The 144,179-nt window shown below is 37.5% G+C and overlaps 1 protein-coding gene across 2 annotated transcripts; it reads right to left on the bottom strand.

Annotated features, from left to right (window-relative positions):
* Window positions 1-27,578: 27,578 nt before the first annotated feature.
* On the bottom strand, window positions 27,579-138,959 carry MDFIC2 (MyoD family inhibitor domain containing 2). Of its 2 annotated transcripts, XM_088021858.1 has the most exons (5): window positions 138,888-138,959; window positions 138,213-138,300; window positions 80,101-80,139; window positions 36,236-36,457; window positions 27,579-27,838 (listed from the first exon to the last, which is right to left on the bottom strand). In XM_088021858.1, exons 2-5 carry the CDS (start codon window positions 138,298-138,300, stop codon window positions 27,579-27,581), a joined length of 609 nt encoding a protein of 202 aa, XP_087877984.1. In that variant the 5' UTR covers window positions 138,888-138,959. The 2 variants fall into 2 exon arrangements, with proteins under 2 accessions (XP_087877984.1, XP_087877980.1); XM_088021854.1 differs by lacking the exons at window positions 80,101-80,139; window positions 138,888-138,959.
* Window positions 138,960-144,179: the final 5,220 nt, after the last annotated feature.

Here is a 144,179-nt window from a genome sequence, read left to right as displayed (position 1 = left end):
GATTTTGGCTGCTGGTGATATGGTTCATGTTCAGAAGGTATCAAACTCATGCTGAATAAAATAGAAGCAAATGCTTAAAAAAAAATCCCCAGAAAGTAGCAAGACACTGGCTAGTAGTCTAGTTGCAGTTCTTCAAATGGAATGGGCAGCTGTGCCTTATTGCCTTTAGCCCTCTGGAAGCAGTTATGTGTATTAAATACTGGAATAACTTGATATTTTAAAAGCTTATATGCTCATCCAAGTAAAATGGTTTTAGAAGACTACTGGGAGTTTCATGATTTTATAGTTAAATCAATACCCAGATTTATGCCTTTTGGACAGAGAAACTTGAATTTAATTGAGAAAATGGATCTAATGAGGATAGACATATTTTGTGCAGATGTAGGAGAGTTTTTTCCCACTTATTATCTGAAAAGTGAAACAGGTACTTTTGGTATGAAGATGAATATAGCTTTACAGGAAAAATGACAAATGTTTAGAAACCTTAAAAGAAGATTTGTGATTTTATATGGAGGTTCCTGAATGTCTGGAATCTGGAGGAATAATTTTTTGTCTCTTTTAAATTCTTCAACTTAAGATTCATTAATTATACAGAAAAGCACATAATATTTTATGTTATACTGCACAATTAATCGCCATATGGTATTAAATTGGCAACCAGACTTTCAAGAATAATAATTTTAAGCAGAATCACTTGCAGTGTAGATTTTCCTTTTCCTTATTTTACATTCATGGTACTTTACATAGACATTTGTATTTTATTCACCAGTTAAACAGAGACAACAGTATTTTTAAAAGGAAATTGTAAAGGCCATTGTCAATTTTTTCAGAGATAGCACCACATAAAAATTCCCTAGACATTACTTTCTGTGTTCTTACAAGACTTCTTGGAGTTTCCCAAGTGGATAGAGAAATCTTGTAGGAAAAATTAGCAAAGTAAAGAGATGTTTTGGTGATCTACAATTTATTTTCCACTAACCCTAATTCTCCACAGTCTTTGACCACATTTTGCTTCAGGAAATATTCAAATACACTGTCCCTACACAAACAAAAATTCAATTTCATAGACATTCTGCCTGTGAAATAACTGCAAGATAGACCTTGTAATGTAATGAAGCAAATTCAGCTTCTAGAAACATATGGACGCAAGTAACTTTAAGAAAAATCATTGGAGGGCAGAATTGGGCTCTGTGATATTTTAATGCAATGCAAAAGTTCCAGAAATAACTGCCTACTTTCTTGCTGTCCAGAAAATACACATTAAAAAATTTTTCCCATATTATTTTTTCTCTATATTCCTTTTCTCACAAATTAAGAAGACTATTCTCTCAGGAGACTCTATGAACATCATAATTTTAAAAGTGAAATTTGTATATCAAAGTGTCAGAGATAGACAAGTGTGGAGAATTGATCACTAGTAAATCTTGGAGTACCTAAGAGTTATATCTAGGTTAGCTAAAGCTTAACTTCATTGCCATATATTTCTCCTGGAAGATATTGTGAATATAAGTTTTAAAAAAAGTCTTCAGACATAGCAAACCCATACTGTTCAAAGCATTTACAGGTTTTATGTATAGTGCTATAAATAAAAATACATTTTCAAAATGTGTACTGCAGAAAGTGGAAAATCTGAGTATTAGTTTTGGCTGAAATAATCTTGAAAAGGCATCAAATAACCAGACATTGGTGTAACTTAAAAGGCATAGTCTTTTGAGGGAGTTTTATTCCCAGTTTTTTTACCCCAATATGACTAATTTTCAGTTAAAAAAATGAGAGTTGTTTATATTCTTCTACTTTAACTTTCACGTGGTGTATTTGGGGATTTGTTCTATTGGCCTTTAAACTTGTAACTCTTTTTAAGAAACAGAACATCTAAGTAAGAATCACTGGATATTCAAAAAGGAAGGAACTGTCCTCCGGAATCCCCTGGCATGGGTTTCAGGAAAACACCTGCTGTCAGAGAAGGAGAGAGAGCATTAAGTTGAAGAAGCTTCAGGTTGCAAGTTTCCATATTTTAAGGTTAAATTGGAAGTGATTTGGTTTGTGCAGATAAGTGATTTGAAGAGTCAGCAGTGATGTGATCATTTTTCTCTGGAAAGTAAGCTAACAAGGAGATACTACCAAAAACGGCAGTGATTTCATCTGGACAGCTGATCTGATCCTTTAGAAATATGCTTCCCATTACAGAGAACTTTCTATGAAGCTTGTTCAATTAAGTTTCATATTTTACATCATTTGCCTTTATTCAGTGGGTAACCACAGGCCAGGTACAATATTTTTAAATTCCTTATAGGCTCGTTAGTTGTCGGAACCCAAACAGATTTTCCTCCCCAAGTTGTTACTTTGTTTCATGAGTGGTCTTTTTCTTTTTAGGTGACAGTCTCATGTTAGCCATGGGGAGTTCCCTGGGTCATGCTAGAAAGTTTATGGTCCCACCTGCATCCATGAGAAAGAGAAAACAAAGCTTCATTTTCAAATCCTTGGAAATTCAGTGCCATTAAGAAACTGCTCCAGCCGGCTTTCTCATGTTAGTTAAAGGGGTAAAAAGTTCATTACACTAGTTTGCTTAGGCGTGCTGGTTTATATTTGGGTGGTTTGAGGAGATTCTATTTAATAAGAGCATGTTGCTTGTGAGATGTCAGACCCATGTTTGGGTTGGGGTGGCTTTGGCTATTTGGAAGCTCAAATAAGGGGAGCTTAAACACTAAGTGGGAGGAGCTAAGGGCAGTGGGAAGCGCAATGCCTGCAGGACCACCTGTCCTTTACAAAGGTGACAATATTTTCCCTGAAAGCTAATCCAACAGAACTATTTCTCCTAGCTGATCACAGCCGAAAGGGAACCTGGGCATTTCAAAATTTTCAGCTGGGCATATTTCCAAAATCTGAACCTTTCCTTCCTTCCTTCCTTCCTTCCTTCCTTCCTTCCTTCCTTTTTTGTATTTAATTTCAGGAAGGGAATGATATTAAGGAGATACATTTTCCATAGGGGTTATTTATCTATTTGTCTTGAAAAGACATTGGTATCAGTTTAGGGCAAAAATTAGTTTTACACCTCAGTTACTTGGTTCTTTAAACTTTGATTTTCCAAGAATTTTCTTCTCTTAGTTAAGTGTGCCTCATAGCATCCTCGTGAATTATTCTCATATTGGTTCTCTCCTACTGGAGATGTTGAGACCATCTACTATAAGATGATCCAGCACTACGCAGGGATTAGGAGGATATATAAGTTATTGCTCGCATACTTAACCACTAACAGCCTATTGCATTTTTCTTCTTGGATAAATATAAGCGGCCTAAATTTAGACTGATGGAGATATTATTACCCTATTGTATTAATGCATTGAGAGTTTAATAGATTGTAATACAAGCTACTGTTTCTTCAACCATTTATTTTTCAGCATGAATTCCCTTTAAAATAGTCTCTGTTCTCTTTGTCACATGGCCGATGTGGAGCTGCATTGATCAATTCAGCTTAATTCTTAAAAAACGTATCGAATGCCTCCTATTTGTCCTGCCTTTTCAAAATCCATTTTTAATATTTTGAATATTTCAAGAAATGGGGTAAAATTTGCCCAGGTTTTTCACAGTAATAAAACACAAAATCCACTTTCACTAAAAAAGCAAGTGTATATTGTAACTGGTAAGTCACCTGTGCGGGCATCATATTATCCTTGACACCCCTCCTCCGACTACTACTGTTACATGTGCTTTTAATAAATAGTTGCATTCATATATGCTCAAACTGGATGGTTCTTGCAAAATCTTTTTTAAACACATTTCTTTGAGTTGTTGATGGGTTACAGTGATCGTGTACCCAAGTGATAAAACTTAATACTTCTTGAAATTCTGCACCATTTGTTTCCACTATCTTGTTAATTACATTAGCTAGGTAAAAACTGTGTCCCTATTCAATTTTGTTCTCTGAAGATGATTTAGAAAAATAGGGTTGCTTTTCCTTAAATATTCATAACATCTTCTCCTAAAGGTGCTATTTATTAACTTTTCAGCATGAGAAACAATTTATGCATTTAAAGTGATGGGGACATGATCTAGCTGTATCACACCATGTTATCAGGGCCCTAATTTCCGTATCTGGGGAATCAGAATGGCTGATTTAAAAAAAAAAAAGATAAAAATGACAAAACAAAAAATGAGCGCCCCAGGAGAGGTGCTCGGAGTGAGAACCCCTAGATGACATACTTCTTTGAATTAGTTGAATTCTTTTCATTAAGCATCCTATTTGGTGTAATTTCTCATATTTTTCCAAAGTGATGAGTGAGCTTCTGTTTTTTGACTGAATGGCATATCTTTGGATGATTATATGGATTTGTTATTTATTCTTGGGCTTCAACCAAGCACTCTTACACCAGAGTATTTAGTAAGACAGCATGGAGCATGGTGACAAGAGAAACTGTTTACTCCAGGAAACCATTTTTTCACCTTTTGAGCTGAGTCTCAATGGTAAATCAAGTCATTTTTTGGTATCTTTAAAAGAGCTTAAATGGCTGAATAGAGGGGGGAAAAAAAGAGTGTTCTTTGCTTTACGGAGCACTTGAAACTTAAGCTCAGAGTCAAGCCGAAATAGAATGCACATGAAGGCATGGGAGAGAAAGGAACTAAGTGAGATGTGGTGTGGAGATCAAGAATCCTGGAAGTGGGGACAGCTGTTTAATAACTCTGGATTTAGGTAAATAGACATCAGTTATAAGAAAAACAATTATGTGAGTTAGAGGTACTTCATGATACCTAAAAAGAATTTTTTTCCAAGTCTTCTCAACAGGCTATTTTTCTTAGAGGATCTAGTTTTATTGTATTCATATACTTACAAATGAAAAATCGAGAAAAGGTTAATCTTCCATCCTTTCAATTATCTACTCAATTAATACCAATGAGGCCTAAGATTTTTTAGGTGGCTATCTATGAAAGAATAACCACTGAACTGGAACCACTTCTAATTATAGATCATAAATCCTAAGTGGACATTCTAATTTCAAAATCATGAACCAAGCCGGTTCTAACTTATTTTTGTATTATAGCTTATTTCCCAAATTCTAATAAGTACCACCCTCCCCACCTTCCCATATCCATTTTAATGTTTTCAAATTGAACTACATCTTAAAATCAATATGGACCCTTAATGCAGTAGTTTTTCTTTTATAACACAAAAGCTGGCATTTAATTGACTTAAGTATAAAAAATCATTTAAAAAATTATCTCTCACTTAACAGTACGTCTAGAGCTGAATAGGTTTGCTTTTTAATTGACACGGTAGTTTAACAATATTAGAGATCCTGGTTCTTTTTCCCTCTTCTCTGCCAATGATATGAACATGAGTATGGTATTGATTTAATCATGGCGATCAGATGGCTGTCAATAGCAACCAAGATACCTCACTTCCTTACTCATGCCAAATGAAAGTGAGAACGAATACCTCTTCCTTACAGTCTAATTGGTTCAGTTTAGGTCACCTGGCCACCCATGGACCAATCAGAGTTACCAGGGTGATGCCTCACCTTGATTGGTTTATTCTCCTCAGACACTACCCCTAAAGCTTCGCCCCAATCCCATGAATCACGTGAGCGGTATGTGAAAGGCAGAAGGTATCCATCTGGGTAGACAATTCCTAGGGTCCACCTTAAGGAAGTGGATATTTGTAAGCTGACCCAGGTCCACAAATCTATGGCGCTAAAAAATAATAACGTGGGCTGTGACTTCATAGATCTTATCCAAGGATTTGGATTTATTCTTTCCCTTACCCGGCTGCCTCTGCAGTCTCCTCCAGAAATTCTGCCAAATGACTGCATAATGAATTCCTGATGAGGTGTTAATGGCTTAGAATGACTTCATATGGTAAGCTTCTCAGAACTATTGCATAATAACAAGGAAATCTTAGCATAAAAATCCTTTTTGATGGTGGTACAAAGTTGGGGCCAGGGTCCTCCTGGGAGAAAGCTAGTTTTTAAAATGGGGTGCCCTGACCATTCCTAGTTGCTCTTTACAGTTGGGCCACCAAAACACCTTTGCACATGGTAATTAGGTTGAATTTTTAGTTTGCCATTCAAGAGCACATTTCATTTAGAGATCTTTCTGTCACTGTTCCAAGACTCAAATTCAGCATAGCCATAATAGCTCTGTGCATTAAAGATTCACATTTCAGGTAAGAATTTGAATTTACCAAATTCACCGCAACAAAAAATAGAATATCTAGAGGAATTCCTCACTCAGGTTTTGTTTTTGTTTTTTGTTTTTTTGTTGTTGTTGTTGTTTTTTTTTAAAGGGTTCGTAAGCTCTTCACTCTAAGAGCTAAGGCTGAACATTCCAATTATGTGTTAACGAGGTGGTGTATGCAAGAAAAAGAATGCAGGACTTTATCACATATCCACTTGTCCTTTGGCATTATCCTAAAAGATTAGAAAGAATATGTACATCTATGTATATATTCTCAGTGAAAGAAAATGTCTGAAGAAAGTATGTGTCTTCTTTTGTACTCTTTTTCCTTATGCAGACTTCTTTGTTTAGGAGATGAGCTTTTACTGTGATAATTCACATTCTTCCATCTCCCTGACTGACCGAATTTGACACTTCCATTTGCAGATCTGTCTGCATAGGGTGTGTTATCTGCTAATAATAATGGTTTGTTCAATTGGTATTTATTGAGTACCTACCATGAACGGATCTCTGATCCAGAAGCCGGGAAAATGAAGATGAAAAAGACACTGTTCCTGACTTCAAGAAGGTCATGGTCTAATGAAGGGAGAGTGTTACAATAGGGTAAGTACTATGATAGGTGTGCATCCAGGGTGTGGTGAGAAGGAGAGGAGGGGCAGTAAGTGCAAGGCTGTCAAGCACTCTACAGTAGCTTGCCATTATTTTTTGACTTCTCTTGGTTTGGAAAGATTTTGCTGGTCACAACCTGGTTTGGCGTCTAGTATTAATAATGCTAACTTTTGTTAAGAATATACCTTGCACCGGACAATGTGCCTCATGCTTCACATATATAATCCCATGTAGTCCTCACAGGTATCCTGTGAGGAAGATCCCAACATTATTCCCATTTTATAGAAGAGGTCCCATAGCTGGAAAAGGTAAGGCTGGGATTCAAGCGCCCTTCTGTTCATTTTTAAAATACTTGCTCTAAAGTGCCCATTATGTTACCTTTAGGAACTTTTATTGTAAAAGAGATCCTTATTTGTTCATGATATAGCTTAAAAATTGTTTGAACATATGGACAATATATGTGCGTGTTTGTATGTCTGCAAAATATACAGTTGGATGGTCTCTATATGTACTTGCTGTGAAAAATGTATGGTGTATGTATATATCTATAAACACTCCCTCCCCATATGCTGAGCGTTATAGTTAGCAAGATGAACCAGTTGGCCGTTACACATGCTGGCAGGGCCATCCTAGGAGCAGTTGCTGGGGATGTATAGCACCCCCATTCTCCAGAAGGGTTGTCCTATTGTCTTATGAGGGCTCTTCAAAAATGGTTCCAGGCCCTTCGCCAGTGCCAGCCTTTCAGTAGCCAACAGATATTTTCTGCTCTTCTCTTATGCTAGGGATGTGTGGAGGGAGGAGGGGGCATTAAAATAATTTTCTGCTCTAGGCTCTGATACACTTAAGACAGCCCTCTTCCTGGAATCCATAAATGCCAGCAAATCAGCATTTCTTAAGCTGCAGTATCCTTCCTGGAAATCCTGTTAAAGGATGTACCCGGGCTACTTGTCTCAGACCGAATGAGAATATAGCGAGCCTCATGATTTCCACTGCTGAGATATTAGCATAAATCTCCCACTAATGCACCTCTGCCTGTTAGTGGAAGAGTCTCTGCAACCCAAGAAAATACGTTAAATTGAGGAGGGACTAATGTTTCACAACTGGGGCATGGCACTGTGAAGGATGCCTTCGCTGGGAGTTTCTAGCTCTGCAGATACCATTGGGTCGGCCTTTAGAATTTTCCCCTAATGGGTCATGAGGAACGATTAGATTCCTCACTAGGAAAAATGATCTTTTAGTTGCTCGCGGAGCAACAGTAAGAACTTTACATTTAATAGAGCGGTTTCCACTTAAGTTTTTTTCTTCTGGAATCACACATCACAACAGTCTCATGAAGATCGCAGCCGGGGAATGATCCCCCTTTTAAAGATGGGCAGAGCCAGGTGTCCGGGGTTGAATGAGTCCACAGTTGAGAATGTCAAAGCTGGAAGGGTTGTCGGAATTCTAGACCCATGGAGTTCTGTTTCCTCTTTTCCCTCCCTCTCCCTCTGCCTTCTGAAACCTCTGCTCCTCCTCTTTTTAAGAAGTGGAATTTTGAGGCACTTCAACATCTCCTGGAGCTCAGGCCTCACGGCTTCTGGTGTGTGTTGAGTGAATGAATGTTAGACGGGCATAAATGGAACCATTCATGGGACCACAGTGCCTAAGATGGCGGCGGAGCCGCAGTGGCCTCAGGGAAAGAGCAGAACAGCCTCTTGTCCATTCAGCTGCTCTTGACCGCCATCCTGTTTCCACTGACCACTCAGACACCACATTGAGTGACACCCAATACCTCATTTTACTGAGGCCTTCTTGTCTGCGGAAGGGTAGGAGCATTAGGATCTTTATCTCCCAGACCAGGGCTCTGCTTCCAGGCGGGGCTCTACTTGTGTATGAGAATAGCTTTCTTCGAGAGTTTGCTGAGCTCACTTCGCCCACTGGCTGTTGGAATACCCTCTGTTCTGTGAGTGGGGCCAGTGAGCTTCTATGAGAAGTCCTGCACCATAGTGACAGGCTTACTAGTCTTTAGGGAAAAGCTCAATTCCTAAGGAAGATGGACTTTGTGAGCCGAGGGATGTATGTGGCAATGAGATGCCCATAGACAGTTTACTGGTCCTGTGGCCTTCATTTTCCTGATGGTTTTCTTTTTCTCTCATCAGAGGATAGATTTTTGTTGTTTAACTTAAGCTTGATGTGTGTGTGTGTGTGTGTGTGTGTGTGTGTGTGTGTGTGTGCGCGCGCGCGCGTGTGTGTATAAGAAGAGAAAAGATGGATAAAGAGGAGGATTTTTTTGTTGTTGTTTAATTTTGTGTTTTTGTTTTGCTTTGGAATAATGAACTGGAAGTCCATTGTCCTTGAAGATAAATGACTTTGAATATAATCCTGGCTCTAAGAAATCTCAGTCAGATATCTTCTTCATGCTAAGTCCTAATTCTTCATATGTAAAATGAAGGTAGTAATAGCTTTTTATGTTTTATTTTTATGAAACTTGAACTGATTAATATATATAAATTACCTAGGCCAGTGTCTAGTACATAGCAAGTTCTCAGGCCAGTGGGGACCACTCTAATAATAACAATAATAACAAAATAATAATCATGTTGATAGTTACCTATACCTATTATATAATATACATACTATATATAGGCAGTATGTATAACACAAATGTAAGTACTAATACATATGCATGTAGGTATAATATACAGGTGTAGGACACCTAGGCCTTAGAAAATAGATATCTAAGGGGCGCCTGGGTAGCTCAGTCCGTTAGCATCCGACTCTAGGTTTTGGCTCAGGTCATGATCTCAGAGTTGTGGGATTCAGCCCTGGGTCAGGCTCTGCACTCAGCACGGAGCCTGCTTATAATTCTCTCTCCCTCCCTGTCTGCCCTTGTCTCTCTCTCTCTCTCTCTCTCTCAAATAAATAAATAAATCTTAAAAAAAAAAGAAAATTGATATCTAAGACCTGAGAACTTTTTACAAGCCAGAGTAAGCAAGAATCTCCTTTCACTGTATGAGTGTCTAGTCAAGCAAACATCTAAGATCTTAGCTGAACTTTGAGATATACTTTTCCTCACTGAACAATTAGGGAATACCAGAGTAGATTGTGCTGCCCTGTATCCATTCATTCTTTCACACAATATGAAATCTATTCTGACTCTGGATTAGGAACTATTTACCAGGGTCTACGTACCAGGGACTATAAGACATATTGTTCCTGCCCCATGGAGTTACACATTGAATTAAGTGGCATGAAGGAAAAGAAAGGTGCTAAGAAAGAGAAACAGGGACCTCCTAATTTAAATTGAGGCTTCAGGGGAAAGAGACCAAAGTCTGTAATCTGAAGTGTGAATCAGAGTTAGCCAGTTGAACGAACAACCAAAGCAAATGGCCTGTGGTAGAAAACAGCTCCTTGTGTTGGGGGAACTGACTGGGTTCTGCTAAGGCTAGAAGCTTTGTGCAAGGATCATGGTGTAAGTCAGGGTGAGGAACTTGGAATTTATCAGGGAACAGTGTGAACTTTGAAGGTATTAAGCAAGGACATGACAAGTTTTAGTTTACATTTTTAAGAACTTTCTTTGGCACCATTGTCCCACCTGCAGCTGCTGTCCTCTTACTCTGTTCCCATCCGCAGCAGCCCAGGGATGCATCTGCCCTCTCTATCTAGTGAAACATGCCCAGAGAAAAGAATTTAATTTTCTCACTCCTGATAAGAAAATTGGCTTATGAAGCTGTATATTTTGTCTTGAGGGAACATTTATATCTTAACAGAGATCCAAGTTTAAGCCAAAGGAATGAATCTCTAAGTGTGATTTTTCTTCCATCAACAACTCTAAGAGCTGCAGGGGCTTCTCATGGAGAGGAACATGGCCAGCCTATCAGTGTGTGAGTGCTCAGAGACAAGACCCGGGATCAAGTCCAAGCCCTGCGCCCTAGGTGTATGACTTGATATGCTTAAACTTCTTAACCCTCAGTTTCCTTATCTGTAAATGGGGGAGGGGGAACTCAGAGTTGCTGAATTCACTGAAATGATGCATAGGAATAAATACACCATTGTGGAACTCTTTATATTCAGTGCTACTGTGCAGGGTCCGGAAAGGACCTCCCTTCCCCTGAATTCTCCTTCTTTTGAAAACATTATCACAAGGTTCCAGGGTAATTTCAAATTGACTTTCTCATGATCTGTATCATGTCATCTATGTTTAGACATTTTCACACTTTCATCCGAAAACATTTTGGGTGTTCTTGCTTTAAGAAACATATACTTTCTTCCACACATATTTTTGCATGTTACAAACTGTCTCAACGTGCAAATTATTTCCTTGAAATAATTGGCAATTTAGTGTCTGTGATGGGCAGGGGTGATTCAACTGAGAGTTCAAGAAAGAGGTTTCAGACAGACTGCAGGGAGGGGGCCGGGGTAGGGGGGGTGGTCTTCAGAATCCAGGGGGATGTAGGATAGGGTGAATGAATGGCAAGTAGGCACAAACGCTCGGAATGTCAGTACCAAGATTGGCTGGAAGTCCTCATTTTGCCTTCAGAAAGGGGACCGGGCAGGAAATGAGTGTCTAATGGTGGTAACAAGTTTTTTAATTCCTATGGCATATGCCCTCGGAAAGCTTGCTTATCTCCCCACTCCTTGCTCCCCCCCCTTCAAAAGAAAGGGGTAGGGGAACTGAAAAACACTTGGCACAGGTGCAAGAAAACTGAAAACGTCTGGCAGAGCTCACAGGCGTCTTTTTCCACTAGGCACCAAATGTTTTACAGTCTTCGTGAGCCCATATAGATCCTGGCTTCTGCCCAGTCGTTTGTTTGAAACTGTAGGCTTCGAGAAAAGGCTCCACACTGCAGCTGGCCTTTAAACCGTATTTTATGGGGGAGAGTGTTCAGGGTACAATTGGAATGAGGAGAGCTTGCCTTTGACGTTGGACGTAAAAGTAACAGATTGGAGTGGGGTGGAGCTAACACTCAGGAATTGTTGGTCTGTTCATTTTCCCAATGAAGACGAAGCTTTTGGAAATTTCACCTCAATCTCAATGATTTCACAGGCTAATTTATAGCGAGGCCCCCAAATGTGATTTAGCCCAATTTAGCTCCATTTTACTCAAACATAAATCTAACAGGTTCCGTGTAATGGAAATGGCAGGACTGTTCTTAGTGATGCAAATTTCTTGCTAATTTAGGGCAACTGTGGCTTAGATCCTATCTACATGCAAGTTCATTATGAATGAACATTTAATAGCCAACTATTCGTCTTTCTCCCTCTCTGTAGGCTTCTTTGGTTCCTTATCGTGCTATGGCTCATAATTTCAAAGGACTCATGACTAATTAGATTTTGGGGGGTAACTATATGTAAATGTTACAAAAGAAAGACTCCACCAAGTTCATCGAAACTGAAACTTGCGCATAAAAAGTCCCTCTTACTCTGACAGTGTGGGGAAAAGTAGGCATTGGAGTCCTCCTCATGCATTTGGATTGAAATAATAACTATTCTTTATTGTATACTTGCTATGTGTCAGCCACTCTCCTAAGTGATTCCCATGCACTTTTTCATTTCATCGTTATTTTAACTATTAGATCTGAGTGTGATCTCTATGTGCCAGGCCGAGGAAGTGAAGGTTAGAGAATTTACGTGACTCTTTAAGTGGAAAAGATGATTATGAATGTGCATTATGGATGGACTGGTGTGGTCCTTTTCGAAAAGTTTGCAGGAATCATGAAGAACAAAATATTCCATAATTCCCAGAAAAAATGTTGCACTCACTTCTCTATTCTCAGTGGCTCATGTAACATGACTTATCCTGGAATGAAGTTAAAGATAATCCTGTTACCCCAGAAGCGGGGATTTCTGCCTCTCGGAGGTCAAGGCAGTTCTTTTTCGGAGGAATTAATGAATATGCAACCGAAACTCGGATGTCACTAATTAATACGGAAGTTACGGTTTCTTTATTATTTTGGGAGCAGCTTTCTGTGAAAGCCAGCAGCTATCCCACGTCCCCTGGCCTGCCAGAATTGTCTGGAAGAAGCTGAAGTGGCATAATGTGAATGCGGCACCCCCAAAGTTGTGCCTCTCTTTGATTCTTAGGAGCCACATTAATCAATAAATGAGCACTTTTACAGTTCTCAGATTGAGAGCAGTTAAAAGAAAAAAGATAATCAAGATCATAGATACACATTTAGAGGGATGGGATACATGGGAGGGAAGAGTAAGTCGCATGCCATGAAACAAAGAGAAAAATAAGAAGAGAGAGGGTGTCACTACTTCCCTGTGGCAGAATCAAAATCTTCTGTTGGATGTCATGTTGAAAAGATTTCCAAATCTTAGTTCTGTGAGCTAAAGCAGATGGATGCTCCATGTTGGTGCAGATTCCTATTTGAAGCAGAGTGGTTGCAAAGATGGGGTGGGTCATTTGATTTTCTCTGAAAAACTGTCTTGTGCAACTATCTAAAAGAATTATAACACCCAAGGAAGTGCATCATCTATGATGCTTTCAAAATGTTAAATAAATATTTGAATCCGTGTTTAAGATATATTTGCCCTTATTAATAGACAGGTTTCTTTAGTTAGTATGTTTGGAAAATGCTGAGCTAAACGTATATGTGCAGGTTATTTTTACTGCAGAACTTCTCAGAGCCTTTAATATGCCCCAAGAAGGAGTAGTACTATACCACTGGGTCTTAGAATGCTTTCTCCACAAAATATGTGCTTGAAACTACTATGCTGCCAAACAGCCTTAGGGATGTGCTGAGATACCATCACTTAGCGAAAGAAGGGCCTTATTTTTTAATTGTAGTAATGGTAATTGTGGCTAAGCCCCCACCTACATAGAAGTTCATTATGAATAAATTTCTCAGTTAAATCTTCTTCTTTCACCTTCCTTTAGTCTTCTTTGGTTTCTTATCATGCTTGTGGCACATAATTCCTAAGGATTAATAACTAATTAGATTTTCAGACAACCATAAATTAAAGATGTTGAAGAAGAAATGAAAACAGTAGGGTAAGTCAGAACTGAAATTTGGAGTCTCATCTCCCACTGAATAATTTAGTTGTAAGCACTTGCTGGAACAACTATGTGCAATTATGTCACCTTTATGGGGAATCCTTGGGAAGAATCTTGAAATGAAGTCTGAGATACCTCTTGGCATAGCATATTTTACTTCTCAAGTTGTCAGATGAGACTATGTGCTGTGTACTGTCCTAAAGCATGACGGCCAAGTTTGCAGTGCCCTTTTCCTGTAAGACAGGACTGTTTACACCAAAGGAGAATGCTAGCATGGGCAAATGCCCTGCTGAGACCCCTTCTGATTAGCTGTAAAATTCATTGTCCCTTTGTTGTCTAGATCTCTATCAATAGAGTGCAGGAAAAACTTGTTCTGTTGTATCCCAAACAGATGAGATTTACCTTAAAGCTGATGAAACTTAGGCTTCCGGGGGTCCTCTCTTGTGCTGAGCCCCTTTCAACCTGTTAAAATGGTTTTTTTTTCTACAAAATTGCAAAATTAAGATATTTTTGCATTTTTCATTCTTAAAAAGATTCTCCCAAGTTTTAAGCATCGAGCCCCAGAAAATGTGACTCTGCCCCAATCCTAAGAAAGCCTTAATTGGATTTTACCACAAAAAGGGGCCATATTAAAATTTCATCCACAGTTTATGTCTCACCAACTTCAGACAATATAATAAAAAGGTTCAGAACACCCCTTTCACATGCTGGAATATTCACCTGAAGGTTTCATGTAGGTGCTAAGCTGTAGCTATCAGTGTCTCGTCTGTCTTTTCTCCCCTATAATTAAGAGGCCTAGAAATTTTCAGTGATTGAAATTTCCCTCTAGAGCTTATCTAGATACTATATAAGCTTCTGTTGGGGGAGGTCATCAAGAGGATTTGACTGCCTGTCGATGTGTTAGCTGGACCTGGCCAGTCAGATGCTCCTCACTCTGTCCCCTGTCCTTGGACGGTGCATTCCACTTGCCTTCCTTGCTCCCAGAAGCTGCCCCAAAATACAGCTTTGAGATAGTAATGTGATGTTGAGCTATCTGGAATATGTGACTGAACCCAGTTAATTTCTATAGAAACTTTTAAGATCTGCTGGGTGGGTGAGGGATACTGCTGGTCTGTGGTGGTCCAAGACAAGGGAAACATGGCTGTCATGGTGGGCTGGCTGCTGATGCCCGAGTAGAGAGGCTGAGCCTCCGGGGAGAAAGTTGGAAGAAGAGCCGAGGTCGAAGGATGTGTGAGTGTCCCCTACTCTGCTGGCTTTGGGAGCAGCAGATAGCAATGGGAGAGTAGGATGGGGAGTCGGAGACCTTAGTATGTGGTTCTGCAAAGCTCGGAGGGTTCACGCTGCCTGGGCTGAAGGTCTGAGCGCTTGTGACAAAGCCCGAGTAAGATGCTAAGAAGTGGAATCCATGGGAAAGTGATGAAAAGGAACAGGAGGATGTTGTGGTGGTGGAGGAGGAAACAGATGGACCGACCCCTGGTGCAAAGGAAAAATTTAAATAGCAATTACCCTAGACTTCTAGTAATAGGAGATGCTACCCCCTCAAAAACCCCTAGGAGAAGCCTCTCATTCTTTCTTTGTCTCTTGAGTTTGTAAATCTTATCATGTTTTTGAAATGTAAACACCTCTGGAGGTATCCAAAAGGCTGCCCACAAAGATGAAAAAAAAAAAAAGGGCGGGGGAGAAGGGAAAGAGGCTTTTCTTCTTCCTTCCTTCCTTCCTTCCTTCCTTCCTTCCTTCCTTCCTTCCTTCCTTCCTTCCTTCCTTCCTTCCTTCTTTCCTTCCTTCCTCCCTCCCTCCGTCCCTTCCTCTCCCTCTCTCTTTCTTTCCTTCTTTTTTTTCCTGAAAAGAGGCTTTTTCAATACTAGATTGCTAGGGAAGCTCTCTTGCCCAAAGCCTCCTCACAGCCTCTGTAAGATTAGGGCTGCAGTTTAGAATGAAAGTTACAGGGTCTCTGTCTATCTGTCTATGGTGATGTGCTGTGTGTATTTGATGTTTTTCTACCTCCAGAAGAGATTGCCAAAATAAATTCGTAAAATAGCTCTATTTAACTGACTTAAAGAAAAAAATAAGTTTTAACATCAATAGTATACTTATGTAAAAGTAAAACAATTTTCTTTCATCTACTAGGAGGACAAAGTTTTCTTGTACTACTGGTCTGTTCTTAATGGGATAGTAAAAGGTTTTTCTTTACCTTTTAAATCATCTGTCTAGCAAACAAAGATTCTGTGTTTTATCAAAATAAATTCCTATGCTTCATGTTGTCTTGATCATGCCTTTGATCACTAAAGAAAACAGAGTCTTCTGTATTAAAAGAGCTAAGTTATTTTTACAACCATGTAACTTTCTGTATTTGCCTTTAAAATCTTCGTCATTTTGGTTAAATGGATAACTAATTTTTCCCAGTGACCTATAACCTATAATCCTATTTAATCAAATGTTTTAAAAACCTTTTGATATCTATTTTAAAGATTGTATTTATTTATTTTTGCAAGAGAGAACGAGCACACATGAGCAGGGGTGGGGGTTGGGGGGTAGAGGGAGAAGCAGGCTCCCCACTGAGCAGGGGTCCATGTGGGACTCCATCCCAGGACCCTGGAGGACCCTGGGATCATGACCTGAGCCAAAGGCAGACACTTAACTGGCTGAGCCACCCAGGCACCCAAACATTTTGATATTTTTGACAAACCTCCCCCACATCAAATTCTAAATGAAATCTCGTTGACTTTGAATTAATGCTGGGATTTCTAGAGGTCTCCCAGAACATCTCAAAAGATTTATTTTTTTTCCCTTATAAAACAAAGATACTTAACTCGTCAGGGCTTATTTGATATGTTACATTAAAATGGGAAGCATTGTCAAGCAAGCGATGCTAAACTTTCCTTAGGAAATATTTGTATGGAAATGGTTAATATGTGTTCTAGAAGTTATATGAAATTCCTAAAAATCTGACATGTCCTTGTATGTTATCAGCCATAATGAATTTATTAATGAATTTCTTTTTAAATGTACGTCCAAGAAATAACCAAATTCCTCGGTCAATTGCGTTATTAGAAACTCTCGTCAGACAGCTCGTTTCATTCTGATGCTTTTGCAAAAGGGCTTCAGAGAATGTGCTTCCTCTTCAAGGAGATTCATGGAGAAGACTCTGAGAAATAGAGTTTTCTGCTAGCTACGCTCATACCACGGCACTGAAGAGGAATGGATGACACAAGATGGTAGCCCAAGCCCTGGTGCCCGTTCTCTTTCCTCACATCAGTGAAATGGGTCCATTACAATGGTGCCGTGGTGTTCACATGGGAAGACTTGCGTCTGTTGCAGGACGCTCTGCAGTCTTGTCTGGAATGTCTTTGAAGGAGAGGATGAGCAGTAAACCCACAGAATATTCCAGGCCCAGGCAGCCTTGTAAAGTTTTTGGGAGCCTTGGGTCAGGTAAGACATGCATTGTGTCAGCTGTGATTGATACAGTCCAAGCCTATCCAACCCTTAAGGATGTGAAAGAAATCCAAGTCTTTGTGGGGATTTGGAATTGTAGAATATTTATTCCCCACCTGGCACAGTGCCTCCATCCTATATGGCTTCCCAACCCCCCTACCCCATCCCCCGGTAAAGAAAGGGCACATGTAGGACTGGGGATCAGATCAGCAAACTACGTTTGAGAAGGCCGAAATACTAATGAAATGGATGAGAGCTCTGAGCCTCTCCCAAGCAGGGCTACTGTCTGAGTTAGATACACCCGTCTATGACTCTGAAAAATACAGGTCAAACACTGTGTCAGAGATGACAGGAAAAAAAGAGGACCTGTAGGATTTTTGGTCCCAGCTCTGGAAGAGACAGAAACCACCTACGTCCCTCAAGAACACTAGCTCCTGGGGCGTGCATGGTGCTCCTCCAGGCAGAATCTTTCGGGAAGGAATAAACCACAGCAGCAGTGGGCTGAACTCGGAGTGGTTTGGCTGGTGATCACTCGTTAGCCCTGACCAGTCCCCTTTTGCACAGTTGGTCTGTTCTAAAAGGGTTTACCCTCTGGCTTAGACAGTGGGAAGCTGAGGGGCGGATGATCATGGGTGGCCCTTGTGGGGTCAGGATGTGTGTCAGGACATTTGGGTTCACCTGCAAGAGCCTGAGGCAATCCTTATAGCCTTCTACATCCTGGCTCACGAGGTATCTGCATATCCTCAACAGTGCCCCAGGCAATTCCTGGGGCCATTCACGGGCATTCCCAACTGGTAAGGGATTGGCAAGTTGATTATATTGGTTGGCCCCCTCTGGCTGAGGGAGTCTTCTAAATATGCCCTGGTTTTTGTGGACACAGCTTCTGGCCTAACCTATAGCACTCCTTGCCTGGGCTCTCTGGAAAGTGGTGCTCTCTCTGGGTGAGGCCCCTCTCCGCACTCAGCTGCAAAGCAGCTCACGCCTCTGATTTCCTGGGTGGGAAACAATGCAGTCCACCTCTTCTCCACAGAACAAGGGCACGTGTCAAGTTCTCTGTGTGGTCACACTGAAGTCCCTTTCAGCCGAGTAAGGAGGAGGGCAGGTACTCTCACTGCCCTACCTTTTTAAATCCTCCAATTGTCGAATTGGCCAGCCTGGCCTTCGGCCATGGTTGCCTCCCAGCTTAAGTGGTTAGGAAGGTGGGCTTTGGAATCAAATAAACTCCTACATTCAAATCTCTCCTCTGCCATCATGTTTCCTTGGGATTTGAAAAGTATTGAAATGCTGCAAGTCTGACTTTCCCCATCAGTCCTCTGGGGATCATAACACCTTCCTCGGGGGTTGTTGGGAAGATTTAGTGATATAATGCATAAGAGGTCATTCCTACGGTGCGTGGCACCTATACATGGTTATTAAGGTTACCTGCTGTAATAAGTACTATCCTAATTTTGGAGAAGAGGATACGGTATCATAAGAGAAAAAAATAAAGAGAGATGGGTAGTAGAGGTGCTCATTTCCTGGGAGAGGAACCAGAGAATAATGAAAAGTTTGTCCTAAAAAAGGGGTAAGTCTCAAAAACTTGGTATGATGTGGGGTATTGCAGAAATAAAGATATAGACATCTCTCCTGTGTTAGGAAAACAAATGAACTGGGTAGTGATGCTAACAATAATTGTAGCTGAAATTTAGTAAGTGTACTGGATGTACTAAACCAGTGCTAAAAGCTTTGCTGAATTATCTCTTTGATTCCTCACAATGACCCATGGGATGGGTGTTATTAACCACATTTTACTGATGAGGAACCTGAAGCTCAAAGAGGTTTAGTTACTAATTCAATGTATTTAGCTAGTAAATGGGGGGAGGCAGGATTTGACCTCAAGTCTGTTGGTAGACCTCAGCCTTCTTCCCTGTCATGACAGGCTAACATGAAGTCTTTTTGTGGAATACCCTTGCATTCTAATGGCATGTTCTGGAGCAGGAACCTCCTAATAGCCCAAACACCCCAAAGACCAGAAGGGAGGGCGCTTGAAACTGTGAGCCTTGGGATGCTCTTCTGACTTGGACTGCTGAGGTGATACTTTGCCACACCCACAGAGAAGTCTGACCCTTCTAAGATAGCTTTAAACCAAAGGATGTCCTCCATTCTCCCAGTTCTCTCAACCCCTAGGAGGAATCTTGAATTACGGACAGTTGCTATGTTTACAACAGATAAAATCAGAAGAATTGGCGGGGAATTTTCCCTGTATAAATGGCATTAGTTATGAAATTTCTGCTCACTCTAGGGTTTCACAGGGCATCCTGCTCATTGCTCAGCTACCTCCCTCTTGCAGAAAGCCCCAGCAAGGGCAGGGAGAAGTACGTTTCGGGCATGACCAACAATAGATACACTGGGTTCTAAGCCAATGCAAATGTGCTGAAAGTTCATCAGATGACTTTTCGCTGATTATTCCTCCAGGACCAATCCAGCTATTGAGAAGTCAGTTTTCATAATTCTCCAAGCAGCAGAACTTTGCCAGGGGCCTGGAATATAATTTAGGCTCGACTCAGATGGGATTTGCACTTAGTCCAACCCTGCAAAGTCACTCCTTGGCTATTATTTTTCACGCTATTGCAAATAGCAAGAGGCAGATGAAAAGGTAAAAAATATGTTGGTTGGAAGATACTTACTCTCGCCTACCTAGGGTAATCAAGAGGAGACATCAGCTCCAGATTTGGTAAGCAATAACTCACATTTGACTTTAATACACTGTGATAAACTTTGAGGAATATATCTTTTAAAACATAAAATGCTTTACCTTTGATTTAAAGTTTGGGGGATTGGTCCTGCACCGTAGGCAGGTTAGATTTAGCATCTCTGGAAATTCCAGAGCAATTTTAAACTACTCTTTTTGATCACTTGCTGCAATTCCAGCTTTCAAAGAGAATGAGATGTTTTGGGAATGAATTGTGATGGACTTATATGAAAATTTATATGACCCGGAATTGGATTTGTTCCTCAGGAATATTATAGATTATGTTTTATGTTGGAATTACATCAGTGTGCAGAACAGCAGAAGGCTGGCTTAATGTAGCTAAAAATATACCTTGACTTTCCACTTGGAATAGATCTCCCCCTCCCCAACCCGTTTCTTCCCTAATGAAAATAATGGCTTCATGACTCATATATGTGATAGACAGTAGGGAATATTTGAGTCTTAAAATAAGAAGAGTTTGAGAAAGGACTAATGGTCCTTTTCTAATTTCTTTCCCATCCATCTCTTCCCTCCTGTTTTCCCTGTCACCATCCTATTTCAGGCCTTCATCACCCCATGTCTTCCTGCAAGTGCTCCTTTGTCAGTCTTCAGTCTCTCCTGGCCATAATCCGTCCCCAGCGGCATGGCTGGGCTTCCTCGCACACCACTTTAATCATGGGATCCCCTGCCGTTCATCAGTGGCTCTCCATCTGCTCCTAAGTAAAACACAAACTGGCCTTCGAGGCCCCTTCTGGACATGGCTCTTGCCTTTTCTTTTCCTCCCCAGTGATTCAGTTCATACCCACCCCCTTAGTCCAGGCCTGCACTAGCTCTTCACCTGAAGTCGGCACTCACTGAATGGGTTTCACTCTTGGCTTTTGTTAAACTTAGTGTTCCAGCATATTCTACAAGTACCATGGGTAGCAGGCAGGATGATTTGGGTGCTACACAGATACTTCTGTTCTCAAAATTATTTGTAACACATTGCTGATACATTAGTGTAAAAATGTTACCTGCAGATCAAAACTATAAATTTACACATGTTATTGCTTAGAGTGAGAGTCATCAAAAAAGCAAGCAAACTTCATGGGATCTGTGGATCTGTTGAGGCTCTTCTACAACATTTAGAACTCCCTTCCCACCTCACCTCCCAGGAGTAGTTCCACAAACTCACCTCCTGAGCAAGGTGGTTTCCTGCCATGCCCACATTGGCAATGACCTGATTGTCACAATGGCAGAGTTATGACACAGGCACCATCCCACCTTCTTGTCTTCCTCCCCTGTTGGGGGGACCTGCCCTGGTATTGCAAAGCTATTCAGCAGTGACTTGAGATGTTAATGCAGCTTTCTGAAGAGCCTCAGTTACAAATGATGAGTAGCTTAGCTACTGGGAAAATCTTATTCAATATTCTTATTTTATTTTTTTAAAAAATTTACGGGAACTGGATTTTAAATAAGGAACCACAGGCAGAAAGTGCTGAAAGAGGAAACAAAGTGGATGTTGGAGAGGGCTGAACCTAGTGAAAGCTCTGCATCCACACAATAAGTTGCGGCTTCATAAATTCACTCTAAGTACATTTGAGGAACAATAAACCATAAAAGAGGTTACCATGACCTTGGTTTCTGCATTGCTTTTGAGATAAAAGGTCTAAGTATCAGAATGCATTTGGTTGACTGTAGTGTTGTTGACTGATTAAAAACGTTTGTGCTCCTGGCACCCCTTGTGGAATGCTGATGAGGGCTGGCCTGGGTGCTGTGTGCAGGATGGATTTTTGAGGCAGAGATCAAAGTTGCTTGGCTAAAATGGAACACTAAAAGGTAAGCCTTCATAACTGTAGATGAATGGGGCAAAGCTACTGACATAAACATTAAATTGCAATACATTGACTTTGCATTTATTACTTATTGGGGACATATCTTAAAAGCATTTTGAAGATGTTCCAAATTCTAATCATTGCACAGGATAACAACTTTTAAAACATTTACATCAGCGAATGGTTTTCTTTGAATCTAGTCATTATATTTTTCTGATTGATTTTGCTTTAGAAGTGAATACTTGAACTTTATCTTGGTTTGATCATTCTTCATATGTACAACTTTTAGGCATAGTGATAGAAAACAGGGCTTTGGAATGAAAAGACCTGAGTTTAAACCTCATGACTATTGCTTATTTGGTGTGTGACCTCAGACATGTTACTTAATTTCCTTAAATCTCTATTTCCCCTAGAAAAATGGGATTAATAATAGAATCTATTTTAAGAGCTGTTTAGAGAACTGTGGTAATGTATATAAAGCACTTAATCAAATATTTTCTATCGGATATTTTTCTCATCTGTAAAATAAATAAGAAAAATGTAGTAAAGGGAACATGTTCAGGTTCTCTGGTCAACCCCCAAATATACACTAAGAGTGCATGGTGAAGTTCATGTGTTAGTAGATGGTGTTGCAATCCAGGCCCAAGAAATACTCACTCACCCCTTTTCCCCACAGAGTTCTGACAAGAGCAAGCAATACAGAAAGGAAAATAACTAGATAGGGAAAAAATACTCCCTTATAGGTGTGCAGACACCAGTCAAGAAGGGCCTTTCTGGCCAAGACTGAACCAGAAAATGTGGTTTAGTTATCAAGGTGTAAGTAGACTACTGCTTTCTACCCCTTGAATCCAGATACACCTCGGCTGAGGTCCCTTCTCAGAAATGTGAAGCAGAGAGAATAAGATGAGGTCAGCTTAGTCGAAGGTCATAGTGTAAGCCTGGGACAGAAGGGTAAATGAGTGTCCTTCTCTGGAGCTGATCTTTAAGCCAAGCTCCCTGACCTAAATTATACCACATTGTAAGATGGGGTCCAATGAATGTCCTGGCCTCTGACCAAAGAGATAAACAACTCTTCTCTCGGAGACGGGGAGGGAGCTGGAAGATCATTTCTTCTAGAGAGCCCTTTCAAAAAATGTGGAGTCTTTTGAACTAGGGCTGCTAGACTTAGCAAATAGAAATATAGGACAACCAGTTAAATTTGAATTTCAGATAAGAGAGGAATCATTTGTGTAGTATAAGTGTGTCACATGCCATATTTGGTACATGCTTGCACTAAAGCATTATTTGTTGTTTATCTGAAATTTGAAAGGAACTGGGCATCCTCCAGGTTAGCTGGCAATTCTATTTCTAGCCATGTTTTGCAGTCAGTTTGGTGATGGTTCACTGAGACTGAAAGGAAGGCTTTCAGAGCTCTTTCTTTGTTGTGGGAGGTGTCCTGTGTGTTGTGGAATGTTTAGTAGCATTTCTAGCTTCTACCCACTAAATGCTAGTAGAATTGCTCCTGCTTCCATTGTGACAACTGAATATGTCTCCAGACATTGCCAAATGTCTCTTGGTGGGTTGGGGGTGGGGGGCTGGGGTAAAAACCACCCCTAATGGAGAACCACTACTTTAGAGATAGTGGCACAAGCAGGTCTGTGAAGCATGTCAAGATGGTAGACCAGAGGGTGGCACTTAAGGTTGCTCCTTGAACAACACAGGTTTGAACTGTGAGGGTCCACTCCTCCGTGGATTTTTTTCCCAACAAATACAGTGCTGTACTGTAAAAATACAGCACCCTACTGTAAATGTATTTTTCTTTTCCTTATGATTGTCTTAGTAACATTTTCTCTTCTCTAGCTTACTTTATTATAAGAATACAGTACATCATCCATATACAAAGTATGTATTAATCAACTGTTGATATGATTGGTAAGGTCAACAGTAAGTTATTAGTAGTTAAAGCTTGGGGGAAATCAGAAGTTATATGAGGATTTTCCACTGGGCAGGGGTTAAGGCCCCTAACCCTTGCAGCGTTCAAGAGTCAACTGTATATCCAAAAACTGATGCAGGTCCTTCCTCTGTCTTCATTCCTCCCCCTACCCCCACAGTTTGGGCTCTTTCCCAGTAATGTTAGGGGCTATCTAGACCTATGCAGAGGAACCTAACAACAAATTTTAGTCCCATGTTGATTGTAATCACTAGACAATCCTGGTGTATTGACTTTGCCTGTTCACACAGATCACATGACGCCCTGTATAGCAACTCTTTAGGTTTTAGCTCAGATCTCTTCTTCAGAGAACGCCCAGCAAATGATTAAACCAAGTACTTAAATTTTATCACAGGTCATCAGTTTGTGTGGCTCAGTGAACTCCCCGTGTGATGGGCAAAACTCTTATAGTCAAACTACCTTACTTAAGTGTACATATTATTCCTTAGCTCCATTTTGTAGAGGGAAGAATTTGGAGACATTGGATAATGAATTCTGTCCTTCAGACATTTCCACCTACACATTTGTTTTTGAAAAACATGCTGATATGCCTTCAAGTGATGTTTCCTGTTTGTCACCTTCCTCTGCCTGAATGTTTCCTTACTTCCTTGGGAAAAAATGAAGTGACTTTTGCTTTATTAACTTTGTCCAGTATCGATAATTAATTTTGTAGGCCCATAAGCTTATGTAGTGAGAAGATTTCATTAGCAAGTTAAATGTAACTTTATTTCTTCCTTGCTTTCCATATTTTGTAGGCTTTTAGAGAAGCAATGGTTTTATAAAAATCCATTGAGCATAGCAAGGACAATGTAACTATTGTGTTATAGTGCTGGGGGGAAAAGAAGTCTCTGTTCTCGATTCCCTGTAAATGTGGTATGTTTTCAAATCTTTTTTATCTAATGTTCTGCCTTACATAGGAATACTCTGTTCCCTAAGAAGCCCATTGTCTTTATTTGTAATCACAGGCCTTCATCATTATAGAAAAAACCCCGAGCCCTCTCAGACTCTGATACCTGTATTTAATCAATAACCACATTCCTTTTTCATCTGTGTTACCTCTGCAAGTGCATTTTCCCACCTGCGTATGTTTTATTGTCAGAATTCAATTGAAGGAGCCATTCATGTTTGCAAAAAGGATGATGTTTTATTATTGGTTATAAAGAAAAGAAATTTCATACTTTCTGTTATAGCACGGTGAATTCTGAAAGTGAGGAACAAGTTAACTAACCGTGGAGAGACCACAGAAAAATCTTGTAGTATTCTGACCACATTATAAAATCAGAACTGGCAATTTTTGTGTCTCTAATTGACAAGCATTCGATTTGCATTTGAAATGCAATCTCTGCACAATTTAAGGGTACGTAGACTGGAAAGAATAAGTAATGGTGGTCAAAATATTGAACACGAATATGACATGGCCTAATCAGTGACACCAGGTACCATCTTATTGGGACAGGATCCCAGAGACGCTGCAGTTCCACGTGTTCTTTTAGTGGCTGGACCATGGGGAGGTGGGACGGGTGCTTGGAGAGGGGCCAGGGTGCCTGGGGGCATAGAGAAAACACTAAGGAGGTACAAGGTAACAACTGTTTATGAGCCAGTCTGGTAGTATTTTAATATTTGAACCATTGAAACAGCTGTATCACCGTGTACCAGCTGGACTCAGAAATGCAGAACTATCACATGGTGCAGTGTAGTTAGAAAATTAGACCACCAGTTAGAGTTCTTAACAGTTCCATTAACTCACTCCGTGGTCTTGGATAAGTTAGTTCTTGGGGCCTCCATTTTCTCTTATGGAGAATAGAATATTGGATTGGAATTGTCCTAGGTTCCCTTCCTATTCTAAGAATTGATTTCTTTTCCCCCATGAATGAGCTGCAGGTTCTATGCACAGAGTATAGAGTTGTCCTTGAACTTCTGAAAAACAGAGACTGAAGTGTTTCCTAAGCAGTGTAGGGCACTGTCATGCTCTGTGGTTTGTGGATAAGGCGATTGTCAAAGAGGAACGAAGCTGCATTAACTGCATGCGCTGTGTTGTCAGGACAAGACAGGAGCAGTTAAATACCTTTCTACAGGCAGCTTAAAGACTCTGAAATAAATAATGCAATATATGTTAAAAAAAAGAAGAAGATAGCAGGAGGGGAAGAACGAAGGGGGGAAATCGGAGGGGGAGATGAACCATGAGAGACGATGGACTCTGAAAAACAAACTGAGGGTTCCAGAGGGGAGGAGGGTGGGGGCATGGGTTAGCCTGGTGATGGGTATTAAAGAGGGCACGTACTGCATGGAGCACTGGGTGTTATGCACAATGAATCATGGAACACTACATCAAAAACTAATGATGTATGGTGATTAACATAACAATAAAAAATTTAAAAAAAGACATTTTTTAAAGATTAATTGTTTCCAATGTTTGGAGGAATTTTTTTGCAGAGAGAAAAATGTGCTAGTTTACTACAGAAACAAAATGAATGTTGCTTTTGCCTGAAATTGCCTAAGTTGGGCAAAAACGGATATTTTGGAATTTTTTGTTTGACTAGATTGGGGAAAGTTCCCTCCACTCTTTACTTCACTTTTATGTTCTTTGTTTGAATATATATATATATATATGTATATATATATACATATACACACACACATATATGTATATTCAGTGAATATTTTGAGATATCTCCATGGGAATATATAAGCACACATTAATGAGCAATGCCATGCCTACTGAAAGTAAAGTTTCTAAAATAACACCAACCTAGATGTGTTTTCCCCGAAAATGGTTTGTTTTAATTTGTTTGAGTTGAAAATCACTTTCCAAGTTGATACCACATCTTTAAAAATTTTTTTAAGTATGAAGAGGTACTCAGCATAATTATGAATTACTGTAATTATCAGAAAAGAGAAAAAATATGATTTCTGAAGCACATGCTTTATTAGGAAACTAGGTGCTGAATAAGTACCTAAACATGTATTTCTTTTTGGTTCCTACATAAGTGATAGTTTAGTGAAATGATGTGATTCTGTTTTAATATCCTGTTGCTTATTGTACCTGACAAACAGAAGTGAAGAAAATGAAGAATTGATTAGCAGGGGTCATTTTCTTGAAACTTGCATATAATTCCCATTTATGCTCATTGGAATAAAGAAGAGCATTTCTGTAACAAATTAAGAACATGCATAACCTGTTATGACATAGTCATAGACGTATAATAATATGGTCTAGAATTACAGTACTCTCTTGAAGTACATCATATTCAAAATTCACCCGAGATGTCTTAGAGACATCTGTTGTAATTACAGGAACATGGTTTCTAATTCATTTAATTCCCTTTCCTACCTAAACTGTACATATAAGTGAATTTTAAGAGACTGTATAAATAAATTTTTAATTACAAAATGATGTTATACAATACATTATTAATAATAACCAACAATGCATACTGTTTATGCATGAGTCCATTACAAAGATGAACTAATGTATGTCAATTCTAAAAGAATGCACTAATTTATCCTGAATTTGTGAATGAAGTTGAATCCATGATGCAAGCCAATGAATGCAATAACACAGAGTAGTTTAGCATGCTTTTATTTTAGAGTCAAGAAACACCTTGTACCTATGGCATTTAAGAGGTATTTAGGATTTGTTCATCACATGTGATCAAGATCTTATTTTTCAGCGAGCCATGCTGTTATGAAATTTGGAATAAGACCATAGAGTTGACAGTACTGGCTTTACCAGACAGGTGCAGAATAAAACGGTCCATAGCGTCCAAGAAATGTGTACAGTCCTTACATTTCGGCACATAGAAATCACAGTCTTATTGTCATGGGATTTCCCTGTGGGGCCAAAGGGTCTGCTGGGATGTGGTTAACTTCACTGTGCTAGCGGTAACAGATTTCCGAAATCTCCATGGCCAGCTCCAGACACTCGGTGGTCTCGTGGCAAGATTCAAACAGGCTGCAGTCCATGTCACAGTTGCAGTTGCAATCATTCCGAGCATGACTTTCATCCGAGGTGTGGTGATACCTGTGAGAGGGGCAGCACAGGTTGGTACACACCGTTTCACAAGTATCTGGGAGCATCAGGAGACAGTCCCAAAACTGGCAAAACAGACAGGTGAGGATAAGGGAGGCACACTCCTCTGTTTAAAGAAGAAGAAGATGACAAAAAATGATTAGTGGCACCTAATGATTAGGGGCATCTCTGAAGGACAGGCATGTAAGGTGGTGTGCTTGATAACTTTATAGGCCAACTCTTAATTGTCCATATTAGGGGTAATGTACACCATGATTCTCTGAAGCTTCCCCACCCCCCATGCAGGACTCACTCTGCTTAAGCAATTGCTTTATTAACTTCCTGAGCATTTCTATTGATTCCACATGATCTGGTTATTTAAAGTGCTGTCACTTCTCTAAACTCCTTTCTTTGCTTTGCCTGCAGAGGTGCTGGGAAGCCACACAATTAGCTATCTTTTTGGAAGCCTTGCAACTGTCTGAAGAATAGCAGGTCCTCCCCAAGTGCAGAGAGCTTTTGGGAGCAATTAGGGTTGGGGACAAGGAGAGACTGTACAAACTTCCAGTTTCTTGTCCCAAGGCTTTGTCATTTGTATGGTGTGGATTCCCAGAAATCCACCACACCCATATTCACATGCAAGCAAAAAGCACATTTTTCAAGACCTAATATAAATGATTTTTAAATAATCGTAGTTTTGATGTTAGTTGTATTTTATTCTGAATCCCTGTATCCTTTGTCCTCCAGTTACTGTGAAGCCTTGATTTTATATTCATGTTAAATGGAATATGTCATCATATGCCTAAAAGAGTAGAAATCTTCTCAATCCTCTTTAAGAAAATTGCTTTAAAAATTTACTACGCAGACTTGTGAAAATCTGAAAAGTATCTCTAAGGTATTGAAGGTAATTGGTAATTTTAGCCAAACAGCTGTGATGGGTTATAGATTTTTTTTTTTGTTTCCATAAAGGGAATTAGTTAGAAGATGTAGTAGCTCTCTTGTTAAAATTATAACTTTTTTTTTTAGTTAAAAAGTTCTCAAAACGTGAGCACTTTATAAATGGGTAGGTAAGTGTTTACATGAGACATCATCTAATTAATTAAAGAGAGTATCCTGAAGATTGTCGATGATTGAAAGTAACAATCTGGCATAAATTGGAGAAAAATTTCTCCTCCTGATGGGTTTATCAGTCAAAGTTAGATTTTCATGGGGATTTATTATTTTTTTCACCAAGAATGTTAATGTTCATCACTTTTGGTTTTCAGACTTTAGTTGGCTGAAACTATACAAGCCTGCAGGAGAGGTTTTGCTCCTGGAGTCATCTGCTAAATGGTTCTGAGTATTCTTAGGGCCCTGTTCATTTACTTCCAACAATGTTTTCCAGAAAACTTTTTTACTTTTGTTATTCATCTATTTGTTAATCTGTAAGAGGAGGGAGAACATGGAAACTTGCTCTAAAAGGGAACAAATATTTTGAAGATTTCTTTTAAAATCCTCATATAAATGTCTAAAGTGACCTGGTATATAAGTAAACAAAAATCTTCCTTCCTGCCTCCATCCCACCCTCCATCCCTGCCTCAGACCCTCCTTTTTATTTCTTCCCAATAAGACGGTGGTAAAGAACCTCACCGTGACTTTTATGATGACTTTAATTGACATATATTGTTGCAGGTGCTGTGGCCATTACTAAGTATTTCTTAGCAGTGTAGGCAGCATATCCCACAATACCTCTAGGGCGTATGCACTCATCTCTTTGCCAGATGGGGTATAATTTTTTATTCACTCAGAGCCAGCTTCTAGCATGTGGCTAACTCACCCATATAAGTCACCACAAACCACCCACAAAAATTCAGGAGTTAGTTAGCGCAGTACCTAGACTCTATTTCATGTTTGCATTTCTGAGGAGGGTGTGTTGGTGGTCAAAGATACGTAGCATAAAACCTCATCAACTTTTACTAATGCCAAGAAGGCTACTCTAGCAGCCCCCGGCAAAGAAGAAGTTCTCAGGAGAAAATATTCCAAGCAAATGCTCCATAGCCCTCAGGCTGGAGGCTCAAGAGACTGACTCAGACTATGATCATATGAAAATGATCCAGTGGGATCGCATCCTTTGTAGATGGAGATGTGAGGCTGAAAGTTTGTTTTGCCGGCAGGTTAGGGTGGGAGCTGGTGTTTCCTATCAAAGTGTGAAAATACCTATTTGTGAAATGGACTTATTCTTTCCTGAGGGCGTATAGTCTTTTGGTTTAATTCCTCTTGCCATTGTTTTCTCAAGCTGGCAGATTCTGGAGGTCTCTGCTTCTGATGTACACTGTAGATTTTATTTACACACACACAAAAGTGTTTGGCCTAATCCTTCGGCCAAACTGGCATTTGTTTTCTTCTACCTCTCTATTTTGCATTTGAGAATTTTTTTCTTTCTGTGTATAAGTCAGTCCTTTTTATTTGGTTATAAAAGGCAGCGCCTCTTGCCCAAAAAAACATGGCAACATTGGTGAATTGAAAACAGATTTTCCCGAACTTTCAAGAGCATTGAAAACTTTTCCTAAAAGGCATATTACATAATTCTACATGGACAGCCAAAACTCTTTTGCATATGGGCAATTTTTGTTTGCACAAAAGTAACATAAGCAGTTCCGGCGGAGAAATTTGCAACTGTTTGAAAAGAGAGTTGGGTTTCCCCAATTCCTGAATGGGTGTGTTTTCCTTTGCCTGCACAATTTCTTGGGGCTTTCATGTTTAATAAACATGATTTCTGAAGTCACAGCCCATGATCAGCACCCTACTCTCAGCCATCCGAAAGAGTACGCTATGCTTCCGTCTGCCCCTTTCGTGTCTCTTCTCTTCAGCAATGTCTTCAAGATATCGCCCACTTACCGAGGCCAAATTATAACCAGATCTCCCTCTTTCCCCATTCTGCACACCTGTCCTTCCTCTGGCTTTCTTTCGTGAATGGCTCCTGCATACTAAGATGAAATCAGCAGAAAGCTGGGACTCATTCTTGTCATTTTCCTCTTCCCCATCATACCACCGTCCTCCCTCCAGTTCCTTGCTGAGGTTCTGCTCATTCTGTCTCAAGTCAGTATGTGAAAACCAGAAGCCTCTACCCACCTCTAGGGCCACCCCCTCAGTTCCGGCTACTATCAGCCATCGTCAGGTCCACAGCAATAGGCTCCTATCTAACACATTGCTTTTACACGAGCCCAGCTCAAATTCATCAGCTCCTGTGATGTTTTTCATTGTAGATGGGAAGATCTCACTCTCCCCTTAAAGTCCCACATCCTTGCCATAGCCTGTGTGATAGGTTCTTGCCTGTTTTTCTGGCTTCCCATCCTCTGTCCTCCTTGCTCACTGCGCTCCAGCCACACTGGTTCAGCTTCAGATCCTGAGATGCCCCACCTGAGAGTCTTTGCCCATGCTCTTTCTTTGGCCTGTGTTCCATACTTTCCCCTCACAGCTCGATCTGATTCCTACACAACCTCTGAGCCTTTAGCTTGAAACATCATTCTTCTACATGCCATGAAACTCTCATAGCATTCTATTTTTTCTTCATGTACTGACTATAGGATGATAATGAAACTAATTAGTTTATTAGTGAGTTTCTCCCCCTACTAGAACCTGAGCTCCAAGAAAGCTGTATCTGTTGTTGAATCAATGAATGAATAAATGAATGATGGGGGACAAATAAAGTGGTCCTCATTTTGTAGATGAAAGGACTAAGGCTCAGGGATTGTCCCTGATTGTCCTGAATCTTTTCAACTGTAAGGTGCTTGGGGGTGGGGGGGGAGGTTCAGATCTCAATCTTTCTGGATCCAAAATCTGTTGTCTCTTAGCTGGTGTTACACTGGGATGTGCAGTCCTGCTCCAGTGAGCAAGGAGGACAGAGGATGGGAAGCCAGAAAAACAGGCAGGAACCTATCACACAGGCTATGGCAAGGGTGCACTTCGTAGGCACCTCCCATAGTTCCTGAAATAAGCCTGAGGTGAGTACTATCCCTGTCCTTTTATAGATGAGGAAACTGTGGCTCAGGGAATTTAAGAAGCACAGGAAATGGAGCAGCCATGATTTGACTCAAACTGTCCCTTCCAGAGCTCTGAATCCTGCAGCTGACCTGTCCTTCCGAAGGCTCACACTTCCTCTGTCATGATCCAGTATGGCGCGGGACGTGGCCGGCTCACTCCCTGCTCCGCTCTGTATCCCCCAGACTGCTAACCTCTATCCTCCAGGTTCTGTCAAAGCAGTGGCAGGAAATGGGAGGGTGGGAAGAAGAATTGAGTGGTATCTCAGGCAGTACCTGGATCTTCCCCTTGGTTTTACCTCTTTCTGAACATCCTTCTTTCTGCAGCTCTTGTTAATGCCACTTGCTAGTTGTCTGTCTAGTAATGTTAAGTTCCTAGCGGCCTATGAGCAAAGGCCAGGACGAGTCCTCTACTAGTGGCCTGGAGGGGCCAAGGGAAGACGTGGCAGAGCTTTGTTGCTAAGGTCTGGGTGGCTTCACTGTTCCCTTACTTGGCTTTTCACCTCTCCTAACATTTTTGTAAGGAGGTCTCTGCATGTTGAAGTCCCTTTATTGACCCTGGCATCCTGGCCTCTTGGAGTGTCCCATCTGTCTTTCCCTCCTCTTGCCTTGTTAAACCTGGATCAGAGAAGGTTCAAGAGGGAGCCAAGACTTGCAGGCCAAGCAGCCAAAAGAGGTATTTGACTGTGAGCAAGAAGCCATGACGAAAACCCCCTTAGGTTGTTTCATTTTCTTTTTACAGCTCTAGGGTACCTTTAGGACATCGAGGCTATAATGTGCTAAGTGATACCCTAATGATACTGAAGGATTAATGCAGCCTCCAGAGGTGCTAAATGTACAGCTGGGGATTGGCTAATTAAGAGGGAGAATCTGTCTCATTAGAAGGGATCATGTTTAATTATAGTGGAAAAGGTAACAATGCAAGGGGCTCCCACCAGTGTACCTGAGGTCAGCCTCGCGGTCACGGTTCTGTACTCCCTGGGTTCGCCCTCCCAGCTTTGGATCCTGTCACCACGATGCCTGGGATTAAGAGGAGGGAGGGGCAGAGGCAGATTTAGCTGTCCACTGGAGTTCTTATAGCTTTCCTCAGCTCTGGACACATACCACCTCCTCGTTTGGGAATCACTATTCAAAATAGCAAGAATGTAGTTCCTCCAGAATTGGCCCCAGATAAGCAACAATCCCCCTCCCCTCCAAACAAAGTAATTAAAAAAAAGGCAAATAAACATGGCCCAAACTCAGTATCTTAATATGTTAATGGTTAACGTGCTCTCCCAGCAGATTCAGCAGAATCATGAGATTTGTGACACAGTGACTCCAGCTAATTACTCCAAGTTTCTAGTCAAAAAGTATAAAAATTGGCTCCCACTCCTCCAACATTGAGTTCTTTTTCTTTCTTTTTTTTTTAAAGTCTGTAATGTAGAATAGGAATAAATAAAGTGTGACTGAATGTCTTTCTCTAGCTGGGGGTATCATCCCTGATGTTATCAATTTTAATAGCTACTTAAATATGTCAAGATCTATTTAAATTCAGACAAGCACAACTAACGTTCAAGTCAGTTCTTTAGAACGAGGATGACTAGATTTGGGTGATACTTAGTAAATTTGTGCTTATGTTTTTTTCTGAGCAAATGAACTGAAATAATTATAAAATTGAAACATTTTATAAGGTGACACTACTGCATTTAATTGTATGAAATTTACAGTGTAGAAAATGTAATCATTTTATTCAGTAGTCCATGGTGTAATTAAGACTATTCTTTTGAGGTATCTTATATTTATGATTTTCCTCTTCCACCTGGATGAGACGTCTCAAATTCAAAATTATACATCAATTAGGTATATTCTCAGGCTTCTTTTTAAGGTGCCTGTTTTTGAGCATTGTGTGTATCCTTGATTTTATTACTCACAGGGATGCCTTTGCAATCAGAATGTAGCAACAGAAGCAGAGACACAGGTAGTGCTCTGCACTTTTTACATTTTATTCGGGAAAGGGACCACACAGGATGAGCCACAATTTAATAATAAAGTAATGTTGCAGCACATAGTGTGTGATGTGCAGTAAAGATCCTTTTAAATTCCCATCAGAGCACACACCATGAACTGTGCTAATGGATGTAACACATTTTACAAAATCTGCATGTGTGAGGCTTTTCCATTCTGTTTTAAGTGGGGCAATGTATATAAATAATAGATATTAGCAATTAAGCATCCATTCCTATGCACTCATTTATACATTTGAAAATAAATTAACCACAAACTACATGAAAGTGGATGCAATCTTCTCTTTTCCCTTCTGTTTCCCCTGCTGTTCCTGAAAGATATTTCTGTATTTATCTCAGTACGAACAATGACCCCAGCTCTCAATTTCTGCATCCTTAAATTAATTACTATAAAAATTCTCTGACTTAACTCTTGATATCCTTGATGTTTGCTGTTTAAGATAATGAGAGCGTCTTATCCACACTTGTGGGCCTTCATTTGGATGTTTTGCTCTCTCTTTTATCCAGGTACCAAAAACTCTCACCTCAATGGGGGGATTTTTTCACCATTTGGGAAGGGAGCGGTGGGCTTTTACCTGTGCTGTCAGCCTAAAATCATGATTTCCCGGGCTGTCCCGGCCTCTCAGCCAGGGCTTAAGAAAAACAGTCTAAGTCAACTGTCCTTGTGAATCTCCTTTGCTCTTTTGAAAAAAACAGTAAGTGGTGCATTTCCTGCACGAGGCTCCTGAGTATCAGTTGCCATTTTAATGGACTGGTCCTTTGGCCCTTCCCTGAGAATACAAGGGTTCACGTATCATGTTAGCTGCACCAGCCCTTCTCCTTCTCCCAGAATCCCTGCTAGGACAAATCAGAGTTGTTCTGGAGGGTACCGTGTTGTGCTACATGGATTTGTACAAGGGCAATTCCTAATTTGTGGGTCATGACAACCAAGATCTCTTACATGCATTCCTGAGACAATCTGATGAAATGCTCTAGTGTCACAGTGCTTTCTAGTGTCTCAAAGCACTCTCCTGTATTGCCTGTTTTCTTGATTGGCATCAGACTCCAGCAAAGCCAGAAACATGGGCGTCATCTTGAATTTGAGGTTGTAACCTGGCAGTCCACTGGCCAAAGTTGGCCCCGAGCTGTGTATTGTTGGGAGTGTCTGGGGCTTCATAGAAGAAATAGAAGTATTGTCAACACCTAAAAAATTTGGCAATTTCACATAACACTCTGGAGCTGGCAACTCTGAGCTTTTATTTCCTTCTGGAAACAATTAGCTGGAGCTGAGTGGGGCAGCGTGCTTCACTGCGCCCCACTCCTCACCAGTCCCTGTTGCTCACTGCCATTCTAACTCATTATTCACATCATCCCCTGGCACCTGCAAGCAATTGTGTCTGTAGCTTCTGGTCTAAAGCAGCCATGACATGTTTACACAAGATCATAAGGAACGCATGTTAGAAATTTCTCCCCTTGCTTTCTAAAACCATAACCATAATGAAAGCAAAAATCAAATATCTATGATGTGCCAGGTCCTGTATTGGATCCTTTGTACACGTTATTTCATTTGGTCTTCAAAACACCCTAGCTCCGTTATATAACTGAAGGACTAAGATTCAGAGATGGTAAAAACTTATCCAGGTTTATATGGTTAATAAATTTCAGAGCCAGGAATTAAACTGATGTGATTCCAGAACTCCTGTTATACAAAAGTCCATTTATTTATTTTTTCCTTATTTTCAAAAAGTAAATATTAATTTAAATATAGACTAGAAACTATACCCTCTTATATTTTCCTTTGAGACACTGCAAGCTTTCTTTAAATGCAAATGCAGATATGGAACACTACAAAATTCTTGAATGGTTTTGGGTGTCCTGTAAAGGGCGCTGCAAAGGCAAACTGAGTAAAATTACGTATGTCTTGTTGTGAAGTGCTTGACTTTGAACTTGACTGTGATGACCATTTAGCACCAAATAAACTTGAAATTGGCTTCGCAGAAGGAATGTGCCTTTTATAGTCATATACAGGGGTGGTTGGGTGTAGGTTAGCACTGATCAGAATGCCCAGGAGGTGATATCACCTAGAGGAACCAACCCTGGTTGCTGATGTAAGCATCTTGATATTTTTTACAATCCACATTTATACATTTCCAGCATTTTAATACCATTCTACTCTGCCTTCTTCTCTCAGCCTAGCGTCACGGGCTGAAATAGTCTCAGAGTTGAGAAAAGTTTGCCGTTTTTCTTTATCCCCTTCATAGCTCTGTAGCAAGAATGATTATACCTCATTCCAGCTATTTAAAACACTTTACCTCTGATTTCCAGCTTTGAGAGCAAACAATCTGCCAAGCACCTCGTAATTGCAGAGTGACCTTGACATGTGTCATTCACCAGGGTTTTCAAATCAAAGTCTTACTGTTTAATATTCATAAAGGCTCTTTTTTTCTAACAGCATATGTGATGATTTTACAGGGGCTGGGGGTTGGGGAGCTTTATTTAGAGATGGGTTGATTCTGAGAAACATACCATCAGTGTCTCTCTGATGAACTGAAGTATCAGTTTGGAGGTAGGAAAATTTCGTTTGGCATTCTTCAAGGGAGGACAGTGATGTGCTGGATTCTGACAGTTTTTTCTCACTGGGGGTTTCCTTGGCTGGTCCATCTGTGATATTGAATTCAGATACTGAATTTATAATGATAGCATTAATGGGTTTCTCGTCTGCATGCTTTTCATTTGTGAGTTGTGTATCTAGATGAAAAAAGAAAACACACATACATAAACCCACTAAATTGACATGACCTAGTGATCTCAGAATGGACATTTGCAGAAAGTTTCTCACTCAAGACTTTTGTGAGAATAAGGTCTTATTTAAGAGAATGAAGCATCATTGAATGGAATCATTTTGAATAAAAATATAAGTAAGAATAAAAAAGTGCAATAATTGTAAAATTTTACACATAGTACAAGTTTCCCTATCACAGTAATTTGTAACACTTATTTCTACTGTGTTTTTTTTTTTAAGTGATAGGTGGAGAGAAACAAAGAATTCATTCACTTGGATCAATGAGATCTCATAGTTTGTTGTCAGCTTAGGGTCTGGCTCCCAGAAGCAGTAAAAGGGTCTTAAATGCTGGACAGTGCTGCTCAATAATGTATGTGATCTCAATCAAATTGTTTTTATTTCTTTGGTTCTACAAACCTCAGTTTCCTCCTCTGCATAAGAGGAGTGGTTATAAATGAACCTCTATCAGCTCATATCTGTTTCTACTCTCAGAGGCTCTCCGTTGCCACCCCTTCCCCTGCCTTAGCATTTCCTAGGATCCTATTCAGGTGAGTGTCGATACGGCTTTTGGGGGTGTGCTTTTTGGAATATATTTCCATATAACCACCTGGAAGGGAACTTCTGGCAAAATCCTTGACCCTTGAAATTCTGGTTTGGAGAGGCACAGAAAAGACCAAGAAGGCCGAGGTGCCTCATGTATTTTAGAGCTCCCATATTCATTCATTCATTCATTCATTCATTCATTCATTCATTCATTCTCACATAATCATATATGGGTCTGTTATATAAGAAGCACTGGGCTGGGCACGGGGGATACAGTAGCGCCTAAGATCAGCGTGGACCCCAGTTTCCACAAGCATCAAAGGAGTTAGCAAAGAAATAACTAAGTCACAATATTGAGGAGTGTATGACAGAGCAGCATACCGTGAAATCATGTTAGAGTCTGGGACATAACCAGTCTGGGTCATAACTTACCTATACCCATTACACAGAATCCTAAGATCGAGCAAAGAGTGAACAGAAGGTATTCTCACACATGCAGACCAGCTGGTTCCTAGGAACACCTTAAGCCCTACACAAACAGCAGTCCGGGTCATTTGGCAGCCCTCCTGGGAGATGGTGAAGATGCATTCTGGAGACTTGCATTCTTGTGGCTAACCCAATGCCTGGTTTATCCAATAATGCTCATTGAGTGTCTAGAATAAATTATACAGCTCGCAACCTGGTTTTTACCATGCTTATAACAGCCCAGTGGCCAACATCCATTTTCATCACCTTTTCCAAAGTTGCTTCTTTCTTTCAGGCAGATGGAAATCTCTACTGGGTCCTATCTCCTGGGTCAGTGGTTCCCTGACTTGTCTAAAGAGTAAAATAACCTGGGAAATCTTTTAAAACTTTGGGATTTTTTCAAGCTCAGGGAACCCCTCCCACCCCTCAGCAGATTAACTCACAGCCCCTGGGGGATTTGGGAAGCTCCCTACATGAAGCTCTAAAGGCTCCTGACTGGAGTGGGAACTGTCAGTCCGGAACACGCCATTGTCTTGTTTCTTTCTCAGCCTCCAAACAGCCTTGGCTTTCAACAAGGTTTGCTTTTTATTCCCTACTCCTTATGTTGCTGGCTTTAAGTCTCTTGGTTGTGTTTTGATTCACTCTAAGCTGGACTGGTGGAAATTAGGGTTCATGAAAACATCGATCATTAATAGCAATTAATGTAATAGTGAATAGATGGAATTAGCTCAACCGATTGGGAAACCCTAGGCTTCCTCTAATTCCAGAGAGATTCACCAAATTAATGTTGTAATGATGATATAAAAAAGTAGTTTATTTTTCTGGAGTATCAAAGTGTCTGATAGCCAGCTAATATTACAAACAGATAGCCATTCAAATTATGTCTTAGAACACTTGGGGCAGTATTGATATTTGGAGACAGATAATTCTTTGCCATGGGGAGATCATAGGATGTTTAACAGCATCCCTGTCTTCTACCTACTAGATGCCAGGAGCACCCATTGTCCTAGGTTGTGGCAAACAAAACTGTCTGCAGATAGTGCCTAATTTCCCCTCCGGGGCAAAGTCACCTAGAGTAGAAATCCAAACCACTGCTTTATACACACACCCACATACATCGTAGCATGTCGCAGGCCTTTTATGTCAGGTTCCATGTTAGCACTTACATACCTTATTTACCTGAAGCATCACAAAGACTCTAGGACGTAGATATTGTCAGCCTCCCTGAACAGAGGAGAGTAACTAGTATCCCCCGTTAACAGATGAGGGAGTGTAACCAAAACTTAGATAGTTTATTTATACAATTGCCCCAGTGGTCCTCATTAGCAAATGATAGAACTAGGATTTGAATCCAGGCCTGGTGTATTCCCAAAGCTCAGCTCTCATCCTTGTCTCTGTAGTAGACAACATCATCTCTGATTTGTTCTTAGCTTTTATCTCTGCTTCCAAGCTGCTGAGGCTGCACATCAGCAAACCCCTCTGAACCCTGAATCCCACGCATGATGTGTCACCTACCCAAAATCTAGTCTAGCAGATTACTTAGCTTTCCAGATGCCTCTCTCCCTGAGCAGCCTCTGCAAAGCAGGACTACCTTCTTGCACACTCAGGGAATCCTGCATCTTCAGTTACAGCTGCTTTATACTGTACATTAAAGAGCAGCTCAGAAAGAGCTGGTAGATAACGAAACCTTGATGAGTATAGAGATTGCGGCAGCTATTTACTTACGGAATTAATTAACAATCAGTTCAAATTATCACACGTAGTCAGGCTGCATGTAATTTAAATTGCTTTTGCACAAAGTAATTCAGTAACAAAAAAAAATGTTGGATAGAGGTTACTGGAATGTAAGAACATGCGGAGAATACTGTATACAGCCAAGTGGTATATGATTCTCTTTTTAATTTTGCGACAATTTTAAGTATAGCATTTTGAATCTAAGTGGTGTGCTACATTAAGCAACCATTTGGAGTCACTGGGATTGTACTGAGAGAATTTTGTGGAGAAGTTAAACTGCCATTCATAAAGTTATTTTAATTCTCTATCTCTGTTTATATTTTTATTTTTTTTCATTTCCCAGTGGGAACTATCTGTTGCTCATTAGAAAAATCATCTGACATACACACATTTCAGACCCCAGTCTGTTCAACCCAGAATTCTGACATCTGAAGTGAGTCACAATTTTTGGGTGAATGTTACTGACATCTTCCATCTTTTATAGATGGAAAGCTAACAATAAATTTCCCCGGATTCCTCTTTTGCGGTGTTATTTGACATTGTATCCCAAGTATTATAAAGTAGCATAGGCTAAAAGGAGAAACATATAAAAAGTGGTATCGCATCTCCTGCAGAGAAAACGATTTTGGAATTAAATAAGGAACTCGTGAAACTATATTTGGGATGTTATACATAGTTCTTGACATTAACTTAGAGAAAATAATTTTTTAACGGAAAAAAACACCAAAATTAGGACAAAAATTAGAAGCTCAACTGTATTTCTTAGGGAAAAAAAATTAAAGTGTATCTTAAGTCAGTGAAATAGAAAATTCATGTTTGGGCTAGAAGTAATTACAGAACCAATGGGCATAAACTTAAGTAACAGAAAAGACAGACAGTTAATTAATTTTTTATTGCCATTGAGCAAATGTTATTAATTTAATTCAATTAACATTTATTGAGTGCTCACATGCAATAGATGAATCAATATGACAGGAGCTATTAATTTATTTACTTTAAGTTATTAAGGAAACATTTTAATGATTTTCATTTTTGCTCACTAGATGTGACTTTGTAATGTTTGCATCCATGCATTCTCTGTTTGAGTGCATATATTTATATATATGCTTTCCAATTGTCAATAAGTAGCAGCTCTTCTTCCCTGGCTCCTCTGATTCTATTCTTGTTTTCCTCTCCAACCCCCTTACCTCTCCCCTCCCCACCCTGTCCCCTCCACTTCCCTTCCCTTCTTCTCTTTCTCTCTCTCAGTTTAATTCCCTGACCTGCCCTGTCTCTGTTATTGGTTTCTTTTTTCCCTTCCAGTTCCTTCAACATATTTATTCCTTTATTCCTATTTTTGTACCCTACCTTTGAAGGTCCTATTTGTCCACACTCAGAATTTAGTTATTTTCTTTGTGAAGTTGGCCCCTGAGACTCTGTGCAGTACATCAGCCAGCTGGGCCACATTTACTGAGCATTAAACTATGTGTCTGGCCCCGTCCTGGGTGCTGAGAGATTCAAAGAAGAACAGCAAATAATCTTGGTCCTCAAGAGGCCCACAGTTAGCACAAATTGTAGTCACACACTTGTAACTGACGATTGGACATTTTACTTGAGTTATCAGCTAATATTTACAATTAGTATATCTCTTTCTATGAAGGCCCTATTCTTCTCCCCAAACTGGGTAACTCTAGATATCTCCGGAGAACCCATAGTTCAATTTCTTTTCATTGTATTGTCATTTTTAACAAATTCCCCATGCTTCAAAATATTCTTTGACTTGCCCCATCCTTCCATCCAAATATTTACCAGTTCTTACTTATTTTTGCTCTTAAATATCTTACAAGTGCATCTCAGACTTTTCATTCCCATCACTACCACTCAAGATGAATCCTCTCTGTTCTTAAATCTGTACTATTTCTGTCACCAGTGGTCTCAACTATGGTGACAACCCTCCCCAAGACATCTTGTACACTATAATTGAAATGTTTTGAGTAATATTCTTCTGATCGTAATACTCACTAAAAAATCAAAACAAAACATACACACACACATACGCACACACCAAATGTTAATCGCTCATTATTACCAGACTGTTTTCCCATTCTCTTGTTCTGAATTAATCTATGCATTCTATTGCAAAATAGAAAAAAAGATGTTAAGTTTTTCTTGTAAGTAGTAAACTCCAGAAGCCTATGCAAATGTTGTCAGATAGGTGTTTAAAACAGGGTGATTTGGGGGGGGGGGGCGGCGCCTGGATGGCTCAGTCACTTAAGCATCTGCCTTCAGCTCAGGTCATGATCTCAGGGTCCTGGGATTGAGCTCCGCATCGGGCTCCCTGCTCAGTGGGAAGTCTGCTTCTCCCACTTCCTCTCCCTCTGTGTTCTCTCTCTCTCTCTCTCAAAAAAAAAAAAAATCTTCAAAAAAAAAAAAACAGGGTGATTTTAATTCTGGACCAAAATGTTTAAAGTCAGTGTGTATTTCAAAAGTATGGGCCATTTCTAAAGCTATCATGACAAATTATATTTTCCCTTGGATTTAAACTATCTTCTAGCTTAGAACTTCATACTGTAATTATCTGGGGTTGAAATCAGATTGAAGCAGACAGGTGACATTTCAAGGTATAAGCTACCAAACCATCAACAAATAATTATGGTTAGTAAATGTAGTTAATTGAAGTAACGCCGAAGAAGAAGAAAAAAGGTTTTTTCTCCTTTGTATGTAGAGTTTATAAAGTTCATACAAATGTCAGAAATTATTTTTGTTGTTAATACTAGAATGTATGGGCTCCATTCTCCATGGCTTGGTAGATAAGAATACAAAATTGAAGAGCATTCGACATGATGGAACTTGCTGAAAATTATGAGAAAGAGCTAGAATCACAGTTTCTAGAGGTGTAGAGCACTATTGTGCTTATGTTGAGTACAATTTTGGGAAACTGATCCTTATGGCTAAAGACAGAATACAATTAGGAAGACGAGGATTTCTCAGTCCTGACAAATGCATATTGAAAGGTGATTGGTACTTAAAGAAGCTGTATTTAAAAAAAACAACACATTTTCTTTTTTGGAAACTGAATGGGGGATAATTTTTTCCAGCTAAGGGATGAAGTTAGTCTCATCTTTTTGGAATGAATGGAAATAAGTTTTTCATGGCATGTTCCATTGCTATGTCCTATGAGATTGGGCAAAATAAAATCTTGGGTTTATTAAACCTCTTTTTTGGAGGGGAGTGGAATCAGTGAGGTAAAGATATTGGACTTTTTTTTTCTGGAATTTTCAAATGCTGGCTCTGGTGAGAAGATGTCCTTTAAAGACTTTCAAGTTAAAGCAGTAGTTTTATATACCATTGTTTTGTCTTCTGTGGTGCTTCAACTAAAACCCTGCTTCAAAAAACGTTAGATGAAATGTTTATCAGGGGCCGTGACAAGGGGACATTTTAAGCCTTTTCAATCAGCATTAGTAAATCTTTTTTTTTTTTTTTAAAGAGAGAAGAAGCAAAAGAATATTATTTGTCCTGATACAATAGCAGCGAGTGTTCAAGGTGAAAAGGATTAAAGAGGGGAAAAGAACTGAGAGAATAAGGTTGAACACAGCCCCCTCACCAAGCTTCCTCCATACCTGCCAAGCATCTTCAACCCTTTGGGACCGAAGTGGGGTTTTTGGCCTAACGCTTCTAGATCATTATCTGTTTTCTGTTCCCCTGTGGTACACTTGGCACCCATAGACAGATGCAGGTTAAGTGATATACTTTTATAGCTAGATCCTAAGCTTGTATCAAGGAAAAATTCCATCCTAGGAGGTGGTTGGATCTTCTTCAGACATGAGAACAGCATACAATTATGAGTCTCCAATTCATTTGTATGCAGTTACCTTCAGTTTAATGTTTGTGTAAAATGTCTCAAGAAATAAAGATGATGTTATCTCAGGAAAAAACAAATTGGTTAGCAGTTTTTACAGCTTGATGCACTTGGATTAGTGATAGGTTTAGGGCTTTAAAAAAACTCAGTGAAGCCAATCAGGCTATAAACTCATGCCTAATTGGTATTACATATACGGTTGCTTTTTTATTGTCAGTATTTAAATATAAATGTTAAAAATTAAGCTATAATTATTCAAAATATTCTCTATTATGTTAAAACCATCACAATTTATTCATCCCAACGAAGCGAATGCCACTTAAAGTCTCTTTCTAGCATTATCTCATTTGAGGCTCACAACAGTTTTGCAAAGTATTATTATCACTATTATATGAATGAGGAAATGGATGGAAGGTCAGAGATTTTAGTGGTTTGCCCAAGATTACCCTGCTGGTAAGGGGCAGAGCTAGGACTTGCACTTAGGTCTTCTAATTCCTGTGACTGTCAAACTTTACATCCGTAAATCGCTTTATGAAACCAGGCACTCTGATAGGAGCTCAAAATACTTTTCTGAAGTATAACTCCTGTGTCCCTTCTGACGTTTCTCTCTTGAGGGTAATTGACCTCGCTAGTCATTGATTAAGGGAGGCACTGCGTGTGTGTGCTCAAAACCGGAACTCCAACAAATGACTGCGTTTTCCGTATCCCTCAGAGCCCAATGCAAGTGTTACCGTCTATGTGAGGCTTTCTGCAATGCCCCCTGCTCCAACTGGGAGTCCCCAGAGGTCTGGGTTGATATCCTATTTTTTTTTTTTTTTTTTGGTACTGTGGTTAATTGTAGATGTATTTCTCTTCCCCTTCCTGTTGTGAGCTCCTTGAGGAAATGCATGTCCATTCATCTTTGATTTCCCGGCACCTAGCACAGTGTCTGGCAGAAAGCAAGTGTTAAATAAATTTCAGACGATGGATGAACTGACTGACAGATTGAATGTGGGGTGTCTCAGCTTTCAGTTGACAATTGACTCATTTTCCCTGGGACAGGTTTTCTAAGCACGTCTTCCATCGGTCTTCCTCCCCCACTCTCGATATGCCAGTTAATACTGATGAAAGTCTAAAAATTCTCTTTTGTGCTAAAATACATATTAATTTTTATTTTGATTTGAAGGCAACATTTGCATTTATATCTGTAAAACTGTGAAGAATATAAAAAGGCACAAAGAAAATAAAATCCCCTGTAATTCTACCATTATTAACACATTATTATATTTGTTTCACAAAAAGACAATGGAAATATTTGGTGAATATATATCTATATATATGTCAGATCTGGAATATGTGTATATTATATACATTAAAATCATAGCAGAAAAATATATTTATATACATTCTAATTTTAATATATTCTAATAGATATATCATATGTCTACTACTTGCAAGATGTGTCACCCACTTTAATATATTATATATATTATACACAGTACTTCCAAGATGTGCCACTCACTCTTTTAGGACCTTTGCATAAATGAACTCATTTAATACTCCCAGCAACTCTGTGGTAGGTACTGCTGGTGCCATCCCCATTTTTTGGATGGGGACACTTAAGTACAGGGATGTGAAGTAATTTACTCAAGGTCACACAAGTAGTAAGCGATGAAGCTGTGATTTTAACTTAGCCATCTGGCTCCAAGTCCAAGCTTCTACCACGATGCTATATTGTCTTCTAGATAGAGATTTAAAAAGAAAAAAACAGTATTGGGATTTTATTGAATATATTATATATGTTACCATTATATCAGAAGCATTTCTCTATATCCTAAAGATTATTTAAAAACATCCTCAGGTCTCAACTCACATGTCACCTCCTAGGAGAGGCCTTCTCTTACACTAAATCTAAAGCAATATTTCTCAATAGGGACAGATTCTGGCAATGGCTGGAGACATATTTTATTGTCATGATTGGGGTGAGTGCATTTAGTAGGGTGAGTAGCCCAGGGGATGCTGCTAAACATCCTTCAAGGCACGAGAACTCCTTCTCCCCCACCCTGCCCAAATAAAACATAAAGACTATGGTTTCAAATGTCCCTAGTACTGAGGCTGAGAAATCCATATATAAAGTAGTCCCAGGCTCTCACCACCAGCGAATTCTATGTCTCATTGCCCTCATAGTGCTTTCCAGTATTCTGAAAATGTTTAGTTTATGTGTTTGTTGATTCACTTGAGTTCAAGTCTCTTCTACCCTATACTAAAATATCACCTTTATGAGAGCTTTGTCTGTATTAATTAATTGCTATATCCTAGAAGAGGTCTTGGGACATAGTTGGTACTTAATAAATAAGGAGTCAAAGAATGCATAGCATTCCTTGCATGGTGTATCATAAATTATTTAAAAATTTCCCCATTCAATAAAAAAATAGATTGTTTCCTATTTTTGCTACTTTAAATACCCTTAAACATTATCTTCATGAATATTTTCATATGTCTATTTGTTTATATAGGTTAAATTCATAGGGAATGACTTATTGCATTAATGGCCAGATTTCTAAAGCCCTGAATATAATGTACAAGTTATTGCCTTCCAGAAAGATCGTGTCAATTTATACTTACACCAACAGGGATTGGAAGAAGTTTGCTGTTCTCAGGCCAATTCTAGATTTTACCAATAAAATAATTTACTTTTATCAGTTTGAAAAGAACTTGAGTCAAGTTTCCAAATTTTCTACATCCATAAAGATAGTCTTTCACTATCCTGAGAAGTAGAAGGTTTTTTTCATATTCACTGCCCTTTCTGAGGAATCTTTGTTCCACAACTCAATTCATGGGTAATTCTGAGATCCCCTGCATTATACAGATTAGGTAGGTAAAGACTCATTTTGTGTTTGTAGATCAAGAGATTCTTGTTGAACAATGTTTATTGGATGATTGACAATTGAATTTAGTTTATTTAGCTGGTTATTGCCTTTGTGTCACAAGGGCTCTGTGACATATCAGTTGACAGAATTTGGAGGCTCCCTGTTTACTTTGAGGCTTTGACCAGTTAGTATCCATCCATGATACACCTGGATAAATGGAGAATAGAGCTATATTCTCCACAGAGACCCTGGGGAGGCCAGAAGTCAAGCCACACTGGAAGGGAGGGCAAGAAGTAAGCAGGAGAAACAAACGACCTGTTTATTCACAACTCCTTTTTGCCCACAGCATATGCCCAATGTATTATGGAATCTGCGAATCTAACTGAGGGGTTGAGATTTATTTTCCTGGTGGAACCACCTGCTAGAAGTTAACCCTGTGGTCTCCAAAGTGGCATATATAGACCTAGCGGAATTGCAAAACTATCCAGTGGGGTTGGAGCATCTATTTTATGTCGACTTTTAAAAAATCCCAGTATAGTAGCCATTTTTGCATATTTTATGATGTATATAGCAGTTAATATGGCAGCATATGGGTCCATTGTTGTGTGTGTGTGTGTGTGTGTGTGTGTGTGTGTATGGTTGTGTGTGTGTGTGTGTATGGTGGGCTTGCTATCCCCCCTTTTTTTTACTGATAAAAGTTTACAATAAAAACTTTGGAGACCACTGGTTTAAGTAATAGACTAAGGTCAGCTCTCTCTCTATCCCCCTCCACCTGAAGGAAAATCAATTTTCTTAAGCTTCCTTTTGGTACCCAGGGTGTGGTTGCTGGAACATTTACAGCCACAGCAGCTGCAGTAGTGGCCTGAGTAGACTTTTCCTCTGAGTTTCTATAGTGGTAACAGGATTAACAGACTCTATTCTGGAAGTACTTGGGTGGCATAACACCTCCCAGCAGAACTATTCCTGACAAGGATGTGCAGATGGAAATGCATATTTATGTCACTTAAAGCCTACCAGAGACACAAGGATTTGAGCTATAACAATAAATAGAAAAAAAAATCTCCAGCGTTTTTGGTAACCCATACTCAAGTACATTGACTGTGCTTGGCGAAAGACCTACAGTTTGCTCTTTGTCCAAGCATAAAATATTCAACATTCAAGCATGTTAAGGTAGACTATTCTGAATATATTTGAGAGTGTTAAAACAAGCTAGCACAAAGTTAGGTTAAAATTTCAGGTCTTAAAAATAACAGGACAATTCTATGAAGTGTTTGGGCCATTTGAAGGGGAAAAAAGTCTCCTTTAGAAAAATTGTCTAATTATTCCATTTATTAATGATGACAGGTTTAAAAATAATTTCCAGAGGTCAAATAGTCATTGTAATCAAGGCTTCCAGTTTAGTAAGCCTTGATACACCTTCTGCTAGTTTCCTTCTAAAATACTTGTGACAAAAAAAAAAGAAAGAAAAATGCTCACGTCTACAAAATACATATTATTTTGGCCTGGGGAATATTTACACCAAATATCAACCCATTAGAATTGACCTGAAGAATTCAATCAGTCTGGTGCTTACACTGAGAGGGAAATGAACAGCCTTTATTTCTCTGTTCCTGGCTCAGGAACCCTAAAACTGGGCTGCCATGGCTTTTGAAAAGGTGTGCTTGGTGACCTGACCAGAGAGCTAGAATTCTCTGCCACTCTAACCAATCCACATAGGGTTTGTTACAAGAAACAGAAGGAAACTTTCAAAAACTGTTCAAGGTTCTCATTAGGTTGCATGAAGAGCTCTCTGAAGAAAAGAAAAGATAATCTCAAAAGGCAAATTGGGATGAAAAGCCTGCAAGATAGATCCAAAAGGACATGGTGAAATTAAAGATTCTGAAAAAGTCAAAATTGTACATAGAGAATTAAAATCTGCCTGAGCAGCAGCAAAACAGAATTGACACTGCAGAAAATATCAGTAGTAATGTGGAGAGCAAATATGAAAAACTTTCCCATGGTTCAAAAGTAAAAAACACATGATTCAAGCTGTGATAGCAAAAATGACACTAATACACAGGTCAGAACACACAGCTGTCATCTAATAAAAAAGTTTTCCAAAGAAGAAACCAAAGCAATTTAAATATAAGCTTTGTTCAGAGATAATCCTGAAGTTTATGTTCTAAGTAGAAACATTTTTTTTTAGTAGAAACAATTTTTGATTGTGTACCTCACTGTCTAAAATTTAGGAAAAAGAGACCTACAATCCTAGAAAGTATTTTGAGTTACAAAAGTAAAGATTTTTTTCAAACACATAGACAAGCAAAACTATAGAAAGACCTGTCCTGAGGTTTCCCCCCAATCCTTCTTGCATAAAACTCAGTACCAGAAAACAGCCGTACAACATTTTCTCAATTTTGAGGGAATAAAATTATGCCTTGATAATTTTATCCTCAATCCACTCAACTTTTCTGTGCAAAAGTCCAATAAGGCATTCTCATCATGCACTGTCAGAAGAAAATGTCCTACCCCAGAGAAAAGCAATGAAAACTTTCTTGGAAAAACTATTCAGAGTCATATTTGCACTTTGTGAGGCAGCAAAAACAAAATCAGGAACTCAAGTTTTGAGAAGCTGAGGTAAGGAAAGATGACAGATCGTCCCCAGGAATTACATTGACATTGTTGGGGTGAATTTCAGTGTTCAAAACCAACTTGAACCGGAGGCTACAAAGCCAGAAACCAGGAAGTGCGTGGAAGTGTTTGGTCTCCTTTTAAGATGATATCTGGGTGTAGACGAAGAAAACCTTTGCATGATTTTTATTCTTGATTGTGGCAGTAACCTGGAAATTACTCCAATGATGCTCCGATAAAACCTCCACTAACAGAAGTGTTTTTTGAATTTTCCAAATAAGCATGAATTTTCCAGTTTTCTGAGTCTTTCAAGTAAGTTTTCTGCAATGAGTATTTCAGTGCAAAGGGCTGTCCAAAAAGCTCAGAAGGATATATTGCTTCATTGAAGAAATAGTCCTTTTATAAGTGACAAATTAAAAATGAGGATCTTTAAAATGAGTGCTAAAATGTGCTAACGTGATGATGTGGATTAGGAAAGAAGACAGTCGAATGGAAACATTAGTGGCTAGAGTGGTCAGTGTGTAGACATCGATAATTTTCTTTTTTGGAAAGTGCTAGACGTACTTCCTTTTTTTAACAAATGGAATGATGAAGGCAAGTATTGTATATTTTTATTCTTAAGTGAATTTCTAAAATATTTTCATAAAGAAAGGAGAAAGGAGAATGAAGGTAGTTTGGACAGGACACTGGAGCCGGTGAATGAGGAACACATCTTAGAACTACATGGATGCCAAAGAGGTCAGAATGAGGGCAGAGATCGGCACAGGAACAAAACGGCTGTACGCTTTCAATTCACATCACTTTCATAGCCACTATCTCATTTCTCTGTGATTTCTTCCGTTCCGACCCTCCCCACACACGTACATTTGTACCTCCCAATTTTGTGAGTGCCCTTTACAAGGTCATTCTTTCTACTTAGAGTTCCCTTCTTGCCTCACCTTGCTGAACTCCTGCTCGTCATTCGAGACTCAGAGGAAATGGTACTTTATTTAACAACTATTTGTCAACTGCTACTGTACTTGGAAATCCTTCCAGGTGCTGGGAATACAAGGATGAATGAAATCCATTTCTGCCCTCGTGGACACCTCAGCCTTCCCTAACCCTTGAAAAAGAAGGTCATTTCTGTGCTTCCATAACATTCTGTGATAAGTGCATCTTTCCCACTATTGAGGGAAGGGGCCTATGCCTTGGTGTCCCTGAGCTTAGCACAGGGCTTGGCATAGAAGTCGAATGAATGTAGGTGTGTGTCTGCTTACTAAATGGCAGGTAATCGAATGCTTAAATATGGTTCTCTGGCTTCTAGTCCTGTGCACTTTTGTATATTACATTGCATCTGAATCAGGCACGATAATAACCAGCACTGGTGCAATATTTTCAGATAAGAAGTTTTCAGAGATGGAGCTCTTTGGAAACTAAATAGAATTATAGAATTTTAGATGTGGAATGAACTGTAGATGTCAGTCAGTTTCATTTCCCACACACCAATTCATCCATCCATCCATTCATTCATTCATTCAGCTCTTGCTATAATAATAAAAGTAATGATAGTTAGCATTTGCTTCACACTATGAGAAGCTTTGAATGGATTCTCATTTAATCCTCACAATAACCCAATGAGGAAGTTATTACAAGTTCAGTTTTCCTAGCGAGGAAGGGGGCTGCGCCTTATTCACTGTTGTATTCCTAAGCTAGTAAAGATCGGGGTAAGAATTTGAATTTAGGTATTTGGCAGCTACAGTTTTTCCTCTTAACCACTGTGGTATATGTGGGGGGATACAAAGGTGAGTAAGACATAATTGTGCCTTTGGGGACTTTATGGTGTATTTAAAGGAGCCAAACGGGTCAATGGGTAGATTGCCCACAGGCAACTCTTCTATGCCATCTTTAACCTAATTTTTTTGCCAGTGTAATTCTGCTTAATGATTAATAGCTGGTCAGAATTCCCCAGGTAGGCCAAGGTTCAAATGAAGGGGGAAGAAGGACAGTGAGATTGTGTATGCTGGGAATTTGGCTGTTGTCCCACTTTCTGGGACTCTGATGCATATGATTATGCCAAGCTATCATTGTTAAGGCCATCTTCCATATTTACAGGGCATCGCTCAGTTAGAGGATGAGGTCTGGTCCTCATCCTATCAGTTGGGTGGATTAACTACCTGATTGCCCCTTTAAGAGGCTCTAGCAATTAGGTTGTCATAGTAACACCACCACCACCACCACCACTCTTGAGCCTGGCTGACACCCTGTAGGTCTAGTAGGTGAGTGCTCTGGCTCTATCCAGTTTAGTAAATAACAGTATTAACCACACCCACCCTTTATGCTTTAGGTTTCTCTAGGTAATTTTATGTTCCCATGCTCCCCCTCAAGTGGACAGGACAACGAAGTTCTGCTGGTTTTTTTCCTCTGGAAATCTAAGATCTAAGGTAGGAGTACAATCACAGCAAGAGAAGCTTGGAGGTTTGGGTAAAATTGGAATTCTTGGCAACTGGAGATGGGTACTCTTTGAAATTCCAGGTCTTCATCTTCTGAAATACATTTATGTTGCCATAAAGGTAAAGCTAGTCATTATAGTTTATTGTTAAGAGCTCATTGGCATTTGTATTTTTGTCAAATGAGTTATATAAAACTATGCATTTTAAATAATTTTAAATAATTGATATTTATGGATTTGTTTGTGTCTATGTGCTTATAATTTAGTACTTTGGATGGCTAGGCTTTCAACGAACACAGCTCTACTACTGCTACATCTGCTTTGGATTAATCTCACTTTAATTGAATGCCAAATACATTTGCAGAAGCTCAAAAGGTTGAAAACAGTAACAGAAATTCTAAAGGAATAATACTTAAAATGGAACCATAGGGCCTCCTGGGTTACATGAACTTAACTTACTACTTAGCTAATGGAATATTTAAACCTGAAATGAGCCAGCCATACTTTGTTTGAAGTTGTCCCTTGGTGATACAAACAAGTATAAATATACCAGGTGAGTCCAATTCAGTAATTGTGCCAGAATGAAAGAGTTTTTTTTTTTTTTTTTCTGTAAGAGAGCTCCATAAGTCAGAAGATACTGCTGATATTTTAAAGAAAATACATTTACTATTGTCAAGGTTGCTTTGAGAGGAACACCTTTACCGGTGGTCAGCTTGTTGAGTCCAACTGGAGTATGTAAACAGTTTATACAGTATATTGGCATAAGCCCACCAAGACCTTGTTTTATAATACCTAGGCAGTGATTCTTAAACTTTAGCATTCATCACAGTCACCTGGAGTACGTGTTAAAACACTGATTGCTGTGTTATACTCTCAGGATTTCTGATTCTGTAAGTACAGACTTTAATTTCAAGTAAATTCCATTCAACAGAGAGTGATGGGAAACTTGGCATGTCTTATGGCTACCTGTCTGCCACCTGCTTCAGGTGATTCTCATTATTCTGTATTAGTCTATTTGCAGCAGGATGTTAATATGTGAAAGCAAGACTTTTGGCTCAAGTTTTCATTTATTGTGCACCTATTATGAGCCACGAAGCAACTGCAACTGGCTTTGTACCCAGGTCACTCAACCAGAACTCAAACCCAGTTCGTTCAAACTCTTGCTACCATCTATCTCTGCACAGATTCCTTAAAATCCACTGAGATAAGTGCAAAGCGTGGATATAAACACTTGAGTCCAGTAATTTGACCCCACATATGATTAAGAAGTTATAGTTAGAATCGAAATGAGCCCCTTTCCCATTCTAAGCAAACTTTTTTTGGTCGAGATTTCAAGGAAATTAATTGTGGCATCTCGAATTGGAAGGATCAAAGTTCTCTTCCCCTAGAAACATGAGGACTCTGTTGACAAGTCCTTGTACTCTGGACTTGTCATAATGAGTCGTAAAGGTTGGTGCCCTGCCCCAGGTTCATCTCCAAAACTTAAGTCTAGGAAATTTCTTTTTCCAATGTGTACTAGCCAAGTTTGAGAGCACCACGGAGCAGAACCACATCAACCACAAGCTTGCATGCATTCAGCTTAAATCACATACAAATGAAGGTTGGGATGCTTTGGGGTACTTTCAGTGTTTTGTTTTGTTTTGTTTTCCTCATGGATGAATTTGTTGTTACGATCCCTCTTTGAGACCTAATCTTTGTTCCTCTTTCCTTGTGCTCTTTCTTTGATACGCTTAGTCAATCTGACTTTTGTGCCCTCCTTTCCCTGCCTATTCTTGTGGTTTTCTTGTCTTATCGAGTATAAACTGTTATGCTATCTGCATTGGATATATACAAGAATGCCATGTCTATAGTCTATATATTTCCTGCGTGTCTTAATCTTTATTCTTTATCACAGCAGACATTGTGGAAAACACCAGGTTAATGTAAAAACCAAATCCCCGGGTCTATCTTTATCACTAATAGGCAGAGGGGAAATAATGGTGTGTGGACAAAACTGGCTTAGTCAACCATAATAAGGAGCCAAGACATATTTTCCTCTAAGTGTGTAAGTAGGCCTTTTGCAGACTGATTCCAAGGGCCAGCTAAGGATGTTACATGGACAAGACACATCGCATTTCTTCCTGGGTCTTCCAAGCACATTATAATGATAGGTGAATAACCCTGGTTCCTGTGTAGCCATGACTCCATGCTGCAGTTGATGTGAAAACCTCAGTGGCTGAGCCGTTCGGCTTCATTATGTTCTTCCACCTATTCTGGAAGCCCTTTGGATGAGCTCCAGATGTTCCATAAAAGGTGGCACTTCTTTATAAAGAAAAATGCTTAGTTTTCTTGTTGGCAGCACTTAATGAGTGTGTTCTCTGAAGATAGGAAAGCACCCTGCAGAGGATACATTTAGCGCCACACTATAATTTCCGCAGTGCTCACTCTGTGTCCGACTTTACAACTGCCCCTTCACCTTCCCAAGTGCCAGACGTAATAATGGGGTCAGTTAGAGAGCTTCCTACAACGCTTGGGAGTCTACCCTCCGAGACTTCAGTGGAGTTAAACATCAGGAGAAAATTCACCCTTCTTCTTCTTCTTCTTTTTTTTTTTTAAATTCATTTAGAAGTTCACTCAGCAAAATGCCATTTTCCATTCGGTTCTCTATTAAAACACTACAGTTGATAACATCCCTGTAATTTTTGCAGCTTCCCCCCCCCCCCCGTGAACCAGCCAACAAAGAAAGGAGATGGATGAAAATGTATGTTAAGTGAAAACATAATATCATATCTTCTTTTACTTTCATAAAGGGTGTTAAAACAGATTCATTAGTTTTGACTAAATACAAGGTTTCTGTGAGGATTTTCGGTAAGTGACATGACAGTGTTGATACATGCGCTCAAGACAATGGAGGTTAAAACTGGTTGAAAATATATTTCTCTGATACAGCTTGCATGTTGCAAAAGTTACGGAATAAATATATGGTAGATATTTTTCAGTGTAAGGAAAGGATTTTTAAGGCAGGGATGTCTTTTCATGAAACACCTTTTGTGCCATGATGAGCTAGCCAACAAAAGAATTTTTTTTTATCTAATAAGAGAAAGTAATTTATAATACCGATATGTCAATATGTTTTTCAATAAACTTTTCCCCAGATTTTCTCGAATTCTCGTCAGTGTAAGAATTATAATTATATGTCTTCTTCCCACTTTGAAAGTGGCACAAGGTGCTCATTTGCAGTTCTGCTGTTCAATTGTCACTAGAATAGAAATGTCATGACTCAGTTAACAATGCTTTATTATTCACATTGATCTTTTTTATAGTGTTCTTTATCTCAAAAACATTGTAAATCAGATATCTACCTCCCACTCTTTTGTTCATTTGCAAATTTTTATTATTCTAGTTTAAGAAAGCAATGGTGTGTCAAGAGTTAGTGTATACTGTTTATGTTCTCCCTGCTTCAAAATCTTTTCCTCTGTATGAAGTGGAGATGCCAGAAGCATTCCTAATTCTAACTTCTTTAAATACCCTCATAAGAAAATTTTGTATCTCCTCTGGATCAAAAGAGGTTTGATGTTTTTTTAAATCCACAAAGATGAAACAATGGAGTGAAAGTATACTTTAGTGCTAAGAACAAAAGTACTTTAGAGTTATGTCTTTTAAAATATTATCACTTCTGACTCAGTTTCTCCCCCTCTAGCTATGCATGTGACTTGTACCACACTTTTGCCCTCTAACAATTCAGGATATATGGTGGGGCTATTGTTGAAATAACATCACCACGAGCCCCGTTTTTGACAGATGATGCCACTGGAGGGAGTACTGGCCTCCTTGGACTTAAAAAAGCATGGCATCAAATCATTGTTCCTTCAGCAACTACTAAGTTGGTTACTGATAGGATGTTGACATGATTTAAAACAATTTCGAAGTGGTATGAAGCATAGCACTTTATTCCTGAATTCACCTCTATATGGAAGGGTATGATAGCTATGTGGGTTAACCAGCATTTATTTAAGTAAAAACCATACAGTACCTCACCTAACAGATGAATTGGAAGCAAGACAGCAACCAGGAATTCACTCACTCATTTAGGAAACATTTATAGGCTCTTTATAAAGTACCCGGCAATAGGCTAAGTGCTGGTAGATACACAGAGATGAAAAAGACCTGGCTCTGCCTTCAGAGTTCACTATTCAGTGGGGCGACAGGCATTCAGACAACTTCAGGAGCATATGATAAGCAGATAATAGAGGTATGTACACAGTTCTGTGGGTACAAAATTCAGGAATTTGCAATTATGTTGGATGTCATGCAGAAAAATATCTAAGAGAAGATGAAATTTTCATTGAGTCCTAAAAAATTAGTATTCAATTGCCAGTTGGCAATTAAAAGCAGGAACATTCCATGAAGTAGACAAAGTTTGTACACCTTGGAAGTGTGAAAAACAGTGTTTAGTAGAGCATGGTAAGATCATGGGGGGGGGGTAGGGGGAGGAGAGAAAGGGACCGGTGAGCGTTAAGATGAAGATTTTTATCTTTTCTTATGGATTTTAGACTTTAGCCACTGGGGCGGTGGTTCTTGCGATCTAGGAGAGATGGATCCCAAGGGAATATGTGGATCTTCTCTTGGAAAAATGCACTATATTCAGACATATGATACAGGTGATCCACCCCTACCCCCCAAACATACAAACTATATCCAAATTCCTTTAACTCCTATTGCAGAGCCTGAAATAAAGGTTTTAAGTAGGAATAAAACAAGATCATATCTTTGTCTCAGAAAGGCCAATATGAAGGATGGATTGTAGGGAAAGTAGACTGGAGTCCAGGATTCTAGTTATTGTTATTTGTCTGCTCTCTTCCAAATTAACATGTAAACCAGTCACTGCCTTCTCCTTACACTGTTTTTCTCTAAGCCACTGTGATGTCAGTCTCTCTGAGTCTTTCCATACCTCTTCTCCTTGCCCAAGAGATGAGAACATTTTAAGAAAAAGAGTCTGGTTAAAAGGACCACATGCTACAAAGAAAGCAGTAATATTTCCAGATGGAAACCAAACCAATGAGTTTGGCAATTTGGTGATGTTTGTTAGAATAATTTCAATACATGAGGAAGGATAGAAGACAGATTAATTTAGGATGGGGGGAAAACAGAAATAAGAATATAGAAAAGTTGAACATGTATTACTCTCAGTAGGTAATAATCGCTAAATATTTCTAGAGGCTTTTGATGTACCAATATTCCATAAGGCTTTCGATGTATAAGCAGATCTAAATCCTTACCTTAACCCTAGGGGCTAAACATTATTACTATCCACATTTTACATATCAGGAGGCTGAGGCACAGAAAGATAATATAAGTTGTGAATTAAAATTACAGCTCGTGAGAGGTGCAGTTGGGATTTAAACCAGAAAGTCTGGTTTCAGAAAAGAAGGTGAGCTTTTTTCTACTACAATGCACTGCCTTTGATAAAGTAGATGTCATAGGTAAATAGTAATATTAATAGTACATGTACTATAATGGGTAATATTGATAATATAGTAGTATTGTGATAGTAATTAGTGAGCAATAGATATGCAAAGGAGAAACTTTAATCTCAATTTGAATAGGTTGTCACTATTACTAGAATAACGTGTGCTAAATATTTCACTATTTGGGACTGGATAAGGTACTAGCAGTAGTCTTTAGTGCCCCTAAGTTTTAGAAGTTTTGATATGAAGAAACATTCTTCAAAGGTGAATATCGATAGCAAGATCTAAAGTATTATAGTAATGTAAAAATACTGAAGAGACCTAATGCTCTATCATGTTGTGTTTCACTGTATATGGAAAAAACCTTGACAAAATCTTTTGTCTCTGATGAAAGTTTTTTTTTGAACTCTTTTAAATTTTATTATGTTATGTTAGTCACCATATAATACATCATTAGTTTTGATGTTGTGATCCACAATCCATTGTTTTTGTATAACACCCAGGGCTCCATGTAGTACGTGCCCTCCTTAATACCCATCACCAGGCTAACCCATCCCCCCACCCCCCTCCCCTCTAAAACCCTGTTTGTTTCTCAGAGTCCATAGTCTCTCATGGTTCGTCTCTCCCTCCGATTTCCCGCCCCCCGCATTTTTCCCTTCCTTCTCCTAATGTCCTCCATGCTGTTCCTTATGTTCCACAAATAGTGAAACCCTATGATAATTGACTTTCTCTGCTTGACTTATTTCACTTAGCATAATCTCCTCCAGTCCCATCCGTGTTGATGTAAAAGTTGGGTATTCATCCTTTCTGATGGCTGAGTAATATTCCATTGTATATACGGACCACATCTTCTTTATCCATTCATCTGTTGAAGGGCATCTCGGCTCTTTCCACAGTTTGGCTATTGTGGACATTGCTGCTATGAACATTGGGGCGCATATGGCCCTTCTTTTCACTACCTCTGTGTCTTTGGGATAAATATCCAGGAGTGCAATTGCTGGGTCATAGAGTAGCTCTATTTTTAAATTTTTGAGGTACCTCCACACTGTTTTCCAAAGTGGCTGTACCAACTTGCATTCCCACCAACAGTGTAAGAGGGTTCCCCTTTCTCCACAACCTCTCCAACATTTGTTGTTTCTTTCCCAGTCCATTTTTGCCATTCTAACTGGTGTAAGGTGGTATCTCAGTGTGGTTTTGATTTGAATTTCCCTGATGGCTAATGATGATGAACATTTTTTTCATGTGTCTCCTAGCCATTTGCATGTCTTCTTCAGAGAAGTGTCTTTTCATATCTTCTGCCCATTTTTTTGACTTGATTATTTGTTTTTTGGGTGTTGAATTTGAGAAGTTCTTTATAGATCTTGGATACCAGCCCTTTATCTGTAGTGTTATTTGCAAATATCTTCTCCCATTCTGTGGGTTGCCTCTTTGTTTTGTTGACTATTTCCTTTGCTGTGCAGAGGCTTTTTATCTTGATGAAGTCCCAAAAGTTCATTTTTGCTTTTGTTTCACTAGCTTTTGGAGATGTATCTTGAAAGAAGTTGCTGTAGCTGATGTCAAAGAGGTTACTGCCTATGTTCTCCTCTAGGATTTTGATGGATTCCTGTTTCACACTGAGGTCTTTCATCCATTTTGAGTTTATCTTTGTGTATGGTGTTAGAGAATGGTCAAGTTTCATTCTTCTGCATGTGGCTGTCCAATTTTTCCAACACCATTTACTGAAGAGACTGTCTTTTTTCCATTGTATGTTTTTTCCTGCTTTGTCAAAGATTATTTGATCGTAGAGTTGAGGGTCCATATCTGGGTTCTCTATTCTGTTCCATTGGTCTGTATGTCTGTTTTTGTGCCAGTACCATGCTGTCTTGGTGATCACAGCTTTGCAATATCGCTTGAAATCAGGCAACGTGATGCCCCCAGCTTTGTTTTTCTTTTTCAACATTTCCTTGGTGATTCGGGGTCTTTTCTGATTCCATACAAATTTTAGGATTGTTTGTTCCAGCACTTTGAAAAATATCATTGGAATTTTGATTGGGAATGCATTGAAGGTATAGATTGCTCTGGGTAGCATAGACATTTTAACAAGAGTTTAATTTGAAAAGTTAACTATCTGCAGCTTAAGTATTCATTCTTATCCCTCAAAAGGAGCCATTTGTCTTTTGACTAATGTTAAGTTGCCAAAAACATAATGTCTCACTAATAGAGAGTCAGAGATGGTCTCGGTTTTTCAACGATAGCACAAAAGTTCTGGGAGAAGAATCCCTGGGACTCTTGGCTCTCAGTTGTTTGTCCTTATCTTCTGGCTAAAATATGTAGGAAAATATTTCCCAAGTCAATGTACTGGATCCTGATGAAATAGTCAAGATTTTTTACTTTTTAAAAGTATGGTGCTAAGTGTTGAAAATTGAAAACAAAAATACAAAGAGTTTTGTACTTAATAAAGAAAAATATATATTCCTCCCACTGATGTTTTTTCATGAATCATTTATTCTTTGATAGAGAGTATTCAGGTTTTATTTGTATTATGGTTTTCTTTACTGATGAAAATGTACAGCTGGGTTATACCCCGAAATTCCTTCATTCATTTGGTAAGTGGTATTGAGTGTCTACTATGTGGCAGACATTGTAGTAGGTGAGGAAAAACTCAGATAACAACCTAAGTCAGTCTTCAGATAGCTTCCAGTAGCCAAGTCCGGTAAAGTGACACTGAGAACTCCATGTACCAAATGCTATGACAGAGGTTATGGGCTTACCAGTGAGGGATGCTCACAGCCTCCATGTTAAAAGGTCTTCCCAGAGAAGATAAATCAAGATATGAATCTAGAGGAAGGATAGGAAGGATGTGCATTTTCTTTTGCAAAAAGCATAAAACTTTTGGTAAAAATTTTTTTTTTCTGTTACCAGCATCCTGGTACACATTGTAGAAGAGGAACCAGCGAAGGAGAAGGAAAACCAGAGACTGCCAAGTAAGGTGGGTGTGTAAGACTATTTAGTGGTCAGCAGTGCTGGTGCATATATATATATATATATATATATATGAACCTTATGTATTCAGAAAGTTCCTTCTTTACATATATTGGTGGATCCAATGCTTCAAATGTGACTAAGGAAAATATTCTCAATTATACCATCTTTAGCTCATGAAGATTGGTGACTTGGATGCATACTGAGTTGAATGTACTTCTTTCTGGACACAAAGTTAAACAACATTTTCCAGTGGTTTTTTGCATCTGGGTGGTGTCATGCAAATTGTTCTGGCGGAAGGGATGTGGGCGAAAATGATGTGCCACACTTGCAAGTTTGTCCTCTAAACTATGTCATGTGATTCTCCACATTTTATTCTTTATGTAATGGACAGCTTTAAGCAAAAAATGCAGTAGTGGGTTGGGGGTGGGGTAATTGGGTGATTGGCATTAAGGAGGGCACCTGACGTGATGAGCACTGGGTGTTCTAAGCAACTGATAAATTATTAAACATTAAATCTGAAACTAATGATGTACTATATGTTGGCTAATTAAATTTAAAGAAAAAAGAAAAAGAAAAAAATAATGCAGTAGAAAACTGAGGAGCCCCCTGGGGGTAGCAGAGCCAAAAGATAAAACAGCCTGGATCCTTGAGTCACCACATGGTGGACAGCAACTCAAAAATATCTACCTGCATTGAACTTTGGCTTGGGATGAACTTTTATTAAGTTAGTCCACTAAAAAGTAGGGTTTGGTTTTTACAGCCACTGCTCTTAATAAATCTGGCTAATGTTATGCAGTACAACTCATATGTGAATTAATTAATGAATATTTTTCAGTATTTATTATACAATAATTTAGAAGTATTTAGTATTGAATTCCAGGACTTGAATAGAGCATATTTATTATGTAATTTTATCCTATAAGAAATGCTATGAAGTAGGTATTATTACTGCCATCCCCACTATAATGGTTGAGAAATTGGGGCCCCACAGTTGGAGATATTTACTTAAGATCATAGAATGTGGCCAGGATTTGAATCCATGTTCTTAGACATGAGAGCTGCCCACTTAACAGTATATTGTGTCCCACTGGTAGATATGATAATGTATGTTGAACAACTGATGTCTTATATTATTTCTTACAAGAAGGTAAACATAGTTGAGTAACAACCAGCATAGTTCCCTTTATTCTGTAAAATAATGTGGAAGATCCATTTCATCCTGAGTATAACAACAGAAATTCTTTTCACCAGTGTGTCCTTTCATTAAAATATGTATTTAGATATAGACTTGTGTCAGACCTTTATTTTTGACCACTAGAATTTTATTTGGTTCTCAAAACCTCTACCAACCCATTTTATAATTAGGCCAATAATAGATGAATCATATATATACACACACTTTCTAAGTCTAGCCAAATGGATATTTGAAGAACAATGGAAATCCCTCTTGGAATTGGCTGATAGAAGTCATTTATTTATTATTTACTGTTTAATATGTGGTTTCATTTAACAAAAACAAAACTGAACTGTAAAGTAACAAGCTGTGAATTATTAGTCAAGGATTCTCATTTTTTGATGGATACCTCCTCTATGGTTTACGCTATGGAACAATTTATCCCACCCTTTCATCCTCCTTGAATTTTGGGAAGACAACGTTCCATGATGAATGCAAGGGCCAAGTATGCATTCAAATACGAGGATTCTGCATACCCGCCACACCGTGCTTGTGCTATTCTCCTCCCAGGTGGGAGAAGAGGATCTCAAGCAACAAAGCTCTTTATTAAAATGGTGAACTTCCGTTAGAATAAAAAGACCTTCAACTTGATTACTTGTGCTATTGTTCCCTGCTCACAGGAGCTGGATTGACCCTTATGAAGGACTAGGAACTGTGAGGTACATCAACACTGGCCATGGCTCTGCATTTGTAACAAATACATTTTTACCTTTCGTGACAAAACAGCCCTATTGTTATCAGCTGTAAATCTATTAAAAACACGCAAGGGTATTTTAGTATGTGTATCGTGCATGAAAAATATTATTGCCTGACAGGCTCTGCTTGGCAATGGAAAAGAGGTTTTATTGAAGGAAAACAGTAGTAGCAAATGGTGAGCAGTGCACAGGAAGGTAATTGTGCCTTTAACATTGGCGGCACACGTTCACTTAAGACGAAGACTCCTGCCCCTGCCTCATCCGCACCCAAAGGACCTGCTAGACAAGCAGCCAGTCATCTCTCTCTGGGATCAAGCTGTCAATGCAAACTTGAATTCTTTCCCTTTTTCTGAGCTAAGCTCTACCCCCAGAGCTCCCAACGCCTTCCTGAGTGAAAGCTCTAAAAGAGCTCCCTTCTAAATTGCCTCACATGCGCCTCGCTCTTCAAACTGACAGAACAAAAGAGCCAAATTACAAAAGTATGGTCTAAGTGACTTGTTAGTTGCACTGGATGATTACTTCTTAATGGGCTCTGAGAACAGGCTGTGGGTTTTGAGGCTGCTTAACTAAACCTTGCAGAGTTCTTTCCTAGTTAGTTACTAATTAAGGTTGATTTGCTTAATCAGCTAAACACACACTAATGAAAGAAAGAGTGACAGAGAGAAAGGAGATGGGGCAAAAGGTAGACCCTTCTCCTCTCTCTTACCCTTCCCAATTAGTGGCAATGAAATTACTTGGATTAAGAGTCACAAAAATAAATTCTCATCTGGAAGGACTAAACAGGCCTGCTGTGATGTGTGTGTGTGTGTGTGTGTGTGTGTGTGTGTGTGTGTTCATGGCTTTTTCCCTTCCCAAACTGATGCTATGCCAAATAATAGTCCTGTTTTCTTGAAGGCTAGTTAGCGCTGGATGCTCCCAAAGCCTATTGTCTGCTCCTTCCGCCCTGCTTCCCCCTAACTGTTAATGAATGTGTTCAACTGGCCAGGGTCACTTTATTATTCTGACATAATGAACTGGGGGATGTGATTTCCAAGTTCTTAGGCTGACACTGGCAGGGTGATGATTTCACCTCGAGGTGCCCCAACTGTATACTCGACACACTTGGAAGAATAAATATTGATCTGCTTTCTGAGGATGTGCACCATGTGAAATGTTAATGCTTTTAAACGACTTTGGACATACAAAGTAGCTATTATTACCACTATTATTATAAGGTATAAAATCTCAGAGTATCTCATCTTTACCCTTTATCCTCATGATTAGTGCACATGTGCTGAGTGTCCACTGTATTCACACCACCACTCATGTGACTGGATATAGTGATGACATTCTAAGACAAAGACATTCATTTTGTGACTCCATAGCAAGGAAAGGAAGGGTTATTCTCCACAATAATGTGAATACTTATTGTTTTGTGAACTACTGATAATGAATGTTTATTCCCTCATGGGTCCTCACTTGTTAATGGGTTGGAGATTTTCTACTTGTCTTCCCTAGGTGATTCATTCTTTTCTATAAAAGGAAGGACAAAAATTGCCATATAAAATCATAGTTGGCTATAAAAGTTTGAGGCCCTAAGAGAGATGGGGTTAATAGCTGAACTCTGGTTTGGCAGAATAATTTCTGAGAAAGTTGGATACTAAAAGTGGGTTTCCCCCAAACCATGATATAGGAGATAGTCCTAGTTAAATTGCCTTATGTAAGAAAATGCTGAAATTTGTGGTTTGGGTGGTACTGGTGAAGTCTGAGAGAAATAGGAGTACAGTAATATGGCAGGAGGCAAGATCTCAGAATGGCATAATGGACAATGAGAATGGTCAAGTGACATAGTTAGCAACATGGCTGTCTGAGATCATTTTAAACTGCTTGCTAGATAGTACTTTGATTGCAAAGCGCTCATCCCCATTATTTTTTCACTTTTGTCAAACTCCAGTGAAGCCAGCTGAGGACCCAGATAGGTGAGTGAGGTGTGGAAAAGTTTGCAATGAGCAATTTGGGATTGGGTAGGAGGAAATTCTGCTTTTCTCAAGGATTCTAGACACTTGAAGAGATTCCTGGGCTGATGTCTGATTTATACATTTGCTTACTTATTAAATGTCTTTATTCAACTAATGGTTATTGAAAATCTACTATGTGTCAGGGATGCTGATAGTGGTTTGGGAATACAAAAGTGACTAGTACTGATAAGATTTCTGTGCTTAATACAGCTTATCATCATAAGCAATGGAATACACCTATATCTACCTTGCAGCAATTTAAAAATTTATAATGATTTTATGTGATATGCCCACATACTACCACTCCTACTGTCTTCCCTACTTCTTCCTTGCTACCTTTGTTTTCAGTGAATTAATTTCTTCATTGGTTCCCAGTTTTTAAAATTTTGCTCAAGTCACTGTCATATGTAATGCCTCTCTTCTTCTCACCTAGTTAAATCCTGCCAGCTTCTCTTTAAAACCTGCCTTGGACATCCTCAGCCCAAAGAAACATCAAGATTTTTCTGATTTAATTGGTCTGGAGTATACTGTGGACATCATAATTTGTGACAGCTGCCAAGATGATTCTAATGTATAGTCAGGGTTGAGAACCACTCTCCAAAAGTGGACATATCGAGAGAGTTCAAGAGGGCAGTCTAGGAAGATCCTGAGCTCAGCTCTTCTTGTGGACACAACAGATCTATAGCCTCATATGGAATAATTCCCTCTGAAGGGGTTATAGGAGCTGGATAAACAGAGCCTGCACAACAAGGGACAGAACTGAGATGGGTAGAGGGGTAGAGACATGGTCTCAAGAAAAAAAAAAAGCCACACCCCAAGAACTGTGTTCTAAGGGTGAAAGGGGGTTTCAAAGATTTCCTGAAGAGGAAGAAACTTGAGCTCCACATCAGGGACCCTAACTGTTAGATCCTACACAAGAGAGATGAGCCCCCAAAACATCTGGCTTTGAAAACCAACAAGGAGTACATCCAGGAAAACTCTAGAACTGTAGAGAAAGGAAAATTGCTTTTAAAGGGTTTGTGAAGACTCACTCACCCTGGAAACCAGCACAAAACACCAGATTGAAAAGTGCATAGACCATCGATGAAGGAGACCCACTTGCTAATCCTGGAGCACCTACTGAAGAGGAAGGAGGTAGCTGGGCCTCTCCTCAGTGACTGAGATGCTAGAGGCAGACATTCTTGCTATTTTGTTCTGCTGTGCAGATCCTGGCACTAGTGGGTGCCATTTTGGAATCCCCTCTTTAAACTGTGAATGCCAGGGTCATATCCCTCTGAGAGCCCTGCACAAACTGCACTTAGGCTGGCCTCACAGCTAATAGGATGATATTGCTGCCCACCACTGTGCCCCCAGCAGTTGTGGCCAGGCTTTGCAGACAGCAGGGCCAGGGGCCAACACTGCCTGCCAGTGTACCTGCAACAGTCACAGTCTTGCCACAACAGAAGGGCATATGCCGCCCACACAGGGGACCTTCCTGGAGCACCTGGCTCTGATGGCACAGGAATGGTGCTTCTGGGCTAAACAGGACATCTCCTACATAAGGTCACTCCTTTAAGACTGGGAGACATAGCCAAACTACCTAATACATAAAAACAAACACAGAGTTAGGCAAAATGAGAGAATAGAGATATGTCCCAAATGAAAAAACAAGACAAAACCCTCAGAAAAATAGCTAAACAAAATGAAGATAAGCAATCTACCCAATGAAGAGTTCAAAATATTGGTCCTAAAAATGCTTACTGAACTCAGAAGAATGGATAAACACAGTGAGACCTTCAACAAAAAAATAGAAAATGTAAGAAAGTGTCAACCAGAGCTGTGGAATACAATAACAAAGAAATGGAAAATACACTAGAGGTAATAAACACCAAACTAGATAATTCAGAGGAATGGATTGGTGACCTGGGAGGAACTGTAGTGGAAATCATCTAAACTGAACAGAAAATAGAAAAAAAAAATTTTTTTTAAATGAGGATGGTTTAAAGGACCTGGGACAACATTAAGCATACTAATGTTTGCATTATAGTGGTCTCAGAGAAGAGAAAGACACAGGGCAGAACAATTATTTGAAGAAATAAAAGCTGAAAACTCTAACTTGAGGAAGGAAACAGACATCCCGGTCCAGAAAGAACATAAAAGTCCCAAGTAAGATGAACCCAAAGAGATCCATATAAAGACATGTCATAATTAAAATGTCAAAAATTAAAGATAAAGAGAGAATCTTAAAAGTGGTAAGAGAAAAGCAGTTAGTTACATTTAAGGGAACCCCTATAAGACTGTCAGCTGATTTTGCCACAGAACTTTGTAGACCACAAGGGAGTGGCATGTATATTCAAAGTGCTGAAAGGAAAATACTTCCAACCAAGAATACCATATCTGGTAAATTTAAAATTCAGAATTGAAGGGTAGATCAAGAGTTTCCCAGACAAGCAAAAGCTAAAGGAGTTCTTTACCCCTGGACTAGCTTTATAAGAAATATTAAAGGCCTTTTTTAAGTGAAAAGAAAGAGCACTGATTAGTAACAAGAACACTCATGGAAGAAAAAAAATCACACTGGTAAAGACAGACATAGAGTAAAGGTAATGGATCAACCACATTACAGCTAGTATAACAGTTAAAAGACAAAAGTGGTTTAAATCAACTATATCTACAACAACTAGTTAGGGGATACACAAAATAAAAAGATTTAACATATAACATCAAAAACATAAAATATGGGAGGAGGCAGTAAAAATGTAGTCCTTTTAGAATGCATTCAAACTTAAGTGAACACTAAGTTAAAATAGACTGTTATATACATAGGTTGTTATATAGAAATCTCATGGTAACCACACACACAAAAACACACCTACAATAGATACATAAAAAATAAAGAGAAGGGAATTCAAACATAACACTAAAGTTATCAAATTGCAAGGAAAAAGAACAAGAGAAGAGCAAAGAAACAAATGAACTACATGGGTAACCAGAAAACAGTTGAGAAAAAGGGCAATAAATACATACGTATCAGTACTTATTTTAAATGTAAATAGACTAAATGTTCCAATCAAACACCTAGAGTGACTGAATGGATAAAAAACAAAAAACAAGACCCATCTATATGCAGCCTACAAGAAACTCACTTCAGATCGAAAGATACACACAGACTGAAAGTGAAGGGATGAAAAAATACTCCATGCAAATGGAAATGAAAAGAAAGCTGGGATAACAATACTTACATCAGACAAAATAGACTTTAAAATAGACTGTAACAAAAGACAAAAAAGGGCATTACATAATGAATACCCCTAAAGGGGTCAATCCAACAAGAGGATATAGCACTAATAAATATTTTTACACCCAATATGGGAGCACCTAAATATATAAAGCAAATATCAACCGACACAAAGAGAGAAATTGACAATAACAAAGTACTAGTTAGGGACTTTAATACCCCACTTACATGATGGGTGGATCAGACAGAAAAGTAATAAGGAAATATTGGCCTTCAATGACACATTAGATCAGATGGACTTAATAGATATATAGAGAATGTTCGTTTAACCCAAAACCATTGAAATGCATGTTCTTTTCAAGTGCATATGAAACATTCTCCAGGATAGATCATGTGTTAGATCAAATAATCAGTGGATCAACAAAGAAACCAGAGGAAATAAAAAAGAAATACCTTGAAACAAATGAAAGTGACAACTCAATGTTCCACAATCCCTGGGATGTAGCAAAAGCAGTTCTTAGAGGGAAATTTATAGCAATAAAGGCCCACCTTAAGAAACAAGAAAAATCTCAATCTAACCTTACACCTAAAGGAACTAGAAAAAAAAGAAATACCAAAGTTAGTAGAAGGAAGAAAACAATAAAGATAAGAGCAGAAATAAATGACATAGAAACTAAAAAACAATAGAAAAGATTAATGAAACTAAGTCTGATTCTTTGAAAAGATAAAAAAATTGTTAAACTGTGAGCCAGACTCATGAGGAAATAAAGAGGACCTAAATAAATAAAATTGGAAATGAAAAAGAAAAAGGTACAACTGAACAGATTTCTGATACAACAGAAATACAAAGAATGATAAGAGACTAGTACAATCATATGACAAACTGGACAACCTCAAATTGCATCAGTAATAATAATAGTAAAAAAAAAAAAAAAACCCTCCCAATAAACAAAAGTTCAGAACCAGAAGTCTCCACAGGTGAATTCTACCAAATATTTCAAGAAGCGGAATTAATACCTATCCTTCTCAAACTATTCCAAAAAATCGAAGAGGAAGAAACACTTAACAAACATTCTACAAGGTGAACATTACCCTGGTACCAAAACCAGACAAGGCACTATAAGAAAAGAAAACTATAGACCTATATTCCTGGTGAGCACAGGTGCAAAAATCCTCAATAAAATAATAGCATACCAAATTGAGCAATTTATTAAAAAAACCATACACTATGATCAAGTGGGATCTATTTGAGGGATGCAAAGATCATTGAATATCTGCAAGTCAACCAACCTGATGTACCACAATAACAAAACAAAGGGTAAAAATGATATGATCATCTCAGTACATGCAAAAAAGCATCTGACAAATTTCAACATACATTTATGATAAAAATTCTCAGCAAAGTGGGTATAGGAAGAATGTACCTCAACATAATAAAGACCATATAAGACAAACCCATAGCCAACATTACACACAATGGTGAAAAGCCGAAAGCTTTTCCTAAGTTCAGGAACAAAGAGGCTCACTCTCCCACTTCTATTCAGCATAGTATTGGAAGTCCTAACCACAGCAACTAGGCAAGAAAAACAAATGAAAGGCATCCAAATTGGAAAAGAAGTAAAACTGTCATAATTTGCATGTCATCAAAACTCTAAAGACTCCGCCAAAAAACTATCAGAACTAATAAATTCAGTAAAGTTGCCAAATATAAAATTAATACACAGAAATCTATTGTGTTTCTATCACTAATAACAAACTATCAGAAATCAAGAAAACAATCCCATTTATAATTGCATCAAAAAGAATTAAATACCTAAGAATAAATTTAACCAAGGAGGTAAAAGACCTATACTATGAAAATTATAAGGCACTGATGAAAGAAATGAAAGATGACACAAATAAATGGAAAGATATTCCATGCTCATTGATTGGAAGAATTAATATTGTAAAATGTCCATACTATCCAAAGCAGTCTACACATTCAATGCAATCCTTATCAAAATATCAATTTTTTTCCCCAGAATTAGAACCAGTAATCCTAAAATTTGTATGGAATCACAAGAGACCCCAAATAGCCAAAGCAATCTTGAGAAAGAACAAAGCTGGAGGTATTATACTCCTTTATTTCAAACCATACTACAAAGCAGTTATAATCGAAACAGTATGGTATGGGTATGAAAATGGACACATCAATCAATGGAACAGAAGAGAGCCCAGAAATAAACTCACACTTGTATAATCATTTAATTTACAACAAAGGAGGCGAAGATACACAATGGGGAAAAAATAGTTTCTTCCGTACACGGAACTGGGAAAACTGGACAGCTACGTGCAAATGAATGAAACTGAACCACTTTTTTACCATATATAAAAAAATAAACTAAACAATCGATTAAAGATTCAAATGTAAGTCCTGAAACCAGGAAGTTTCCTAGAAGAAAACATAAGCAGTAAGCTCTTTGACATCAATCTGGATGACATTTTTTGGATCTGTCTTCCAATGCAAGGACAAGAAAAGCAAAAGTAAAGCAGTGGGTCTATGTCAAACTAAAAAGCTTTTGCACAGCAGAGAAAGCCATTAACAAAATGAAAAGGCAACCTACTGAATGGAAGAGGACATTTGCAAATGATATATCCAATGGAGGGTTAATGTCCAAAATATATAAAGAACTCCTATAACTCAATATCAAAAGAACAAACAATCCAATTTAAAAATGAACAGAGGACATGAATAGACATTTTTCCAAAGAAGACTTACAGATAGCCAACAGGCACATGAAAAGATGCTCAACATCTCTAACCATCAGGGAAATGCAAATCAAAACTGTAACAAGATACCACTTCACATCTCTCTGAATGCCTATTATCAAAAAGACACAAAATAAATATTGGCAAGGATGTGGAAGAAAGGGAACACTTATGTACTGCTACTAAGAATATAAATTGGTACAGTCACAAAGGAAAACAGTACAGAAGTTCTTCAAAAAATTAGAAGTAGAATTACTATACAATCCAGCAATTCTTTTGTATGTATTTATCCAAAGAAAATGAAAACACTAATTTGAAAAGATATATGCACCCCTATGTTCATCACAGCATTATTGACAATAGCCAAGATGTGGAAGCAACCTAAATATCCATCAGTAAACAAATGGATAAAGAAGATGTGGTGTGTATACACGTGTGGAGACATACATACACACTGGAATGTTACTTGGTCATAAAAAGATGAAATCTTGCCATTTGCAACAACATGGATGGACCCAGAGGACATTATGCTATAGGAAATAAGTCAGACAGAGAAAGACAAACACCATATGATTTTACTTATATGTGGAATTTCCAAAACAGAAACAGAAACAGGCTCAGGGATCCAGAGAACAAACATGCAAGAGAGGAGGGGGCATCAGGATGGACAAAATAGATGAAAGGGATTCAGAGGTACAATCTTCCAGTGATAAAATAAGTAAGATGTGCGAATGAGATGTACAGTATAGGGAATATAGTAAAAAATATAGTAACAGTTTTATATGTTGACAGATGGTAACTAGACTTACTTGGTGACCCTTTTGTAATGTGTGTAAATATAGAATCACTGTGTTGCACACGTAAAACTGATACAGTGTTGTATGTCACTTATTCTTAAATAAAAAATAAAAATTAAAAAATTAAAACCAACCCCTCCCACAAAAGTATACATATAAAATCTTATTGGTACAGTTTGCTATGATTGTATTTAACTGCAATATCTGTCTCTTCCTTTACATTTTCTATACCCTATCAGAGGAGAAAAGGCCCTCTTCCTTTTAAAGGTGAATACATGTATCAGGGAATTGCACCCCTATGTCTTCACCATATACAAGACATATCTTTGTCCACCATTGTCCCCTTCCCCTTTATTTTGAGTTTCACTCTACTGTCTCCTTCCTCCCTTTGCATGTATGCTTACATGTACCATAGCCCCAAATGCTTCTTGCATTAATTTTTCCATCCATTTCCTCAAAGAAGTCCTTAACACCTACTACTTCATTATTCACTCATTCCTTAATCCCTCAAAATTGACTTCCATCCCCATTTAAATGAAACTCATCTTTCAAAGCTCATGTGATACCTCATGCTATGTGCTTCATTACACTTTGTTAAATGAATAAACAAGTGAATACATGACTTTCTCATCACCAAATCAATGATCTTTAATCAGTTTTCCTCCTCCTTGATACATGGTCAGTCAGTACCATGACTCCATCCCTGTTGTCTTTAACAGAATTCTAGTTCTTCTCTTATTCTGATGTTTCTTGTATAACGCTTGACTGGACACTTTTTGGAAGCAGTGTTCCACTTGTTTATGGGTTGTAGTGGAGGACAAACTTAGGGTTAAAGTCAAGTCCCTGATATTTCATAGCTGTTAAAACTTAAGATAAAGTGCCCCTTTCTTCATCCATAGAAAGGTGGTGATAATAGTGTTGTTCTAAAGGTTGATGTGATGCTTAATGCCCTTGCAAAGATCATAAGTGCTCCTTTAATGTTAGTATTTGCATTCCAGTGGCTGTAAGCTCCCTATGGGCAGTCGCCATGCCATTTTTTCCCTTCCTATTCTTTCTGTCCTCAAAACCAGCAGTGTTGAGTTTGGGGTCCTTGAAAACTATTAGCTGTGAATGAGTGAGCAAATGCATTGTTCCTCTTCTCTTTTGTTTTCTTTAAATATTTTTTATTGTTACATTAATCACCATACATTACATCATTAGTTTTTGATGTAGTGTTCCATGATTCATTGTTTGTGCATAACACCCAGTGCTCCACGCAGAACGTGCCCTCTTTAATACCCATCACCGGGCTAACCCATCTCCCCTCCCCTCTAGAAACCTCAGTTTGTTTTTCAGAGTCCATCATCTCTCATGGTTTGTCTCACCCTCCGATTTCCCCCCCTTTGTTCTTCCCCTCCTATCTTTTTTGTTCTTAACATATATTGCATTATTTGTTTCAGAGGTACAGATCTGTGATTCAACAGCCTTGCACAATTCACAGTGCTCACCATAGCACATACCCTCCCCAATGTCTATTACCCAGCCACCCCATCCCTCCCACCCCACCCCCACTCCAGCAACCCTCAGTTTGTTTCCTAAGATTAAGAATTCCTCATATCAGTGAGGTCATATGATACATCTATTTCTCTGATTGACTTATTTCACTCAGCATGACACCCTCCAGTTCCATCCACATCATTGCAAATGGCAAGATCTCATTCCTTTTGATGGCTGCATAATATTCCATTGTGTATATATATATACCACTTCTTCTTTATCCATTCATCTGTTGATGGATATCTTGGCTCTTTCCACAGTTTGGCTATTGTGGACATTGCTGCTATAAACATCGGGGTGCATGTACCCCTTCGGACCCCTACATTTGTATCTTTGGGGTAAATACCCAGTAGTGCAATTGCTGGATCGTATGGTAGCTCTATTTTCAAATTGGATGTCTTCTTTGGAAAAATGTCTGTTCATGTCTTCTGCCCATTTCTTGATTGGATCATTTGTTCTTTGGGTGTTGAGTTGGATAAGTTCTTTATAGATTTTGGATACTAGCCCTTTATCTGATATGTCATTTGCAAATATCTTCTCCCATTCTGTCGGTTGTCTTTTGGTTTTGTTGACTGTTTCTTTTGCTGTGCAAATTTTTTATCTTGATAAAATCCCAATAGTGCATTTTTGCCCTTGCTTCCCTTGCCTTTGGCGATGTTTCTAGGAAGAAGTTGCTGTGGCTGAGGTCGAAGAGGTTGCTGCCTGTGTTCTCCTTTAGGATTTTGATGGACTCCTGTCTCACGTTTAGGTCTTTCAACCATTTGGAGTCTATTTTTGTGTGTGGTGTAAGGAAATGGTCCAGTTTCATTCTTCTGCATGTGGCTGTCCAGTTTTCCCAACACCATTTGTTGAAGAGACTGTCTTTTTTTCCACTGGACATTCTTTCCTGCTTTGTCAAAGATGAGTTGACCATAGAGTTGAGGGTCCATTTCTGGGCTCTCTATTCTGTTCCATTGATCTATGTGTCTATTTTTGTGCCAGTACCATACTGTCTTGATGATGACAGCTTTGTAATAGAGCTGGAAGTCCAGAATTGTGATGCCGCCAGCTTTGCTTTTCTTTTTCAACATTCCTCTGGCTATTCGGGGTCTTTTCTGGTTCCATACAAATTTTAGGATTATTTGTTCCATTTCTTTGGAAAAAGTGGGTGGTATTTTGATGGGGATTGCATTGAATGTGTAGATTGCTCTAGGTAGCATTGACATCCTCACAATATTTGTTCTTCCAATCCATGAGCATGGAACGTTTTTCCATTTCTTTGTGTCGTCCTCAATTTCTTTCATGAGTATTTTATAGTTTTCTGAGTACAGATCTTTTGCCTCTTTGGTTAGATTTATTCCTAGGTATCTTATGGCTTTGGGTGCAATTGTAAATGGGATTGACTCCTTAATTTCTCTCTTTTCTGTCTTGTTGTTGGTGTATAGGAATGCCGCTGATTTCTGTGCATTGATTTTATATCCTGCCACTTTACTAAATTCCTGTAGGAGTTCTAGGAGTTTTGGGGTGGAGTCTTTTGGGTTTTCCACATAAAGTATCATATCATCCACAAACAGTGAGAGTTTGACTTCCTCTTTGCCGATTTGGATGCCTTTGATTTCTTTTTGTTGTCTGATTGCTGTGGCTAGGACTTCTAATACTATGTTGAAAAGCAGTGGTGATATTGGACATCCCTGCCATATTCCTGACCTTAGGGGGAAAGCTCTCAGTTTGTCCCCATTGAGAATGATATTCACTGTAGGTTTTTCATAGATGGCTTTTATGATATTGAGGTATGTACCCTCTATCCCTACACTCTCAAGAGTTTTGATCAAGAAAGGATGCTGTACTTTGTCAAATGCTTTTTCTGCATCTATTGAGAGGATCATATGATTCTTGTTCTTTCTCTTGTTAATGTATTGTATCACGTTGATTGATTTGCGGATGTTGAACCAACCTTGCAGCCCAAGGATAATTCCCACTTGGTCATGGTGAATAATCCTTTTAATGTACTGTTGGATCCTATTGTCTAGTATTTTGGTGAGAATTTTTACATCCATGTTCATCAAGGATATTGGTCTGTAATTCTCCTTTTCAATGGGGTCTTTTCTGGTTTGGGGATCAAGGTAATGGAGGACTCATAAAACGAGTTTGGAAGTTTTCCTTCCATTTCTATTTTTTGGAACAGTTTCAGAAGAATAGGTATTAATTCTTCTTTAAATGCTTGGTAGAATTCCCCTGGGACGCCATCTGGCCCTGGGCTTTTTTTTGGGGGGAGATTTTTGATGACTGCTTCAATTTCCTTAGTGGTTATAGGTCTGTTCAGGTTTTCCACTTCTTCCTGGTTCAATTTTGGTAGTTGATACATCTCTAGGAATGCATCCATTTCTTCCAGATTATCTAATTTGCTGGCATAGAGTTGCTCATAATGTGTTCTTATAATTGTTTGTATTTCTTTGGTGTTGATTGTGATCTCTCCTCTTTCATTCATGATTTTGTTGATTTGGGTCATTTCTCTTTTCTTTTTGATCAGTCTGGCCAGGGGTTTATCAATCTTGTTAATTCTTTCAAAGAATCAGCTCCTAGTTTCGTTGATCTGTTCTACTATTCTTTTGGCTTCTATTTCGTTGATTTCTGCTCTACTCTTTATTATTTCTCTTCTCCTGCTGGTTTTAGGCTTTATTTGCTGTTCTTTCTCCAGCTCCTTTAGGTGTAGGGTTAGGTTGTGTATTTGAGACCTTTCTTGTTTCTTGAGAAAGGCTTGTATTGCTATATACTTTCCTCTTAGGACTGCCTTTGCTGCATCCCAAAGATTTTGAAGTTATGTTTTCATTTTCATTGGTTTCCATGAATTTTTTTAATTCTTCTTTAATTTCCTGGTTGACCCATTCATTCTTTAGTAGGATGCTTTTTAGTCTCCATGTATTTGAGTTCTTTCCGACTTTCCTCTTGTGATTAAGTTCTACTTTCAAAGCACTGTGGTCTGAAAATATGCAGAGAATGATCCCAATCTTTTGGTACTGGTTGGGACCTGATTTGTGACCTAGGTCGTGATCAGTTCTGGAGAATGTTCCATGGGCAGTAGAGAAGAACCTGTATTCCGTTGCTTTGGGATGGAATGTCTGAATATGTCTGTGAAGTCCATTTGGTCCAGTGTGTCATTTAAAGTCTTTATTTCCTTGTTGATCTTTTGCTTAGATGATCTGTCCATTTCAGTCCAACACCATTTCAGGGTGTTAAAGTCCCCCATTATTATTGTATTGTTGTCGATGTGTTTCTTTGATTTTGTTATTAATTGCCTTATATAATTGGCTGCTTCCATGTTAGGGGCATAGATATTTACAATTGTTAGATCTTCTTGTTGGATAGACCCTTTAAGTAGGATATAGTGTCCTTCTTCATCTCTTATTACAGTCTTTGGTTTAAAATCTTATTTGTCTGATATAGGAATTGCCACCCCAGCTTTCTTTTGGTGTCCATTAGCATGGTAAATGGTTTTCCACCCCCTCACTTTCAATCTGGGGGTGTCTTTGGGTCTAAAATGAGTCTCTTGCAGACAGCATATTGATGGGTCTTGTTTTTTAATCCAATCTGATAGCCTGTGTCTTTTGATTGGGGCATTTAGCCCATTTACATTCAGGGTAACTATTGAAAGGTATGAATTTAGTGCCATTGTATTGCCTGTAAGGTGACTGTGACTGTATATTGTCTGTGTTCCTTTCTGGTCAATGCTGCTTTTAGGCTCTCTCTTTGCTTAGAGGACCCCTTTCAATATTTCTTGGAGGGCTGTTTCCTTTAGTTTTTGTTTGTCCTGGAAGCTTTTTATCTCTCCTTCTATTTTCAATGACAGCCTAGCTGGATATAGTGTTCTTGGCTGCATATTTTTCTCGTTTAGTGCTCTGAAGAGATCATGCCAGTCCTTTCTGGCCTGCCAGGTCTCTGTGGATAGGTCTGTTGGCAATCTAATGTTTCTACCATTATAGGTTACATATCTCTTCTTCCAAGCTGCTTTCAGGATTTTCTCTTTGTCTCTGAGAATCATAAGTTTTACTATTAGATGTCAGGATGTTGACCTATTTTTATTGATTTTGAGAGGGTTTCTCTGTGCTTCCTGGAGTTTGATGCCTGTCTCCTTCCCCACGTTAGGGAAGTTCTCTGCTATAATTTGCTCCAATATACCTTCTGCCCCTCTCTCTCTTTCTTCTTCTTCTGGGATCCCAATTATTTTAATGTTGTTTCATCTTGTCGTATCGCTTATCTCTCGAAATCTGCCCTCGTGATCCAGTAGTTGTTTATCTCTCTTTTTCTCAGCTTCTTTATTTTCCATCATTTGGTCTTCTATATCGCTGATTGTCTCTTCTGCCTCATTTATCCTAGCAGTTAGTGCCCCCATTTTTTATTGCACCTCATTAAGAGCCTTTTTGATTTCGACTTGGTTAGATTTTAGTTCTTTTATTTGTCCAAAAAGGGTTTCTCTAATAACTTTCATGCTTTTTTCAAGCCCAGCTAGTATCTTTAAAGTCATGATTCTGAACTCTAGGTCCGACATTGTACTAACGTCCATATTGAGTAGGTTCCTGGCAGATGTTACTACCTCTTGTTCTTTTGTTGAGCTGATTTTTTTCCGTCTTGTCATTTTGCCCAGAGGAGAACAGATGAATGAGAGATCAAAATGCTAACAGGTTAACAACGTCCCCAGAAAATATACTCTAAACAAATCAGAAATGACCTGAAACCAGGGGAAAAGAAAGGGAAAGAAAGAAAAAAGAAAGAGTAAAAAAAAGATAAGGAAAAAAATAAATATAAACAAAAACTGAACAAGACAAAAAAAACCAGAATATGATCAAATATGATCAGGCTGGTGCATAGATAGTGCCACACACTAGATTTTGGGTGTATTTTGGTCTGTTAGAAGAAAGTGCCTCCCAAAATTTTAAAGAAAGAAGACTTATATATGTACAAAATAAGGGTTGATAGGATGAAGGGATGGAATATGACTGTAAAGATTAAAATTATAAAAAATTTTATAAAAGGAATTGATAAGAAGTTGGTTGAAAAAAGAGGATTTAAAAAAAAGAGAGAAAGATGAAAATTATAAAAAAAATTTTAAAAAGGAATTGATAAGGTGTTTGAAAACAGAAGAGGATTAAAAAAAAAAAGGGAGAGAATGTGATCAGGGAGGAGACTAGAACAAAGCCATACACTAGAGATTTAGGGTATATTTTGATCTGTTAGAAGAAACTGTATCTCAAAATTTTAAAGAGAGAACAACTTATATATATATGCCAAAAATAATGGTAACTACTATGAAGGAATAGAATATGACACTAAAAATGAAAAATAAAAATGTTTTTTTTTTAAAAAAAAGGGATTGATAAGATTTTGGTTGAAAAAGGGAAAAAGAAAAATTAAAAAGAAAAAAGACAGTTAGGGCGCCTGGGTGGCTCAGTCGTTAAGCATCTGCCTTCAGTTCAGGTCATGATCCCTGGGTCCTGGGATCGAGTCGCACATCGGGCTCCCTGCTCAGCCCGAAGCCTGCTTCTCCCTCTCCCACTCCCCGTGCTTGTGTTCCTGCTCTTGCTGTCTCTCTCTGTCAAATAAATAAATAAAATCTTTAAAAAAAAAAGCCAGTTAAAAAAATTAACTTTGAAAGACTAAAGAATCATGGGAAAAAAGCCATGAATTTTATGTGCTGTATTCCCCTAGCGCTGGAGTTCTGCCTTTCTCATTGATGGGTAAACTTGGTCTTGGCTGGCTGTTCTTGCTGATCTTCTGGGGAAGGGGCCTGTTGCTGTGGTTCCCAAATGTCTTTGCCGGAGGCAGAATTGCCCCGCCCTTGTCTGTCCAGGCTAAGTAATCTGCTCGGGTTTGCTCTCGGGAGCTTTTATTCCCTGCAAGCTTTCGGTACGGCTTTGGAGGACCAGAGTGAAAATGGTGGCCTCCCAATCTCCGCCCCGGGGGAGCCGAGAATTCGGGGCCCCACTCCTCAGTGCGCCCCCAGAGAAAAGCGGTCAGTCACTCCCGTCTCCCTGGTCTCCAGCCATACTCTGTGCTCACCTGGCCTGTGACCGAGCGTTTCTATCTTTGACACTTGACTCGGTGTGGAGTCTCCAAACCCAGCAGATCCCTGTGGTGCACTCCTGCACCACTCCTCCCGGGGGAGGAAGAGGAGTCTCCCCGGCTCTGCTGCTTGTTGGGTCCCTGCTGGAGGAGCAGTGGCCCGACTGTGCCACATATCATGGTTTACCGCAACCCTGAGCTGAGATCCCGCACCTCGGCTCTGTCTCTGCAGCCGGCTTCCCCACTCCAATACCTGGGAGTTCTGCCACACTCAGGCACCCCCGGTTTTTCTGTGACCCCGAGGGTCCTGAGACTACACTGTCCCGCGAGGGTTCCACCCCCCGCTTAGCCACTGGAGCGACGTCCCTCAGCAGAGCCGACTTCTGAAAGTTCCAATTTTGTGCTCCGCGGCTCTATCACTTGCTGGGGGGGGGGGCGATGGAGGCCCCCTCCCCCGCCGTCTATCCTCCTGAATATCGCCTCAGATTCACTTCTCCGCACATCCTACCTTCCAGAAAGTGGTCGCTTTTCTGTTCAGAGAGTTGTTGCTATTCTTTTCTTCGATCTCCTGTTGAGTTCATAGGTGTTCAGAATGGTTTGATCCCTATCCAGCTGAATTCCTGAGACCAGACGAAATCCAGGTCTCCTACTCCTCCGCCATCTTGCTGCACCCTTGCATTGTTCCCCTTCTCTTAATGGATGATCTTTCCCAAAGTCTTGACTTCAGTTTCCTTTACCCTTTCCCTTACTGACCTCATTTAATCCCCGAGGACCTTTCGACCTCATACATTTTTTCCAACCATCTTCATGTAGATCACCACCAAATCTCAACTAAAATCAGACTCAGCTTATTGTGACCCCAGATCCAGATTTCCTGTCTTTAAGATAACTCCCAAAATAACATCCTCAAGACATCTCTTTGATACCTTAAATCCCTATGTTTAAAAAAGAACTAGTCTTCTTTCCTTCTCTTATTATTCATTCATATATTTTCATTATATATTTACAATTATGTATATTTATTTATTGTACATGTACATTTAAAATAGCCTCCTATATGAAAATATATGCTTAACCTGTATATTTAATTTATGTATACACATATAAAATATATCTATTATATATTTGTAATACCCTCCAAAGAATTCTACGTGCTTATTTGTTTACAGGCTCTAAGATAATGCCCCCTGCAAATATTATTCATCCTAATTTGTACCTTGAGTTATTAGCTACTTGCCCCACTGAAACCAAAAACAATAATGTTAATTTTTAAAAGACCAGACTCCTTAGCCTGTTAGTAATTTGACTCTTATTTTAATAGAAAACTTTATTTTATGTAAACAATATCAATTTATTATGCAAGCAACATGTAGATACATTTTTATTGTTTAAAAAAAAAGCAACACAGAAGTTTAAACTAAAAGCAAAATCCCCACTCCACCACTGATGTTTGCTTCATTCTTACTATTCTTTACAGAGATGATTTCTATTATCAGTTCACGATAACTCTTTTATAGACATTTTACCTACATTAATGAACACATGCATGCTTGATTTTTCCTTTATATAAGTGCACATTACTGTATTAATGTGAAGCTGGATTTTCCCCTTATTAATATGTCTTGGAGGAGTGCCCATTTAGATCTGCCTCTTCCTGAAGATCTACTGCATAGTATTGCTTCATACAGAAGCAATATTTACACAGATTTTATTGATGAATCCTTAAAAGCTACCTTGCTTTTTATTTCCTATCCCTCTCAGATGCGTAATCTTTTAACTGAATGAGAAAATACATTTCACACTTTTCTCTATTGGCCTCTGTGTGCGTGCTATTCTTGCTATTCCTTCGAGTGAAACTTCTAATTTTCCTCCAAAACCCAGTTCAAATGTGCACTTACACTTGGAGTCCTCTATTGCTAACTCAGGCTTAGAGTGATATCTTTTTGTTTTTAAGGTATCCATGATTTATTGATGGTTTGCTATGTGCTAAGAAATTTGTAAATATTGTGGTTTACTTTTTTATTTTTTTATTATGTTAATCACCATACATTACATCATTAGTTTTTGATGTACTGTTCCATGATTCATTGTTTGCGTATAACACCCAGTGCTCCATGCAAAGAGATTCCCCAATTTTGAGGACAGGGACTGAGGTTTTTATACTCCCACGAGGCTAGCCATAGCATCCTATGTATGGTAGATTCTGAATACATGTATTGTATAAACAAATACATGATTTTTAAAGCTTTTTGTGATCTAACATGTATGCATCGATAGGCTATAAGCACCTTCGAGGTAAAAACATATCTCAGCATGCCTTGACTAATGCAGATATTTTATGATTTGCATGCCAGTGTTATATCAGCTGTACTGCGGATGTGGACAAAGATGGAGTTCTTCCTGTATCGTGTTGTATTAACAGTACCTACCAGTCAGTATAGAAAGCTGTTATAGAGAAATAGGGATGAACCTACCAGGATCTCCAAGAGGATTTTGAATTGAGCTGGATAATCCTAAAGGAAAATAAATTAAAAAGGATTATTCACATGGATATCCATTGTTTTTGTATTTGTTGTTTTCCTTTGTTTTTGTGTGTCCAAAATCCTTTCCCCTTTTTTTTCAGCAAAGAGAACCCCACTTTTCGGTGAAGGACCCACTGCATATAGCTTGAGTGAAATGGCCTTGCCCTTCCTACTCTATGCAGAGTGACATGGGAACCTACGTTCTCCGTTGGTTAGCCACAGCAGTTTGTTGTGGGATGATTACGAGAGTCAGGTTGTACCAGTGAGGATGTCCCCTGTGACTTGAGATAAGCATGCTGGGAGTAGAGGGTTCTCTCCTCTTTTGCAAGGTGGAAAGATAATGTAGGCTTGTGACTGACAGAAGCCCACTTTCCCACCATGGGTAAGAAGTCTGAGAGTAAAGCCTAAATCAGGGCCAAACAGCTGAGAAAAGAAGGTATAGACAGGGCACTTAATTTGTCATTTGGATCTCTTGATTTACTTACTCCTGAAGCTGGTCTACTCATGGACATCCTAGATAAGTAAGTGAGTCTCCAAATTCCCTTTACCTAAGCTAGTTGAATTTGTATGCTTCATAATGGAGAGAGACTCAGAAAATGATATAGAAGGTTTAATTAATTTTAAATATTTCTTCAGACTCTATTTTCTTCCCATCTCTTTTTAGAGGATGTATGGTGATGAAATTCTCTAAATTTAATTGTTTAGTCTCTGCTTTCTAACTCCCAAAATGTTCACAGAATGGAAATGTTTAATTTTGTGAAGGTATGCCAAAAATGATCTACAAAAATGGCTTAAAATTGGAGGCTGGATCTTATGCTAAAATGACTGGTTAGAAATCAAGAAACTGAAATGTGGTTTCTGCTGACCTGGTCTTTTATCAGTTTTATTCAATTTACAACAGTGAGAAGAGGGGACAGGAACTTATATATATTGACTACCTACTCAATTCCACTATTTCATGAAATTTACCCCTTTCATGTAAACATTGTTATCCTGATTTGAAAAATTTTTTAAAAATCCAAATGATTTTCAGAGTTCCAGTCTTGCCTGATGTCCCCTATCTGGTTAAGTTTAATAGATTTAAGATTAGAATCTAGTGGGGTCTGACTTCTAACCTGTCCTTCTCCACTATCTGGAATGCCATAAAATTAGGACAGATGTTGACTCTTTTCTCTGTTCTTAAAGCACATTTCCAACTTTTAGTCAACTGTCTTGACCTTCATGGCTTGGTATTATTGTTTTGGGGAAATAGTAGTCATTTTGGGGGTGAAGTATATTGCTATAGAGAGAGTACAAGATTTGAATTTGGAGACGTGACTTCCAGTCCTGTGATTTTTCCACTACAGAGCATTGTGATTATGTGGCTCAAGCTTTCTAAATCTTGGTTTCCTCTTCCATCAAGTAAAAGATAAGGGCCAATCATCTCTCAGGTCTATGTCAGCACCTTTCTACTGGTAAATGCTTCCCTAGAACCCTGTACTTGTCCTGTTAGAGATCGGATCACCCAATGATGGCTAGATGCAGTAACGTCTTTTTCAACTCAGTATTTCCCAACAGTGAGCCCAGGGTATGGCAAATAGTAGATGATCAATAAGTATTTGTTGAATAAATAGATGAGGGAATGAAGTCTATTCACTTTTGTGTACAGAATACTACTTTTTATTTTGATTTTCCCCCAATTGACCAAGAGAGTGATATTTGAAATACTTCCAGTTTTGCAGGTGAGAGGTAAAAATAGGTTAGTGATAGATTTGAGTACTATAGTGTGCTATACATCAGCATAGATTTTAAAGAGGACTTTCTTTTAATTCAAAGCTCAATATAAGCCAAGAGCTAACTCGAATTTTTAAAATAAATGATATACTTTAAAGTGTAAAATGGTCATTTTAGGTGGCCATTGTAATTCAGCTTTTAAGGCTTGGTAACTAAGCCATCCTGGTGAACCTTCTGTGTGAATGAAGCCTTCCTTAATCGGCTTTTCCTATATTATTTCATCCTGCGAAAGAAAAGCAGTAGCTAAGCCAGAAGCAAGCAGGAAAACAGAAAAAGGAGTCTGTGGCCAAAGCAACAGAATTACTTTTTTTTTTTTTAATTCTTTCACTTGTGTTTGTGAAGGAGAAGGAAGAAACATAATTTTTTGTCTTTGTTTAGACATTGAACAATACAAATCACAAGAACATATATTTTTGACATACTATTTTTTTTCGGTGTTCTTTGGAATTTGGACCCTAATTAAAAAATATGTGTTTCCTAGCCCTTCTTACTGTGAAAATCCTTGGCAATATAAACAGATGCACTGGTTGGCTTTTAATTCTGACACCAGACTGTCTGAAATAATAGCTCTGAGAAAGTGTGAATTCTTTCATTCCTCAAGCTTTAATTATAAGTACTTAATTTGTTTGTCTTTCTATTGCTGACTGTCATACCAATCTGGCTTATCTTTCATCTGGCTAAACATGGTGCACCTCAGAAGCCCCTCATTTTGAAAAGTTTACTGCATGGGAAGATGGAAACAAGCTAAAAGTTTGAGTTATTTTCATCCTTCAGGGCACCTCACTGTAATTTAACAATTATGATATTAAGTGGTATTCTAAAAATTTCGGTAATAGAGGCTTGGAAGATGACAGAATTAGGATCTTGATAAGCAGTTTGGAAACACTGAATATTTCTCATAAAAGTTTGAAAAATGAGCCAAGTTAATAGCTTACTAACTCATCTTGACCTTTCACAGCCAAAGATGTTCTTCATTTTTTGTGTCCACCATTTTTTACCCTTCGAAACCAATTTGCTGTCATAATGTTTTTAGCCACGGGACTGACTGTCATGGTATTGACTGCTGTAATTAGATGAGGTATCACATGGAGCATTAGCGGGAAAAGTCATCAGTTGCTGGGAGTGGGGATATTTTGGAAATATTGCTCGGTCTGATCTTCCTGAATACTGTCATATTCCACTTTTAAAACTTGACTGTGGAGAGATGTGTTTTTGTTTTCTAAGGGCAAAAATAAAATCCAAGAAAGGAAAGTCACTGCTGGAACACATGATAAATATAAGAAAGGCTCATGCTCTTCATCCAATTGGTTTCTTTCCAAGTATTTCTCTGTGTGTACATTTGCATTTTGAGATACTTTCCCCCATTATTGTGGAGCCTAATACGAAAGATGTTTATATCCCCTTTGTAAATATGATGGAAGGAATAAATACAAATAAAATGTATTAGGGATTACAAAGCCCTTTATATTTATTATTTCAGTCCATACAACAATCCTCTAAGTAATTGTCATTATTATCATCCAAAATTCAGAGGTGAAATTGAGATTTAGTGTGGCTAACTAACATACCAAAGTTCCCAGAGCCAGGAAGCTGTGGAGGCTGGGATTTGAACCCAGGAGATCCAGAATATTTAATCACGTCCCTGCTGCTGCTGGACATTAAGATACCAACTGCTTTACACACGTGACCCCATTTAATCCTTCCTAAAACCTATCAATATGGGGAATGTGGACCTGTTTTACAGATGGAAAAACTGAAATTTTGCCAAAGTCATTTGACCCAGCTCGCTCAGTTCATAAGTAGTGGTGATGGACTTAGAACCGAGGTTTTCCTGATTCCAATAAGCTGGTGCTCAAAACCTTCCTTCTAAACTGTATGATAACATTTGTTTAGGGCTTTAGAGGTTTGTTACCTAAATCTAGTAGATAGCACCAAAAAAAAAAAAAAAAAAAATCCTTCACTGTGCAATGACTGAATAAAGTAAGATGCCACTAAGACTTGAAATAAGGGTAAGGGCCAATGATGTATGTTCCCGTTTTTGCCATTTTTCTAACAGTGATGAAAAAGAGTGTTGGGGGGATATGTTTCTCCTTTATACTCCTGAATAGAGGGTAACATGTCTCCAGGAACGGTGGGAAAAATACCTGGGGACACTCTCTTGCTCTTTTTGCATAAATGTCCACATTTTACTTTTTCTCCCTATAAACAGAAAATTTGTTTATGTGGAATTAGATTTTTGAGGATATGAAATTTCAGTATCCCTTAGGTTCCATGACCATGCTGTGGGGCAATAACTTGGACAGCAATGACAGCTTCTAAGTTGTTTCCTGTTTTTCTTGGTCTCATTGCAATCCTTGCCAGAGCTTCCCTCCTTCACTGCTGCTGCATTAGTAATGCAAAATGAAATTCATTGTGCCCATTATATCTGTTAAATGGTTTCCATTTTAACTTGAGAAAAATGTATTGACGTTCATGTGTTTGGCATGGAAAATGTGTGTATCTATCGAAGATAGCAACTTGTCTGTTGGAATTACAGTGCATTATGTATAATGCTGCTTTTAGCCGTGCATGTACATTTCCTGGAATCTTATTGTGTCAGAGCTTGGAAAGTTTACACAAGCATTGGTAATCTAATTTTTGTCTGGTGGGTGGCTGTGGAAATATGGAGTATTTGAAAAAGCAAATGTCTTGGCCATCTGTGTCAGGGACTGGTTTGGTGGCAGGGGTGTCTAGTCAGGTGGGGTAAAAAGCATCCATCAAAAATAAAGGTTTAAAAATATTGTCCCAGGCCGAACCTAAATATTAATTTGCCCAGGAGCAGAAAGATATAACAGTAATCATGACATGGTTTTTACCACATTTGTGGTTATTATTTTTAGGAATTCTAATTGTAAGGTTGAGGAATATGTTTTATCTTTCTCCTGCCTCTCAATGATAATCCTTCTCTAGACTACATTGCTTCCTATGTCTTTTGTCTTCTGCAGACATGAGTCTTTGGCTCATGAGCATCTTGTTAAGGTCTGTTGAGGATTAGGGGCTGTGACACAATTTTCTTGCTGAGTCTTTTTATTGGGGATTTTTCAGTTGGTTTGTCTTGGAGGTCTTTGAAATGTCTCCTATCAAGCAATGATTTTCATTTTTCTTTGTTCTCCTCAAAATTGGGGTTGTATTCTGCTCAACTGTTCCTGGGGTCTAGGTAATGAATTGTATTATTTAATAGGCAAGTGTGAAATTCTTTGTGCAGCAGCTGTACTGTGCTCTGCCTCTCAGAGTTGCTTAAATCCTACTCACTGCACTGCTGCTAAACTGTGATGTAGTTTTGTTTTTTAGCTTTAAGTGCATTTCAGTCATCCATCTAAAGCAGTGTTTCTTAACTTCAGCGCTATTGTCACTTGATGCTGGATAATTCTTTGTTGTGGGGGACTGCTCTGTGCACTGTGAGCTGTGTAGCAGCATCCCTGGCCTCTACCTTCCAGAGGCCAGGAGCACCTTCCCCCAAGGTCTCCAGGTGTTCCTAATGTCCCCTGGGTGTGTGTGTGAAATCACCCCATTTGAGAATCACTGATCTAAGGCAAGGCTGAAAGACAAGGCTGGCGTGATGTAAAGGAATTTCCATAAAAAGCCCTGAACTCAAGCAATGCAATGACAGTGCTGAGAGAGCTTTGTATCTTGGAGGATATGTGGAGGAACTGTATCACACATCCCTGGAGAAAATACTGTAATAATTGTCTATAGTTTCTTAGACTGAGTAACAGAGGAGGTAAGGGTCACCTTTTAACTGCTTTGCTTCTGATCTGCTAATTATCTCCTCACCCCGTGATGCCTTTTATCTCTCCTCTATGCAACTTGACTCACATAAGGAGGATTCTAATTCTTCTCAGATTTTCTACCTTAACTACTTTTCTACCCTAACCTCCCTGCTCTTCCCTTCCCCCTCTGGTTTTCTTTGGCTCAAATGGGAACATGGTGCCCATTTATTTCTTTAATCCACTTCACCACCTGATAATACACCTCTTTGGAGGACGAATTTTAACAAGATGCTTTCTACTCTGTGATGCACTCCAGTAGAGAATTAACGTTCACCATGATGAGCACCCTCTGTTCTGGGATGCCACTGCAGTGTAGATTTATACATTTAACTTTCGTTTAACTTTTTCTCAGTGTCTCCTTGAGTGTTACATCTGTTAAATTTAATGGCAATCTTATGGGCCTGTCAAAAGGGCATCTATGTGCTACTGAAATAGCAATTAAGATAACATGCAAACAAATGAAGTAATCAAACTCATCTGATAACAATATTGAGATTATTCTTTATTTTTTTAAATGCTGTGAAAGCTGGGGAGGTATGCTCACAAATCTATTTGATCAATATATGGGATATAAAAAGACAGGATTGACTGATGAATAAAATGAAACTGACACAAACAGGCTGGCAGCCAGCTGTAAGTCTCTTTAGGGCAAATGCAATTAACTTAGAATAATAGACTCAAAGTTGATGCTTAGAAATGCATTTTTATTAACAATCACAGCCTAAATCATTATGCTCTTATGAATAAGATGCTACTTGTATTTTGTGCATGTGTGTGCATGCATATATAAATACATATACATATGTCTCTGTACGTATATACCCATGCCTCTCACATTCCTATGTGCTCTGTTTACAATTTGGGTGGAAAAGTTGATTTTTAGAATAATGTACTTTAAAAAGGAAATTCATTCATAAATTGTCTCCAGGTCTATAAATTCTGAATATTTTCCCAAATTACATATATAAAAATCATGCTACTTATCTGGTGCTATTAGACATAAAGCCAGTGAGCCCTGGTCCCAGAACTGCTGGTCCTTTGGGGATTTGGAATTGCAATCAGGGATTTACAGATTTCATTTTGAAGAGGAGAAGTCATTACTAGAAACCTAAGCTCATTTCCTCTCCTTTAATAGCTATTTTAAATCATTCATTTAGAAAATACATTAACTATTTAGGGTACTTGCGATGCATTTCTCTTGGCATTAGGTCTGTATTTTTATAAGAATTTTTTTCACTAAAATTATTTCAAAAGAAGAAGAGAATTAGGAAGAAAAAAGACCAAATGACATTTTGGTGATATAAAATTACTTTTGCATAAGATTTTCCTCTCATTGCCTAAGAGGAAGCAACTTAAAACTTCAACAAAATATTACAATATTATTAGCAGACTCTTTTAATGGCATAGAGAAGAAGAAAGGTGGGTGACCCTTAGGAAATTACAAACTGGACCTCGACTATGATTAAGAAATACCACATGGTTGACAGCCTCTTTAAGTGGATTTGTTAATAACTGAAATAGAAAACACTTTTCATTCTGTACTAATACTCAATATTGATTTCAACCTTAACTAACAATTGGGTAATAAAAGGACAAATGATTACAGTAAAGAATAAGTAACTTTGATTTCTACAAAGAATTCTGAATATGGAGTCTTGCATAACACTGCAAACTGTTTTATATATATATATATATATTTTTTCAAATGCAAAATAAAGCTCCCTGAGTTATGTAATTGCTATTCTTCAAAAGGACATCATGAAGGTTGACAATTTAAAATGTACTCTTCCTGTCACCATCCAGTTTTTTTAAATGTCTACTGCTGGTGTTAAAAACAATCTCCGCAGAAGAGGGCTGCCATTGCCAATTTAGGACACTGGCTTTGTTATTAGCGTAGGCATATTAGATCATCCTCTTACTCTTCCTGCCTGCTTTGTTCTTTTGATATGGCAGGGAACTGAAATTGACAACAGCCTACATTTATATAACAATAACTTGCATTGTTAAATATATATGTGTAGATAGACAGAGAGTTCTTTTATTCCCCAAAGATATCAAAGTTCACTACACACCATGAAAAAAACCCACAGAAATATGCAGATGCTTCTAGGGTGAACCATGGCAACTATTTCAAAGCATAAAGTATTGACAGCCTTAGGATTCTAGAATAGTTCATAGTCATTTTTAATTTTTGAAAATTTTCCCCCTTTAGAAAATTTCTGTTTTCTTCAGGAGGAAGAAAAGGATAAAGGTCACACTTTGTTACCGTGTGATAAACCAGAAACAGTTTAGGAAAGCTGGGAACATAGTTGTCTGAGTCTGCATACTTGAAAAACAGTGCTGTTGTAAACACAAGGTCGAGTAGCCTGCTTTGTATTGCAGTCACTGTGGGATCCATTGTATCCATTAAAACCTTACACAGTAAACTTAGAGTGAAGAGTCTGAAGATTGGACAGGCACCCCTAAAAATAGGGTTGCCAAATTTAGCAAATAAAAATACAGGATGCTCAGTTAAATTTGAATTTCAGATAAACAATGTATAAGTTTTAATAGAAATATATCCCATGCAGTATGTAGAACATACTTAATATTAAAAAATTATGTGTTATTTATCTGAAATTTAAATTTAATGAGGCATTCTCTATTTAATCTGGCAATCCTAACTATAAAAGCAAGGCTTTGTGTACTGTTTAGAAAGTAGTTTATGATTGGGGTAAAGAAGGTTTTTAGAGGGAAAAAAAACACAGCATTTTATCTTTTGTTGCATTTAAAACAAGCTTACCAACTCAAGATTTTATAAAACTCTTCCTCCTTATAGAATAGTAATTCATAATATTTGATTTAGACATGACTGCTAAAAAATTTGTGAGTATAGGTCCTGGGCAGAATATTCTTGAACAATATAAGACTCAAGTTATATCATTATAATTGGTGGATACCTGTCTCCCTGACTACCCATGAAGGATAAAGAATTTTTTAAAATTTATTTTCCTGAGAATGAGGTATGGTGCCAAGCAGATGGTAGGAGCTCAATCCACATTGCTTCAGTGAGTTTATTCTTTGACCATTGAATTTATTTTTTCTCCTTTCTTCTAGCCTTTTCGCCTTTTCCTCCTTTTTCACACATAATGATAATTTTTTCTCTACATTATAATTTCTATTTTGAGATATTCCTCAGCATACACAGGGTGAAATGTCATACCATTTTAGTGCTAATGTATAGGCAGCATTTCTCTGGCAGTGTTTCTTACAAGTATTTCTTAGATTAAGTCTGAATGGTTCAGGGTCATTCTCCTGGAGATGGGGAGAATTAGTCAAGTATTTTTTTAACCCCACCAGGAAAGGTATATTATAGAAACATTAAACTTGAGAAATTGATCTATACTCTTGAGCACTTCATATATATTCTTTATTATATAATATATATGATCTACTATATGAAGGAGTTAAGAATTTTCTTAAAGGACTTTAAATATAAAGAATTTTTATCTTAGGTACTGTGCCAAATTTTGAAGTGCAGACCCAAGCTGCAGCTCCATTTTGTTAAAATTGTGATATATAAAATTACATCTCTTTTGAAACTTGGAATTTTATGATGCTTTAATAGCAAACAGTAAGTCTTTTCATCCTTCTCCTCATTGTCACTAATTTTGTTTTTATTGTATACATGCTATGGACATTTCCCAAGGAAATATAAAGTGAGAGAGGTGTGGAGTGAGTGTAACAAGAAGCAGAGTGAGATAGAGCCTTAAAGAAGACTCAAGGTTACAAACACATAAGATTTTGGTTACCAAGAAAGCAGAAACTAGAAGTATCCATCAAGCATAAAAATAACATCAAGTTTGTGTTTTTGTAAGTGTAAATATCTGTGTGTGTGTGTGTGTGTGTGTGTGTGTGTGTGTGTGGTGAAAAGAAGTTTATTTTCTTTTTAGATTAGACATTACATTAAGAAAGTAGAATTTTCAGTTAAAATGGTCAGAATAAAAATCCAAACAAACTGATTTAATCCATCTTTTTATTACTTAAAGGGTAGGGAGGAGGCTGATAGAAGAGAGCTAGACTAACAGTTATCAAGTATCTCCTATATTTGGGCACTTTGCTGGGCAATGGGAGTACTAAACCATAACTCTGACTTCAGGATTCTTTGTTGTTGTTTGTTTGTTTTCTTAATTATTTTTTTATTTCTTAAGTAATCTCTACACCCAATGTGGGGCTCAAACTCACAACTCCAAAATCAAGAGTCACATGCTTTACCAACTGAGCCAGCCAGATGCCCCATAATCTCAGGACTTTTTGATTCATGGTCTAATGGGAGAGACACATGAGGAAGTAAATGATTGCAGTGCATTGTAACAATGTGCTATAAAGACATAGGATATTGTGAAGACATGGTCTCAAGTAGAATGTTACCAAACATATGATGCAATTGCAAGAGTGTCTTCACTGGGGAGGTAATGCTTGAGTTTGGTTCAGAAAGAATTTATCAACTGGCCAAAAAAATTAACACACACACACACACACACACACACACACACACACACACACACAAACCACATTTTATGTAGAGGGCACAATAATTACGAGTGTTGAGTCATGAAGCTGCATTAGAAGCAAAGTCGTTTGGAGAGTAAGGTTCAGGGTAGAAAGAATTCCAGGAAATAGGACTTGAGAAATATGGATAACTCAGAACTTGGAGACCTTATGCATAATAAGAAGGAGAATTTAAAGTAGGAAAATATATGGTCAAATTGAGAAAGAGAATGCTGGCAGCAGACTGGAAGGGACAAGATAGGTTCGAAGAGCAATGTTTGGATTCTTAAAATCAGTAGTCCAGGCAAGAGGTAATGAGAGCTTAAACAAAGTGTCAATTTGTAATCAGAGATGGACAGGATATAACAAATCCAAAAGTTAATGAACCAAAGAATTCAACAGCTGAACATTCTGGAGAGTGGTGATAAACCTGGTTAATATAAAACAGGATTGTATTGAGTGGCCGCCATATGTGATGTGTTTGCTGATGGTGGCATGTGTGACTCAGATGAAGGGAAATCAAGAGAAGGAAAGTGAATTAGCTTCTTTGATGATAAATCAACTTATAAGGAAATGGACTAGGTTGCTTTACATACATTGTTTCAGTGGACAACTTCACGGCCATCTTTTTTTCCTAAGGAGTTTTATCCCATTTGGCTGAAGAAGAAATTGAATCTCTGAAATACTAAATGTGCTGTTATAACTTCACAGAGCTAGGAAATCATGGTGTGGATCAACACACAAAGTTCCTGTTCTTCCCTTTAAAATGCATAGCATCAGGTTGACTTCAGACTGATGTGTATATTTGGACCAAGTTAACAAGGATTTAATTTTACACCAGGCACACTTTAAGTCATCTATCCAGGAGTAGGAAGTGGTTTCAAGAGCTTCTCCTCTTTGGTATTTCCTAACCAGTTCAAAAGGACAGAACTGGATTTGTTCATTCATTCACTCATGACGTACTGAATGCCTTCTTTCTGATTTTAGTCATAATTTGTTGCTACTTCAGGCTTTAGTGTCTAAGGGATGGAACTTATCATGCTGTCCAAGTTATGAGCATTGGTTTAGATGCAGGAGGAGACAACTACCAGATGCTATCATTGTTGTGATGACCTTGTCCCTGAAGAAAAGGGAGAAGAAATGAATTAAATTTCAATTTTTCCCCTCTCATCTTTCTTTTTTGATTAATCATCCTTTTCTCTACCTCTTTCATGTTTGCCCCTGTAGGTCGAAGTAAGTTTTTTTCCTAAAATATATCATTACAGGTGCCCCTGCTGTGAAAATGGAAAGAAATGTAATGTTTTTGGCCATAGGGAAAGCTGCCAAGCCTGGAGTACCAGCGCAATGAGAGTCATCCTCCGTTTATTTCCCCTTTCCCTTTTTTGGATGTTGATGAGACACTAGTGTGGCATGGAGCCTGTTTGCTCCTTGCTGTATTTATTTTGTTAAGATTAGAGTTGCTAAGAAACGGTAGTTATTTAAATTGTAACCACCAATGCCAGTGGTCATAAAATAAAGAACTAAGATTTCTTTATTTGCTAACTCTAATGAAAAACATTCTTGAGGGGGCTGGAGAGTTTTTTGGCCAAAAAAAAATGTGAAGTGTACAACAAGTGGCCTATGTTATAGCACATAATTAGGTCTACTAGTCCAGCTGATGTTGAGCTATTTCAGTTGAAAATCAAGTGAGAATTGGCTTTGAGTTTGTTTTTTGCTTTTTTTAAATTAAATTATTGTTTTTAAACAAAGAGAATGGTCAGGTTCTGCAAATTTTATGTCCCCTCTTCTATTTAGTGGTTTAAGCCAAGGGATTTTTTTTCAATTTGTTGCTGGTTAATCTCTTCTGTTCAATAAATATTTTGAGGGATTTGAAGTTTTAGCACTTTTCCCCAACTTCTTCAATTGGGTCTCTTAATTCTTCTCATCTTCTACAGCTAAAGCCCTAAATCTCTCTGATTTATTAATTCTTCTTAGTCCATAATTTATAAATTATAATTTTATTGAGGTCAATGACATTTTTTGGGTAATTGAAAAGAAGCTACAGCCTGTTTCAGATTTTATTGTTATTGACAAGAAAACATTGTTTTTTCTTCATAATGAATCATTTTTTAAAAAACTCAGAATGTTTTCCAACCAAATTTAATCAATTCTGGGACATTCCTTGAACTTGGTGGTAAATATTTTCAACTAATACTTAAAAGCCATTAAACTATTTGGGTGGAAAAAAAGACTCTGAGCAGCCAGTTTGGCAAAGGTTTGTTCTGTGAATGTGTGTAATTTTAAATTACTGTATGTTTTTACTTCGCAAAAATTTCCATCTTTCTCACAACACTTCAAATACCAATATCCAGAGTTTCCACTGGCATTTTTTTATTTGTCCTGGAGGCATCTTGCAATTTGGGACCAAGAACATAGTGTGTTCCCTTTGGATTTATCGATATAAACATATGCATTTCTTCTTCAGCACACAGTTCTTTGCAGAGGAGAACCTTTATAGGTTTACTGGGCAGATTGTCAAATAATAAGAAGGCTTTATCAAAACTATATGGTACATTTGGCTGAAAAAGTGATCTTCAATAAATTTTAATCTATTTAGAGAAAGATAAACTATAAAATAATGACATGTCCTAATGTGATTTGATCAAAAGTAATATTTTGTGAAATCACCACTTAAATACCTTGCCAGAGAGACATATATTCATTAAGCCAAACCTGTAATACCCAGTGGAGCCTTATTCCACAACAAGCTTGTGGTTAATTGTAATTCCATTAGAGAAATTGCAAAAAGGTGGTTTCTGCCCACATCTTTGGGGACAAAGTGACTCCTCAGGTTCTGTGGTTATTGTTGTCTCAGGATTTTGAGATGCCTGTGCTTTGTAGAGTTTCAGTTCTACCATCTGAGTTCTTAGAACTTAATGTCCAGAAGGTAAAGTGATTTACCACAGCCTTCAGTCTTCATATCCAATATAGATAGCTCATATTTGCCATATTAAGGGCACCACCAGAATTTTATTTTATCGGACTATGCATACTGAGATCTAAGAATATAGATACATCAGGTCTCTGTCTACTTTTATATAATAGTTGGTCTATCTCATTGATTTATTGGTCTGAAATTTTCACTCCCTCAAATAGCATTTTATCTGCAAGCCCTTGCTCTGGCTTGTGTTAGGTGGAGTATATATCCCTGCTTCTTTTTGGAGAATTTAGTGTTGTTTAATGACTTGGCCAGGATAAAGAGTATAATAAAAGCAGTATACTTGCAAATAGGAACTCCTACATTTTTCTCTGAGAATATCATGCCTAAATAGCTGTGGTCTAAGAAAGATGAGAGACATGTGGGGTAGACCTGGACTCATTTTGTAGCTTTGACCTGCGCCCTACTGTCCCTAGCCTAGATTAGCCAAACTGCAGCTGACTCAAAGATATGCAAGCAAGAAATAAATGCTCTTTGTCATTTGCCATTGAAATTTGGGGTGATTTGTTATGCAATATTATTATGGCATCTACCCAAATGATACAGCGTGCCCAGTTCTGGTTCCTCAACCAGTGTCTTCCAAACAACAACATTCTGCATAGCTGAGAAGGTGCTGATCTAAAGGAAGACATCTCCACCATTCTTGGTTAAGTCTTTTGGCTCTATGCTAGCTTTGAAGATACAGTTTGATTTTAGCTCATATAGACTTGAAAAGCTTGAATAAAGTTATGAGTCATGTGTAATTGACCACTGCCCAGACCTGTTGTTTGGTTAAATTGAACAAAATAGAAGGTTTTTGCAAACTTGAAATAATTTATGAAGTAGAGATACACAGTCTGGGTGGAACTCATATGCAATATATCACTTAGGCTTAATGTATGTGTATCATATGCTGTAATTTACCACTGGGGTATGGTGGGGCATACCAGTGTTCCATAAACCTTACATGGATTGATACGTGACCTTTTCTTAATGGGTGATGGAAGGGGGAGGTGAGTCTCAATTGATAATGTAAGCTATTATAATGATACCTTTCAAATGGATTATTAAGCTAAGTAGTTCACTTATGATAGGTTGGGGAGTAAGTAAGTTAGAAGCATGATTCAAAAGTTACAATCTCAAAAGTTAAACAAAACCAAGCAAAGAACACAAATCAATAAAGTGGGCCAGGTAATAGGAATGTGACATCCATGAAAAACTGAAGAACATATGCCCCAATTATAAGAGGTAGCTATTTGGCTTCGAGTGGTTTTGTCATACAGGTCCTGTATAGCCTTTTGTTTATTCAAAAAAAATTTTTGAAACACCTGCTATCTTCCAGGAATTGTTACAGATTCTGTGGATACAACAGTAAATAAACAGAAACTTTCATGGAATTAACATTCTAGTTTATGAAACAGACCATTAAAAAAAACTAAGTAAGTAAAATGAAGAGTATTTCAGATTGTTCTAAGTGCTAAGGAGGAAAAAAAAAACACAAGAAGAGCAAGATAACATAAACCATCCAACAAGACTATGCCATAACCCATTTAGAGAAGTCTGAAACTCTTGCAAAAAAATAAACCTAAAGGAAAAAATTCTGCTCCAGGATATAACAATATTTAAATATATTAAAAATGCACAATCATGTCCAAAAACAAAACAAAACAAAATCCAGAATTTCTATTCTGGTCATTGGTAAGATAGAACTATTTCATCAGAATAAAATAGAGGTTAACAAATGCAGAGATAAGTCTGATCTGTATAGTCTGATTCAAATAATAGGTGTTTAGTAGGCATATTTATATTTTTAATAATCTTTTGAGAATATTAAATTTTTTTTGGCAATTGTACATAACAAATCCTAGTTTTGGTTATAAAAAGTGTATGCTAAATAGTAATGAGAAAACATTAGTGTCAAGTGGATGATTTTAACAGCTATAAATTCTTTATTTGAATTCTATTGAATTTAATGGATAAAGTCATATTTTAAGTACTTAAAAGAATCTTAAAAAAAAGCTCAATACCAAACATTCAAAAATTGCTTATTTTTATGCAATCAGTGCAGTTATTCTCAATTATTGTATTGTTTTATGCAAGTTTTACATTATAAACAGATGTGAGTATGAACGGAAATAACAATCCATCTTAGATACAAAAGATGTAAAAGGACAAAGAGACATTTTTAGGGGAAACACTGGGGAAAATTAATTTTCACTTAGCAGTCTTTGGAACAATAAATACAAGTGTATTTTTCCTAATGGTGAGGTGGCAGAGGTAGTGCACTGAAAAACCAAAAAGTGAAAAGAAATTTTCTTCTGTGAAATCAGGCATCAAGAATCTTGAGATTCTAAAATGAAATTAGAAGTCCTGTCATCTCTCAACCACTCCACCTCCATGGAGATGTCCAAGCACCTCCCCATCGTAGTTAAATTGTGAGCAGTTTCTTATTTGTTCTTCTATACATGATTTATTCATATGTAATGTCCTCCATTTTTATTTAAAACATGGGAGGTTATTATATGCAATGGTCTCTATTTTGTCCCACTTCAACATTTCTCTTTAATGTTTTCATAATATTCCTGAACCAGTAATAGGCTTAAAACATTTAGATCGTTTCCTATAATGTTAAAGTAATAATTTTTAGGAGTGGTGAGCCAGCTTGAAGAAGAGAGATATGCATGTGAAAGTTAGGGACCAATTAAAGGTGCACATTTCAATTAATGAAAATAGTAAACAAGGAGATTCTTCAATTATTCTGGTCCTTTGGGAGCAAGTAAGTTATTTTGAGATAGGTGATTACAAGAAGAGTAAAAGGAATTTAAAGTATTAGTAAACTATAGGATAAAAAGTAGATTATACTAATGACTGGTAATTTTTTTTTGCAAAACAAAACTATGAAAAGTATTTTGTAATTTTATAGGCATGAAAAATACACAAATGGGCTGAAGATGAGTCTGGGCTGTTCTTGATATTTGGTTCATAATAAGCAGATATGGAATGAGCATGCTGGCTCTGTGATTTAGGAGCATTTAAGTGGCCTATTCTTCAACTATGCTTTAATCTCTAAACATCGGGGATTAGGGAACAATACACACCAATTGATGGAAGCCTCTGTCACTTTGGAAAATGCTCTAACTCCTTGGTTATATGTAAAATTGTAGATCCCGGGAATTTTATGGAAAAAAACCCACTTCGTTATATGGACAATTAGTGAAATTTTTTAAATGTATAATTTAAAATCAGGATCTACTTCCTCTTCTCTCCCCATTAGAACTGAACTAATTTACAGGTGTAATAATACACCTCCAATTTTTTTAGTACAAACAGTAGTAATATATTGAGAATTCAGGGTTCTGGGTAATGGAGCAAGGTCAAAGAATGTTATTTATTAATTTCTTCATGATAAGGAAAACTCTTTAAGTGGGTCCTAGTAACTAAGATGGAAACGTTAAAACCTTAATAATATTATAAATTATTGCTAGTAAAAATAAAGCCACTTTATATTAATCAAGATAACATGTATCTATGTTACAGGGTCTCTGAGTCACAGAGATGCATGTGTCTATGTATCTATAGTACAAGGTTTCTGGGTATTGTATAAATGCGCTGGTTATTTGTAAGACATGGTTTGGCTTATTTATCAACCCTTCCTGTGATGATCCATCACATAAAGTAATTTCTAAGGTTTCTTTAAGATGGAATGTGGGCTGTAAATTGTAACTATTCAAAGCTTATGATTCCGCCATAATTTAGGGAAGTATATTAACTCTTTGAGGATCTCAGGACCCAATTGTTCAGTTAGTTCTTTTAAGTGTTGTATATCAGAACTCAAGTGATTTTAAAGAAATTGATATGATATTAGAAAACCTATGCCACTCCCTGTTCCAGCAGTAAATAATGCATTATACAGGAAAGCCTAAAGTTGTGGGATATGTCCCTTCTTCTCTAGAAGTATGAAGAAGCAGTGGAAAGGGTCAAATGATATTATTGTTCTCTTAATTTATTTTGACAATGAGACATGACTCTATTAATCATTTACTTTCAAGTTTAAGAGCTGCTAACATGTTTAACTTACTAATACTGCAATTCAAAGTTGATAGGTACTTCCCCTTTGTTAATAACTAGAAGCTTAAATAAATTTATTTAGTTGGATAGGTGGGATTTTAGCAGATACTTTCAGTTCCATGGGAAATGGATTAAAATTTGTCCCCACTGTGAAGCCCAAGGAAATTGTGGGTGAAGCAAATGAGAGGAAGACAACATCTATGGTGGGGAAAATAGCTGGTAAGTATTATAAAATTTAGAGATTTGATGGTAAAATGATGGTAAAAAACAATTGATGGTAAAAATAAACATCAGCATAGATTATGAAAAAGGAAAGAGAATGTTTGTACAGTGTTTATGGAAACGTAAACCAGCACAACTTTTCTAGAAAGTAACTTGATAATATATGTCATGATTATTGTGGAGAACCTGGTTAACTATGCTTTTTGTCTTCCCAGCACCCTCCATCAATATTGGGAAGGGATTTCTATGGCAAACTCTTCCCAACTTCTTAACACCTGTTACCTCAGTCACTCAGGGCACTTCAAGGATAGACTTCTTTGGGAATTTTTTGGTAGAGCTAACAGGGAAGAACCTTTTCCTTTTGGATTTTGAGATTTTAAGGATTAGGTTTAGGACTGTCAGTGGCTATATTTCCTTTGGAAGCAACCTCTCTGTGGCAGAAGTCAAAGTCAATATGGCCAAGGGGAAAAAAATCATAGACAAGCAGGTATGAAAGATGGAGGGAAGAAGGGGACTAAGAGAGGGAGAGGGAAGGAGGGGAATTAGAAAATAAATTTGAAGAAAATACCATTTAACAACAGCATCAAAAACCATGAAGTACTGAGAAATAAATTTAAGGATGTATGTGTAAGACCTTTACACTAAAGCCTATGAAATGGCTGATTTTTGACAAAGATGCCAGGGTAATTCAGTGAGGGTTATGGTTAGTCTTTTCAACAATTGGTACTAGAATATCTGGATATTCATATGGACAGATGAACTAAATCCCAACTTTCACCTCACATCATACACAAAAAATTAACCTCAAATTTGTCATAGGTATAAATATAAGTGTAAAAACTATCGTTTTCTAGGATAAATCATAGGTGAAAGACTTTGCAACTTGAACATTAGAGTAGGCAAAGATTTCTTAGGACACCAAAAACATGAACTATAAAAAAAATGAATAAGTTGGGCTTATCAAAATTAAAATTATCTACTCTTTGAAAGACATTAAGAAAATAAAAAAGCAAGTCATATATGGAAAAATATTTTTAAAATATTTTAAAAGAAAAAAATATTTCCGGTATAACAAACACAAACACACACATATAGACATACACACATGTACACACACACTCATAAACTCTGGATGCATCCATAACTGTAGACCAATCCCTAGACTGTTCAGTCATAAGAGCCAGTAGAGTCTCATTTAAAAGTTAGTAATTCTGAATTTCTGTCATTTGCTGGTGGAGATTATTGATTGGCACAATCTTTTAAAATATTCATATGCTCTAACCCAACTCAATTACTGGAAATTTATAGAAAGTAAAAAGAAACTTTGCAATCAGAGCTTTATGTATGAGTGTCCATTGAAGTGTTTTTTAAATGATGAAAACTTAAATTATATAAATAGCCATTAATAGGAAAACAGAGCCTTACAATACAGTGTTATTTATCCAATAAAATATAAAATTAGAAGAAAGCACACAGAAATGCTAGCATGGCTAGCTGTAGTTGATATTTTTCTTTTCTTAAAAAAAGTTTTAGACATATTCTATCAGTGAACTTGTTATTTTTATAATTAAAATTTAAATGCAAAATTGAGAAACAATTCAAAGTATAAATAAAAAGTTGAAGAGATAAAAGAGAAAGTCCTGAAGTTAGTGCTAACAAACTAGATCAAGATCATGTAGGTATCAGGTCAACCCATACTTAAAATTATCCAGTGGCTCCCAGTAGCTCTCACTTTATATCCCAACTGCCTCAGGATGGCAGACAAGGTCTTTTATCAACTGGCTCTTTGATTTACAGCCCCAAATTTAGCCATTTGCCAGGATGCACTCTATTCATAGTCAAGGCTAGAAGCCTTGAGAAAGAGTAAGGGTTAGAATTTTGCATTATCTTTCAAGAAAACTGACCTTTATCAGTCAAAAGTAATGAATCAAGTCTTGCACTCAGGTCCAGTTTATGTTGGAAGTAGTAGAGAAGCTCTTGAATAGCAGTGACCCGTCTGCTCTATTCACATCTGTCTCAGAAGTTAGAACTGAATAAGGCTATCTAGATTATCCCTCTGCTGGATAATTTTTATTTTTTCCTCAGATTTACTTTTTAGTTTTTTCTAACCATCCTGAACCCTGAAAGTCCCATGTGTGTTGATTGTATCAGTGAGCTTCCATATCAGTTTCCTGTGGCTGCCCTTAAAAAATATCACAAACTAGGTGGCATAAAATAAAAGAAATTGATTATCTCACAGTTCTGGTGGCTGGAAGTCCAAAATAATGGTGTTGGCAGAGCACCGCTTCCTCTGAAACCTGTCGGAGGAATCCTTCCTTGCCTCTTCCTACCTTCTAGTACTTTGCAATCTTCCATATTCCTTGGCTTACAGCTACATAGTTCCAATCTCTGTCTTTGTCATCACATGGCATTCTCCTTGTGCGTCTCTATATCTTCACATGGCCATCTTCTTACAGACACCACTCATGTTGGAATTAGGGACCCATGCTACTCCAGCATGGCCTTATCTTAACTAATTACACCTGCCTGTTTTTATCTCCAAATAGCATCACATTCTGAAGTACTGGGGACTAAGACCTCAACATCTCTTTGGGTGGACACAAGGTCAAGGTCATAAAATTTACAGAACTTGTGGACTCCAGATCTCTTGAATAATTCCCTTCAGCATCAAACAAAACCTGCAGAAGGATCTTACTCAAACAGTAAGAATATAAGCACTTGAGTTCTTTTTAAAGTTTAATTCCATTAATTTTGGATAAAAGCACAAAAATCAAATGTCCATGAGCAGAAAATATTATATTTCAGTTTAGTCTCCTTTTGCATTGTTTGAAATTTACTCAAAAACTCAAAGCTTTAAATGATTCACTTGAGTCAATCCTAGATTCTTAAAATCAAAAGCATGACTATTGCTTTTAAATTAAGGTAGTCAGTGCAGTGTAGCTTTTTCCTGACTGCTCTGCTGGCTTCTCCCTTCTTTGTCATATTCTAATATCTCTGCTTCAAAAAAGTGCATGTGAATACATATATGCTAAATCTGAAACCTCAGCCATTTCACTCGCTCTATCACCTGTGGCCTTTCAGTATCTCAGATACAACTTCCCTTGACTATCTCTCTGCCTCCTGCCCATTAATGTAGTTTTGAATTTTCTTCTCTTGATAGTGATGCTATCATCATCCCTAATGTTTTGTGATTATTATATTCAAGCACCCAGAATGTACAGAGACTGGATAAGATGGTGGTTAAAAATATAACCATTGGAGTCAGACAAAATAAATCTGAGCCCTGTGACCTTGAAAAGTTTCTAACCTCTCAAAGGCCTGTTTTTCTTCATCTGGATGACAGAGAAATAATACCACTGACACTGTTGCTATGAGGATTAACGAGAGATTGCATGCAAAGTCCTCAACACAGTCTTTAGGGCATAGAGGATTTCAATGAATGAAAGCTGTTTACATAAGATCATATTGAATGAGATTTCTTCACCACTTTTAACAATTTCTACTTTCAATAGACCCTTCAAATAAAGATGAAATGACTAAATAAGGAAAGAGTGGGAATGGATAATAGTTGTACCAGGAACTTCAGAATGAAAATAGGTATTAGGACTTAGAATAAAATGTAACTTTGAGATTCCTGGGGGCCAAAGCAAAATGGAAAATGATGCATTGTTAAGACTCATCATCTGATAAAATAAGCTGTGATGAGGGAAAAAAAATCTAGGTGGAATTTAAGTAGCTACTTATGTTTAGGTTGTTGAAAAGCATAATGGACAGTGACTTCAATAAAAGCTTTTTAAAAGATGTAGAAACATTCTTAGGAAGTCTGTAAAATGAAATAAGAGCATTTTTAGGAAATGCAGTGGAGTTTATCATGATGGCTTAGGGGAATTTGGAAGGTCAGTTTGTGTGGGCCTTATTTACTGTTAAATAAAATAATTTAAAAGTTATTTCTACATAAGATTATATGTGACACATATATAGAGATGTACCACTAGATTCAAAACAAATAGTCATTCACTCTGTAGTTTATGCTGTGTCACATAACTGGACTTTATTTTTTTTAATATTTTATTTATTTATTTGTCAGAGAGAGAGAGAGAGAGAGAGCACAAGCAGGGGGAGCCGCAAGCAGAGGGAGAAGCAGTCTCCCTGCTGAGCAAGGAGCCCAGTATGGGACTGGGTCTCAGGACCCTAGGATCATGACCTGAGCCAAAGGCAGATGCTTAACTGACTGAGCCACCCAGGTGTCCCGCATAACTGGACTTTAGATTGGTGCAGGCATTATGTTTATCCTTTTCAGGGTTATTTGAGATTCTTGGATTTGTAGCTTTATATTTTTTATCAAATTGGAAAATCTTTAGATATTATTTTTTCAAGTATTTTTTCTGTCTCTCATCTCTCTCTTCGCCTTTGTAACTCCAATTGCACTTATGTTAGACTGCTTGATATTGTCCTATTGGTCAATAAGGCTGTGTTTCATTTTTCAATATTTTTTCTCTGTGCTTTGCTTTTGATAGTTTTTATTGATATATTTTCAAGTTCATTACTTTTTAAATCTCCAGTGTCTAATCTACTGTTAATTACATCAATGAAAATTTATTGTCAGTGTTGTATTTTCTACCTCTAGATATTTCATTTGGTTTATTTCTCTGCAATTCATTTCTCTCCTAATTACATTTATGTTTTCCTTTACATCTTTGAGCATGTGAAGCTGCTTTATTATAATTGTTTTAACTCCCTTGACTGTAAAACCATTGTATTTGTCATTTATGGTTGTTTTCAATCAACTGATTTTTTCTTAAGGTTATGGATCTCCTGCTTCCTCATCTGCCTAGTAATTTTTATTTTATGCTGGACATTGTAAATTTTATATATTAAGGGCTGGATATTTTTATACTCCTCTAAGTGTGTTAGACTTGTTCTAGTGGCAAATAAATTAATTGTGATCAGCATAATTCTTCTAAGTTTTATTTTTAAGTTATTTTAGGGTGGGCCTATAGTAATATTTACTCTAGGGTAATTTAGCCCTTCTTCTAAAATGTGACTCTCCTGGAGCCTCTCCTGATTGTTCATGTGTTCACAGAGGTTTTTCTCCTTTGGCTGGTGGAAATTCAAATAATTCTCAGCCTGGAAGTAATTTCTAAGAAATGTTTGGCTTTCAGATCTCTAGTAATTATTGTCTCAGAAAATTTGTCATGCCTAGCCTCATGGGATTTCCATCCTACACATATATATGGTATGCCTCAATGGACTCCTATGCAAATTTCTCAAATATTTCTCTGCATAGGTCTCTTCTTTTGGGCTCCCTGATCTGCAAATTCTATCCTTTTTGGCTTCTCCAATCTTCAGTCTCTAGTTCCTCAATTCACTGACATTACCTGGCTCCCTTTGTGTTCCCTTTCTGTAACTGCAGTCCAGAAATTACCCTCAACTTAAAGGTCTGGATAATGGTAGGACACACTTTGTTTCCTTTCTCCCAGGGATCAAAATCATGAAATTCTTGTCATTAAATATCTAAAATAGCTATTTCCTATACTTTGTCGAGTTTTCTAGTTGTTAATATTAGGTGGAAGAACAATTCAGATCCTCCTATGCCCTTATGTCTAGAAGCAGGAAGTTCACAATGAATTATCATTACTTTTAAAATTCTGTAATTATCTTGTAGATAGCACAATAATTTTGCATTTTGTCTCTTTACATAAAACATTACTTTGAAAGTGATTAAAAATATAAATATTTAAAACATAACATAGATTTTTCAAAAAGATCTTGGTGTTTCTTTGTAGTTTAAAAAAATATAGATTGCCTTAGGGGAAAAAATGGCAATGACTTGAGGCTCTCCTGACCTCCCTTAACCTCTAAAAGGCCTTGGTCTTATCAGGGGGATACTAGTTGTCTCCTTAGTTGAGTTTATTTTGTAATTTTTCATACTGCAGTATTTTATCATCTTTATATCTTAGAAATATGCTTTTGTTTAATGTTCTAAGTTTGGATTTATTTTTCAGGGACCTACTCACAGCAATAGGCTCATCAGACTAATGTCTAAGAATTAGATTTCAGTTTGTTAATTTACAGACCAACCATAAGCATCAAAGTGCCTTAGTCTACATGAGCAGTGCATTCTTTTCCTGTAGGAGATACAACCTGATGATTCATTTATGAGCATGGAATTTGAGCAAAGTAAATAAGGTGAATCAAATCTTTGCTGACATCAGGCCATACATTGTGTCACTCATCTATATAACAAATATTCACTGAACACCTACAATATGCCATTTACTTTGTTAAATGCCATAAACAGGGCAAATGCAGAATCATGCTGTAAGAATTCTTGGGCAAACATTAGACAAGGAGTAACAGCAGTGTATAAATCTTATGATAGGTACCGTATAAGGATCTATGGGAACTCTTGGGGACTGTGTATCAAGGGAGAAACTGAATTAAGCTAGGATAGGTAAAGCTCTCTGAGAATAGCATATTTAAGTTGAGATATAAAGGATTAACAAGAATTATGTGGATAAAGAAAGCAGAAAAACTGATCTAGTTAAGTATTTCCAAAGTGTGATATTTTTCTCACTGATGGTAGGCAAGAACAGGGTAGGGTATAGGTTTTGGAGTAGATGTGAAGGAGGAAAGAGCTAACAGAGAAATCAGTCATCTCTTTTGACTATGGAACTTTGATGAACACCACCCCACCTTCCCTCAGCCCTGCTTCATGCCATCTCACCTCAACACCATGCATGCACACATTAATACATTGTTCATAAATGAAACTTCCCAACCATCTTGTGACTTTTGGGGTGAGGTTGAACCATCAAGAGGAGGGATAGTTAGAAACAGTAGTTCCAGTATCCCTGTACATTAAAGGGCCTCTAACCATATCCATTTGTTCAAATGGCTTGGGAAGAATCAGGTGGAATGGTAGCCTGGAAGTGTGATTCAGCTGAAGGCAATAGTTAAGAGCATAGCTCTGGAGTTGAAATAATCGTTATGTGTTGTATGGCCTTAGGTAAATCTTGGGCCCAGCATACTTGGGTATATAGTGGGGATAATAATAGTACCTATCTCTTGTAGTTACTAGAAGATTTAAATGAGGTGACTAAATGAGATTGAAATGAGGTGTGTTTAAACACAGTGCCTTATTTCTTATTTCTTTTTTTAAGATTTATTTATTTATTTGAGAGAGAGAGAGAGAGAGAACACGATCAGGGGGAGGTGTTAAGGGAGGGGGAGAAAGAGAGAATCTCAAGCTGACTCCCCACTGAGGAGGGATCCGGATCCAGATGCGGGGCTTGATTCCATGACTATAAGATCATGACCTGAGCCAAAATCAAGAATCAGTCACTTAGTGGTGCCTGGGTGGCTCAGCTGTTAAGCGTCTGCCTTCGGCTCAGGTCATGATCTTAGGGTCCTAGGATCAAGCCTCACATCGGGCTCCCTGCTCAGTGGGAAGCCTGCTTCTCCCTCTCCCTCTCCCCCTGCTTGTGTTCCCTCTCTCACTGTGTCTCTCTCTGTCAAATAAATAAATAAAATCTTAAAAAAAAAAGAATCGGTCACTTAATCTACTGAGCCACCCAGGTACCCCCACAGTGCTTTATTTCTAATGAGTATCTAATAAATGACAGCATTATTATTTTATCCTGCATCAGAGATAATACCCCAAGAGACCCGATGGAAAACACATTAAACTTATCCATTCATTAATCAGTACACAAATAACAAAAGCTTTTTCCCTCCTCTGAACAGCCTTACCATAAACACATCTGAAGAGCTCCATAAAGATATCTGGCACATTATGTGGAGACACAGGAAAGACACCATCAAGGTGCTTCCCTAATATGGAATAACAACATTAAGTGGATAAGGGATATTTCCACAGTATCCTTTGGACCTTTCAAGATGAGTAGGCATTTTTAAGAGAAAAAGAGAATGTGAGATCTGTTTGTCTTTTGACCCAAAAGTTTATTGAACAGAAAATGCTCTTACATTTATTTGGTTTTTATATCTTTGATTTCAATTAAGTAGCCTTAAATAGAATGTCCCTTTATTACAAAGTCTATATAAACACTTCTGTTCTTTTCATTGAAGAACTTATTTTTAGCCATGCATTTTTATATGACTTTAAGTTGAGATATAAAGGATTAACAAGAATTATGTGGATAAAGAAAGCAGAAAAACTGATCTAGTTAAGTATTTCCAAAGTGTGATATTTTTCTCACTGATGGTAGGCAAGAACAGGGTAGGGTATACGTTTTGGAGTAGATGTGAAGGAGGAAAGAGCTAACAGAGAAATCTTTAATCCTTTATCATATTTAATTGTTTATACATAATGTCAAATTTTTAATTTATAAAGTTGAATGACATTTTGTTTCAACTGTAGTTGTCTTTTATGTAGACATTTTACAGCAATTGTAAGTGCTTTGCTGTTTTACTTATCACAGAGATATAGAGTTTCTTTTAAAATACATTTATTTAATTTTTGGAACATGAATCAGTTTTAAAGTAAATGAGTAAATATCGGTCCAGATGTTACATGAATATGTCAAAAAAATCAAGTAGAAGTTTGGGAACATTGATCTTACACATCCATCCTCATAAGAGGCATGGTCTGGCAGTGGGATAAGATATTGGAGTTTTGTTGGCTGAGAAGCCTTCACATATGGACATGCTTGGATGAAACACTGCCAACATTTGCCTCTCATAGTTTTTCTTATCCAAGCTCTCATGAATGACCAGTTCTAGCCTCTTTCTGAGTGATGTGTCAAATTCATTTGGGTCATTCCCCAAAATTGCTGGCTTGGGGTTGGAGGGGTAGGGGTAGAGAAGGGAGTGTCAGTTATAAATCAATTTATAAATTTTCTCTGACCAATTGTACAATGATTTTATACTTAATTACCTCATATTTCTCAAATAGTGAGGGAAGGTTCATTTTTATCAAGGGCAAAAGGATGGATGCATTTTAGTATTGTGGAAGTATTTCTATTTCTATCATGTTCTAAAAAAATGTAATCTAACTTTGTAGGATTGTGGACTCTAATCTCTAATACAGTTTTTTTTTTTTTTTAATAGCATTTTCATGGCAGCCTCATGGCACACAGTTTAAGATAAAGACCCTCACCGGATGAGAACTAAGTTGTTTTTTAGGAAACAAATTCTGTTAAGTAAAAATAGGAATCTGATATGAGTACTAATCCACTCAAGGGATTAGTTCACCTTCTGAAAAGTGGACTTGGGAATTTGAGCATTGGTTCTAATTTCTGAGCATTCTCTTTCAAATCATTAAATTCTTAGTATTCCCTCCCACACACTTTTTTTTAAAGCTGATTAGAAAAAGAGCTGTTGATTCTGGCAACTCCTTTAGAGAAGTACCTCAGTGAAGTGTCCACTTTATCTGCAATTATTTGCTTCAGAAATATTTCCCTTTCATTTACAAAAAAAACCCTTAAACTATTATTACAAAATATTTAGTATCAATAGATTTATAAACTCTCAATTTATGAGAATTATTTTTTCAGAAGCACACACAGAAAATGCCCACTATTACTAATTAACAATGGAAGCAATTAGAACATAGTGCTCTCCATTGAACCAGAAAAAAAGTTTCAGCTCCCTGTATATTACCAAGATCAAATATAAAGAGACTTTAGAAAAATACTGTTTTCATAGGAAATTTTAATATCTCTTTACTGATCTGTCAAAAGTTGAAAAAACACAAATATTTATACATAAATAAAATAAAGATTGGGAGAATAGAACTTACAAGGTGGAATTATATCAGAAAATACATATTCTTTTTAAATATCTGTGAAATATTTATTTGGAATATCCACGTTCACTATTTACAAAAATTAAAATTTAATTACTTATCACATACTACATCATAAGAAAGTATCAATAAATTCCCCAAAGCAGAAAATATACAGGCTGTATTTTACTACAGTGACATAAAATTAGAAATTAATGGCAATTTAAAAAAGAAATACCCATCCAATTGAAAGTTTAAATGCTGTTCTCCAAATGGGTATTAGGACAGAGAAGAAATCAAAACAAAATTACACTGTCTTTAGGGAAAAAAGGCAGTGATACTAATTATCCAACCTTAAGGCATGACTTAATTGTAAATTTAGGAAAATTACTATTCTCAAGTGATAACTACTCACCTCAAGAAAATTGAAAAAGAAAATGATCCTAAAGAAAAGAGAAGGGAGGAAGACAGATGGAAGCCAAAATATGAATTGAATAAGAATACAAAGAAAATTCAAGAGTTTATTTTTCCTGCAGGGAAAGAAAGACACTGAGAATACAAAATTCTGAGAAATATAATAATATAAACCTCAGAGTTATGAAAATAAATTAGAAATTCCAGATTATTTTTAAATTTGGAATATGTAGACAAGCAGGATAGACTAACAACTTTGAGAAAAGCAGTTGAAGTCTCAATTACCAGCTGATTTCACAGATGAGTCCTTTCAAATTTCCAAGGTACAGCTAATTCCAGCACTTTATAAAATGTTTCAAAGTAGAGAAAATAAAAAGGAACAGTTTTTCCAAAATTATTTTATAAAGAATATTTAATCCTGAACCCAAAATGATAAATTAAAACAAGAAAAATACAGAGCCATCACATACAAAGACAGGATCTGTTTCAGTGAATGAAAATGTGTTTCATTCACTAGCTGATCAGTGGCTGATGATCACAGTCTAATTCCTGGGCTATTTTAATTATCGAAACTTTCTGTAGTACATATGTGGCTGTGCTTAGTCCTATTCCAGTGTTTGCAAAAGGCTGGCTGGAATTTCACAACTTGGAGTGCTTTCTCTGTGTATATACATGAATGAGTGACTGCAGAACTGATTTTTAATACATTAAAATTTCATCTCTAAAATTGGATCCTAGGTCATTTATCAGAGCTTGGAAGTTGTATTTACATCTTAAGGATCCAGTTATTTATCATTGTTGTAATTTAGGGTTTCCAAATAACCAGGGACTAGACAGGTATATATGATGATAAGGGCCAGGTAGGAACAGGCAAACTGGAGAATATTACACATGGGTAAACAGTTCCAGCTAATTGGTGCCGTTTGGGATGCAGATTAAATACCCTCAGAGATTTGCTTTTCAGCAGAAGCCATAAGTATGGAATTTCTTTGAAATTTTTCTGATTTTTAAGAATTCATAATTCAAATATTTAACAAGAATTACACTGTAAGACACACTACACTGGACCTGCAAATGTAAACCAAATGTGAATCACAGGCCACCAGTTTGCAAATTTGGCCTGGTCATCTTACTACTAAAACTGAGACCCTGGTAAGTTAACTGACCCATCTAAGGAGGTCTCACAGACAGGGGCAGGGCTGAGCCTTGAATACTAGTTGCCAAGACTGTTTACACTAAAAACCTATGAGAAAGCATAACAGAGTGACCTGCTAACCCTGATTCATAGAGTTTAAAATTATGGTGAGTAAAACACTTTTTTTAAGCAGTAATGATAATCCCCATCACAAGCCAAGAGTTGTGATTTATTTTAGTCAAGTTTATTGAAGTATAATTTATATACAATACAGTGTACCTATTCTAAATGTATGGTGAAGTTTTGGCAAATGAAAACACCACCATGATCAAGGTGCGGGACATTTCCATCTCTCCAAAAAGCTTCCTCCTGCCCCACTGCGGTCACCATGCCTCTCACCAGGCAGCCCCTGGGAACCGGCAATCTGCTTTCTGTCACTACAGATTAAATTTGCCTTTCTTCAAATTTCATGGAAGCAGAGCCATACAGTGTGTAATCTTTTGTGTCTGTTTTATTTCACTCAACCTAATGTTTCTGAGATTCATCCATGTTACTGAGTTCATTCCTTTGTAATGCTGAGGCATAGTCCATTATATGAATAAGCCACAATTTGTCTGTCTGATCTCCTGTGATAAAAATTTGGAGGTTCCCTGCTTTGAGTTCATAGAAAGAAAGCTACTACGAACATTCTTGTGCAGGTCTTTCTGTGGACATATGTCTTCATTCCTCTTGGGTAAATAACCTAAGGGTGAAATTGTTGGGTTTATGGTAAGAGCATGTTTAACTTTATAAAAAACGTTTTTTATATAGTTTATAAAATATAAATCTATATTATGTATATTTTTATATATACTTATATATGTCACATTTTGAATTGTGAGTTTAGATAGAATCTGTAGCATGGCTGGAATGCGGAAACCCTCTGATCCTTCCTCTGAATTCTCCCACACTCTCCTCTAAGTTCTCGTTGACAAGTGTAAATGAATATTTACTGTGTCACTGAGTCAGAATTTTCTTTCAGCAAGATTTTGGGGAGGAACAGAAATGGAAAAGAGATCTGAGATCATTCCAATAAGAGAGAGCTAGCAAGCAACATCTGCACAATCTCTCTGAAGAGCCCTTTCTAGGCTTGTGCCTTCTGACTGGTGCCATTAAGATCCATGTCAAAATAGTATCCTCCCTCCTCGTTTTACCTCCAAATAATCTTCTCACACTCCTGCCTACCTGTTACCAAAGCAAGTCCAGCCAGATGCCTGAGTTTTGTCTGAGAAAGGCTGTCTTAAGATGGATCAGATCCTGAGGGCTGCCAAAGCTGAGATTTACCCCAGTGATCAGTGAGACATGAAAGGTATGCATGAGCTTTCATGCAGATGTGAATGCTGGTCCCAGAGGTGGAATAACAAGTGTGCTAAGCCCAGGTAGTTCATTAAAACTTTCTTGACTCAACAATTTCTCTGAAGATTACTCTAAATATGTGTTTATATAGTACTTATCACCTCTTTTTTTCTTCTTAAAAATGAGATGCTAAAACCTTTAATCCAAAGGGAAGTCTTAAAAGCTTCAGGATGAGATCACAGAATTGTTTCTCTCCAGGAGTATTTTAGGATGATTGCCATCACCCGGGAGATGCTCCAGAAAAATCCTCCCTAAAACAGTAAACTCCAGATAATACAATAATGTCATCTAATTGGGAAAAAATCAATACTTGAGTAAAGTCTGAGTTATAAAGATACTTTTAAAAAAAGAAGTGCAGGGTCTTGTTTTTGGTTTATAAAGGCATTTTGATAGTGTCAGAGGGGAGAAAGGCAAGGCATAGATCTCTGCAGCACATAGACATTGCCATTTTTTATGTATGATGCCAGTGACAGGCATTACTAATTGATCACAGTTTTTAAAGGACAGTGTTGTTTTTTTTTTTTTCAGAGTTGTTTAGTAGTGAAATATACAATGTGGTCCGGAATTTGCTTTTGATACCAAAATTTATTGGACTTTCAGAAAAAAGAGATTGCTATAAATATTATAAATACAATGAATAGCTGCCTCTATGGGTGTGTGTGTGCACGCACGCATGTCTTGGAAAGAGAGTGGAGTTTTTTTTGAATCTCAGGGAGTTTGATGAGGCAATTCAGATTATAACATTTTGGTGTTTTGATTGCAAATAAATTATGATTGATGAAAATAAAACAAGGTTTAGAGTCATCATATTCAACAAAATAAACTTAACTTTTAAAATATAGAATAAATATCTGACAGAAATGAGCACTGATATATAATTTTTAATAACACTGTTCATCAACTGGGTGTTATATGATATGTTTGAAAAGTATTTTCTGCAGATAATTAGTGTTAAACTGACTGACTAACTTAGAAGCACTAAGGAATGTTGTAAAAATTATTAGATATTGCTAGCGATTTAACTTTAAAATATAAATATCTTACGACTTCTCTAAACTCTGGGCTAGTTCCATTAGAGATTTTTACCAGTTTTGCAAAATGAGTTATATAAAAAGGGAGAAGAAAATCTATTACCATGTGAAACTACTTTTCTGTGATAACAAAGATTTTTGTCTTCCAAAGTTCACTGCAGAAATAAGCTGCCCTCTCGGTGATTTAAGTCTTAGCTGTCATTTGTAACTTCCAAACAAAAATTCCTATAGTTGTCAGAAGTATCCGCTCATCATTCTCACTGATGTTATAATTTTAAAAATGTTAGAAATTTTAACTTACAAAAAAGTTGAATTAACAAATTATTATCTGCTTTGTATTTTGTGTTTCCAAGTAGTATTCATGATGATTGCCCTAGAGCCTTTTAGCTTGGGTTTAAATCCTAGCCTTGCCATTGGTTAGTTTTGTGACTTTAGGTAAGTTACTACCCAAGCCCTCAGGCCTGAGTTTCCTCTTCTGTAAATTAAGGATGATAATAATAATAATACTTACCTCATAGGGTTGGTGCAAGGATTAAGGAAGTTTCTATTTGTGAAGTACTTAGAGCATTGTTGTGTGTGTGTGTGTTTGTGTGTGTGTGTGTGTTTGTAATAAGTGCTATATGAGGGCCTGGTAAATAAAATAAATTACATTTGAAATAAGGACTTTTTTGCAAAAATAATTCTAACATCTGTATCTTATCCTGTGAGTGTTTAATTAGGCAATAATTACTTAAAATCAGATTATTTATTATTGATGCAATACGTATTACCTAATCAGTTTTGGTTAATATTTTTAGTCAAAGTGTGTAGATAAAATTACCCATGATTTCATTCGCCCCCAATTAATTTTTAAAAATATTCTGATGAAGAGCATTCCAAACTTTACAAAGACATATATATGTATATGCTCTTTTTAACAAAAACACAATCATATTTAGGATAGTATGACATAGACTGTATGTGGGCAAGATTTTTGCCAGTTTTATTACTGCTGTATTTCAGTGTCTAGAATAATGCTTGGTATAGAGTAAGTGTTCAATAAATATTTGTTTAATGGAATAAAGTTTTTTATTGTAATAAAAATTTTACTTCATGTATTTGAAGATATTTTAATATTGTTAAATATTATTCTTCTGATATTGCATATCATTTTTAATGAGTGATTAACATCCTATCTAATTAATATAAATATTTCTTCATCAACTCCCCCAGTGTTGGACATTATCATTACTTCTGTCTTGCTATTATAAACAAATATCGTGACAAGGACTCATAGCAAAATTTGCATTCACTTATGGTTATTTTCTTAGAGTAACACCTAGAGGTGGCTGACCAATGAATTAGATGGAATTTTAAGGCTTATGATTTATTCGGTATTTATTTAGTAAATATTTACCAAATATCTAACCTGTGCCCTGTACTAGATACCTACTTGGGAATACCATGGTGAATTAAGCAGGTGTAGTCCTATTGTATCGTATAGTCTAGTGCAGAATTTGGTAAACTATGGACCATGGGTCGAACACAACCTAATGGCTTTTTTCCCTCCTAACAAATGAAGTTTTATTGGAACACAGCCACATTTACAAGTTTATATACTGTCTGCGCTCTCACATTGCGATGGCGGACTTGGATAGTTGGGACAGAGACTGTAGAGCCCGCAAAGCTGAAAATATCTGGCTAATTACAGAAAAAGTTTACCAACCACTGATCCAGTCAACTTTAATTTTGGCATGTTATCCTCCTGAAAGTTTATGTTCTCAACTATAATCCGGGAAAAGTCCTCACATTAACAAGACAAACGTCTTCGTTTTCACTGGATTTATTTATTTTTCTTAAGGGACTCCTTACAACACAAGTCATTTTTAGTAAATGACATGCATGAGTAATCACCAAATCTGAAATTAATGTGATCAGAATTATTGAAATTTACTTTAAATGAGAAATATTTGCTGAGCCTCTGTGATTGACTGAGCCCTCAGAAGTTTTATTGGACTTTCCTTATATGCTCATAAGGACCGAGAAGACTATATTGTTGAAAGCAATAGTATGTCATTTTACATATGAAATCCATTTTGTTTATTCTGAAACTAACCTACATTACCTTAATGACTTATGTAATCGGAAATATCAGTTATTTGATTTTTTCCCCCGTACTGGCCTCACACAGGCACGCTAATGATTATTTGTCAAAGTCACACTGTTTGCTTACAAGGTATGAAGGCTTTTTAGACATTATAATGACGGCTCTTGATTCACTTGATAATATTTAGAATAAGCCATAAAAGCCGATCTCTGAACGAACAGAACGCTTTTATTGGCTTTTAGTGCTATTACTGCTGTCATAAGTGGAAAATTGGCCTAATGCAAGTAATACTGCTGTGTCATACTGCAAAACTGGTGCTTGGTTTTAAAGTTTATTTCTTCTAATGAAAGTATGGCCAGGTATGGGGATGGTTCTATCACCTCCTGGGCTGAAGGGCCTGCTGCCACCGTGGTCTATGGTTCATCTGAGGAACAAGGGTGGATGCACTTGAAGATGGGTGGGAACTTGGGTAATTAGGCATGTGCTCATTTGTTATATAAATTCTTGCTGGGTCCCATTATGTGCCAGTTACAGGGGATGAAGGGAAGAGCAGATCTGATTAAGATGGAACTCAGTTTTAATAAGAGGATGACTAGCCTGCTGGCCAGATTTTATTGGCTCCTCAACGCTATAAATTAAAATTTTATTGAGATATTACTTATGTATAATAAAGTTCACAAATCTTGAGCATACAGATTGATTTAATTTTTTGCGTATGCCCGTGTAACCACTAGCCTTCAAAATGTAGAACACATTCAGCACCTTAGACAGCTCCTGTCACCCCACTCCCAGTCAGCCCCTTTGCCCCAAGAATAACTACGGTACTAGTCTGACTTCTATCACTATAGATAACTTTTGACTCTTCTTCATATGAATGGGACCATATAATGTGTATTCTTTTATCTTTAACTTCATTTGCTGAGTATCTTATAGGTAAGATTGACCCATGTTTTTACATGTACCAGTAGTTCATTCTTTTTATTGCTGTGTAGAATTTTCTTTTCAGGACTATCCCACAATTCATTTATCTACTTTATTGTTTATTGTTAGGGGACATTGAGGCTGTTCCCAGTGAGTGGACATTTTGAATAAACCTGCTTTGAACATTCTTGCACATGTTCTTGTGCAAGGGGTATAAAACACTCATTTCTGTTGGGTACAAACCTAGGAAATAGAATTGCTAGATTGTACAATGGGATTTTGCTTTTTTGTTTTGTTTTGTTTTGTTTAGCCTTGGGTAGATACTGCTTTGCAGTTTTCCAAAATGTACATCCATCAGTAGCATATGAGGATCCCAGTTGCTCTGTGCTATTCCAGTGCTTGGTGTTGTCAGCACTATTGTTTTAATAGATTTAAATGCTTTTATATGCTGCATGTACAGAAAATGCAAGAAAAATACACTTGGGTTTGGCATATGTTTTCTATGTACAATTGATCATGTGTGGAGAATATAATGGGCCACAGGAGAGGTAGTGAGAACACAAGTTTTAGAATCTTAGGGATTTAGGTTGACATCTCTATCTCTACAAATTGATAAATGACTGGTCTTGGTATAGTAACTTATGTTATCTTATGCCTCAGATTCCTCTTCTGTAAAGCATAGCAAACCATCCCAAGTCAAAGGGCTGTCATAAAGACAAATGAAATGACACAAGTAGCAAGTTAGTGTCTTGGCTTATAGGAAGGCATTCGGGACCTCCTGATCTGTTCTCTTATCTCTCAAACTTCATTATTTGACTCTCCTCCGTCTAATAATTAAGATCCCATACTTCAGAATTAAACCACATTTGCTTCAACTCTGCCCTTACCACTTAGTAGCCAAGTAGTCTTGGATAGGCCACTTAGTTTCTCTGACCCTCACTTCCCTTAAATCCCCTTTCATGGTGATTGAGGTGATAAAATGAGACCACATACCTGTCTGGCACAGGGTAAAAGTTCAAAAAAAGGTCACACAGTTGTGTCAAATCGAATGCAGGAATCGAATTATCAGATGATATTTTATGTCTCTTAAGTGTTTATCCATGATGGTTCCTTTCCTTGAGGGATCCTCCTCATCATTACTTCCTGCTTCTTCCCCACAGGTGGACTATTTCTTTTATTTGAAACTCAGCTCAATAATTCTCTTCTCTGCTAAGCTTTTCCTGACGTCATAGTTGTCCAAAATTTTTACGTTCGTAAGTCACCAGGGCACTTGTTTGAAATGCAGATTCTTTAGCTCCAGCCACAGAAATTCTGGTTCATCATGTCTTGGGTGGGTCTCATGAAATCTTCATGCCTAAAAAACTGTGATTCCAATGTAGGTGGCCCCTTGACCTGCTTGAACGCCCTGTGTACTCAACATGGCAAGTCCTGGCTTGAAATTGAAGCCCTTCTGGACAGATACACGACTCAAGAAGATGTGTCTGTCCACTTGGAATCTGATGTGTTCTCCCACCAAATTCCCAAATGGCCACCAGTATTATTCCAACCACCTAAATTTCATAAATCAGATCACGTTACTTACATGTGTTAATGCTTTTTCATTCCTCCCTAACAAAAAGTTAAAATCTTCTCTCTTCCAGCCCCTGAGCCTCTCTGGCCTTCACTCTTACCACTCAAGCTGGCTCATCCTGCCTCTTTGGCCTTGAACATGGCAAGCATTCTCCTGACTCAGGGACATTGCACTTGCTATTCCTCATGCTAGAAATTCTCTCCCTGTGGGTATAAATGTGGCTCTTGCCCTCATTTCATTCTGGTCTCTGCTAGTGTGTTACCTAATCAGAGAAGCCTTCCTTGACTACCCAATTTATACCCTACCTGCTTCTACTCCTTAACACTTCTCAACACCAGGTATTCCATATACTTGTTTGTTGATTGCCTACTATTCTCCACTAAAATGTAAACACATATGACTTTTTCTTTTAATTCCTTCTACAGAGCCTAGAACAGTGGCTGGAAAAATGAGGTGTTAAGTAAATATTTGTAGAGTGAACAAATCTGCCAACATTTTCTCACCAATGCAAAACAGGAAATGGGGAAATAAAAGATAAGTCTTACAACTTTTGGTGTCCAAGGTATGCCTGTCACCAAGACTAACTCTGGTAACAAGACAAATGGAGCAGGAGACTAAAGAAGCAGTTGAATATCCCAGTCATCAAGAGTTTGGGGGCTAGTCCTTAGAAACCTCAGTATGATTCTCTTCAGCAATGGCTTTGGGGTGATTAATAATCAAATAATAGAATCTACTTATCTCTGCACTGATACCAGCACTAGGCGGTCGGGAGCATAAGCAGTCCTGTGGCAGGAGAGGTCTGTAAATCCCAGCTTTATTAGAAGGGAAGACACTGGAATAGTTTTGCAGAAGCCTTGCAAAATGATGCAGTACTCTGAGTGATTGCTTTTTGGTTGGTCTGTGTTTTTAATGCACTGTACCTGGCAGATGGTAAATGCTCAATAATAGTGGAATTAATAGGACCTGGATTTGGCAGTAGCTGAATCTGGGTAGTTACTATTTAGACTGATGGATATCATTATTCTTCCTGGGTACTATAGACATATGCAAAGAACAAGGACTTTGAGGACTAGTCTCAGCATCTCTTTGTTCCTGTTACCTAATCTGTATAATGGACGTAATTGGGTCACCCACTTCCCTCTGTGGGCCTTGCACAGATAAAAGGGATTGATGTTTGGGTCAGGTTCTTTGTAGCAATTATCATGATAAGGGTTGGGGTTTGGATGTCTGAATTTTAAGGGGGTTGTCGTTTAGAGTTCTGATTTCATACAGAGTAAGACAGAGTAAAGAGTATGAGATGCTTATTTCTTAAAAAGAAAGAGAAAAGAAGAAGAAGGAAAAAAAGAAAAAGAAAAAGGATCTGAGGAAAATATGGCCAAATGTTAACCTCTGTTAAATCTCGATGGTGAATAAATAATGTATTTTTAAAAGAATGTGTAAAATGTCAAAAATCAAATAGTTAATATATGTGCTGTTAATAATCTCGCAAGATTATTAATCTTAACTCTGTTTCTGATCCCTGAATGTTATTCTCCTTCCTCCCCCCAAACAGACAGCCTTTACATAGTCTTTGCGTGGCAGAAATACTGGCTAATGGCTTTTTAACGTCCTGAATAGAACTTCATTTTAAAGCCCAATTAGACTGGTTTTCATGAGTACAACTCTTAAAACTGTCACTTCGTTCTAGTTAAAGTTCCATGAAAGCAAGGGTCATATTGTGTTTAATTCATAGTTTTTATCTCATTAGACAGACTTAATGAACGTTAACTAGCAGGAAAAGTGACAAGGCCTAGATATTTGTACTTGCTCATTCCTATGATTTTTTCTTTCTGTAATCTTGCCCTAAATTTTCTAGCAAGGTTAACTCAATTCCAAATTGTAAACTCTCAAAATTTGTATTTGACTCTTTATGTATTTGTGTTAACCTTTCCGGAAACAAAAACAAAAGCAAGAAAAGCAGTCTTTGAATAATGACAAACATCAAGAGTAAATGGAATTGGTGTAGCTGATCTATGTTTTTGATATTTTACTGACAATGTTACGTGGGTTAAACTTTAATCGCTATAGTTCTAAATTATTTGTTTCTTACCAAGGAAAATCATATTCTTGAAGTAATTTTACCTATCTCTGTACGACACATATCCTGTGCAAAATAAAAAAAAAGTATTTTTCACCTATTTTAATGGTTAACAACTAGGGTTCTGGACCGTAAGGGTTTTGCACCTGACTTTCCCACTTACCATGTATTGATCTTGGGCAAATTACTTCTATTTTCTAGAGCTCAGTTGGTAATGCTGATAGCCATCTGATGTGTTTTTTGAGAGAATTCAATGAATTCAAACATGTAAGTACTTAAGACAATAGCAGACAAATTGTAAGCATATATGTACACTGTTATTATTAGAACTAATAAATCGAGTTACTAATTTTTCCATGCAGAACTCTTATCTCCCTTCTCTGGACTGGCCCACAATCCTGAACTGGCTGTGTTCTGGTACCTGTCACCGTATATAATACTTCTCCTGTTTCTTTGCCCATATCTGCCAGTATACTCTGATATTCTCCTGAGAAGGGACAATACTTTTAACACAGGGTCAGGAACATCAGTGGACAAAACGGCCAAATCTTTGGCAAATGTGCTGACACTCTTCCTTCTGGTACTCAAGACAGTGTTGCTCCCCTTATCCCACTCAGAGTCCTCTTCAACACAGCAGCCTAGGCCTCACTGACAGTAGATTAGAACCAAAGAGTTCAAGATGCAAAAGTATTTGTTACCCATATAATACATGCTCATCAAATGAGTGATATAAATTTCTTTTGTCTGTTTATTATTTTTTTTAATTTAAAAACAATTTTGAGAGTAGTTTTAGATTTATAAAACAATTGAGAGGGAGGTACAGAAATTTCCTAAACCCCCAGCCCCCACGTATATATAGCCTCTTCGATTATAAACATCACTTCCATTGTAAACCAGATGGTGCTTTTATTTTTTTTTAAACTAAGGATGAACCTCACTTTGTTCCAAGATGTGTAGTCTGCATCTGCAGATCTTGTCATTGACTTCCTGGCAGAATGTAGGAGTATAATACTTTGTTTTCCCATTCTCCATCTCTTACTTAAATTTGTCCAATGGTTTATTTTTAATTAAGAGTCATTCCTTTGTTGAGTTCTATTATATATGAGACATGATGGTTTCAGGATGAATAAATGATCTCTTTCCTCAAGGAGGTAAACATTAATATTATGAATTATAAATATAATAATTAATTTATTAATTATAAAGCTATTACTCACGACTAATTTTGTGTGTGTTAATCTCCCCTGTTATATTGGTAGCTCTGTGGCCCCCTTATGGGACAAATTACCTCATCTCTCTGAATTCAAGCTTCTTTTTACAAAATGAAGATAGTAGTACCTATCTCACAGAGTTGTTGTAAGAATTAAGTGAGAATATACACCCGGCGATTTTCTCTTATAATATTGGTATCAGTTGTGTTTAGCCAATTATTTGTAGTATGTAATACCTTCTAGCTTGACTGGGGGCCTCTGAGTGTTGTTACTATGCCTGCCTTGTTCCCCTTGATAGCTATTTTCAGCCACTGTGCCTGATACATAGTGAACTCAATTACTATTAATCACTATTAAGTGAATCTGAAAGTAATTGCAAAATGGGATTCAAGCTATGTGTGTGTCTGGCTCCTTTAGTTTGAGAGACAGTGAGAAAAGAAAGTTTATAAACTTGTTTTTTAAATTCTTTTATGTAGGAGTACTTTGTATCTGTTATACATTTTAATGTATTTTTTATGCAGGAGTATTTTGTATTGGGATGAATTTTCTTTTTTTTGAGCAATAACCCTTTTATGCCACCTAATAATTTGACAAAAAATAAAATTCACTTCCAGTATGACACCTATGAAATATTCTCTTTAATGATACACAGATGTTTAAAACTATATATTTAATGATATGTATCTATATAGATATAGGTGTTATTTATGTAATTATCATATATCTATCTATTGCTGTGGGTAAAGGGAAGAATTCCCTTCCTTTTTATGATTATACAATGGAATTGTACAAAAATTGTAAAAAAAAATAGTTTTGTTCAGATATTTTGGGGGGGGCATGGCAGGGGGAGAGGGAGAGAGAGAGAATCTTAAGTAGGCTCCACGCCCAGCACAAAGCCCTATTTTAGGACCCTGAGATCATGACCTGAGCCAAAATCAAGAGTCTGATGCTTAACCCACTGAGCCACCCAGGTGTCCCTCAGACTTTTTTTTAAGTGGCTGAATTACCCTCATGGTTATATTTCCTACATAAGCAACTTTTTCAAAATAAGCTTAGTATATTTATGATTTAAAATTATTTAATAAGAGAAACATATGTACAATCGATGATTAAAAATTGAAGTGCTTATCTCCTTGAAAGAAGGGAAGACTTTGTTGGTTATGCAGTCTTGGGCCACTGATTTGTGTTGTTTGACCAGAAATCAGTAGCATATTATACAATGGGAGGGGCAGAGGTTCATTGTTACCCAACCCAACTCCCCACCCCTGCTTTTCAGATTTCAGGAAGTGTTCTGCTTGTTTGCTTTCCTTTAGTGCAGGGGTCTTTAACATATTTTTGTGCCACGGAAGCCTAATGAAGTCTATGGACCCCTTCTCAGAATAATGTTTTAAATACATAAAATAAAATACACAGAAAACCAATTATATACAGTTAGCAAAATATTTGAAATTTTTTGATAGAGCAATCTATGTGCATATTTATTGGGAAGTTAAATAAGACCTAGAAATTGAATATGAATGATGGGATAAGAGTAAACAGTATTGACACTAATATAACATTGTATGTTTACTATGCTGGAATTAAAATTAAAACAGAAAAGAAGAAACTATTTTGAGATATCAGTGACAATTATAGTGTGATATGAAAATATCTGTGATTTCTGTTCTTCACAAAATCACAGTTGTCGCCAATACCACTGTTGTGATATTGCCTATATTTATGATTGGAGGGAATTCTAAATTTTAGTTAGAGATTAGTGAAAACAAAACACTTTTGCTTTAGTTGGGTGCTGTAGGGAGATAAAATGGTGTTAGCTTGGTTTTTGTCCCCACATAAGACTTTTTAATAGGTCTGTTCCTTTCCTTCCCATTTGCTCATTCGACAGAACACTTCACTAGAAGTAACAGGATATATTTTTTTATGACATTAATATTCACCCAGATAGTCTTAAGGAAAAAAAAAATAAAGATGAACGAGGATCTGAACCTTACTGAAAAACAGAAAAAAGACTTTCTTAGGAGCCTGGTCATGTTTGCTAATTGTAAATTAACTGTACCAAATTCTAGTTCATTACTTTATTTATTTTTGTATTACACACTGAGGCCTAAAGAGACTTTTGGAGCTGGAGAAAGAGCAAAATTATCTGATGAAAGAGGAAGCATACACAGAGCCCAAGCTATCACTCAGCAATATGAATGTGAGATCAAGGAGGGTACTTTGGGCAAGAGTTGAATGAATTTTTAATATTTATCAATTTTTATTAAGGATGCAGCTTAGTTTTACAAAGATATTGTCATGTTTTGAGTATTTTCATCTTCATTTCTTTTCCTCAGTGCTTTAGAAATGTCAGTTGTTCAAAATGATACTGGCCCACCATTTAAAACTCAGTTCATGGGAATTTATATTTCTCTTTAGAATGAAAAATATTTCATTCTTAAGAATGAAAAATACATGGATTTTTCTCATACTATCCTTTATAAGACATTTTCTCTTTTTGCTAATGAGACCTTATCATACAGCCTGAGGATGCCTAAATTCCATTTCATTTCAATTTGACAATATTTATGAGCACTTACTTTTGCCAGGCACTGTGTGGATGTGTAGGGAAATAGAGAAAGGAATAAGAAACCACACATTCCCTGGTGGTTTCAAAAGGGTCAGGTAAAGGGAGGAAGAAACCTAAAATGTAAGCCATTAGAAAAAAACTAAATTAGTAATAATAATAGTAGTTATTATTGGGTGCTCGGTACTTCTCATTCATTTTTGCTGATTCAGGAAAGTAGCCTTCATCTGGAAATAACAGAAAATTCCAACTCACGCTGGCTTTAAAATAAGGTAATTTATTTCTCGTGTGCCAATTTATAAGTAGGGCGGTTTAAGGATGATCAAATCCATGGCTCAACAACTCTTGTAACAGATTTTTTCCCTGTGTCATTCTGGGTTGGGTGTATAGCTTTATTATCAGTCTGATAACAAACTTTATGGTGACAAGATGGCTTCCCCACTGTCAGGCATCACATGAAAACTTTTCAGCATTTAAATGAGAATTTAGTGGCCAAAGAACAAAAAAACAAAAACAAAACAAAATAAAGCAACCAGCCACCCATCTTCTCCCAAAGGAAATGAAACAAAATAAACATCTTCACCAGAAGTGCCCAGCAGACGACCCCCGCCCTGTGTCTCATCGTCCTCACAGCCTCGTGGAACACCATTTAAGGGAGTGTCTAAGCTGGGTGGCAGCTTGTTGAGGACACCAGCAGAATTCTAAAACTGTTGTACATCTGACAGCCCATTCAAAGCAGCAGCATGTTTACTGATGGGGAAAGGGGGAAAGCCTTGTTTATCAAAACATTTTCCTCACTTTGTAATAAAGCGAAGATAAAATGAAGGAGTTGTTGGCATCTCTTACAAACCTTAGATTTCCTTTTCCCATAAGCCCCTAAATAAATTGTAGTTTAACACATGAGGTTTAATAAAATTTAGTTTGAACCCTATACTGCTTTTCCCTCTCTAAATTATCAGCTGATTGTCTCCCTAAGAGATGTAAACAAACTACACATGATACTTTCTCCCTAGTAACTACTGCTTCCAGAACCTACCAGAGAATATGATGGGCCTCATTTTAGTTCATCAAAATCCGAAAAATACTCAGCCCCAATTTCTAGACCTGTCAGAACACCTTGACACTAGTTAACATACTTTTCCAGATAAGGTCATTTAAATTTTTTTTAAAGGTAAATTTTAAAAATTAAAATGAGTTGTTATTTAATTCATGCCCGGGAGAGTATACACTGTTCCTGTGTTTCCAGTTGAGCAAAGAGGTTATTTCCCCAGCAAACTGGGTGCTGTCCTTGATGTCTCTGTCTCCTTCATCCCCAGAACCAATTTACCAGGAAGTCCTGACAATTCTAATTTTCAATGTATTCTCAAATTTCTCTTCCCATTTACATTGTCATTCTTTTAATTATCACTTTGGCTGCCATAAGCCCTCCTCCTACCTGCCATCCACCAATCAGCTTTTCCTCCTTTCCAATCCACGTTGCTGCCAGAATGGTCTTTTTAAAAGACAAATCTAATCATGGCCCCTCTGTGCTTACTGGCATTTAGCATTTTCTTATTGCCCTTAGCATAGCTTCTTTCACATGCTGTTCAGTACTGTGTTCTGCCTCTCTGGTTTAGTGTGTTGCCAGGCTCTGGTCGATGTCCCCCAGTGTATCATGGTTTTACTAATGTTTGTTGATCGTGTCTTATCAGATATTTCTTCAGAAATGATGCAAACCTATTTTTCTCTGAGCCCTGCCTACTTTAAAAAAGAGAACAAGGGGTGCCTGGGTGGCTCAGTCGGTTGAGGTTGAGCGTCTGACTCTTGATTTCGGCTCAGGTCATGATCTCAGGGTGGTGAGATCAAGCTCCGCGTAAGGCTCCATGCTTAGTCGGAGTCTGCTTGAAGAGTCTCTCCCTCTGCCCCTGCCCCTACTGGTGCTCACCCTCTCTCTCTCCCTCTCTCTCTTTCTCTCTAAAATAAATACATCTTTTAAAAAAGAGAGAACAAACCAAATTTATATTGAAGCATGCTTCTCTTGTTGAATTTAACATTGGACAATTTTAATAATTGTATAGATTCTTTTGCCTGGTTCTGGATCGTTAGTTACTGTAAAATGAGTCCTTATGAAAACAAAGTGAAAGAACCAACGAGCCTACCTGTTTACTTAAATACTCTAGGGAAAGTTGAGATAGAGGTTGTAAGGTAAATGCTACAAACCGCAGAAAGACTGAATGTCTTGGTGGAAATTAACAGTTTAGATATTTGAGCCACTAAAGGGCTGTAATTAGACTGTACCTTCGTTTAACCCCCAGGTTATTCATTTAGTTTCTCTGCTTGCTAATGCCAAATTAATATAATGTCTATAGTTTCAACTGGACAGAAATACAAATGCTTATTATTGGATATGTCTGGGTACCTTGCAGAATAATAAGCGTTATTTGGGTAAACACAATTCCTTGAGCTTCATTACATTTCTTCTTGGAGAGTGGAAAAGTATTTGACTTTGTTTTCTCCTTATGTAAAAGGAGGAATTAAAATCCTTCCTTAAGCATTTTGTTACTGTTGTTTTCCTTCTGTGAGGTAGATGTTAAAAATTCAGGTAATTTGTAAAGCGTCATTTGACTACCTAGCTTTTTTGAACTCCAAGCTTTATAATTTTAACTAAAACATGTTATTATTGTAAACTCACAGACTTCTGATCACTGAAGTGTAACTGAGATTAATTCATAATTGAAAAATACAATGGATGCAGTGCCCGTAATGGCTATCTGAAGTATATTTGTTTCTGGCTTAAAGCTTTTACAGAGTGGTGTCTTTTATTCTTTGCTAAATCCTACTATTTAAAGATTTAAAGGGAAAACTTTTTTTAAAATTCTAAATATAACAAGGAAAATCAAAGTCATGTCTAGGGTTGATGGTGTGGGGCTACCTGCTGAATATGAGAAAGCAGGACTGTGTGTAATGTAATTTTCTTGCTGGAGAGATGGTATGACCAGATAGGGATATTTGAAAATTAAAGTTAGATTTGGCATCTAAATGCCCTTTAGTTTGCAGGTTTTTGATCTGTTTGTTGGCCATGCAAAAATATATTGTTGTTTCATAATCTGATTATAGTTGATTCTGCCATTAGAGGTAGATTCTGCCATTCTGCCATGCTTTGATATGATATGTTTTATTTTTCAAGCGTTTGTTTCACAAAGATCAACAAACAAAATAAGATACTCACTTCCCTCCTCCATGGGCCATGTTTTTTACTTAGTTAGCCAACTTCAACAGAAAGATATTGAGATGATTAATCCTTATAACTCGCTTGTGTCTTAAGTGACTAGAAATTATGGGAGCTGGACTCTAATTGTTATCTCTTAAATATGAATGCAGTGTAATATTACAGAGTTGTAATTCATCCTGAACTATTTAATCACTACAATCTGCAGATAAGTTGGCTTCTGAATTTTTGCCTGATGTCATAACTAAGTCCTCCTTCCCATTCGAGTCACCATGACTGGGCTGAAGATAGGTGTTGAGAGAATCCAGCTAAATGAATCATAGGTTTAAATATGCATCATCTGCATGACTTCTCCAAACTTTTCCCAGCTCCTTTAATTTTAGTTGTTAAAATAAGTGCCAGTGAAGGGTTATTGGTTATCTACCTTCAAGTGTATTTCAAAGCAGAGTCCATAGTGGGAAAGCACTGGATTTGGAATCAGAATACCTGGAATGAGACCTAGTCCTGGTATTCATTAACCATGAGACTTAGGACCCATTATCTAAATATCTCTGACTTAACTTTCTTCATTTATAGAAAAAAAGCATGCTAAGGCCTTCTGCACATGTCTGTCATGTAGCTAAATTGAAGCACTGATATACAAAACATTGGAAGCGGTCACTTGTAAGCCAGTGGTAATGTGTGAGGACTCTGCAAGATGCTTGTCCTTCGTTCACTTATAAGGAACTTCTAGTAGATGTTGTAGTGTGAGATTTAAAAGCACAAAATTGGAAACAACCTGAATATCCAAAAATGGAAATTGGTTGTATTTTATTACTTTCCTAGTGGAATACCACGTGTATGATCATTGAAATGATGTTGTACATCTATAGTCATCTGGAAAGGAATGCATATTCATTTACAAGTAAGAAAAACACAGTATTAAATATATTGCATAATCAGATTTTATTAAAATTACTAATTTATTAATTACTAATTGCTTGTTTTGTATGCGTGCATACAAACACATACAAACATTGACTCATGAATGTAAAATAGAAGGAAAGATGTAAAGTGGCTATCTCTTGGTGTTGGGATTTGGAGTGATTTTGGCTATTCACATCTTCTAATTTTTCTGAAATAAATATAGAATATTTATGTAAGGCTACACACACACACACACACACACACACACACACACACACACACACACATTAGAAATTCCAGTTTCAAACCAGAGGCTTTCTATAATATCTGATAACTCCTTCTTCTTCATACCCCTTAATATCCAGTCTATGGCCAAGGCAGTGGGGACAGCACTCTCTTGGATGCTAGTACCTTTGTTTCCATTGCCCTGGCAACCAGTGTCCCAATTCAGAAGTCATTCTTCCTCATCTGTGGACTCAACAAGCTTCTAACTGGTCCCTCTGTTTCCACCTTTCACCTCTGTTTCTTCCAATCCATCTTCATAAAGATCTTTCTAGAGTGCAGAGTTGATTCTGTTACCCTAGGTCCTGCCTGCTCTCCTGACCTTAACCCCAGATATATCTGATCGCTTTTCTTCATCTTAAGATATTTGGTTTATTCTCTTCAGTCTGGTATTTAAAGCCTTTTAAAATACAGCCAAGGTTTATTTCCTGCTCTCCCACACATACCCTTCACCCAGCCAAACATAACTACCGTTCTCTGAATTCCCTGGACTTTTTTGTCTCCACTTTAGATCATCGTATTCATCAGTCTGTAATGCTACTGCCTCCTAAAACCCTACAAATGATTTATATAGCCCAGCTCAAGTTCCACTTTTTCAGAATTCTAGGTGTACTTTTTCCTACCTCGGAATCTCATAGAATTTTTGAAATGTATTTGTATATTCATTCATTTATTCATATCATTTTTTTTTTTTTTTTTAGCAGCTGCTGTGTTCTAGGGGCTATCTAGATGCTCAGAAATAGAGATAAGCAAGCCGGATATACTCTTGCCCTTGAGCAATCTATTAACAATCTAATACTTAAGCATCTGCTGTATTTAAATCTATTGACTTATGGTGAACTTGCCTTAGCTACCACCTCCCCCTGCAATCACACATACACTGATTACTGTAGGCACCTTGAGTGTTATTTATGTTTGACTTCTCTCATAGAAACATTGTGTTATCTGACAAATAGAAGACAGTCAACAAATGTATTGTTGAAAGGGCAGAGAGAAGAATGGAATAAAATATTTTGTTAGAGGAACATAGTTATATATATATTATATATATATATAATATGTATACTTATGTACTATATACTATTATACATAGTTACATCTTATATATAATTTTATATAGTACATATATAATTTTTAAACTATGTAACTTTTTTCTGTTCAGTGCTTTTAAATTTAAATTTGGAAAAAAATTAAAATTAATAAATAAATAAGTAAACAAAATGTAAATTTGGTTCCTATGGAGCATTATTGATCTCTAAATGATAAGAACACGTTCTTTCTGCTAGTTGGTTCCAGGGGAGTCCAAGATGAGACTGATTTCCTTAAGTAAAACTGAGGCAGAGCACGTTCTTCTATTAGAGAGCAAGTTATGTTACAGATCTCACACTTGATCATTTAGCATGGAAGACCGAGACTCGAGAGTGGCTGTCTTTTAATTAGTAGATGTTTGCCTACAAGAATTTAAAGGCTTACCAGAGTACTGAATTTGGACACTCAATATATTTATGATCTATAAAAACACTATGCCTCTAGGTTGTGTTGTTATTTTAATTTTTAAAAAAGTCCTTAGTTTAATTTTCCCTCTTCATGGAATAAATTATTCCCTTAAGAATTTCCCTTGGAAACATGAACTCCCTTACTATCTATTAAATATCTCTATCTCTTTATGTTACAGTTTTTCCTCATTTTAAGATGAGGATATCAGTTGTTTTCTCTTTCTCTCTCTCTCTCTCTTTTTTTTTTTTAAGGAAAAGAGCTGGTAATACATTAAAGGATGTTTACACAAAAGGTCTTTTCTTTTAAGAGACTGTAAGGAATCTAAGTTAATATTTTTATTTATTTTTTATTTTTTTATTAACATATAATGCGTTATTTTTTCAGGGGTACAGGTCTGTGATTCATCAGTCTCACACAATTCACAGTGCTCACCATAGCACATACCCTCCCCAATGTCCATCACCCAGTAAGTTAATATTTTTAAATGAATTCGGCTGTTTTCAAATGACTCCTTAGTATAGATGTTTTAAATCAAATCTGCTAAATCCATTAAAGATGAAACAAACCAAAAAGCACTGTTGTAATCTTAAGAGAAATCTGTATCTATCTAAGGAATTGGATGTACCCGTATGGTTTAGTATGTGAGAAATTTGATACGGAAAGATTCCATCCAAATGGTTCGTGTACAATCTACTATGTATTCAAATACAGCTTACTTATGAGCTTGCTCCTGTCTGAATCATGTGGCAAACAGAATGTACTGTTTATATTTTGTTTTCCCCAACTGAATTATAAGGTCCTTGGGCATGGGAGGCAGAGTATATTATTTGTTTAAGTCTGTGTCTTGTAGGGAATCAAAACATTTGTTGTTTTGGTTTACTTAATTTCATATTATTTTGTACTTGTTTTATAGTATGAATGGTTTATCTTATCAATCTGATTTCTCATGTATTGTTGTAAGAAATTAGTTTTAAGACACACGAGAGTGGAGTTTTTTCCTTTTTATTAACCGTGGCCTGAATATAACTCTTGAAATGTTTTTTTCTCTGGAAGAGTTTATTTATATGTACTTTGTATGTGTTTTTGCAACTTATATGTAAGATGTTTTAGTATTAGCACCCATCTTTTGGTAACTCCTGAAGAAATTTATTTTTCTATTTGTCATGTTGACTCTTCTAAATATTAAAAAGAAAAAAAATTGGTGAGTGAAAGAAGAGCTAAAATGCAGATTTTCCTTTCCTATTGTTTGTTGTTTGAGATTAGACATCACAAAGCACCTTTCTTACCTGCTGCAATGTAATTATTTCTTTTCAAACCCACATTGGTGTGGAAATTCGGCTCAAGAGGAAGAATTTCCTGATGTCTTATTTAACACTACGCCTCTACTGAGTTGTCCTCTCTATTTTTTCTTGAAGTTAGACACTGGCAAAACTACTGTCATTGCCCTTGCTTTTCGTCTTTGCTGCACATTTACTTTTCGACAAGCTTAAATAATGGCTAAAATGGTTGAAATGATTTATGCCTGTAGAGTGATGTCTTCATTTGCTCTATTCACATTTCTTTTTTTACTAATGGTCTGGTGAACACCTAGTGTAGGTGCGTTTTATTAGAGAGTATATTCCCTCTAAATGCTGTTCCTAAGCTGAAAGAAATGGGCCATAATCATATAAAAATAAAGTATCTCTTTGTAGAATTTACAAGAAATGGAATGTCCTTATTCCTGAGGCATAGAAAATAAGGGACTTTTTTCTCTCACTCAAAGATTGCTCTTTCTACTAATGTTGATTAAGTGGACCACGTCAACAGCTGTTGTGACGTATAGAAAACGAATGTGTCTCTTGAACATCTCAGCTGACAGGGTAAATCTATTGAAGTTTCTAGTTATCTACAATTTTCTTCTTCCTGTTAAGACAGGAGAGATGGCTTCCAGTCTCTACAGATTGTTTCACTGTTAGTTCATAAAATTGCAATTAATAATGGTGAGCTAAGATCATTCTGGACTTGATGTACTGCCCTATCATCATTGAAAGAGAGTCCTTAAATCTGCTGTTTAACAACTTATAGGGACTTTGCACTGATTAATTCATCTGGTCATAGTCTCAAGGCTGACACGGCATCTTGTAGGCCTTCCATTCCATTGGGATCAACATCATCATTTTATAAGAAATGAGCTTACTACTTTATAGGCTTAGTTGGAAAGAAATTTCAAACGTCAGCTGTAGGATGTGACACTGGAATTTAATTTGTTGACCTATGAGAACACAGAATATCTCATCTTTTACTGAACTTTCTAAACATAAAATAAGGTTATCAGAGAATCAAAATGATTCTGACACTTGAACTTCAGTAGAAGGCCAATACATTTAAAGTAAGTACTCTTCTTCCTGAAATGTTCAGCCACTCCATCAATAGCACATGTCAGATTCTTAAGAACATATTCTCCCTTGTGGAGAAAAGCACTAGAAGTCAGATCATGGGTACTGGCTTGTGGAGTCAACATCATTTGGGGGCCACACAGCATCTGTTCTCCCTCTATTCTGTTGCTGAATTTCCTGAATTCCCTCGGAAGAAGCATGCAGTCTTATGGTACTGTCTGTCAGGGTTCCTGCCTTGCCTAACCACAAGGGGGACTCATGGCCAAAGCTATTGAGCTTTCTTCCTTGGGATTTGGAGTCTTGAGTATAAGAGGACAGGAAAATATGTAGAGCCAATTTGTTCTAGGAGTGGTGACCCAAGTATGTTGTTAAGTCTTGCTATCTGGATCAACAGAGCTAGATTGGTTCCTGCCCATTCTGGACCTGGATTTTCCCCTCTAGACTGTAAACTACCTCCAAGCCTGCCAATAAATTCCTCTTTTTATTAATTTAGCTAGAATCACTGTCTGTTACTTTTTTTTTTTTTTCTCAAGAACTATGTGAGGAATAGTTTTATGTGTCAGTTGGCTAGGCTAACGGATACCTAGGTAGCTGGTAAATATTATTTTGGGTGTGTCCATGAGGGTGTTTCAGGAATAGATTAACATTTGAATTTGTAGTCTGATTTTTTTTTTTTTAAATAAGCTTTCACCAATGTGGGTAGGCATCATCCAATCTGTTAGATGAAACAAAAAGGCAGAAGAAAGGCAAATTTTCTCTCCTCATTTGAACTAGAATATCCATCTTCTCATGCCCTTGGACATACTCCTGTTTCTCAGAACTTGTTACTTGGACCAGGATTTACATCATTGGCTCATAGAAATTGGGACTTAGTTGGGCACTATACTGTTGGCTTTCCTGAGCCTCCAGTTTGCAGACAATGGACCACGAGACCTCTCAGCCTCCATAATTGTGTGAGCCAGTCCCTCGTCATAATAAATCTATCTATCTATCTATCTATCTATCTATCTATCTATCTATCTATCTATCTATCATCTATCTATCTGTCTATCATCTATCCATCCATCCATTCTATTTGTTTTGTTTCTCTGGAGAACCCTGACTAATAAAAACTACTAAAGCTTTTTGGTAATTATGTTGTAATTATTAGATATTGAAAGTAATGTGTTGTCCTTTGTTAGTCTCTTACCTTACATTCTTTTGAGAATAAAATATAGTGGGATATTTTTACTACAACATAAAATATATCTTTTGCAGGCATTTCCAGGGTAATGATTGGGAATCCAAAACGCTGACCAAGGTCTATGAAAGGTTCAAAGCTCTGTTCCTGAGCAAACTCTCCAGACTCATTGATTGTCAACCTTCCTTTGGATCAAAACGCTCCAGACACTTTTGTTTTCATCTACTTCATTCACAAAGAGCATAACGTGTTCTTTCCTGCCTTAGTCCTTGACCTGAAATTGTATTTCATTTCCTTCATTCTCCCCATCAACAAATGCCTTCTCATTCTCAGGTCTAAGCAAAATCTCTAGCAGACTTTCTCCATGAACATTAGTCCAAGTGAACAACTGATCTTGTATATCCTATTGCTCAGTCGATAATCTTCATGGGGATACCTCTTGGACATTTCACACTTAACCTGACCCACCCCGACCTTCTGATTCTCTCACCGCCAGCCAGTTTTTCTCTCATTTTTGTCCATTCAGCATTTCTGTCCTGCAGTATCTCAAACCAGAAGTCAGCCTGGACTCATTTCTTTGTATTGCCCCACACCAGTGCACCAGCCAGTTGAGTTGGCCCTACCTCCCAAATAGATCCCAATCCGTTCGCCCACTTTCACCTTCAAAGTTTTATCCTATCTCACTTGTCATCTTTTGCTTGGTCAACTGCAGTGTCTTCTAATTTATTTCTGCATACACTCCTTCCTTCATACAATATAGGTGACTCTATGTTCCCCTGCCTGGAGTCATCAGTGGCTTCTAATTCCAGTGAGGAAACAAATATCCAAATACCTGACTGTGGCCAGCAGGGTCCTACATTATTTCCCACTTAAGCACCTTCCTTTGCCTCCTTCCCTCCCTCTGTCCTTCCCTCCCCCATCCTTTCCTCCCCTCCAGCCATGCTGAGCCATGTTATTTGCACAGGCTCTTCTCCCTGTTGGAATGCTTTTCCCAGATTCGGCACGGCTGGCTCCTTCTGGTCATTTAGGTCTCGACTCAAATATTCTCCCTCAGAACTTCTTCTGATTCGAAAGAATAATTCCCCATGCCAATCTCTATCACATCACCTTGCTTCAAAGTTTCAAAATAATTACGCTCGTAAAATTAATCGTGTTCTTTTACTTGTTTTCTTAGTTATATGACTTGCAAGGGCAAATTTTCACATCTAATTTTCACTTACAAATGTGTTTAAAAACAAAACAACATTCTATTTGGCTGTTACTTTTTACTCACCTGTATTTTGATTATTAGGGAACACATTTTTATAAGCTAATGAAGAATACAGAAATAAGAGCTAATGATTCCATTTTATGTGTATACATAGTAGAAGACATTCCAAGATATGTTATTTGTGGCAGTTAACAATTGAAAATGGATATTAGCATGTCTTAATTTTTAAGGTAGACACCAAGAAAACCCCTTTAAAAATGAGAATTATCCGAGGGAGAGAATTCGCATGGACTAATATTAGTTGTTATAATAAAGCACCTAGATACATGAGCTCCTAGAGGCAGGGACTGTGACATCATCAGTCTTTAGCATCTTTATTTCTTTGCCTAACACATTGTGAGTTCAAGAAGAGCCTCATCAAATGGGTTGTTGAGTTGAACAAAATATGCATTTTGGAACTGTTTTAACGCTTATGATCTGAAATTATTTTTGGAGCAAATGAAGTTAACTGTCTTCACTTAGAATTAAGGGAAGGCCAGTGAATGTGTGAATGTCAATAAATGTAAGATTCTCACTTTTGCTGTCTCCTTTGCAAACAAACATCGATCAGGAATGAGATGGGATTCTTGTATTATGGATTTGAAGTTTGGCATTTTATTGAAAATGGAATTTGGGGAACATGGCTTTTGGGACCTCTGGGCTGTTTTCGGTATCTTGGATTACTAGCCTCTAATATTCATGAACTCTGATTAAATGATAATCAGCGCTGTCAAGTTGCCAAGTCATCGGTGACCTAATGCTTCTACTTCAATGCTAAATAAGTTTAGGGAAGTTTACTTTAAAATGTATTTAGTAATGATTTTGAAATCACCAAAGAGCGTAGTCACCACGTAACTGTCTATAGGAAAGGAGCGACACTTGATTCAAAATAACTATAGAATCTTCATTTTTCATGCTCTTTTCTTCCAGGCATTTATAGAAGGTGCGAGCAAACTTATGCATTGCCTTCCTCCCTCCTTTTATTTGACCACACCCGATTTCCAAGTATGTATTTTCTCATTGGAGCATCTCCCAATTTAACAACTGTTGGGTGGAGTGAACACCCAGTTAGATTACAAAACTGTGCCTTGTTACACTGAGAGCACACTTAGAACTTGGGATGATTTTGTTCTTCCCTCTGCTTATTACACCCATAAAAAGAATGTTTCACTAAAACAATTACAAGCAGCTATTCTTTAGAAGGAAAAAGTTTTATTTCAAGGTTCTTAATTTTACCTTTTTTAGGTCAAATACTTGTCTTTGCTCATACCTATAAATGTGTGTGTTTATTTATATATATCTGTGCCAATGCAGCAATACTTATGGAAAAGTGCCTTTTAGGAAATTGTAATAGATTTTGTTTAGAGATAGAAGCTCTTGGGATAGAAGTTACAAACTGGTAGCCTCTGGGCTACAATAGACTCACAGAACCTGCCTTCATTTGTCCTGCCTGGTGCTTTATTATTGCTGCTGCTGTTGTTTTTACTTCATCTTTAGAAATCTGGAGATTTCACACAGAAATCCAGATTTCTGTCTTCTCCTGAAAAATCCGGAGACACTGTAAAAAATTGTGTGCCGTTCAAACACTGGTAATGCTGTGATTTTAAACTGCAAATGGCAACAATTTAAAGGCTTCCATCCCTTCATTTTGATGTTTCTCTTCCGTATCAAATGGTGTAAAGTACAAGCACTAAAATGCTTACCCAGAATGCTCCCTGGCTTAATGGGGTATTACATGCCATCTTATTCCACCTGTAATTTTCCCCCCAATTTCTATGTTATATCAATTTTTCCTTCATAAAGTTTTTCACACTTGGGCCTATTTTCTTCCTCTCCTTGTTATGACTTTTATCCAGGTTGTTTTCCTCACTTCTGGACTCCTGAATGAATGCATTGCTGTCTTAGCCATCACCATCCCTCCTGCTTTAACCTTGCCTCTGCCTGTCCCTTCCCACTCTGCACATCAGTGACAGATTATATCCCCAAATCCCCCTTCAGTATATTCGTGCCTGCCCTGAGACCTGTCGTGACAACCCAGAGCCTGCGTCCAGCAACTTAACCTGTAGTCCAAACTCAGTCTGTTCGTTCCCCATACACAGATGACTAGCCGGAAGGCCCATTTCCCTTGCACCAAACCAGGGGTCTTCCAGCCCCGATGCCTCTGCTCCCTGTCGTCTGTCTCCTCCTCTCCACCTGTGCAAATAGATCCTGAGCTCCTTTAAAACCTCCTGTCTTACCTATTTTGGTCCACCCTTCTACCTCATGGTTCATCTTGCCTCGTACGTATTTCAAAATTATATTGTGTTTCACTGATGGTCTTAAAACAGAGTTTCTCCATGTAAGGTCTGTGCACATCTTACTTCAGAATCACCTGTCTTGCTCTTCAGCATTTATTCCTGGGCTTCCTATATACTCTTGAATTCCTTAAGTTGGGGCCCAGGAATCTGATACATCTCAGATTTGGAAAGTCTGGCATTTAAAGGCAAGATGACTAATAGTGGTATAAGATTGCCTGATGGTTTGATAGGAAATCAAACAAGATTCAGTTAATTTTATAGTGAGTGCATTTTTAGGCCTGCCAACATGTTTCTCAAACACTTTTTCCTCTAATTGTTGTTAGTAGCTCTGGGTGTGGCTTTTGCCAGCTCTTTGATACCATGACTGAGGCCTTCAGGCACATGAGATCCATCCGCATCCGAGAGCCAGGGGCAGGTAAATAAGAGGCTCTTTGCCTTTCAGGCAAAAGCAAGACAGTTAGATAAACCCCTTGAGTACAGGACCGTGTTTGTTTTTCTATTTTTTTTTTTTTTAATGGTTCTCTACATGCTCATGCTTTGTTTCCAGTAATGCCATGATTAAGAAATGTTGAATCACATCGGATAAACTGTATTAATGTTTGAAGTTGAGAGGTTAGAAGGAATATCAGTTCTGAGGTTGGCAGTGACAGTGGTAACTCCTGTGGGTCACAGGCTCACTCTGAGGCCAGACACTCAGGTCATTGCTTTCTGTAGGTGAAACCAGGGGAGGCTTGCCCCAACCCTAATTAGGCATTGCTGGGATTCCCTCCATTGTAACAACAGGGAGCATTCAGCTGGACTTGCAGGGGAAGGCAAGAGACACATTGATGTGAGAAGCAACTACTTTTGTCATTCGTGAAAAAAAAATTGAACAACTTTAAAGCATCTGATTTCATTTCTTTGAAAGTGAGGGGTTGATAAATTTAAAATATGGATTGATAAGCCCTGGAGGAGTCACTGTGACAAAGTGGATGAAGGCCAGGAATGGAATTTAGAACTGGGTTCAAGATTCAGGTTGCCATGGGCGCCTGGGTGTCTCAGTCGTTTCAGCATCTGTCTTCCACTGGGTCCTGGGATCGAGTCCTGCATCTGGCTTCCTGCTCAGCAGGGACTCTGCTTCTCCCTCTTTCTCTGTTCCTTCTTCCTACTCATGCACTCTCTCTCTCTCTCTCTCAATCTCTCTCAAATAAGTAAATAAAATCTTTAAAAAAAAGATTTAGGCTGCCACTTAACTATTCTGCCAGTTTGAGCAGATCCAAAGTCTCTCTGAACTTCAGTACTTTAATCTGTAAAATGGGGACAATGCTGCTGCATAGCCAATTTTTGTAGAAACTAAATGAAGGAATTTATGTAAAATACTATAAAAATATGCAGTGCTGTTACTATTACAGATGGTTCAAAGTGTGAATCAAGATCTCAAAAAACATAGTTACATTATTTTGAATCATGCCTTAAAAAGGGAAAGAAACCCCACAGTAATAATGAAATCTTATCCCCATAATCTCACAAAGCAAGTATCATGGTCCCTGGCTAAGTAAGAAATCTGAGGCTCAGGGAGGTTAGGTAAACTGCCACAGTCACATAGCTGTTAAATAGCTGAGCTGAGATTTAAAAACCACACCTGCCTGTTTTAGATGCTCTGTTCTTCCTACTGCACCAGTTTGCCTTAAAAAAAAAAAAAAAAAAAAAAAAAAAAAGCCAGCACATATACTTTTTCTTAACATTAAAAAAAAAAAAGACATTTATGTTTGAAAACTAACTCATCCTGATAATTCCCAATTAAGATGTTGTCATCTAGCATCTGGCTCAATTTCCTTTTATGAAATATAGTAAACATAATTTGAGTATAGCTTAAATGAAGTGTCCAAATGGGATAAAACAGGTCACCTGGGAAATTAGATTTTATAGAATACAAGAATTCAATGCCTAAATCGTACTTAATGGAAGCAATTTTTTAAAAAAAATTCTTCAGGAGACAATTGACTGTTCTATCAATTTTACCATTACTTCTACATGAGACATCTACAGCCTGGAGCAACTAAAGCAAAAATAAATAATATAAACTTCACTCTAAGTAGTACTGAAGAACACCTGTGTCCTCATAGGTTTGGGGTTCATAAGAAAAACCAAGGGGGATCTCTGACTCAAGTTCAATTTTTTTTACTTCCGCATTGTATTTTAAAACATCCTATTTGAAAATATTTAATAATGTGAAGTTAGAGAATTTTCTTGCCCCATGGCTTTTTGAAATAGTTTTGAGTCCATACCAGCCTTTATCCAGAAACAGAGTCTGCAATAGAGATGAGAGCTCCAGCCATTAATTTTGCTTACTGGGTCATCTGGCCGAAGAAATGATCTTTTTTTACAAAATCAACATTTTGAATGAGGGTGGGATTAAGGATAAGAGCGGATGTGAGGGTGCGAAGGCGGAGGTGTTGATTTAAACATTGTAGAAAAACATCTGAGCACTACCATGCCCTGACAAGTAAGTTAAGTATCTTTCCTTTGAAACACTGTGCAAGCCCATGGTAAAATTCACATACTATAGAGTTGCACAGTCTGGGATCAAATCCCAGCTCTGTCACTTGCTAATTTTGTGATTTGAAGCAATTTTACTTGAACTCTCTGAAATTCTCTTTTTTCATCTGAAAATTAGGAATAGTTACTGCTTCCTCGGATGGGTATGATGACTCAGCATAATCCTCGATACACATTGTCAGTGTGGTTGATGTCATTATTGTTGTTTTGGTGTTGTAGAGCTTCCTTGGCATAAACATTCAAGTCCCCTATGACCTTATAAAACAATTTTGAGGAGCGACAACTACTTAGGCATCTCTTTACAATTGGATAGATTCATGCAATAGTCTACAAGGCACATATCTATTGACATAAATTGTTAATTCAGTTTTCTTTAGGAGGCATTAAAGATAGTCATATAATGAAAAGATTATAAAACCAAACCTTCTAGTAAATAATCACGAGTTTCTACATATTTTCAAAAGTGCACAAATTTGTACTCATCTTAGGAGAACATATCGATTTGTGTGCGTATTTCAAGCAACCATCTTACCCACACTGGACCCGTGGCCGACAGCATTCTCCCCTGGGAAGGTGGCTTCTCTAATTGCAGTGAATGGTGATTCTATTTGTAGACATTACTTCCTACAGCATGCATTTCTTTCTGTGATTATTATTTAAAAAATACTTCTTCTCAAATTATTTAGTCTTCTTGGCTATAAACAAGAGCATTCTACAGCATAAGAACCTCACAGATAATACGCATCTGGGTTGAAAATGTGTATTTTCTTATCAACAAAATAATCAGTGTTTACTGCAGCAGAGGGAATACAAAAAGCATTTCAATACTAAAGACATTCAAACTACCACTTAGGCCAAAAAAAAAAAAAAAAAGAAGAAGAAGAAGAAAAAGAAAAAGGAAAATCGGAAGTACTAACATTATTTGAACTTCTGGGACATTTTCCTCCCTCTCCCACACTACCACTTGCTAATAAACAAAAGCACAATTTTTCACATTGATAGAAAATGAACAGCAAGAGGACTTACCTTCCTTTAACCAAGAAATGTTATTTTTATCATTTTCGAAAAGCTCAGCTGTTCTTACTTTTATCTTTTCCAGCTCAGTTTCTGACATCTAAGTGGAAACAGAATTTGTGATATAAAAAATTCATTAAGAACCTGAATTTATAACATTGAGCTTTATATTTAGAGACTACTGCCATATTATAGGAAAATTTTCTCTCTCTAATTTTTCAGCTCGCTGTCTAATGTTAAGTCTTACATTTTATCCATTTGTAGTATTTTAAAACATTGACAGTGAGAACTAAACTTTGTATGATGGTTCATTTTTCAGCAGTAAAGATGGCTATAAGATCTAATCATTTCTAAACACAAAAGAATAACAGATTAACAACTAGTCACAGATTTGTAAAAAAAAAAAAAACCCACATTCAGTTGCTATTTTAATGTCTTTTTTATAGTCTATAAAAAAGCATGCTGTGACGTGATATACAAAGATATAACCAATAATAAAACTCAAAAGGACCTTTTCAGCAATTTATTGGATCCAGTGAGAACCTTACGACTAAGTCAGGCCAAGTGGAGCTCCCTGAAGGTGCTGAGACCTATAATGCACCTTCAGTGCATTTGCACTTGACTTGAATGGCTTGCTCACGGTGAGCTAGGACACTCCACTTGAATCAGCACCTCAGTGTAACTTACCTGCGTGTTCCCAAAGGAGGAGGCCCAAGGCACGGGACAGGGGAGCAGCCTGGCGATGCTCTGGGCAGCCTTCCTTGTTGTCTCTGGATGTCCAGCATTCCTCCACCCTGACAGAAGTGAGCAGAGAAGCAAATACGCTCCCTCCTTGGATGGTGCTAGATTTGTCTTGCTGCCAGAAGCATCTAACTTGCCGCTGAGAGGTTTTTTTTTTTTTTTTTTTTTTAAGGTAATATAAAGTCTGTCGTTCAAAACAATAAAAACCTTTTCCAGCCTAGCACTTATTTAAAATGACACTCTGCAAAATAGGGTACAAATAATGAACTCTTTTCAAATTGACCATTTCTCCAGTCCCTCTCCTTCCACACCCACCATTCATCACTTAGGGGGTTAAATGTGAAGGACGTGGAAAAAACATATGGAAAAATAGACATGGACTATGTGGGTTAAAAGAAAAGGAAGGGAAATCTCTACAAAGTTGTATTCTCTAGAAGTCCATCCTGCAGCTGACATTTTGAAAAGCAAGTTTTTCTAACATTTTTTAGGCAAGAAGAAAACATTTCAAGTTTTTTTTTTTTTGAGAGTCTGCACATATTCCAAAAAGGAGTTGGAGTAACATTTTAAAAGAGGATTTGTCATTAGATTCTTAGTCAAAGATCATACAATTTTCAACCCAAAGTTAATAACACAAAGTAGATCCTTAGTTGTGCATGATGATAAATAGTCCATCATTCCTAAATGTTGTCTTTTTTTTTTTTCATCATGGAAAATAATCTTTATTTTTTGGCCCGAAGTGGTTTTCCTCCTCCAGTGTCCCCGGAAAACTATCTGCTATTTGATCACCTTGCACCCATTTCATCTCCTTTACCAACTTCATTTCTTGTACTTTGCTTCCAGTTTCATCATCTAAAAACTCCCTTGATAATCCAATTCTCATACTAAGACAACTTTCACTTCCGCCCATTGTCAATAAGATAAAATCTTCAGGCAGCTAAGGAAGGCCTCGAATGGTCAGGTTCTATATAACATCAGGTTCAAACTGTGGCTTCAAGTCTTAATAGTTCTCCAGGTGCCTAAACTTTTATTCCAACCTAACTATAATGCTCCTGTTCCTTGGACTTGCCTGCTTCTGTTATTAACATTGCAGAAATGTTTCCTCAAAATGCCATTTCTACTCCCACCTTGAAGCCTTCTTGATGCCTCTTACCTGGAAATGATTGCTCCTTACTCCGATCCCACTTGGGACTCCTGGTGTAATCATCTCTATTTTGGTCTCACGTAAACCAGTCTTATCTTCCTCCCAAGACTATAAACCCCGTGAGGGCTCAGCCTAGATCTCAGCATCTTCTGTATCTTGCTCAGTGTGTGGCTTCTCTAATTGCAGCGGATAGTGATTCATTCCTATTACTTCCTACAGCATGCATTTCTTTCTATGATTATTGTGTAAAAAATACTTCTCAAATTATTTCATTTTCTTGGCTATAAAGGAGAACATTCTACAGCATTAAGAACCTCACAGATAATATGTATCTGGGTTGAAAATGTATATTCTACACATTAGTAATGAAATAAAACCAGCATATACAATTGGTGGTGTTTTCCTTTGTCCCAAAGTCTTAGTTAGGATACACCTATTAAAAAATTCCTTTAGGTTGTCTCTTTTCTATAGTTAGGGCCTTTTTTTTTCCAGTCCAACGAAGTTGGATTTGTTGGACTGTGGCAATGAAGAGGGCACACCATTGGAAAAGTGGGCTTCTCAGTAAAAGAAGATGAAAGTGGACTTATTAAAGTGTTTGGGCAAATGTTAGATTAGGGGAGGGATTAAGAAAGTGGAGTTTCACTCGTAAACGGGTATGTTCTATTGTAGCACTTTATGTCCCTTATTCATTTGGTGACCTAATCTGATTTCCTTAATAGTTTAGACATTGTCCTTTGGAAAAGCATATTATCTAAAAATGTATGTATTAGTGGGGCCTGGAATAAATTTGGTAAATAATAGTTATGACAATCTTAAAACAGTGAACAATGACAGCATGGAAGGTAAGAAAATGTAAGGCACAAATAGCTAACGGAGAAGGGACGGTCAAACAACCAGAAGGGAATAATGAGTGAGCAGGAACACTGTTTGAATGTGTTATTCCTCCTTGTTGATTTTCAGTTATATTTTTGTATTAGACTGTATGGTTAATAAAACTTTTTTTTTTTTTTTTTAAGATTCAAAATGGAGTTTGGATCTTTCTAGGGTTTTACAAGTCATCTAATCTCCTTTTCCATGTGGTTTTAAGGCAGGGAACCCATTTTAACCTGTCAGCCTGTGACGTTTCAAGGGTCAGATCCTGTGGTCATTTTTTATGTATTTTACTTAACTTCATCTAAACTATTTTCCAATTATCTGTCCCAAGACTAGTCCATAACTCAAACTCCTGTCCACATTTCTTACTTTGGAGGTTACAGATTACTCTTGCTTCTGGTTTGTTCTCTGATTATCCTTGACATCTACATCTTTTCTACTTGTTTCACTTTTGCAGTTACTATGATACAATTATTAGAGAACCAGTGTTAAGTAAATTGCAAGCTTTAAAATCCCTTTGCAAGAGTTGTCCTGAGGAGGGAATTTTTATGAAGATAAAATGCATTTCTAATTTGGAAATACCTAATTTTGGCCAATATTATTTCCAACATGTTCTAACACTTGGAATATTTATTATTTTGTTTTATCCATTTTCTTTGCTTAGCCTCTCACTGCCCTCTGATTTTTCCCTTTGCCTTTTCAATTGGCTTTGATCTTTAAGAGTGTTTGACATTAGTTGAATTTTCTGTATGGAATTTTGTTTTATTTTGAGGAGCACCGTTTTTTGAAACCAGACAACTCATTTTGAATTCTATTCTTGTCTTTGTTTTAGCAATCATTATGAGCCCTGTAGATGTTGATAAGTATCATATTCAATTTCCTTCATCTACTTTATCAGTAAAGATGGTAAGAATAGGCACCAAGTACTTTTTCCCGAACCAATGTGTATCCCTAGTGTCCTTGTGAGCGAGACATTGCATTAAAGGTAGTCCATACTCGTGCCAACCTTTAGACCATTTATTCATTCACCTAGAGATGTCCTTGGGCCACAAAAGCCTTGGGATGAATGAGATAAATCACAGTTGATGGTAGGAAGAGAAGAGAAACCAAGTCTAGTGAATCTCAGACCTAGCATGGAAACAATAGATGGTCCAGAATGAAGGTAAAAAGTGACAAACCAGCCTCAGAAGTCAGTCTGGTTTTACTAGAATTCAAAGAGAACATATTTAAAAAAGAACCTCCTCCCAAATTGTGTTCATTGTGTCTACTTAAAATAATGAGCTAAACAATTCAAACCTAAGGATATGATTTCAAGCCTCAAGTTTTCTTGTTAAATTCTGTTTTGGTTTTCTTTTCTAAGTAGGGATAGTTTGAATGTGCTCTTTTTATAATTCCATTCCTTTTATTTTGACTCGTGCATCAGTATTTCTAGTTCCTAGTCAAAATCTGATTAAAGATAGAAACTTAAAGGACAAACTATCCAGCAGAAGGCAATCTTTGCCAAAAGAAAAACCTATACTGACTGTATGTTTCATGTTCTTGTTTCTGTAAAAAGAAAATAATAAAATTGAATGCATGAGGCTAGAGCATTCCCTAACAGACAAATAATTATGTGCTATCAGCAGCAAAGGCAGTCCTAAGAGGGAAGTATATTATAATACAGACCCATCTCAAGAAGCAAGAAAAGTCTCAAATACACAACCTAACCTTACACCTAAAGGAACAGCAAATAAAGCCTAAAGCCAGCAGAAATAAACAATATAAAAACAAACAAACAAAAACCAGTAGAATGGATTAACAAAACTAAAAGTTGGTTCTTCGAAAGAATTAATAAAATTGATAAACCCCTAGCCAGGCTTACCAAAAAGAAAAGAGAAAGGACCCAAATAGATAAAATCTTGAATGAAAGAGGAGAGATCACAACCAACACCACAGAAATACAAACAATTATGAAAAATTGTATGCCAACAAACTGGGCAAACCTGGAAGAAATGGACAAATTCCTAGAAACTTACAAACTACCAAGGAATTATGTGCTCTCAGATTAGCCTTTTTTGTTGTCTTCAAGATCATTACATTGTCACTTGCTGTTTTTTCTAAAACAATGAAATTGTATGTGTAATGAGACACTATGATATTTATCAATGTGGAGAGAAGTTACCAATGCAGATTTTTGGGTTTGAGGTATGTAATTTGTAGAGCAGTTTTTCTGAAGGATTAGTGGATTGGATCCAAATGGAAATGTTATAGGAAGTTGTGCTATTCTTTGGCAGTATGTTTTCTGCTATAGAATGGAATCTCTGTATTATTTAGTACAGTTACTTAAAATGTTTTCAATAACCATTCTAACGACTGATAAATGCTATCAGGTATTTTGCATTTTTAACATTCTCTTTGGGATTTTTTGGCCTCAATACAAAAATACACATGGAGTAAATAAACATTGGTCCAAAACATTAGAGGCAAAGGTAAATAAAACAAGGAGAAAATTCCATATTTGCAACACAGGCTTTCTCAGGGCAAGGTTAGAGCTAACACCACAGGCATACCAATTCAAGGATTTATTAGATGTTAGATCTCATCAAAAGTTTAGGTTCAAGAAATAACACTCAAGGATATAAAATGCATTAAGTTTTATCCTTGTTTCATGCCAGATCATTAAAAAGAGTTGTTTACCTTTACCAAATTATTTTTATACCTTATAGAGCTCCTTTTACTGACTTAGATGTTGGCTGGCACTGAGAAAAGATTTAAACATGTCGATGACACTCACTGGTGGGTTTATTACGAAGATTTTTGGTTCCTCAGAATTATGATATGCATCCTTAACTTAGTGCAGTCCACTTAGTTCCTCTGCATGTTAAATGTAATAACTTTATAACTGTATAATTCTGCTTACACACTCCTTTAAACTATTATTTTCATATATTGTACTCTACAAATGTTACAATCTGACAGGCAGTGTTCGTGTTTGTGTGTGTGTGTGTTTAAACAGTCATTTGTCTTTTAAAGAAATTAGGAGAAAGAATAAAAAATGATAATTCTTTTAATGTTACCCACACAGTTGCCATTTCTTCAATTCCTTTCAGCAGACCTCAGTTTTCATTTGATTTCATTCTTCTTCATCCTAAAGAGCTACTTTGTTGTTGTTTGGTTTGCTTTGTTTGTTTGTTTTTGTTTTTTTTTGTGTTGGGGGTTAGTTTTTAGGTTTTGTTTGTTTTTGT

This window comes from Eumetopias jubatus, unplaced genomic scaffold, assembly GCF_037043125.1.
Source record: "Eumetopias jubatus isolate StellerSeaLion01/CBP00866 unplaced genomic scaffold, mEumJub1_p1.0 scaffold_1, whole genome shotgun sequence".
Taxonomy (NCBI): domain Eukaryota; kingdom Metazoa; phylum Chordata; class Mammalia; order Carnivora; family Otariidae; genus Eumetopias; species Eumetopias jubatus.
Note: the sequence above shows the minus strand (reverse complement) of the source record. Positions and strands in the feature narration are given on the sequence as shown.

Coding starts and splice junctions, on each gene's coding strand:
- MDFIC2 (XM_088021858.1), bottom strand. CDS start 138,300: ATGTCAGAAACTGAGCTGGAAAAGATAAAAGTAAGAACAGCTGAGCTT. Junction 80,140..138,212: donor CATTTCTTGGTTAAAGGAAG/GTAAGTCCTCTT, acceptor ATTTTCCTTTAG/GATTATCCAGCTCAATTCAA. Junction 36,458..80,100: donor AAATCCTCTTGGAGATCCTG/GTAGGTTCATCC, acceptor TTTTTCATCTAG/ATACACAACTCACAAATGAA.